General features: G+C 54.5%; 2 protein-coding genes and 1 pseudogene across 2 annotated transcripts; all 3 read left to right on the top strand.

The window, feature by feature from the left end:
* The first annotated feature begins 46,725 nt into the window (after nucleotides 1-46,725).
* PADI1 (peptidyl arginine deiminase 1) lies at nucleotides 46,726-81,112 on the top strand. The gene is made up of 16 exons (XM_069477387.1): nucleotides 46,726-46,817; nucleotides 60,691-60,871; nucleotides 61,901-61,973; nucleotides 62,606-62,667; nucleotides 64,020-64,137; nucleotides 64,244-64,369; nucleotides 65,610-65,782; nucleotides 65,933-66,036; nucleotides 67,074-67,197; nucleotides 67,549-67,656; nucleotides 69,024-69,175; nucleotides 75,119-75,263; nucleotides 76,229-76,322; nucleotides 77,383-77,462; nucleotides 78,230-78,355; nucleotides 80,879-81,112. Exons 1-16 carry the CDS (start codon nucleotides 46,726-46,728, stop codon nucleotides 81,110-81,112), a joined length of 1,992 nt encoding a protein of 663 aa, XP_069333488.1.
* On the top strand, nucleotides 47,204-47,247 carry LOC138391138 (U7 small nuclear RNA; annotated as a pseudogene).
* A 3,843-nt stretch (nucleotides 81,113-84,955) lies between the features above and the next one.
* PADI3 (peptidyl arginine deiminase 3) lies at nucleotides 84,956-114,866 on the top strand. The gene is made up of 16 exons (XM_069477388.1): nucleotides 84,956-85,087; nucleotides 93,618-93,798; nucleotides 96,094-96,166; nucleotides 99,013-99,074; nucleotides 99,983-100,100; nucleotides 101,092-101,217; nucleotides 102,241-102,419; nucleotides 102,636-102,739; nucleotides 102,836-102,947; nucleotides 104,637-104,744; nucleotides 105,935-106,086; nucleotides 107,062-107,206; nucleotides 107,313-107,415; nucleotides 110,137-110,216; nucleotides 112,494-112,619; nucleotides 114,290-114,866. The coding sequence occupies exons 1-16, from the start codon at nucleotides 84,996-84,998 to the stop codon at nucleotides 114,521-114,523; spliced, it is 1,995 nt and encodes a 664-aa protein (XP_069333489.1). The 5' UTR covers nucleotides 84,956-84,995; the 3' UTR covers nucleotides 114,524-114,866.
* Nucleotides 114,867-127,348: the final 12,482 nt, after the last annotated feature.

Genomic DNA, 127,348 nt, shown 5'->3' on the forward strand with positions numbered 1-127,348 from the left:
GTTGAAATTTGCCTTTTGCGAGTAGAATGGTATTTTCCAGGGGCTGGGGGAGAGGAGATAAGGGGGAGTTAGTGTCTAATGGGTTCAGAGTTTCAGTTTTGCAAGAAAAGAGTTCTCGAGACGGATGGTGGTGATGGTTGCACAATGATGTGCGTGTACTTAAGGCTGCTGAACTGTACAGCTAAAAAAAATTGTTAAGATGGTAAATTTTGTGTTATGTGGTATTTTATCACAATTTTTATGAAGAAAGGGGATGTTACATTCTCCTTAGGTGACACCATCCAGTCCCCCGGTGAGACTCCCAGTCTCAGGTTCCTTGTTCACCCTAGTGCTCGTGGACCTCAGTGGCACGCACACACTGCTCTCTGCTTCCAAGATGGCACTTTTGTGCTGTGTCTGTCGTCATGTGGCAGAAGAGATAAAAGGGGCAAACTCACTCCCTCAAGCCCTATCATACCGGCGCTGATCCTAACCTGAAGGCTCTATCTCGTAATACTAGCCCATTGGGTCTTAGGTTCCAACATGAATTTTGGAGGGACAGATTCATACCATAGCAATGATTAATGGGCACTCAAGCCCAACTTGGCCAAAAATAAGAACTCATGACTTTGGATAAGTTTCTGAACTACTCTGGGCTGCAGTTTCCTCTGTCAAATGGGGCGGCTATCAGGATGGACTTTGTAGGGTGGTTGTGAGGATGAGGTAAGAGAATCCGTGTGCAGTAGCGCTCTCAACCAGGAGTGGTTTCCCCCAGGGGCCATTTGGCAGCGTCTGGAGACATTTTTGGTTGTCCAAATGTGTGTGTGTGTGTGTGCGTGTGCGCGTGTGCGTGTGCATGTGTACATGCACTTGCATGCACACTGCTGGTGTCTATATGTGGGGGCCAGGGATGTTGCTAAACATCCTACAATGTACGGGACAGCTCCGCAACAAAGAATTATCCAGTCTCAAATATCAGTGTGGGGGCTGAGAACACCCCCAGTGTAAAGCATGCCGGTCACAGAGGAGAAGCTCAACTAATGTGAGCTCTTACTATTATTTTAAACCTTCCCTCCAAACCAGCTGCTGCCCACCTTCTGCCCTGTTTCCCATCTAAGAAGTATCATCACCTGCCCAGTTTTCCAAGGCAAAAACTATACCCCAATTCCAGTCCCTGATTAGCAAATCCTAGCAATTTCTACCCTCCAAATGTCCTGAATCCTCACAGCTCTGCCCCCACCCCTCCTGCTTCCACTGTATTGCGAATCGTCAGCAATTCTCCCCGGTCCGACGAGGCAGCCTCCTACCTGGACTCCCTGCTTCTGCTCTGGCCCCATTTGTGTCAACTTTCCACGCAGTGGCCAAAGTGACGGTTTGAGAATGGAAGCGGATCATGTCCCTCACCTGCTTAAAACCTTCCATGGTTTCCTGCCTCACTCGAATCTCAACCGTCTCCCCAGCTTACGGAGCCCTGCACACTCTGGCCCCTTCTGTACTCTACACCTTCCTCCTTGCCCACTTCTCTCGAGCCACCCTCGCCTTCTCCTAGCTTCTTGAACATTCCGAGCTCATTCCTACTTAAAGACCTTGCACACCTCACCGGTCCCTCCGCTGGGGCGCTTGTCCCCCTGACTACTGCATGGCTGGTCTGTCCTTGGCATTTGGATACCAGCACCCCCTTGAGAGACATTTCCCGACCACCCCACCTACAGTGGCTCTGTCACTTCTGTCAGATCACCCTGTTTTACTTTGCCACATATACCTGCCATATGAGAGATATGTGCTTGTCCTCTGGCCTGTCTCCCCTCACCAGGTCATTCCCTGAGAGTAGGGACCTTGTCTTGTTCAGCATGTACCTCCCATGCCTAGAACGGTGCCTGGCACACGGTAGTCACTCGATGGAAATTGTTGGATTGCTTTTCAATCATGAGGCTTGCCCCTTCAAGACTTTTACGTATTTTTCTACTGAGTTATTATTCTTATATACTTGTAGGGCTTCTTGTTCATTAAGGACACTAACACTTGGTATTTGGATTTCTTAAAAGGTGTTTGCTGAAATAAATGATGCAAACTTCCGACTATGATAGCATGAGTAGCTAGCTCTTGCTGCCTGGATTAACTGTTCCAGCCTTGGAACACAAACAGTGAAAAATCATTAATGGACACTTAGGGTTGCCCAACTCATAGGCAGAATCAAAGGGAGGGACCATTTCCCCTCTTGGAATGCTGAGGAGCTCGGACTCCCAGGTCCTTGCCCTGACTTGGCCAGTGGTGTGAGCAGGTGACTTTTTGGAATGTCTATTTGCCTGAGCTGAGTCACTTGTAAATTGGGGATAATGACATTTGTTTTTGGCTCATCAGCTTGGGTGTTTTAAGCTTTTCAGATGGTAGGGTTTGGGGTTAAATCAACAGGTCCACAAACATTTAGTGAGTTCCGTCTCTGTGCCAGGGCTGTGAGGAGCCCAATGGATAAGACACGGTTGTGTCTTCAGGGGGTTTACAGTCCAGAGAGGGGGAGAGGGTATTCGAATCACTCGAATCATTCGAAGTATTCAAATCACTATAGTGGCTCTGAGAAATAATCATGAGCACAAAACACAGCTGTTGTGCACAAGAAGTGGGCGACTGTCTAGAGGGAGGACAAGGAAGATTTCCCAGAGGAGATGACATTTGAGTAGGGTTTGAAGAATTGAATAGGAGTTTGTTAGACAGACAGGGAGGAGGGCAGTCATAGCAGAGACAACTGCATATGCAAAGGCTTAGAAGGTAACAATAGGATGGATATGGAAAACCCACAATTCTGTGGGATTCCTGTCTGGCTGGTCCCGACATGTCATGACTTCTCTCCCTTCCCAACTTTGACCTGAGCCAATGTGGTATTGGTGGGAGGCGGCTGGTGTGTGATGGCAGAAGTGCTAAGCCCCACTGCGGGGCATGGGAAGCAGCCCTGTTAGGAGACACTGCCTGGGAGGAACAGGTCCCAGGGGGCCTGCTAAGTGTCCTTCCTCTGCACCACAAGGGAAGAGGCAGGAGGAGGCTCTGCCCCATGGCTCTCTGGCTTGTCTTAGCAGTCTCACTCATCACAGGGGAGAATCCTTTCCAGGAACAGAAAAGTCATAGGGCCGGGACCCTGGAGGAATTGGAATATATTAGGCTGAATGGCAAAGCTAGGCAGAACCTGATCTACCTTAGTCCGGGGAGGACAAAATGTTTCATCTTCTCTGGCACTTCTACCCTTGGTGCTTGCTGGCTGCTGGGAGCCATGTATTTGAGGCTGCGATGTGTTTCAGCAGGAAAGTGTGCTGCAATCTATTAGCAATGTCTGCCATGAGTGTTGGAAAGGAGAGAATGAGCCTGCGTGCTATCTCTGCCATCTCTAACCTAGTATAGACAGGGAATCTGAGGGGCAGAGAGTGCAAGAGTTTTATTCATTGTTCTAGCTCCAGTTCCAGCAGAGTATCTGTCATATAGTGTCAGGAAAGGACTGTGGAATTGAGTTGCATAAGACTAATTGCCCAGTTCTGCCAAGATTCAGTTTTGAGTTTTCTCTATTAAAACTGGACAAGTGGCTGTTTGGTGTACGAACTCTCGCATATTTCCTAGGAGATTTTCTGCAAAGGAACAGCTCCCAGAAGAAGATAGGGAATCAGAGCGATGCCTTCTCCTGGCAGTTTTGGAATGACCTGGCCATAAAGGCTGGGAACAGACTTTGACCTTTGTAAAAAGATCAACTCGAAAATATTAACTATAACAGCAGGGCTACAAGATCTCCAGTCTGAAAGCCCTGGACAGACGTTTAGTTCAGTTCAGCAGGAAAAAGAAAGCACAGGCTGGGGTTCGAATCTCAGCTCCTCCTCTTTCTATTACAGTTGACAGACCTCAGGCAAGTGACTTAACCCCTCTAATTCCACTTAGTTTCCTCATTTGTAAAAACAAATTACATTTCTAACTCACAGGATTAAATGAAATATGTAAGAAAATTGCCAGCCCAGTGCTTGACGTGGGAAATAGGAGTTTCCATTTTGTAAAGTGAAAGCCAAAAATAAAAAATAAAAATAAAAAAATTTAAGAAAAGAAAGCAAAAAAGAAAAAGAAAAACAGTTCCAAAGACACTAGGGGCTGTATTTCTAGTAGATATTAGTATAGCACAAGCACATTTTACTGTTCTGTTCTCTACCTTCCAGAATATTTCACACCTCGCTTCTCCCACTGAAGTCTTCAGGCCACAGGCTTGCCCTTCCCACCAGTTCAACGGGGAGCTCTGGGCTGACCCCAGAGGGCCAGATTCATTCATGCATCACTCAACACCTACTAGGCGCCAGGCCCTGGCCTAAGCCCTAGTGCACCAGTTTGGTCCTTTAGTCTGGACGGGACCTGGCGATGACACTCGGCTGTCCAAGGCCTCCACAGGGAAGTCCAGCTCTGCTGGCCCTGGGGAAGTTCCTTTCTGCTGGACCTCAGTCTTCCCGCCTGTGACATGGGAATATTGGCATGGACCAGAACTCCGGGGGCCCTTGGGGGGTGGGGTGGGACTCAGGTGTTGGTGGCTGCGGTTGGGGGTCTGGTGGCCGGAAGGAGCGAACCACGTGGCGTGAGCAGGGCGAGAGAGGCGCGCCAGGCCTGGCCTGACCCAAGACGGCCCGGCCCGCCAGGGAGTGCGCCCGCAGCGAGGGCTCAGCGCGCCCTCAGCCTGGGATTAGGGCAGGCGGCGAGGCCATTAGTCACTAAGCCGCGCTCGCGCCACCGCCCCGGGCGTCCGAGCTCCAATCACAGGCCAGGTCTTAACCCGTCGCCCGGGCGCGGAAGAAACGCCGGAGCCCATTGGCTGGCGGCGCCCGGCGGCCCAGCCCCCCCCCCCCCCCCCCCGCTCCCGGAAATCCCGCTTCCCAGCGCGAGGCCCTGCGCCCCCTAAGGGAGCCCGTCTTTGTCGGTGGCCCCAAGCATCCTTCACGGGGGCGGCAGCCTGGCACAGAGGTGCGACCACAGGCCCTGGGTTCCGATCCCGCTGTGCTGCTTGCCCGCTCCATGGCCTGGACAGGTTAAGCCCCAGTTTCCTTACAGGATCGTGGTAAAGCTCATTATTAATAATAAAACTCATTATGAATAACAACAAGGGAACGGAGAAGGAGAGAGAAAGGGAAAAGGAAGATGCCTATGAGTGGGCGCTAACTACCAGCTATTTCTAGAACTCTTCTTCCCCGTTTTCCCGGTGGGGCAGCAGGCTCAGAGAGGTTGGCCGCCTTCCTGGGAACCCCACAGCCAGAAGCGGATGGTGCCCGTGGAGCCGCACCTTGGAGGGCTCATTTCCCTCCCCCGACACGCAGGCTGCACCTGGGCCCCGGCCTGGGCCCGTGTCTTCCGGTGTCTTTCAAGACTCTCCCTTAAGCCGTACTGCCTTGGCTCTGGCCAGCTGCGCAGTGGCTCAAGGTCAAAGGTCCAAAAGGAGGATGGGGTGGTGCCAGGCCACGTGCCTCAGGCGGCCTCACTGCGGGGAGGGCTGAGCCCTTTGCCTTGCCTGGCAAGAGAAGAGCCAGACCCCTCTGTAAGCCTGTATTTGAACCCGGGACTTTGTGAATCCGGGGCTGAACTCACAACCTCGCCTTCGCACAGGATTCCGTGGAGGTCAGAGCTATGCCACTTATTTCCCAAATGAGGCAGATGTGGCTCAGCGTCTGTATCAGTTTCCTAGGACTGCTGTAACAAATTGCCACGAATTTGGTGGCTAAACAATACGAATTGAAAAAGAAAAGGAACTTTTTATCTGGAGCCCCCTTTAATTATCAGGCCCAGAGAGATATTGAAATATGACAGCATGTGATGACAGTGACATCTCACTCCCTTCCTTGAGCTAAATAATTAACTCTTGAAGCCACTTGCTGGGTGGCTTGTGGCCACTTGCTCTAGACCAATGCCAAGTATCCAAAAAAAATGCCACCTGTTGGACACCGTAACTCACACCCCATAGTTCAACAGTGTAGCTGATCACTGAACAACGTCACCTCTGTAAACCAGTGAGAATTCCTGTCCAGCGACTTTAAAAACCTGCCTGTAACAAAGGCTGGAAGGCACACTCCCAGAGGCAACTTAGCAGTGTCCCTGGCTGCAGTTCTCAACTTTGGCCTAAATAAACTCTCTATATTAATTTTTCCTCCGTTTCTTATTTTAGATCTACAAAATTTATTATTTTACAGTTCTGGAGGTTAGCACTCCAATCCGGGTCTCACTAGGCTAAGATCAAAGTGCTGCAGGACTCAATTTCTTGCAGGAGGCTCTGTGTGTGGGGGGGGCATCCGTCTCCTTGCCTTTTCCAGCTCCTGGAGGCCACCCGCCTTCTTTGAGTCATAGCTCCCTTCCTTCAGCCTTGAGGTCAGCATTGTTGCATCTCTCTGACCCTTCTTCATGTCTTCGTCCGGCCACAGCCAGAGGAAGGGCCCAATCATGTGATTAGATTGGGCCCACTTGGAAAATCTCTCTAATCACATCTGCAAGGTTCCTTTTGCCATGGTCACAGGTTCCAGGAATTAGGATGTGGATGTCTTTAGTGGGCCACTATTCTGCCTAGCACAGAGAGGTTAAACAATCTGACCAAAACCACACAGCCCAGAAGTGGCAGAGCCAGAACTTGAAACCAAGCCCTAAATCCCAGTGACTTCTACCACACTCCTCTGCCATTCTGGTTCTAACTTCTACTGACTGGGTAAGGGTTCACTCAAAGTTTGCAGGAACATTCTCAATTAATAAATCATTTTATATACTAAGATGTCTCTGTATGATATGATTGACATGATTAGGCATAGGACTGAAATGCAAATGATGTCATGGAGGAGTCAAACCACCCACTGTCTCTGCTGCCCTTGGAAAGTCTGTCTTTCTGCCAGGGCTGCCCAGACGACAGGAACTGGTTTGTGAAAGAGGCGTGGCTCCTTTCAGATGGAAGTGGGGAGACTGGCTGGCCTTGGCTGTTGTCTTCCACTGTGGGTACTCTAGCTCCACCTCCACAGTTACCCAGCAGCCTCTGGGGCTTTACCCCAGATTTGTATTTGTATTTATAACCTTGAGGTCATTAGTTAGCAAAAACTATGGAGAGAAGTGGCAGCATGAATGGATCTGGAGGATGAGTAGCCCCCTTTTCCTGCTCTACTACAATCTAACCAGTGGGGTCACGAGATACCTACCTAAACCGTCACTAGGTTTATCATGGGCAATAGTGTTGAAACTATATTTGTTAGGATACTTTTCAGCAGCTATGAGTTGTAGAAAACAAGTCAACTAAAAAACGGAACTTAATTAGCCTATGGTACTGAAAAGCCAGCGGTAGGATGACCTTCAGGTAAAGCTTGATCTAGCAGCTCATATGTGCTCAGTTTTGTAGCCTCAGTATTAGCCCCTTTCTCAGACTCTCTTGTTGTGTTCCTAAGATGGTTGCAAGAAGTTTCTGGGATTCTGTGTTTCTAGATTCAAATGCAGTAGAAAAGAAAAATGTACTTTCCTGGTGATTCAAAAAAGTACTGGAACAGAGTCATTTGGCCTGCCTTGGGTCATCTGTCCATTTCCTAGTCAACAACTGTGGCCTGAAGGATGGGACATGCTGATTGGTTTAAGCCAAGTGGCACCTGCCTTTGAAGCTGAGGGTGGGTCACTTCCTCCCAAAGCCCCAGCTTGGCAAATCCAGAGCCCCGTTGGTATGGAAGCTGGGGAGTCTCTGACATCACCCTTCCAGCCATCACCATGGTCGCCTTGTGAGGACACAGAGCTTGGCTCTTTCTGAGCAATGGGCATGTTTGTACCTTTGGACACCATGACTCATACATGTGTATATGTGTGTATGTGGTGGGAGAGTAGGTTTAATAAATAAATTAAGGAGAAGAGCAAATGAAGGTCAAACAGGACAATGCCTGGGAGAATTAGCACATAGAAATTAATGTCACAAGCATGTACTTTGTCTGAATCTCTCTGAGCCTTAGTTTTCTTATCTATAAAATGGGAACACTAATCCCAGTAACGTGAACTTAGATGAGAGGAGGTTTGTAAAAGTTTGTGTAAATAGTAAGGGGTGGACATTCAGCTATTCAACAATCATTTATTTAGTGCCAGGCCCCGTTTTCCAAGCACAAGGAGTTATTGCAATTGTTACTAAAAGAGGCTAATGCCAGAGGGGCCTCCCCAACCGGTCATGGATGGTGCTATGGTTTGGACATTTGTCCCCCAAGCCTCATGTTGACGTTTGATCCCAGCGTTGGAGGTGGGGTCTGATGGGAGGTGTTTGAGTCATGGGGGCGGGATTCTCGTGAATAGATTAATACCTTCCTCAGGGTGAGTGAGTTCTCACTCTGTCAGTTCCCTCAAGAGCTGGTTGTTAAAAAGAGCTTTGTACCCCCCTTGCTTCCTCTCTTGCCATGTGATCTCTGCTCCCCTTCACCTTCCAGAATTGTGAGCCAAGTAAATCTTTCTTTATAAATTACCCAGTCTCAGGTCTTCCTTTGTAGCAACACAAAATGGAGTCAGACAGATGTGCTTTGGGCCACACAGTAGTGGAGCCGGATTTGAATCCAGAATCTCTCGTCTCTCTGCGCTGCCTCCCTCAGCCTCCCCCCTCCCTGCATGGCAGCTGCTTCCTGGATAATGGGCCACACTTCCCTCTGGTACCCTCAGGAATCGCGTTTGATGTTGCTCTTCCTGGCTTCAGGAGCGGACAGGCCCTTCCCAAATTCCCACTGGTAATTGAGGTGGAGAATTAATCACGGCTTTGTGGTTCTACTTTCCCCGCCGGCAGCTCTGCACTGCCACCCAGAGAGGCGGGCAGAGTGCGGGTGCCAGGTAATGATTTTCCTGTTTTGGGCTGAAGCCACCGGGAGGAGTTCGGGCCAGCTCTGCTCCGTGTGTGCATACGCCTGGTGCACACGCACATTTGGGCACGCACGCTGGGTGTGTTTGTGGGGGGCTCTGCGGGTGTTGGGGCTATCACTGGACAGGATCGGGGCCCTCCCCAGAGGAGACCTGGGCCTAGACATTGCTCCACTGTTCCCTAGCTAGGTCGCTGAGGCCAAATTCTCTCCGCTCTTGGCCTCAGTTTCCTTCCTTGGGCACAGGATTAATACTTGCCCCATTCCTTCTCTTCCTTGTGAGATATCTGTGCCCATCAAATAAGACCAGGAGGAAGAAACTGAAAAGGGCTGGACACCCCATAGATGCAGAATGGCCTGGAGCTTAGGGTGTAGACTGCCCGGTTCGAGTCCCAGCTCCCCTGTGCACCACCTGCATGACCTTAACTTTACCTCTCTGGGCCTCAGTTTCCTCATGTGCAAAATGGGGAGAATATTAGAAGCTACCAAAGTTTATTACATATAAGATTCCATCAATTGTCGGATACCAATATTTTATGTACCATGAAGGAAAAAAGACCACTCATTGGCATTGCCCGAGTCCCCTGGTCTCAGAGCGGGTGCAGAGCTGCTCCAGCTTCCAAGGAAGGTGTGCAGTGACACCGTGGGATCATGGCAAGGTGGCCCTGGGCCAAGGCAGCTGAGACCCCACAGCCGGGAACTAGGCAGATTCCTCAGAGGATGGGTCACAGACCACCTGCCAAGATGTCTACCTCTGACTCTGCCTGAATGCCGGATAGCTCCAGCTCCGGTCAGCGACATCGTAAGCTGTATTTAAGTCATTAACTAAACTTAAATGCTACCAGGAAAGAAGGAAGGGGTGGGGAGCAGGAAGGAAAAAACCCTAAATCAATGGAACCTACCCTGATTTTCTCAAAGACAAACAAATCCTAATTGCCTAAAATTATCTGAAATGACCGAGGTTGCTCACTGGCTGGTTTAAGTTTCTGCCACCAGGAAACAAGGAGCTTGAGACATAGACTACGTTTGGTTGCAGACAAATGGATTGTGTTTGTTGCATAGCTGAGTTTGTGCGCTGGGCAATCCACACCCTCTGCACATGCAAATACACATGCCCCCGTACACAGAGGGGCATTCGTGTATGTATCGATAAACACACGCCTAGAGAGGAGAGTCAAAGCAGAGATACCGAATGTTAGCAGGCTTCCTCCTGATAGGGCTACCCTGGTTTGTCCCAGTTGACCCACAGGTTTGGCTGCTGTCACAAAGATCAGAAAAACAGTGGCTTTAATGACAGAGGAGAGGAAAGGACAGAAGGCATGTGGTCTAGGACAGCTGAGCGAGGTGACTGACATGTGGGGACCCAGGCTCCTTCCGCCTCTTTGCTCCATGCTTCTTAATGCTTGGCTTCCACCCCGTGATCTAATCTAAGCCCCCCCCCCCATCACGTCTGCATTCCAGCTAATGAGCAGGGAGAAAGGGGGAAGGGAAGCCAGGTTTCTTTCTTTTTTTTTTTTAAGGATATAATTGCAAAGTTGTGCTCATCCCTTCCTCTCACATGACTTGGACGTATCCTGGTCACACGATCACACCAGCTGCATGGGATGCTGGAGAATGGAGTCTGGGCATCCATGTGCCACAATGCCGGACAGCTCTAGAGAACATTCCGGCCCTGGCGCCACCTGTGGGCTTGGCTGAGGCCTCTGCTGGGGCCCACGACAGCCCAGCTTCTCTCTCCCCGCAGTCCACTTCCCTCACCCTGCCCCCCAGGCGTTGATCCTGAGAGCAAATACCAAATAACCCCTAGCGTGCAAATATCCTCCGGTCAGCTTCCCAGGGATCACAACCTAAAATGCACTTTAAGTTAGTCCAGCCGATCTGTACAATTTTTGTTATAAGGATTAAATGTGATATTTAAATGAAACACCCAGTACAGAGTAGGTGCTCAGGAAATAACGATATTAGCAAAGTCTTGCGTAGATAGCACTGACTGAGCCAGATGATGTTCTTTTTTTTTTTTTTTTGAGACAGAGTCTCACTCTGTTGCCCGGGCTAGAGTGAGTGCCGTGGCATCAGCCTAGCTCACAGCAACCTCAAACTCCTGGGCTTAAGCGATCCTACTGCCTCAGCCTCCCGAGTAGCTGGGACTACAGGCATGCACCACCATGCCCGGCTAATTTTTTCTATATATATTTTTAGCTGTCCATATAATTTCTTTCTATTTTTAGTAGAGATGGGGTCTCGCTCTTGCTCAGGCTGGTCTCGAACTCCTGAGCTCAAACGATCCGCCCACCTCGGCCTCCCAGAGTGCTAGGATTACAGGCGTGAGCCACCGCGCTCGGCCCAGATGATGTTCTAAGCCCTGTATACGTGTGACATCACTCACTCTTCACCACAAGGCTTTGCGAGAGGCACGACTAGTATGCCCATTTCACAGATGAGGAAACTGAGGCTCAGAGAGGTTAAGTAATGTGTTCCAGGCACCTAGCTTGTAAATATTCAGATGCAACACAGATGCCTGTCAGCTGCGGTTAGGATTGGCAGGCCAGAGCCTGGGCCTTTGTAGACTCCGCTGAGAACCCACATCCCTGTCACCTGGCGGGTTCTTCCAGGCTGCCATGTGACCGTGGCTGGAAGTGCTTTGTAAACTGTAGGGCTCCGGGCACCTCTGAGGTGTGGTCATCTCTTATGATTCCTTGTGATTTGTAATGATTATAATAGCACCCATCTGGGGTGCGCTCACCATGTGCTGGGCCCTGCGTTAAACACTTGACAAACACATTATGTCATTTACTTCTCACCAACGCCACGAGACAGGCGGCTGCCCCTGTGCCTTACAGATGAGGCAACAGAGGCCCCGGGAGGTGGGGTAAGTTGCCTCAGGTCTCATGGCTGGGGGGTGGTGACGTGGGACACAAACCCAGGTCAGTGTGAGTCCGGAGGTTGTCCCTCACCTCGAGGCCTTCAGAAGGATGTGGCCCCAAAGCAGCTGTCCTCAAACAGCCACTTCTCAGATTCCGTTTTAGTGACACAAAAAGAGAGGGATGAGCTTACCCCGGCTGGCCGGTCTCCCAGGGCAGGGGCTCCAGGGCGTTCCCAGGGGATGAAGGAGACACAGGTCCTCCTGGAAAGGCCTTCTACCTAGGCAGAGCCACTGGTTTGAGTGGGGAGGCCTGGGGGGCTCCTGGTGTGGCGGGGGAGGCGCAGGCCCTGCCTTGGAGGACACCCCAGTCTAAAGAGGGAGGCGCCGCCCCCACTGGTAGGGAGTTTGGATGCCAGCAGAGGGCCAGGAGAGAAGAAACCGTGAGAAGGGGCCAAGGAAGGGGAGAAGCCAGAGCAGGGAGTTGGCCACAGGCCACGGCCAAGGCCACGGCCAATCTCTCCTACCTCGCCCCTCCCCCGCCTGTAACACACCCGTGAGTAACCGCCCCGCGGCTGTGCGGTCAGTCATGAGGGCATGATGGGGCCTCACGAGGAAGCCACACAGGCCTCGGTGTGTGGGACCCAGTGACTCAGGAGCTACGCGGCGGGGTTGTGTCCTGGGCCGGCTCCACTGTCCACCTGGGCAGCACCTGCCTTGCTGTGTTGCCTCAGTTTCTCCATCTGCAAATGGGGAGCATGGCCCTGGACAGCCTCTGTCCCTGTGTGGCTCAGTCACCTCAGGCCACAGACACACCAGAAGCCCTCTGGGAAACCTAGTCCTGAAGACCCCACCCCCACCTCTGGTTCCTGTCCTGCCGGCTCCATTCCGTGACTGCCCCCCAAGAGAGCCCCTTCTGAGGCTGTCCTTGCTGCAAAGCCAAAGGTCAGTCCTCGGCAGCACAGTGGCTTTGACGTCATGACCTGCACCCTCCCTGGGTTGGGTGGCATGCCATGGCCCTGCTTCTCCTCCTGCTGCTCTGACTGGCAGCTCCGCATCCCCCTCCCCCATATTGACAGGGTGTGGGGATGGGGGACACTGAGCAAGTCTCAGCTGTCCCCCAGTGAGAGCAACTCTCAGGGTGTATGTCCGGCTCATGGGGCTTTTCCTCTGGGCTGTCCCCGCGCAGCCGGACAGGACAAATTATCGAGATGCTCGCTGCAAGTCCCCAAGCTCTGTTCTGGATGCACTAAGTTATTTGTCCCTTCCCCACCCTCGGTAATTAGTGTGGCCTTTGAATCCCCCCACCCAAGGGGTTTTTGTCTGGGGCCCTAAGCCAGGCACCGCTCAGACGCTATGCTCTACAGAGTTGGGACTGTGTATGTCTGGCACGTTTGTGTACCCCTGTTCTGGGCTCTGGGCCCTGGGCCTGGCACATAGTAGGCATTCGATAAATATTTGCAGACTCAATGGGTGATTGCATGGTGGAATAAATGCGTCAAGTGTCTTCATCTGTACAGAGGGGACAGTCATGGTACTGTCGGGAGGAAAGGGGAGAAATGCCCAGGACCAGGTACACAGTCGGGGCCTAGCGCATGTCCACTGTGATTGTGACTTCCTGGCTACAACTGGCAGGGCAGAGTGACGGGAGCTGCCCCTGTTGCCCTGCTGGGCTCTTTTGGGCCTCAATTCAGATTTCTGCCCGTGGCCTTTTGGATGAGTCCAGGCCAGCACCTGTCAGAGGAGCTGAGAACCTCTGAAATCTCAGCCTCCAGCTCCTGAGGACTTGTGGGGCCATCTGGACCCCAGTGTTGTTGTCGGCCAGTGTCCAGAGCAGTGACTGGGAGGTCAGTACTGGCCCTTCGGAAGAAGCTGAGGCAGGACTTCACACTGAGCGTGACTCTCGGGCTGGACCCATGTCTGGGTCAGTTCCTGAGTTTCCATGGACCCTGGAAATCCCTTCACCTCTCTGAGCCTCAGTTGCCTCACGTTGCAAAATGACTGTGAGGACTAAGTGAGGCAGTGCCTGTTGGAGCCCAGAGCACAGCCTCACGTGGCCATGCTGCTGGGCACAGTATGGGACATCCAGAAAATAGCACCCACCTTGTCCACTTCATTATCGGACACGGGCTTGGCCCTTAAGGATCTCATGTGCCAGCTGAGGAGACAGGACCGGGGAGAGGAGAGCTGGGAGCCCACAGTTCCCCCAGGATGTGCATCCTAAGTGAGGTGGAGCCCCGAAGATGGAAGCTCATCTGGGTTAGAGTGATCAGGGAGGGCTTCCTGGAGGCGGGGGCCCTTGAGGTGAGCCCAGGGGAGGGACAGGCTTTGGATAGGTGGGAGAACAGAGGGCATGTGGGCAGGGGGACATGGGGTAGGGGGCACGGTGGTGGGACAGATCCCATACGCTGAACCTGGGTGTGGTGTTAAGGGGTGGGAGTGGGCTCACCTGAGGACTGCCAAGGGCAATTTGGGGTGTAACAAAAATGGGCTGGGAGGCAGGTGGAAGTCGCTGAGTCAGACTGGTTTAAGGAAGGTTTATCTCTTTAGAACCTGGCAGGTCTCATGGGGTGGGGAACCTGCAGCCTTCAGGTCACCTGTGGCCTTCTGGGTCCTTAAGTGCGGCCTTTTGACTGAATCCAAATGTTACAGAACAAATTTGCACTGAAGGACCCAGAAGGCCACATGTCACCTTAAGGCCGCAGGTTCCCCACCCCTTAGCAGTTCAGGGGAGAGATGAGGGGGCTACAGCCTCCCATGGCCTTCAGGTCAGCCGAGCCCCTCAGCCTGGTCTTTGCGGTCTGACCTCTTTCCACCTCTCCAGCCTGAGTGTCCCCACCCCAACCCTCTAGCCATGCTGAACCCCGTCCTGTTTCCTACACGTGACTCCAGGCCTGGCTCCACTGATCCTCCTGCTTGGAATGCCCTTTCCCTCTGCCCACCTGGCAAACCCCTACTAAACCCTTGGGACTTGGCTCAAAGTCTCCTCCTCCTTGATGTCTCCTTTGATCTGTCAGAAGGACACCTTCCTCCTTCCTCTCTGTCCCACAGCACCTGCTGTCCACATCCATCACGGCAAATGCATTCTGCTCTGCTGATGACTGGCTGCGTGACCTTGGACAAGTTATTAAACTTCTCTGTGCCTCAGCTTCTTCACCTGCAAAATAGAGGCAATAATATTACCTGCCTTGGTTGCGTTAACACTTGCAAAGAATTTAGAAGAGTGCCTGGCACTTAGCAAGTAGTGTTACCCATTATTAAAATAATTACTCTTACCTCATTGGGCTATTACAAGGATTAGATGTCAAGTGCTTCATATCATGCTTGGAACCTAGTGAACCCTAAAAAAATGCGCACCATTATGTCCACCACCATCCCCGCCATCCCCACCACTGTCCCCACCACCATCCCCACCATCATCCCTACAACCATGCCCACCATATCCCCACCATCCCCACCATCACCCCCATCATCATCCCTACCACCATCCCACCATCCCCACCATCACCCCCATCATCATCCCTACCGCCATTCCCACCACCATCCCCACCATCATCCCTACCACCATCCCCACCATCTTCCCTACCACCTTCCCTACCACCATCCCCACCATCCCCATCACCATCCCCACCAACCCCACCATTATCCCCACCATTATCCCTACCACCATCACCACCACCATCCCCACAATTCCCACCATCCCCACCACCATCCCACCATCTCCACCATCCCCACCATCCCCACTGTCCCCACCAACCCACCATCCCCACCATCTTCCCTGCCAACATCCCCACCACCATCCCACCAACCCCACCATTATCCCCACCACCATCCCCACCATCCCCACCACCATCCCCACCAACCCCACCAACCCCACCATTATCCCCACCACCATCCCCACCACCATCCCCACCATCCCCATCACCATCCCCACCAACCCCACCATTATCCCCACCATCATCCCTACCACCATCACCACCACCATCCCCACAATTCCCACCATCCCCACCACCATCCCACCATCCCACCATCTCCACCATCCCCACCATCCCCACTGTCCCCACCAACCCACCATCCCCACCATCATCCCTGCCAACATCCCCACCACCATCCCCACCATCCCCACCACCGTCCCCACCAACCCACCATCCCCACCATCATCCCTACCACCATCCCCACCATCCCCACCACCATCCCCACCATCCCTACCACATCCCCACCATCCCCACCACCATCCCCACCATCCCCACCATCCCCACCATCCCCACCACCATCCCCACTGTCCCCACCAACCCACCATCCCCACCATCTTCCCTGCCAACATCCCCACCACCATCCCCACCAACCCCACCATTATCCCCACCACCATCCCCACCACCATCCCCACCATCCCCACCATCCCCACCACCATCCCCACCAACCCCACCAACCCCACCATTATCCCCACCACCATCCCCACCACCATCCCCACCATCCCCATCACCATCCCCACCAACCCCACCATTATCCCCACCATCATCCCTACCACCATCACCACCACCATCCCCACAATTCCCACCATCCCCACCACCATCCCACCATCCCACCATCTCCACCATCCCCACCATCCCCACTGTCCCCACCAACCCACCATCCCCACCATCATCCCTGCCAACATCCCCACCACCATCCCCACCATCCCCACCACCATCCCCACCAACCCACCATCCTCACCATCATCCCTACCACCATCCCCACCATCCCCACCATCATCCCTACCACATCCCCACCATCCCACCACCATCCCCACCATCCCCACCACCATCCCCACCATCCCTACCACATCCCCACCATCCCCACCACCATCCCCACCATCCCCACCATCCCCACCACCATCCCCACCATCCCCACCATCCCCACCACCATCCCCACCACCATCCCCACCATCCCCACCATCCCCACCATCCCCACCACCATCCCCACCATCCCCACCATCCCCACCATCCCCACCATCCCCAACACCATCCCCACCATCCCCACCATCCCCACCACCATCCCCACCATCCCCACCACCATCCCCACCATCCCCACCACCATCCCCACCATCCCCACCATCCCCACCATCCCCACCATCCCCACCATCCCCACCACCGTCCCACCATCTCCACCGTCCCCACCATCCCCACCAACCCACCCCTACCCCCACCATCCCTCCATGAGTTTGCGCATTTGCCTCCCCCAGACTGTGAACCCCTCAGGCATGGCTACACCTTGGCCATCTTTGATCCCAGTGGCCAGCTCAGGACCAGGCGTGCAGTAAGAGCTCAGTAAGTGTTTCTTAGGAAGATGAAGGAAGCAATGCCCTGGTCCAGGGAGTGTTAAGGAAGGGAAAGATGTGAGTTAGGCTTAGGAGGAAAATTTGTTAGGAACACGCCCCAGTGGCTGGGGATGGAATGGGAGGAGAATGTTCCAGGCCAGCACTAGTCTCATAGTAGCTAGGACTAGGGGGCAAGGTGACTCCAAAACCCTTTGGATCCAGAGCTGCAGCCTCTTTGGGGCAGGACATTAAAAGTATTTTGGGAAAAAGCAGTTCCTCTCTGAAGTCAGCTTGCCCTAAGCCTCTGGTCTCAGGGACCGGCCCCAGTGTTAGACTAACCACCCTCCGCTGTAGCTGCTGATTCTGCAGTTGGGAGGGGTGGCTCTGGGCAGCAAATGTGTGTTCGGCTCCAGGAGAATCTTCTCGACAGCCAGAGATGTGGATGGGGAAAGGGGTCCCTAGCGCCTTCCAGCTAGGGTACAAGCTGGAAGAGTGTTTGGAGATAGGAAATAAATTCGGAGAAAGGATGCGTGGCACAGTGGACAGTAGAGAGTGAGAGAAGAATGAGTCCTGGGTGCTCAGCAGCCCAACACGGCCACCTCTTGCCACCTCACTGCCCCTGCTCTAGCCTGGCCCCCGTCAGCGCTGCCTAGACCGCTGCGTCTCCCTCCTTCCCATCGTGCCTCCTCAGCACCGCTCCCCGCACAGCATGCTCTGCTCAGAGCCTGGCAGTGCCCGCCCCCCACTCAGAGTCAAAGCCAAAATGCTCAGCTGGCGGACAAGGACCTGCACGACCCAGGCCCTGGCTGCTGCTTCCCTCTGCTGTCCCACTCCCTCCTCTCCCTCACCTGCCTGGCCATAGCGGTCTCCTTGCAGTTCCCAAAGCCTTAGGGGTGGTTTTCCGCCCCAGGGCCTTTGCACAAGCTCTGCCTCCTCCCTGGAACACTCTATTGCTGACAATGTCTGGGACCTTCTCATCCCTGAGGTTTTAGCTTAAACATCACCTTGTCTGTGAGGCTTTCTCAGACCTCCGTATTTGCTCTCTTCATAGACCTAATCACAATTCATAATTAAAGGTACTGTTTTTAGCTTGTTTGTTATTCCTCCCCTCCATGACAATGTCAGCTCCATAAGGACAGGGCTTCATCTGTCTCTTTCACTGCTGCATCCCCAGAGCCCCAGGCAGTGCCTGGCAGCTAGCAGGCTCTGATGAATGAAATGGAACCCTGTTCTTTGAGATGAGGAGGAGGAATCAAGGAAGGCTCCCTGGAGGAGGTGTTTGGAGCTGGGAAACAAATGCCGAGAAAGGGACGGTTGGTTAACAGTGAGGACAGCGCAGAGGTGCTCAGAGCTGGGTGGAAAGGGCTCAGGGGAGCCACTTTGCCCTTGGAATATTTTCAGTCTCACCTGTGGCTTGGAAACTTCTGTCTAGGTGTGTGACCTTGCTCCAGACGGGCTTTAGAGCCAGGCATACCCAACTCTGCAGCCTAGTAGCTGTGTGGCTGTGGACAAGTTCCTCAACAGCACTGGGCTTCAGGGACAGCATCTGTTACACGGGGGTAGGGACAATAATGGCCGTACTTACTGAGGGGCAGGCCCGGTGCTGAGTGCTTTGCGCACTGTGGCTTACCGAGGCCTCAGCGCTGCCCTCTGGCACAGGTACTTTGGAAACAGAGGCCGGAGAGGGTTCCGTGCGGTTGGTCATGCCGGCGACTCTGGTGACTGGTTTTCCCTCGATGGGGGAGCACAGGCCACGAGTCCCTCCGGACGCCGACTAGGACTGAGTCAGGCCCATCTCCAGAGTCCAGACCTGGATGCCACCTGTGCGAGGGGACGTCTGCAGATCTGCGGGGCTCCCTCAAAAGCCCGGGCAGGCCGTCGGCCCCTCTGAGCCTGCCCTGCCGGTGCCCGCAGCGGTGCCGTGAGTCACACCGTGCCGCCTCCCTGCCTGTGAGCCCGGCCACCTTTTGTGCATCACATTTTTATGCCAGTTAATTACAGCCATTACCGTCATTATGGAAAAGTTATGTGATCTCAGGCAGGGCTGGGGAGCCGCAAAGGCCCGGGGCAGCTGCCGTCAGGGCTGTTTGGGAGGAGGTGCTCCCTCGCGGCTCTTCCTCCGGGGACTAGGGCCCTTTGAGGTTGAAAGATGGTGTCCCCTTCATTAGCTGGCGCACCGAGCAAAAGCTCTAAAAGCATCTTTTAAGATGCATGACCGAGCTGGCAAGAAAGTAGAAAAAAAAAAAAAAGACGATGTACACAAATCCAGAGAGGTGGGGCCCGAGCTGGCAGCTGCGCTAAAAGATTCCTGTAAACTAGAGCTTTGTTGTTTTTTCAAGTTGTGTTCAAATTTACATAGAGGAGAATTCACCTTTTTTAGTGTAAAGTTCTTTGAGTTTTGACAAATGCATAGCTGTGTCCCCACCACCACAATCAAGATATAAAACGGTGTCGTCTCAGTTTCCTCGAGTCCCTTTGTCGTCAACCCCTTTTCTCATCTCTGGCCCCTGGCAAGTGCCGATCTGTTTTCTCTCCCTATGATTTGTGCCTTTTTCAGGATGTCATATAAGTGGATTTGTACTGGATGTTGTCTTTTGAGTCCGGCTTTCACTTAGCTCAACGCACTTGCGAGTCAGCCGTGTCGTGTGCGTGGGTGTGTGTTAGCACTGCGGGATGTACCTCTGTGTGTTTATCCATCCACCTACCGAAGGCTGTCTGAGGTGTTCCCAGGTCTTGGTTATTATGATTAAAGCTGCTACAAACATTTGTGTAGAAGTTATGGTGCAAATGTAGGTTTTTCCCTTCACTCGGGTAAACAGCTGGGCATGAGATTGCGGGGCTGTGTGAGAAGGGTTTGTTTGACTTTCTAAGAAACTGCCAACCTGTCTTCCAAAGGGGCTGTGCCATTTTGTATCTTCTCTCACTACAATGTAGATCGTTGCTTTTAAAAGATGCGTGTGAGACAGGAGACAGAGCCCAAGACCCGAGCGAGCAGAAACTGTGATCTGAGACCCCACGTAAAGTCAGAAACTCTGCAGGCAGCGTCTTTAGTGAAAGAGTCAACTTGCAAAATATCTGTCTTCTAAAAGCAGATGACGAGAAAAATGGCTGGTCTTGGCTATAACAGAATGGAGAGAGAAAGAAACTCGCCCCTGAGCCAGCCCTCAGGTGAGATTGGAGCCCAAGTTCCCACATCTTGCTTGGTTCAGACATCTCAGGCTGAGAAGTTATTTTAAAGGAGTCTCTGGTGAGCAATGTGTCGAACTAAAACAAACTAAAATCCTTTCCAGAGGAAAACATATAAAATCCTTTCCAGACATAAGAATTTCCCACAGGGTCCTAATGATTATGTGCTCACAATGAAACATTTTAAAAACACACGAAGAAATAAGATTCCATGAACAAAGTTTTTATAGAAGCCACAAACAGCAGAATCAGACCTGCAGACACTTCAGGTACTGGAATTAGAATATTCACATTGGATAATAAGGATGCTGAATAATTTAAATAAGTAAAAAGTATCAAACGTATGGGCGCAGAACAAGAGACTCTTAAAAAATGACCAGACACAGTTTCTCAAAAAAATTAAATATACATTTACTATGTGAGCCAGCAACACTAAGTGTTTGCCAAAGAGAAATGCAAACATGTCCACGAAAGGGTTCGTATGTGCATGCGATATCCCCAAACCGGAAACGACACAAATGCCCATCAACAATGAACAAACAGATGGTAATTTATAACGGAATATTACTTAGCAATAAAAAAGGAATGAACTATGGATACTTTCAACAACATGGATTAATCTCAAAAACATTCTGTGTAGAGAAAGAGGCCAAACCAAAAATAGTACAAACTCTATGATTTCATTTGTGTTAAGTCCGGAACAGGCAAAAACTAGTCTATAGTGACAAAATGCAGATTAGTGGGTGCCTGGGGCCAAGGGTTGAGAAGGGGAGTGACTGCAGAGGGGCAAGGGACCTTTTGGGGACAGTGGAAATGTTTTAGATCTTGATGGTGGTGGTGGTGACAGGAGTGTATACATTTGTCAAAACTCATCAACCTGTCTGCTTCAGACGGATGTTTTTATTATATGTAAATCATACGCAGGATATAAATTATACCTCCGTGAAGTTAATTTTAAAACTAAAAAAGGCAATTATCAGATTGGGAGGCCTGGCAGGGGTCACTTTTTGGGCCTTTTTCTTTCTTTTTTTTTTTGTTTTTGAGACAGAGTCTTGTTCTATCACCCAGGTTAGAGTACAGTGGCGTCATCATAGCTCACTGCAGCCTCCAACTTCTGGGTTCAAGTGATCTCCTGCCTCAGCCTCCTAAGTAGTTGGGACTACAGGCATACGCCAATATGCCCGGCTAATTTTTCTATTTTTTTGTGGAAATGGGGTCTTGCTATGCTGCCCAGGCTTGTCTCTAACTCCTGGCCTCAAGCTGTTCTCCTGCCTTGCCCTCCCAGAGTGCTGGGATTCACAGGTATGAGCCACCACGCCAACCCGGGCCTTTTTCTTTCACACAGCTGATCATGCCCCTTCTTGAGACACTTCCTCTTCTGGGACGCCCTGCTCTCTCTCCGGTTTCCTTCTACCTCCCTGGCAGCTGCTTCTCAGGCTCCTTTGTTCTTCCCAGCCTCTAAGTGTCGGAGGGTCCTGGGGCTCAGTCCCCGGGTCCCATCCCTCTCCTGCCTACACTCACTCCCTGGGAGATCTCTGGCTGTGAATCTGCCTGTCCACCCCCACGTTCACATCTCTAGCCCAGCCCTCGCCTCTGGCCCCCAGCGGGATTGCCCGGCCCCCCCCACATGTCACCTGCTGGAGGTCGCACAGGTACCTTGGCCTCAGCACCTGCAAAACCACCCTCCTGACTGCCAGCCCCACGGCCCTGCCCCTCCCCCAGCTTCCCCACCCCAGCTGCGGCGGCTCCACGCTGCTGGGCGCTTCCTCCAACACCCCGGAGTCATCCCGGACTCCTCTCTTCCTCTCACACCCACAGTTAAGCCATCAGCGAACCTGTCGGGTCTGCCTCCCAGAATGAGTCCCCATCTGACTGCTGGTGACCTGCTCCACTTGCTTCCTCCCTGTCCGGCCACCACCGTTCCCTGCCAGGATTCCGATCGCTTCCCTGACTGGTCTCTCGGCTTCCACCCTCGCCTCCCTGTAATCTGTGGTCAGCAGGGCAGCCGGAGGGGGCCTGTCCTAACATGGGCTGAGTCACGTCTCTCCTCTGCTCAAACGCTCCGACAACCTCTCGGCTCACTCAGCGTAGGTGGACCCTTCCTTTAGCCTCCAAGGCTGACGTGGTTCCGCCTTTCGCCTTTCTGACTTTGTCACCTGCTGCCCTGTCCATCCACCCCTGCCTGGGCCGCAGTGGCCTCCCACAGGTCCCGAATGCGTCACTCATGGTCCCGTCTCTGGCTCTGCACTCGTTGCTTCTTCTCCTGGGACTTAGATTCCCCAGATATTCCCACTGCTTGTCCCTGGCTTCCATCAGGCCATTCGTGGGCCACTTCGCCAGAGAGGCTTCCTGACCCCACGTCAGGCGGCGACCTGGCCCTGCTCCGTGGCGCTGGTCATCATCGATGGTAACCTTCATCACCTGGCTGAGGTAGTGTGTGTCAGTTTTCCCTTGTTCTGGATTGAATTAAGTCCCCCAGCCTAAAATTCATATGCTGAAACCCCAACTCCCAGGACCTCAGAACGTGACTTTATCTGGAGACAGGGTCTTCACAGAGGTGATCGAGTGAACATGAGGTCGTTAGGGTGGGCGGTAATCCGATACGACTGGTGTCCTGATCAGAAAAGGGCAATTTGGAGACAGCTGCGCACACAGGGACAGTGCCACGTGAACATGAAGATGGTCATCTGTCAGCCAAGGAGAGAGGCCCGGAACCGATCCTTCCCTCCCAGCCCGCAGAAGGAACCAGCCCTGCCAACACCCGGATTTGTGACTTCAGCTTCCAGAACTCTGAGAACAAAGTTCTGCTGTTTAAGTTACTCAGTTTGCGGTACGTGGTCGTGGCAGCCTCAGGACACTGATCCGCCACGGTGGAGTCACTCTCCCCACGTTTTCCACGTTCTCCTCATCAGGAGGAAGACGTTATGTGCGGCCCACACTTAAGCTCTCCTCCCTGAGAGGACAGTATCTGCATAAATTATTTGGAAACCTTCTCCAGGGACAATATATGTTTTAGTCATTTGTTTATTGTCTATTTTTCCCAACTGGACTCTAACTCCCGAGAGCATGGAGTTTTGATCCTTTGGTTCACTGCCATATCTTAGCACAGAGCCTGGCGCATAGTAGGCACTTAAATATTTGAATGAACAAAATCAGTGAGCCAGCAATGACAATCATTGGAAATGGAATAAATTAGTTGAAAAACACATATTGTTAGAATGTGTGAATGGATGAAAAGGCAAAACTTTGTACTAAAGATACTCCCCAAATATGAAATTACAGAAAGTTTGAAAAACAAATGAATAGAAAAGGACACACCAAAAGAAATGCCAACCCAAAGGAAGCTGGTGTGACTTTCATCAACCTGGATAAAACAGACTTTAAAGCATAAACATTCTGAGGAAACAAGGGAGGTACCACGCAGTGTTAAAAGTTTCAGTGCATTGGCACCCTGAAACTATTATGCACTTGTAGGATCTAATAACGTAAGTTCAGAATACATAAGGCTGGGTGTCCTGGGTTTTCTTTTCGCCTCGTATTTCCCAGACTGGGTGCTGGAGAAGCAGCAACACAGAAACACCAATAGGCACAGACAAAAAAAAGCCCCAAGAAAAGTTGGCTTTTTCTAGCCAAAGGACCAGGAAAGGGGTATCTGAACAAGACAGAAACTTTTAGATGATAACTGATCTACTCCAGCCAAATACCACCCCCAACACATACAACCTGTGAGTGCAGCCCCACCATTCCAGCCAAGGCTGAGTGGGGAACCTTGACCTCCACCTTTCCCGGACTATGATGAGGTGTCAGAGAAGGCTGAGGAGCTGGGACTTCCATTCTCCCTGGGTGATAATGAGGTGCCTCCCTAACTCCATGATCCTAGTGGAGACCACGTAGTGGGGCCTGATCTCCCACCACTACCCTGCAGTAATAAGGGGCTCACTGAGGTGCTATCAGGGAGCCCTAGAAGGGAGTCAGGGCTTTCATGACCAGCCAGTGGTAACGAGGCCACCCCCACTCCCATGGTAACAGTGGGGGCCATATGGGGAGCAGTAACAAGGTACCCCTGTCCCTCCCAGCCTAGACAGGAGACTGAGCTCTCACTTCACCCAGCACTAGTCAGGAAGTCCTCCCTACTAGGTGTCAACAGAAGCTGAACAGGGAACCTGGAATTTCATTCCCACCTGGCAGCAGTGAGGTGGCACCTCTCTTTCCCCACTAGGACAGTGTCACAGGAGGCCTGATGTTACATAAGATTTGGATAAGATCCAGAGTTTCATAACATAACACCCAAATGTCCAGGTTTCAATATAAAATCCTTTTTTACACCAAGAACTAGGAAAATCTCAACTCGAATGAGAAAAGACAATCAACAGGGACCAGCACTGAGACAAGACAGATGTTAGGATGTTAGAATTGTCTGACAAAGATTTTAAAGCAGCTATCATAAAAATGCTTCAAAAGCAATTGTAAACACTCTTGTAATAAGTGAAAAAGTGGAAAGATTCAGCAAAGAAACAGAAGATACAAAGAAACAAATGGAAATTTTAGAACTTAAGATACAATAACTAAAATTAAAACTTAATGGATGGGCTCAACGGAAGAATGAAGAAGCCATAGGAAAGAGTGAGTGAACTTGAAGACAGAAGAATATAAGTTGCCCAATCTGAATAACAAAGAGGAAATAGACTGAAAAAAATTGAACAGAACTTCAGGGACCTGTGATTAATAATAAAAGACCTAACATTTAGTCACTGGAATCTCAGTAGTAGAGGAGAAAGAGGGTGGGGCTGAAAAGGCACTCAAAAATTAAAAAAAAAAAAGGAGAAATTTCCCAAATTTGGCAAAAGACATAAACCTGCATATTTAAGAGCTGAGCGGACCCCAAACAAGATAAGGCCAAAGAAATCTATTCTAAGACACACTGGAGTCAAACTTCTAAAAAATAAAGACAAAAATCTTGAAAGTAGTAAGAGAGAAATGACATCTTACCTATGGAGAAAACCATTTGAATGACAACAGATTTGTCATGAGAAACATTGGAAGCCAGAAGGAAATGGCACAACATTTTGGAACCACTGAAAGACAAGAACTGTTAACCTGGAATTCTATACCCAGCAAAAATATCTTTGAGGAATGAAGAAGCATCAAGATATTCTCAGATGAGGGAAAAGTGAGAGAATTTGTCACCAGCAAACCTACCCTAAAAGACATTTTCCACACAGAAAGTAAATGATAAAAGAAGGAATTTTGGAACATCCTGAAGGAAGAAAGAACAGTAAAGAGAGCAAAATTATGGTAAATATAATAGACTTTCTTTCTTCTCTTGAGTTTTCTAAATTATGTTGGACAGTTGAAGCAAAAATTGTAACACTGTCTGATGTGATTCTGAATATACGTAGATAAAATACTTTCAGGCAATTATAAATGGAGAGAATAAAGTGATGTAAAGAGAGGCAAGTTTTCTGTACTTCACTTGAACTGGTAAAATGATCATCCCAGTAGATTGTGATCAGTTATGTATATATAATGTAATACCTAGAGTAACTTCTAAAAATTTATACAAAGAGATACACTCAAAAACACTACAGATAAATCAAGATGGAATTCTAAGAAATGCTCTAGTAACCCACAGGAAGGCAGGAAAGAGAAAACAGAGAAACAAAGTAAAACAGCAGACCTGAGCCCTAACATATCAATAATTACATTAAATGTAAATGGTCTATATAAACCAATTAAAAGATAGAAATTGACAGGGTGGATAAACATGAGCCAACTATAAGCTGTCTATAAGAAACTTACTTCAAATATAATGATATATTGGTTTCTGATAAAGAGAAGTGGAAAAAATATAATGCTATAAACAAGTTGAAAATAAAAGGATGAAAAGAGATATACCATGCCAACTTTAATTAAAAGAAAGCAGGAGTGGCTATACTAGTATCAGATAACATAGATTTCAGAGTAAAGAAATTACTAGGGACAGAGAGGGCCATTACATAATGATTAGCATCAACTCATGAAGAAGACATAGAAATCCTAAATGTGTGTCTCAAGAGCTAAAAATAATAGAAATGAAAAGAGAAATAGACACATTCACAATAATAGTTGACGATGTTAACACTCAACTATTTACAGAACAACTAGACAGAAATCAGCTAAGGTATAGATCTCAAAAAACACCATCCACCAACAGTATCTAACCAACATTTCTAGAACACCCCACTCAACTATAGCAGAATACACATTTTTTTCAAGGACCTATGAGACATATGGCAAGACAGAACACATCCTGGATCATAAAACAAATCTAAAAAGATTTAAAAGAATTGAGATCATCATGTGGCCTCTGACTGCAATGGAATTAAAATAAAAATCAATAACAGAAAAATAACAGGAAAATCTCTAAATGCTTAGAAACTAAACAACATACTTCTAAACAATACCTGGGTCAAAGTGGAAGTCTCAAGGGAAATAAAAAAATACATTGAGCTGAATGAAATTTTAAATACAACATATCCAAATTCATGGAACACAGAGAAAGCCATGCTGAGAAGTAAATCTATAGCACTAAGTGCTTACATTAGAAAGAAGGAAAAGTTTCAAATCGATAATCTAAGCTCCCACCTTAAGTAATTAGAAGAAGAAGAGCAAAAGAAACCCAAAGCCATCAGAAGGAAGGAAATAATCAAGATAAGAGCAGAAATCAAAGAAAATCAAAACAGAAAAACAATACAGAAAATCAATGAAACAAAATCTTGTTCTTTGAAAAGATCAATAAAATTGGCAAATGCCTCACAAGACCAACAGAGAAGAAAGAGAGAAGACACAAATTACCATTATCAGGAATAAAACTGGGAATATCCACGCAGACCCTGCAGACGCCAAGAGAATACGAAGGGAATATTAAAAACAACTTTACAAACATAAATTTGACAACTTTGATGAAATGAACTACTTGCTCAAAAAACGCAAACAGCCCAAACTCACCCAGCATGAAACAGGTAATTTGAATAGCCCTGATACCATTAAGGAAATTGAATTAATAATTTTAAAACTCCTGAAAAAGAAATCTCCTGGCCCAGATCGTTTCACTGGAGAATCCTACCAAATGCTTCAAGAATTTACACCGATTCTACACAATCTCTCCCAGAAAACAGAAGAGGAGAGGTAATTTCTCAATTCATTTCAGGAAGCCAGTATTACTCTAATCATCGAAATATATGAAGCTAAAATGGATTGAACTCTGAGAACTGGACAAATTCATTCGTATAGTGGGAGATTTTAACACATCTCAATAATTGATAAATTATAAAACAGACAAAAAATTAATAGTCAATGAAAGATTTGATGAACACAAATAACAAGCGCCATCCAGTCGACACATAGGTGATCCCGCGGGCAAACACACATTCTTCTCAAGCACGTGAAACGTATGAAAACTGACTTAAGTGAGCACTGGCAAGAGCAAGTCTCGACGAAATCGACGTAAACTGTATCATCCAGACCACATCCTCTGACTCTAATGCAATTAACTCAGAACTCAGCGAGGATAATAAAAAAAATCCCACTCATTTGGAAATTTAAAAAAACAGTCATTTGAGTAACTCATTGATCAAAGGAGATATTGTTACGGAAATTATGAACTCAGCAATAGTAAAAAGACAACATATGAAAACCCACGGACTCAGCTAAAATGGTTCTTAGAAGGAAATGCATAGTCCTAAATGTTTACGGTAGAAAAGAAGAAAGGCAGAAACTTAAATGAATTAAACACTCAACTGGAGAAGTTAGAAAAATAACGAAATTAAGCTTCCCAAAGGAAAGGTAAATGTCAAAGTAGGAATTGGTGAAAAAAATAGGATTTAAAAAAAATCCAACAATGGGTTCTTGGAAAATCAATTTGATTATAAATTGAGGAACTTCTGGCAAGTTTCACTGGGAAGAATAAAAGAAGTCTTACATAAGGGAACTTAACAGGAGCAGACATAGGAGGGTAGAAAGACACAGTACAGGAAATGGAAGGAAGCCACATCAGTTTCTGGAGGGGACTGGTGCCGTCTTAGATCTGTTGGCCTTTGAGGGACCCCAGGAGAGGGGACACCTGCCTCCTGCAATCTTTCTGGGGAGCCAAGCGTGGGCCTCTGGCTTCCAGCTCTCACCTGCAAACTCACAGGGCCAGAGAACTGCCTGGGTCCTCCCAGGGGAAGCCCCCAGGACAGCAGTCCCCTCACCCAGAGAGGTAGAAGGGCTGTCACACTGTCACAGCCCTGCACTGATGGCTTCCAAAGCGACTGCACCATTTTACATTCCCACCAGCCATGCGTGAAGGCTCCCACTTCTCCACCTCCTCGACAACACTTGTCATCATCTGTCGTTTTGATTATCCATCCTAGTGGGTGTGAGGTGGTATCTCGCTGTGGTTTTGATTGGTGTTTCCCTACTGACTGATGACGTTGAGCATCTTTTCAATGCGCCTGTTGGGCATTCTTGTATCTTCTTTGGAGAAATGTCTATTTAAATCCTTTGTCCCTTTGCTAATTAGGTTCTCTTTTTATTGTTGAGTTGCGAGAGTTTTTATTTATTTATTTATTTTTTCATATTCTGAATACTACACCCTGATCAGATACACGATTTGCAAATATTTTCTCCCCTTCTAGAGGTTGTCTTTTCACTTCCTTCACGTTGTCCTTTGAAGCACAAAAGTTTTAAATTTTGATGAAGTCCAATTGACATATTTTTTCTTTAGTTGTTAAAATTAAGTTTAAATAAAAGAAAATATATGCCAATACATGTGGAAACTTAGATAAAATGGACAAATTTCTAGAAAAATTTAATTTATCCACACAACCCGTGGTGTTCTGGTAAATACTTAATAACTGGCTTTCCAAGTCAACCAACCATACACCACACAAACGAAACCCTTATGTGTAGCATTTACCAATTTCCGTGGCATGAATATTCCACACCATGGCCAGTTTCAAGCTACCAATGTGACATGTGCACAATCAGGTCTCCAGAGCCAGCCTCCAGTGCACCGCTGCGCTGTCACACGGGAAATGGAGAGCCCTAGTAGTTCGAGAATCACTAAACAAGCTGAGTCAATGGCCCGGCCCTCTGGTCCTACGCCCCATACACTTCAGGGCCTGCCGTGGCTTTCTGCAAGAGGCCCAGCCAAGCCTCCCTCCACCGTGGCGGAGTTCCTGATGCTGCAGCTAGTGAGGGACGCCATGGGCAGGGTCCCACCAGAGAGGCACAGCCCAGGTCATACCTGGCCTGGCCCGGCTCTCTTCCCTTCCCCTTCCCTCCCTGCCAAGCATAGGTCCTGCCTGAACCTTTGGTCCTAACCAGACACATGTAGATTCAGATATCACGGGATGTCAGTGACCAGCTTCCGGCAAGTGAAGCTCAGAAGGGGCAGCACGTGCCCCAGGTCATGTCGCAGGACATGGCAGAATTCAACTGGAGCCCAGGTCTCTGCGCCTCCATCCCAGGCTTGGAACAGTGCAAACTTGAGTCTGGCCCGTGAAACCTCTTCAGCTGAGCCCCTGGGCCCCTCCTGCAGGCCTCAGCTGGCTTGGGAATCTCAACGGGCTTGAACGTGCCCCAAAGCCAGGTCTACCTGTGCCTGCATCACCACTTCTCCCCAGGGAGCCCCACAGCCAGGGCTACAGCTGCAGGCAAGCCCAGCCCCAACCCACCCCAGACCAGGTCAGTGGGGTGAAGTGATGGGACGCCTGGGTGCACCCCGCGGAGGCGGGCAGCCCCTGGGGCCCTGCCGGAGGCTGCCAGTACAGTGCAGGGATGAAGCGTGGGCTTGGGCGCAGACAAACTGGGCTGGCACTCTGGCTCGCTGGGAAGCTGCTGCATGACCTCGGGCAATGCGTGTCAACATCTCGAACTTCCCTTTTCTCTTGTAAAAGTGCCGGGTCTCCCAACAGTCGTGAGACTCCAATGAAGTAATGTTACGCCAGGCGCTCTGTCTGCCCTGGGAGGGGCACGCGGGAGGCGCTCACAGAATAGTAAGTCCCTGTCCTTCCCCAGCCTGAGCGGCTGGGCCATCTCAGCAGGGCCCTTTTCCCTGCTTAGGGGGTCCTGGTGGTTGACCGGGGTGGGACGGGGAGGAGCGGTGATGTGACCCTCTGTGCCCCCAAATCCCACCTGGGCCAGGCACCATGGCCAGGTCCTGGGGCAGCCACCTCGGGGATGCTCTTGGGCAGATGCAGAGCCAGGTGCACAGCCCCACAAAAGGCAAACCCCCAAAGACCCCAAATACAGAAGATCTTTCTGACATCCTGAGCTGGCCCCACAAGGACAACTGGAGGAGAACAGCTGCTCCTCCCGGTCCCCGTGCTGGAGAGAGCCCTGGACAGGGGTCAGGGAGCCAGTGTCAGGTCCCAGTTCTGCTGCTGGTGTGCTGTGTGACCTTGGGCAAGTCACTGTCCTTCTCTGGTCCTCACTGTTTCCTTCTGTCAAAGGCAAGAGTTGGACCAACTCACCCTTGGGGTCCCTTCCAGCTCTAACGGTTGAGGATTTCCAGCCTCCACCCAGTCTTGGCTTACAGAGGAGTTGAGGCTGGGCCAGGGCTGTGGCTTAGCGGGTGTTTCTCTTGGCTCACATAGACGCCGTGCCCCAGGCTCCGTGGGCCAGACCAATAAGCCAGGCTCGTAAATGCCTGGTGAGGCAGCAGGTCTCCTTCAAACAAAAGACATTTTCCAAACAGGATTGAGAAAGGCCAGCTCCAGGCAGCCCTGAGACAGGGCATCTCAGGGGCACTGGGGCAGAGGGTGCCTGACTGCCGGAGCCTCCCTGGGCCAAGGGTGTGGGGTAGTCATCTGCCTCTCCTCCATGCCTGCCTCCTGCTCTCCTTCCCTCTGTTGATAAACCTGGGCTCTAGTCCTGCCTCGCTGTGTGCCCTCGGTCCTGTCACTGCTCCTTCTGGGCCTCAGTTTCCCCATCTGTCAAACAGGGAGGCCAATCCCTGCCTGGCCTCACTCCTGGATCATGATGTGACCCAAGGCAGTGAGTGAAAGTACTCTGCCGGCCGTGAGCACGTGTGCGGGTCAGGGGCCACCTCAGTCCCCAGGGTGACCCCCCCCCAGCTTCCTACCATACCCCCCACCCAGCCCTCTCATCTCAGCTCTGGTCTCCCACCCGGCCCAGAACCCATGCCCAGGGGAGCCCTTGAAGGGGCTCAGGAAATTTCACCCCAAAATATGGCTCCTTGGTACAAAGAATATTTTGAATTAAAGGCCATTTGAGATCAAAAGCATTGGGAGGGGCTTTCCCTCTATCTGCACAAACCCGACTGACCTCAGCAGAGGATCAAAGGGGACAAGTGACTCCCCTTCCTCTTGGCACTTTCGGTATGAATATTGGTATTTTTTGGTTCTTTCATGGATTGAATATTCATATTGTTTGATTCCCTCTCCCCTCAAAAGTAGCCATTTTTGTTGTTCTTTCTCTTGCCGACTGTCTTTCTGTGCTGTTTCTGTCATAAGAGGGTCACCGTAGGGCAGAACTCAGGCCTGGCGCCCCGTGACCCCAAGGTTCGCTCGCTGGCCCTGGAAGCAGCCAGTCACGGTGCTGGCCAGACCTGCCACAGTTATGACAGACGTTGCTGCAAGTCCCCGGAAACAAAAACCGTACGAGGCTCCCCTCCCGTCCTGTCACACGTCCCTGAGCTTGTCTTGCAACCGAGGGGGAATTCTCTCTGCAGTCTCCGCCACTCCGGGGGCGCGTTGTCTCGGGAACACGTCAGGGGCCGATCTGAAAAGCCTGGGAGTCCGCGACACAAGATTCTGAACGGCACACTCTGCGCACCCACCGATTTTTGTCAAGCTCTGGGGAAGCCTGAGTCTTTGTTTTAAAAGGTCTTTGTCTACCGTGAGTCTTTTTCTGAGAGTGAATTTTTGGGAACCTTGGAAACTGCCTTCTCCATGCCCTTCCCAGGCTAAGCCTGGAAAATCACCTCCTGGGCTTTCAGGAAGAGGCGTTGGATTGAGTGGCTTTTGGAATGAATATACCTTTGAGATTAAATGGCCAAAAGATGGATCCTTTAAATGAAAAGACTTCTAAATTTTTTAAAAAATAAATTTTAGAGCTCTCTTATTGGAAACAATTGCCTTATTTGTATTAATAGAAAAAAAGTTAGATTTTAAAAAGACACATAATGTTGTGGCTAGCCTTAAAATTTCTCTTGATGAAATTGAAGAGCAAAATCTGGTTAAAAAGGTTAAAAAATCCTTGGCACACTGCCCCTGTGGGAATGATGGCTCAGGCCAAGGTGCCTGTGGCCTGGTGGTTTAAGTTCTGTGCTTTCTCCTCAACAGCCTGGGTTTGATTCTTGAACAGGGAATGACCCTGTTCTGGTTTGATATTTGTATAACTCCTGCCTTTCGTTGCTTCTCTTCCCTTCTGTGCACAGCTTTTGCTTTTGTGTATTCTGTACAGAGATACGGGGCTTTTAGGTATCTATGTGTGAACGCTCAGCCAGAAAGCTGGGACCCTGGGAAATACGGCTGGACAAAATTGTGGGTTACACCTTGTTTACGAATAGGGACACTTTTCTTTCTTTGAGTTGCCTTTGTGGCTTTTCTAGATCTTGTAAAAACTGTTCTCCACCTCTTTAAAGACACGTTTTGCTTCTTTGATTAAGCTGTAACCTTGGTTAAGGCTTTTTGGTTTCACTGAAAAGGATACTTTAGTTTAAAAGTTCAAAAGCAAAGTGTCAACTGTTTGTCCCGGCTAAATTTCCTCCATTCGTGTTCGCTCCTTTCTACTCCTTCCTCTTTGCTGAGCGTGGCGTTTTGGCCAATCGAAGGCAGCCAGCTGTTCAAGCTGTGTTTAAGTAAGACAAACGCTGAGCTGTAATCAATCCAGCTGTTTCCGTAACTCGCTTCAATTATCTATATGTCACTTTCTCTTTTCTGTCCATGCATCTTCTTCAGCCACCCTACAGCGTTAGCGTCTCTCTGAACCTGTTCTAGTTCAGCTGCCCAATTTGTGAATTACTCTTTGCTCAATTAAACTCTGTTAAATTTAATTTTTATCAAAAGTGGGCTCTGGGAAAGAGCTCCCAGAGACCCCAGGAGCTCCGGGAGCCCAAGCGAGGCACCTGCGGGACCTGCTGTCCTTCGCTGTCTCACCGCAGCTGGGGCCTGCGGGAAAGTTCTCGCTCAGATTCCCAAGTGCCACAGACTTGTGTTTTGAACTTTCTGAGTTTGAGCAAATTTTTGATCCTGACTGGGTTCAGGAGGAAGAGAAAGGGGAAAGCCGACTCCCTGACATCTCGAAGCTGCTCCTGTTTTCAGTCTGAAGCAGGAAAAAATCCACACTTTTACCCTTTAAAAGCACCAAGCTGCTTTTCTTCAACTGTCTGGCGGTTCCTTCCTTCCTCTGTGTGCTGTGGATACTCCCTTCTCTCTCTTTCTCAGGAAAACAAATAAACGTTTACTTCTGTATATCCTAATCTTTGTGTGAGAACTCTTTCTCTTCCCGCATAGGAATCTCACACCCTTTCATCTGTGGCCCCTTTTCTTTTTAACTTTTTTTTTTTTTCTTTTTAACTTTTTGACTTGTGCTTCTCTCCCATCCCGTGGGACGTGTGTGCAAATGGCGGTAATTAAGAAAACCAAATGTGGAATCGGTGCTACCCTGGGATCTACAATATCTCCGACCAAACCGTTTCCCAGTGCACTACTTGTAAATCTCACCAAGTCTGTGGAGGAAACTGGCCCCCACAGGCCCAGACTGTCGCTTTGTCACTCCAAACTGATGTGATAGGTTTTCCTCCAGCTTTAGGCTTTTCTCGCCGTTGGGTTATGTTTCCGTGATCAGTGGATACACTGCACACCGTCCAAGCGGGCGGGCTGGGGCTACACAGTCACCCCAGGCACACTGACGCCTACGAACCTTCTATTCCTGGGCTGACTGAACATGGCGGGGATGAAGTGAGCAGTTCGACACTGTGACTCGCTGCACACAGGTGCTGACTGTGCTAGCAGCCTGTCACCCACTGGTGGAAGGAGCGCAGCCTCCGCCAGCTGACAGGCCTGTCCTCTCGTTTGACCAAGAGACCGTGTGTACGTCAAAGCCGTCCCCTCGCTAGCAAGGCCCTTATAAAATGCTGTGAACCACCTGTGTTGCCATAAAAATGGAAGAACAATCCCCCTGGACTCACGTGAGCCACAATAAACCACACCGGGACGATTGAAGGATGACCCTTAAGGTGACCTGAAAGGAAGGATTTCCGGGGCCAGTTCCCAGGCCCCTGAAGCAGATGTTGTCACGAAGTAGACAGCTTTTTCCCAAGACCGTGGATCAAGACACCCCAGCTTGTGCTCTTAGGGGACCCCTCCTCCCATCTGAGGGTACATAGACCCCCCACTCCCACTGGACTGTTAGCACTGAGCCAAGATGACCCGGGGGGCAGGGCGGGGGCTGTCTGAGAAGCCTTCCTGTCCCCTTATCCTTTCTTCCGGCATCATTCCTCCTCTTCCTTCCCTTTTCCCGTTCTCCTCTGGCTCTGCAAGCCTGTTCCTCCTACCAGGGGTATGTTACAGACTCCCCCAAACTGACACCCAGTAAAGGCACAGTGGATACATGCCCTGGAGAGGGGCCCAAGGGTTGCAGCTGGCAGAGCTGGATGTGAGCAGAGTCTCCTTGAAGGTCTCTGCTTAATATCTGTGCGGATGTGAATTCTGAGCTCCACTCCATGATACAGGGCTGCCGTGAATGGTTGGGCAGGTTGTTCACTGCACACAGACATCTGATTTCCTGTCTGGAGCTCCTCTTGCCAAACCCTGTGCCCTGATGTGGGGCTGTATCTCTCCCAAGGAAGGGGAACTTTTCTTCCAGCTTTTCACAAAAGTGCCTCACAGGCCAGCAGTGGCCCTGCCTTTACACGGCCATATTTGCTTTAACATTTTCAAAAACCTTTTTTTCCTCCCAAATTCTTGGGTCAATTGATGCTGCTGTAGGAAGTTGGGCCATGTTTCTCAGGGGGCTTTGTGGGTCCAAATCGCAGCTTGAGAAGCTCAGATTGACCCCAGATCACAGCCTCCTGCCTGGCAAATTAAGACAGTGGGTTGGCTTTATCTGTAAATGAAAATCTGGGCTTTTAAAACCATTGCAGCAAATGCTGCTTCTAGAAGCTTCTTTGACACCAACTGTACATGTGGTTACCTGGCAACACCTTTTCTAGTTTCCACCTTGGTTTGGGCTGTGTTTTCACTATATGGGAAAAATGTTTAGTTGTCTATTGAAGTATCACACACAGACTGTAGACTGCAGTCTCTGCGTCTGCGTCAGACCCCACCGGCCCCGGCTCGGCGCTCTGAGAGGGCTCCGGCTGCGTCTACCGCAGCTGCAGCGCGGGATGTGTGGCTGTGAACAGCCTAGGGCGGACTCCTCGAACTCTCGCCCCAACCCCCCTGCCTTCCTGGGTCAGTAGGCTGGGGTGGGGGCTGGGCAGGTCACAGCACCCAGGCCTAGATGCCCACTGCCCCCCAGCAGCCACAGGTGCTGTCTCTGAAGGCTCCGGAAGCCTGGGATCTGCCTATGAGGCATCCAGGCCACTTGGGAGGGTGGGAATGAAGACCCCAGGCCCCAGAGGTGAGGTTCAGGAGGGACAAGCCTGTGGGCCTCAGAGCCATCAAGCTACCCATCCACCCATATAAGGCAGACAGGAAACTGTGGCCTGGGGTGGGGGGCTCTGACTTGTCTGAGGTCCCACAGCCAGGGAGTGTCCTCCTCTTTCCAGCCTGGTGTGTCCTGGGACACAGGGTGTATGTGCAGAGGGGGAGGGGCTGCAGGGCGGGGTGGCCCACACTTTGGACCAGGACAGGGATGGGAGCAGAACACAGGAGAGCAGCAGCCGGGGAGCCTGGGTAAGGGCAGGAGCACGGGCTCGGGGGCGGACGACTGTCCCGGATGACCTGTGGGACCCTGGGCAGCGTCTTGCATCTCCTCCTCTCCCAGAGCGTTTTGTTCACCTGGACCCATCTTGTGGGACGCAGGAGACCGTGTGAGCAAAGGCACGTGCTGGCAGCTGCTGCTCAATGCGCATGAGCGTCCTGGTCCTCCCTCCCTTCTTCTGGGGCCGGGGGGAGGCTGGGACTTCAGGGGAAGCCTGAGGACACACTTTGCTGATGTCACCGGGGTGGGGGGAGGCTGTACAAAAGGCCACCCTGCCTCTTGTCAGTTCTTCATGGGAGTCCAGGCTGGAGGGCAAGGGGTGGGGAAGTGGAAATGCCACCGGCAGGGGCCTGGCTCCTGGGAGAAAGGACGAGTTTGGGCGGGCCCAGAGTTGCCCTTCCCAGAAAAGAGAGAGGCCGGCAGGAGGCAGGCGAAGAGGATGCGGAGGAGGGCGCTGACAGTTTCTAGGGTGTTGGCTGGAGCCCATCTGATAAGACCTGGAGTCTCATTGCCAAAGACTTAATGAGATTTACTTTGTTTTCTTTGGAGCCAGGCAACGTGTCAGGGTAGCTGGCTTCCAGCCCCGGGCTCTGCACGGGCTACTGTGTGATCTGGAGCCAGTCACTGCCCCTTTCTGAGCCTCGGACTCCCTATCCGTGACCTTCCTGCCTGCACCCTGGCAGTAATGGAGCCAGTTTAATTGGCTGAGTCATCTGACAGCTCCCAGACTCAGTTTCTTCATCCGTGTAGTGGGGATAAGCACCGCCACCCACCTGGGAGGTGGCAGGGGGTGTGGCCCCAGCCCGCGGGCCAGGTGCAAAGTCAGTGTTCTTCATTGTGTGAGTGCAGGGGCAGGAGGCTTGGGGAGGGGAGCCCCCGGGAGAGCATGGTGTTCCCGGGCTGTTCTGCCTTGGCCTCGGGCTCTCTCCTGCTCTCCCTCACACAGGGTCTCTGTCTCTGTTTCTGTCCCTCCCTGTGTTTCGGGTCATCCCTTCCCATCGCAGTCTCTCCATACCTCGCTGTCTCTCTGTCTCTGCCTTTCTCTGTGTCTCTCTTCCTTTCTCACCCTCTTCAGTCTCTGCTTTGGGCTTTCTTTGTCTCTGTTTTCCAGTCTGTTTCTCTCTGTCCTGTTTCTCTGTGTGTCTCTGTCCTCTCCTCTCCCTCTCCTCTGACCCTCTCCCTTCCGGAAGCCCCTGGGGCTTCAGGGAGCCACAGGACCAGGCTGGGTGGGGAAGAAGCGGGGCTTCTGCTCTCAGAGGACGAGGGGCTCCCCGGGCGCCAGCCCAGCACCCCAGTCAGGGAGGGCGCCAGACAGACAAGAGCTCTGCTGCAGGATGGCTGGAAACTCTTCCTGGGGAGCAGGGGCTGCTGACCAGCTACGGGACAGTGGCCGAGAATTCCCCCACCACTGTAAGTCTAGATGTTTTCACTTAAGCCAGCTTCCTGACCCCAAGAGCCAAAGGCCTGGACGATCCCTGTCCTTGTCCCTCTGAAATGTGTAGTCTTGCCAGAGTGACAAGGGGAATAGGGTCGAAGCAGGCAGTTTCCCAGGGCAGAGCCTGTGGGGGCTGCTTAGGGAACAGAACAGTCTCCTGGAGCCAGAGCCACCTGGGAGGGCTTCCTGGAGGAGGTGGTTCGTGAAGGAGGAGGAAAGGGACTCACATGTACTGAGTGCCTGCTGAGTACATTGTAAACATTGGCAGAGTGGGGGTAAGCACAGCCATCTCCCTGGAAGGTGTCGATGAGGGTGTTCAGTAAAGCACCAGAGGGGTGAAGCGGCTACGTGGTCACCCAGCCAGTGAGTGGCAGCGTCAGGGTGGGGTCTGCCCCTGGACCCATGCTCTGGCCACTGTCAGCCATCGTTCCTCCCCTTCCACCCCTGTGCCACTTCCTCCCTCTCTGGTGTGGGCGAAAGAGCATGGGCTGTGTGGCCTTGGGTCAAATGCTTGCCCTCTCTGGGCCTCCTTGTCAGTGCCAATTCAGGCCAATGGCTTTCTGAGAGGACCTGTGGAAGCCCAGGCTCCTGCCCCAGGGCTACATGGTCTGCTGGAGGGCAGGGGTGAGCAGGTGGGCTTTGAACCCCCACCTGCTGGGTCCTGAGTGTCCATTCATCTGTTTTAGATGCAAAGCCTGGACTTCCAGGATATCTCTACAGCCTTCTTTTTTCTGGACTTTCTGGGAGTTGTGTGTACCACTCATTCCCTCACCCCAGCCACCGGGGCCTCTCTGAGGTGGGCATCTTCCTGCCCCCAGGCCAGGCCCCCAACCCCAGGACTCAGGCCAGGCTGAGGCCAGCAGTGACTGGAAGCCGTGGGCCAATGTCCCAGGAGGCTCCAGGCCCCAAGCGGTGCTGCGGTGATGGAGTTCCACCACTGGTGCCCGGAGGACCTCCATGGCAGGAGATCGCCGGGGACTGGGTGTCTCTTGAACGCTCCTGCCACCAGCCTCTGTCCAGGAGTCCCCTGGGGCCCAGCAGGTCAGATACAGGACAGTCACACCTCTCCCAGGGCTGAAGTTGGGGGTGTATGTGCCACAACAGGAGGGGCTGGGGCCAGCGGCCCCCGCAGCCTTCATCCTCCTGGGAGCCAGCGTAATGTAGCAATTAAAACCCAAACTCTGGAGTCCATGTGTTGAGGCTGCATCCTCTTTAGCAGGAGACCTTGGACATGTTGCTTAAACTCTCTGAGACTAGGTTTTCCTCCTCTGCAAAGCAGAGACGACGGCAGGGGTCCCCTCCTGGGTCTGTTGTAAGGATTAAGGATGATGTCTGCAAAGTGCTTAGGCAAACTTGGCATACTGTAAGCGCTCAATATATGCTGGCTCCCGTTATTGCCATCCCTTCCCTCCATGCCCTCAGCACATCCCTTTACTACGGCTCTTACAAAACTCCCTGGTGACAACATGTCCACATGTCCACGTTCCCCACCCGCTGTGCTCTCCTGCCAGGCAGGCGGTGGCCAGCTCTTGTCCCTCACTCATGGCCTGGCCCGTGGTCGGTGCCCAAGAAATGTTTGCTGAATAAATGAGTGAGTGATTTGGGGCCAGGTACTGACCCTTCTGGATGGTGAGGGGCTTAAGAGGCAATGTCTCGCCAGCCACAGAGGTGCTGAGAACAGCAGCTGCACAGGCCGGGTCTAGACAGTGTCTCCTTCGGGGACGGCTACTTCCATGAAGACAAAGAGAATAGTTTTTGAGAAACCATGGCAGGTGGCCGAGGAATCCACGTTTCTAACTGTGGGGCTGATCCTATCTTGTGCCTCACGTTGCCTCTGCCCGGCTGTGTGTCTTAAAGACAAATCGCTCCCCCTCTCCAACTCCACGTGTTCTACAGGGCAAAAGGGCCACGTTTCGTGGAAGGGACTGCCGAGGTGTGAGCCCTGCACTGCTGACGCCCCGCAGAGGTGCTGTCCCCCAACTCTGAGTGCATCAGCCGACGGTGCTGGACCCAGGCTGAGTCTCACAGTGGGACCTCACTCTCCCCCAGGTTGGCCGACATTAGAAGAAATTGGGGGGCTGCTCCAGCAGCTGCAAGGAAGAGCCAACATTGGCAGGGGGACCCCAAATTCCCTGCCACTCTCTATTTAATCAAAGATTTAGTTAAAACAAAGACTCTTACGGAGGAGTGTCTGAAGGACATAAAGCCCATATTTCTGTAGACATCCCATCCTCAAATAAACCTGTGGATCCAGCCAGCCCCAACTCTAAGGATGCTGTGGACCACATAGTTCAATATTCCACACTTGCACCATTCACCAAACCTCACTGGGGTGGGAGGGGGGTGGATTTCCCTCAGTTTTCAGGGCCTAGAAGAGCTGGGATTCTCTTCCTCAACTGGTTTAGTTTTACCTTGAGAGCACCATGATTCATGATGTTGATTATGTTTCCATTTTTTCCTGGGCCACTAGGGAACTCATAGCTAAATCTACTAACCAGATAGGATGTCTATACCTGTCTTTTTCTTTCCCCACTCTTTGACTTAATCTCCTCATTTGAAAAGATAAGACCTCATCCAGGGTATATTTTGCAGGCTGTCTTAAGTCCTTTTTATCAGGCTGTGGGATGTAAGTCCATGAAAGAAGTAGAAGTGCTGAGTCTTCCCGTGGAGTGGGTGCTGGAGGGAGAGAGGTGGAGGTGGTGGAGAGAAGGGGAGAGCAGGAAGGCTGGTGATGGGCAGAAGTTTGTGGAGACTCCCAGGTCGGGAAGCAAAGCTCCCAGTAGGGGCAGCAGGTGTGCCCAGAGGAATTCTGATCAGGGCAGGGGCCAGGCACTGGGGGAGGGTCATCAGGGGCCTGATCTCAGGAACCTTGTATGCCAGGCAAAGCTTCCATTTCTCCGGGATCAACTATAGCCCTTGCACTTTTTTTTTTTTTTTTTTTTTTAGAGACAGTCTTGCTCTGTTGCCCAGGCTAGAGTGCAGTGGCATCATCATAGCTCACTGCAACCTCAAACTCCTGGGCTTGAGTAATCCTCCTGCCTCAGCCTCCCGAGTAGCTGGGACTACAGGTGTGCACCACTATGCCTGGCTATTTTTTTCTATTTTTAATAGAGACAGGGTCTCACTCTTGCTCAGGCTGGTCTTGAACTCCTGACCTCAAGCAATCCTCCCACCTCAGAGTGCTGGGATTACAGGCATGAGCCACTGTGCCCGGCCAGGCCTGGCACTTTCTACATCTGTTACTTCTAAATTCTACATTATTTTAGGTTTACAAATTAGAACTGGATCTCGGAGATGTTAAATCATTTTCCCAGAGTCCTGAAATCTGAGAAACAGCTGAGCCCAGATGGAACCCCAGACAGTAAGGCCCCAAAGTCTCAACTTTTTCCACCTGGCCATCCTCCTTTGTCCTGGGGCCACAGAGAGCCAGCGGAGGCTTTTCAGCAGGGGAATGATGAGATCAGCTGCGTGTTTCAGACGGGTCACTACTGCCCGAGGCATGCAAGGCAGCAAGCCCGGGGCTGGGAGACCAGGAGCTGCTGAGGTCTCGGCTGAGAGAAGGTGGCTGGGACCACGGTGGGGGGTGCGGGATGGCGAGGAGGAAGGGATGGGGCCAGGAGGCAGCTGGGAGGGGGAGCTGACATGTCGGGAGGGGGGACTGAGGGAGCGGAAGACCAAAGAGCTTGCCTGGGTTTCTGGCTGGGGCAGCAGGGCTGGGGGCAGCACCGTGTGCTGAGATGGAAAAAGCCAGCGGGGGGCAGAGAAGGGGCGGATGCGTGGAGAGGCTGCTGAGTCGGCCACCGGTGGGGCTGACTCACCTGGCCGCAGCCCCCAGGACAGAGTCCATGTGCCAGGCCCAGCCCTGCCCCACGAACGGTGTCATTGGCACGGCTGATGCTGCCACACGGAGCCTTGGATGTCCGCAGACCTGAGGAGGGAGGTGGTGAGTCCTGCAGGTGGGCCGTGCCCAGAGAGACCTGGGCCTGGGTTCCGGGCTCTGAGGGGACTGTGTGGTTGGAGCTGGGTGACTCTCGGCCCTCGCCACTTCCTGCCGTCAGAGCCCTGGCCCTGAAGGAATCTGTCCCCTGCTGCCTCTCAATGGCCAAGTCAGAGACCCCGAGGCCCCTCCCCCACTCACCAGGACGTCGGGGGTCCTGCCCTGGGTGCCAGGGGCACGGGAGGGGGCTGGGGCTGCTTGAGGAGATCCCAGAGGGGTGAGTCAACATAAGGCTCTGAGAAGACTCGGCAGGTGTAGATCTCTGACTCCTAGAACAGCACCTGTATGCAAAAAGTGCTTAATAGGTGTTTGAAGAATGAGTGAAAACTTTGGGTCCAGACTTGGCTTTCTGTGACTTTACTGTGTCACCTCAGGTAAGTTACTGCTCTTCCCCAAGCCTTGGTTTACCCAGCTGGAAACGAAGCGGCTGGACTGACGGTCTCTGGGGGCCCTTCCAGCTTGACGAGCGGGTGGAACTGTCCCTGAGGTGCCCAGGGGTTCTGGGAGTGGAGTATGGCCACAGGGCCCAGGGTTTGGAGAACTGGGCTCTTCCAGTACCCCCACTGTCTTCCATGGCTGTTCTAGGCAAGCACCCGCACAGCAGATGGGGGACGGGTGGGGCAGGGGAGGGGACCCCCCAGGCCGAAAGAGCCCACAGCAGGTGCCAACAACATGGGAGCAGCCCCGGAGCCCACTGGTTGGTCTCAAGGCCTGAGGCAGGTGATTTTCATGCCCTGATGGTGCCAAGGCTCACCTGGGGCCAGGTAGCTTATCCTCGTGGGCATGCAGCGACTTGCCCAGCTGGAGCTATTCCCCCAACCCTCCTCGCCCGCCAATCCGTACCAATCAATGCTGGGGTCTCCAACGAACGGCCCGAGGGCTGGGTCTGGCTTACGGATGGGTTTTGCTTGGCCCCACAGCACTCTGATTTTAAGAAATGTTGATTTCTAATGCATTCGCTCCGGCAGGCTCTGTTCCCTTTGCCACAGTTGCCGCCCCTCCCTATTGTCTCGAATCTGGCAGCGACACACATTTATATTAACTGCCTGGCCCTGAAGGCATCTTTATTTATTTTTTAAAATTTTTTGCTTTACCAAAATATTTCCCCCTTTTTTACTTTTAAATTTTTATTATTTAAAAAATAGATTTAGGGGGTACAAATTGAATTCCATTACATGTGTATATTATATAGCGGTGGAGTCTGGACTTGTGGTGCACCCATCACCCGAGTAGTGCACGTTGTACCCCACAGGTAATTCTCATCCCTCCTCCCCTCCCCTCGTGCCCCCGTGAGTCCCCAGTGCCCATCATACCATCTGCAAGCCCCTGAAGCCATCTGAGTTTGGAAACTCTGATCTAGCTCAACTCTCCATTTTGCAAATGGGGGACTGCGGGGCAGGGGCTCCAAGGCTCACGGAATCTCAGATTATCTGAGGTTGGAAGAGCGCTGGAGACACCAGGGTCTCATTTTCAGATCTCTGCGCCAATATCATTTCTTCACGTGGGACTTCTCTGATCACCTCACTGAAAGCGGCACCCCATCCACTCTTCCCCTTGGCTTTCTTGGTCCTTGTCACTTTAGAAATCACAGTCTCTACCCCATCAGGTTGTTACCATCTCTCTGGCTATATGCCCCATGAGGGCAGGAGCTTGGTTTGTCTTAGCCGCTGTTGTATCCCCGGGGCCAAGAGTAACATCTGGCATGTGGAAGGTGCTCCAAAAAAATTGTTGAGAAGGGAGAAAAAGAGGCCCTGGACATTGTAGCCCCAGCACCAGGCACCTTCTCTGCAATGGCTTCCCTGGGTTGTTCCAGAGACATCCTGGGGTCACCTTAGAGTCCCACAGTCACGGGACAGCTGGCAGCCTTGTGTCCTGCGTGGGGCTGTGTTTGCTCCTGCCAGAGGGAGGGGGGCGGTGATACAGAGGGCTCTCCCACCCGTCCTCCTCCACAGCTGACCCATCCAGCCTGAAATCCCAAGTTCAAACAGACCACAGCACAGGTGTGCAGGATGTGCACTTTGTGTGTTGTGGGCAGGGCAGGGGCCCAGGCAGGTCACGGTGTCTTAAAAGAATGTTCTTTGAGCTGGAGGAAAGAAGGGAGGCGGGGTGGAAAGAGCAGAGAAGCCGAGAGGAGGAAATGCCTCTTATTTCCCTCAAAGAGAGAGTAAGGAGGGTGGCTTCATTTTTTTCTAATAATAAAAATATTGTTTTTTCATGTTTGGTCATGAAAATGATTCAAAGAATACATGAAAGCATGAGGAAGGTAAAAAATGACCCTGATATTTTAGCTCCCAGGGATGTAGTCAGCAATCAGCCCACCAGAGTCAGATGGCCGGGGCCCAAATCCTAGCTGGACCGATGTCCAGATACGAACCCTGGGAGGATCCCTAACTTCTCATGTCTCATCTGCTTCGTCTGTAAAATAGAGAGGCCCTGATCCTCCTCTCCCCTCCTCTGCCCGCCCTCTGTTCTTCCCGCTCTGCCTCCCTTCCTCTTTCCTCCAGCTCAAAGGACATTCTTTTAAGACACCGTGACCTGCCTGGGCCCTGCCCTGCCCACAATGCACAAAGGACAAATCCTGCACACCCATTCTGTGGTTTGTTTGAACTTGGGATTCCAGGCTCGATCAGTATCTGCCATCTAGTATTACTGTGAGGAAGTGAATATGTGGAAAGGTCTTAGAACAGTGCCTGGCACATGGTGAGGGCTATATACGTGTTTGCTAGCACTGTTGTCATCATTGTCTTTGCAGACAGCTCTATGCACCAACCTGCCTTCCCTCCTTCCTCTCTCTTTCCCATCAGTTCAGTTCACCCAGCCCTCCCCCCACCCCCCACTCACCCATCCGGCCTCTACCCATCCACCCATCCACCTATCCACCCATCCATCCACCCACCCACTTACCCGTCCACCCATCCATACACCCACCCACCCACTTACCCACTCATCCACCCACCCACCCATTCACCTATCCACCCACCCATCCATCCACCCACCCACTCACCCATCCATCCATCCATACACCCACCCACTTACCCACTCATCCACCCATCCACACATCCACCTACCCATCCACCCATCTAGCCATCCACCCATCTACCCATCCACCCATCTACCCATCCATCCATCCATCCATCCACTCATCCACCCACCCATCCACCCATCCACCCACCCATCCATCCATCCACCCATCTACCCACCCATCCATCCATCCATCCATCCACCCATCTACCCACCCATCCATCCATCCATCCATCCATTTAATCTTCTCTAATGAGAACATACCCATTACTCTTCAGGAAGCTGCTTTTCATACTCCGCATTACATTCCATATGAAACAGACATGTTTATGTCAATAAATTTGTTAAACAAAATAGCTCCGGTGCTGGTTAGTCAGGGTTTGGGGTGGAGGTGATGGAAACCCATCTCTGAAGTGCTGTTTTGCTGGGTTCTGTATCCATGGGATAAACCCAGGCTTTGCCTTGGTGCCTTTAGGTGTAATGAACTTTGCCGATCCCTAACATTTGCAATCAGGTGTGTTGACAATCAGAATGATCATTCCAGAAAGATCTTCAAAATCAAAAGTAACCAACTAAATGTTTAGGTCATTTTTATATTTCCTGTCTCCCTAGTCAGGCCGGGGGGTTCTGAAGGCGGGGACTGTGTGTCCCTCGCACCTTCCATCAGACGGGAGGTTCCCCAGGCAAGAAGGTTTCTCCTTCCTCCATCTCTCCCTGCGCACACTCACCCCGGACCTGTGGGTGGGGGAGTTCTGGTTCGTGTGTCCTTTGTGCCACTCCGTAATAACCCCCTGGAATGCGAGGACGCCATGGCTGAGGAGGGGTGAACTCTGATTCCAGAGGGAAGCCCTTCTCATCACTCCGGTGCCCAGTATGGAGGGAACTGAATGTCACCTGTCATTCACCATCTCCACTAAGGTCAACTACACATCTCACATTGAATAAGTCTGACACAGAGCGGCCCACTCCCCTGCCCAGCTCGCCACCCCCAGCCTCCCCATCTCTGACGACAGCTCCATCCTTCTAGCTGCTCGGGCCACAAACACTGCGGCCGCCCTTGGCCTCTCTCACACCCACATCCATTTCAGCTCTGTCTTCAAGACACATTCAGAATCCAGCCACTTCTCACCACCTTCACTGTGACCCCTGGGGCCAGGCCACCACCGTCTCCTGCCTGGGTGACGGGAGCGCCTCACTGCGCCGTCTCTCGGGATGCACATTCTGCTCATTGAACGCCGCCTATGGTCTGTCTGCCCCGAAATATAAGTATTGTCAGAGCACGGATCATGTCTGTTCTGCTCATAGTTGTGTCCGTGTCCCCTAAAGGGGTGCCTAACACATAGACGATGCCTAAAAACACTTGTCAAATGAGTAAAGGAGATTTTACAAGCACGCTCAGGACAGGTTGGAGCAGAACCGCAGTCCTGAGCTGCGAGGAGTCAGTGCTCTGAGCTCCCTTTCCTGTCTGTCTCCCCTCTGGCTGGCCAGGGAGGCTCACCTGGGGTGGCTTCCGCCATCTCTGGAGTGTGGGCGCAAGGGCAGCACCCCACCTGTGGGGGGCGGTACAGTGTGGTGTGGCGAGGCAGGTGGACCCGCCTGCCAGTTATGGCTCTGCCACTTGCTAGCACGGATCTCGCATCCTCTGCAAACGGAGGGTGCAAGTCATCGTGGGCATTTCTCGTAGTGGATACTAAGTTCCAGGCACCGCGCTAAACCTCCTACACGTGGCTCATGTCACCCCCACATCAACCCAGTGGACCAGGCACTGTTGTCACAGCTGCCAACTTACACTGGGGAAACTGAGCCGCAGAGAGATCAAACAATTCAAGAATGATCTTAGGTGGTGACAGGCAGGGCTGACATCGTTACAGCAGGGCTTCAGGCACCCGGCGTCTCAGAGGGGAGGGCAGGACCTCTGAGGGGTCTGTGGAGGCTCCACCTGATGCCCAGCCGAAGCCCCTCTTCCCCACCCTCCAGAGAGGCCTTGGGCACCTCCTCCCCAGCCCTCCTGGATTGACAGCCTCGAATGAGCAGGGCGGGCACGGAGCCAGAAGGTGGGGACCTGGCTCGGGCAGGCTAATCAGGTCACAGGGTGAAATTAAAAGGGAGGAGGAGGGCACCAGCCTGTCAGAACCCACACTCCTTCCTGGCGACCAGGTGCCCAGGAGAGGAGCTGGGGAGCCAGGGGACAGGATGGCCCTGCAGAGAGCTGTGCAGCTGTCCCTGAAGACGCCCACCCACGCCGTGTGTGTGGTGGGAGTCGAGATGCTCGTGGACGTTCACAGGTGAGAGAGGGCTGGGCGGCGCCTGCCTGGCTGCGGAGAACCGGGCTAGAACGGAGGGCCCGAGGCAGTGGGGTGGGTGCCCAGCGGGCAAATCGGGCATGCCGGGCGATGCTGGCAGGAGCGTGTTTTGACGGCCACGAAGGTGGAATTGGCTCCCGATCCTGGCAGGGAGGGACTAGGGTCTGGTCAGGTCCTCCCTGGGTCGCTGGCTCCCAGGCCCCAGGGCCAGGACACAGGCCTCAAGCCCCTGGATAAGCCTCAGGGTTCTGACTCTGAGCCCTGGCGTCAGGCTTTGGGGTCTGGGCTCTGCGTTCTGACGTCTGGGGGAGCTTGTGAAGCAGAATGAATGAATTGTCACTCAAGATAGGGAAGAGTTTAAAAAAAAAAAGTGTTCCAGCTCTTTTAGAATTTGCCTAGCAGGTTCTCCCCTCCCTCAGTTTCTCGCCATCCCCCCCACCCCCCGCGTCTCTGAGGTGCAGGGATGTGTGGGGCAGCTTGATCTTTGGAGGTCGGCTGGCGAGACCGGGACTGCTGGGTTCGGGAGGGAGTGGTGAGGGCACAGCACTATGAGTAATAGAGGACAGAATCGGAGCCAGACCTGGGACGTGTGTCTGCCATGAGATGGTGGTGGGGATAGTGACGCTGATGGTGATGACGATGGTGGCGATAATGACATCCGAGGGGGCAGCAGTCACATCACCTTCTCCTGTTGGCCCAAATCCTCTCCATCCTGGCTCTGCCCAGGTGCAGGCCGAGGCACCTGGCCCCACCAATTTCCACAGCTGGCCACTGAAGGAGGTGGGCTTGGTGGTCTCTGGAGCATTTCCAGCTCTGACAGACTGTGGACTCCATCCCTGCTGGACCAGGTGGGGGGCTCAGGGTCAGAGTCCCCCTCAAAGAGGGGCTGGGCGCTGGAGGCCTCAGCCCCCGTGCATGCCTGGTCTGGTTAATTACACCAGGCCCGGCTGCCCACCTGGCCTCAGGTGATCCTCTGCCTGGAAGTCCTCTCTGCTCCTCTCCTGGGCGGTGTCCTGGAGTCCCAGTGCTGGGGCTGGGGAGGACAGCCAGGAGCCCTGGAGGCTAGACCTGGATTCTGCTGGGAGCCCCGGCATGGGGGCTGGTTCTTCTGAGTCTAGGTGGGCAGTGGAGACCCCATTTTTTCCCTGCCCTGTTAACAAAGGGTTGCCAGATTTAACAAATAAAAATACAGGATGTCCTGTTAAGTTCAAATTTCACATAAAAAACAAATAACGTTTTTAGTATATTGCGTAAGACATATACTCAAGAATCTGCTGTTCAGCTGAAACTCAAGTTCAACCGGGCATCCTGTGTTTTATCTGGCATTCCTACCTTCACACCGAGCGCAGAGAAGGGGTCCCTAGTGGGCCTCACCTTTCCCGATTCCAGGCTGTTTCTGGAAGGTAATTTCGGGACTTCAGGCTCTGTGTGGTACTGCTAAGGCCAGAGCCTTTCATGGGGAGCCCGGAGATCTGGGTTCTGGTCCCAACTCTGCTGTAGGCTCTTACTGTCCGACATGGGCCAAGTCACTCGTCCCCATCTGAGCCCCAGTGAGATGAGCTGAGTCCCCTCTGCAGTTGAGCATGGAGGTTACACGCCCAGACTCTGCAGTCAAACAGACCTGGGTTCTCATCCGGGCTTCATTCGTGGCTGTGTGGCCCTGGGCAAGCTGCTGCACTTCTCTGAGCTTCAGTTTCTACATTTGACAAATGGAGAAACAATAGCACCAACCTTAATGGGTTTGGGGGAAGATAAATGAGACCAAGCGTGTGCTGGGTCCCTTGCACGGTGAGTGCCTTGGTGGTGCTCGTGGCTCATGGGCACCCTGTTCTCCAGCATCTGTTCTTTCCATCACACCCGAGAGGGTGGGAGGAGACGAGGACAGCTGAGGGTGTGTGTGGCAGGAACATAGGATGGTGCTGTCTGGGGGGGTCCTTAGGGAATACCAGGTACCTTGGCATCCTCAAGTGCAGGCCTGGGCCCGGCTGAGGGGCCACGGGAAGCTGCCTGGGTGGTTCACGGCTGCTGTGCTCTGGTTGGCCCTGGGGGGAGGGGCTGCCTCAGGGTCCTGAACTGAACACACGGGAGGCCCCTGCCCACGGGCTCTTCATGAACCTTCACCCCGGACACTGGTGGTGGCTGGGGTCTTAGCTACTGAGAGTCTTTAAACCAGAACACAGACGTTCATTCGGCAGCAATAAGGCAGAACTTCCCGCCAGCCAGGGCTGCACAAGTGGAGAAAGGGGGGCACGGGATTGTCGGCCTGGGAAGGTTTTTGAGAGGGGCCCCAAGCTCACTCCAGGAGCTGGGCTGGCCGGGAGGAAAGTGCTACACTGGAGGACGAATGATGAACTTGGGACGTCCCCACCCATTTGCCCGGTGCCTGGTTCCCGCTGAAGCCAAGGAAGGGGTTTCTCTGGCCTTGCTGGTAGGAGGGGGACGCCTCCTGGGAGAGGAGGTGTGCCGGTCACCTGAGCTGCGCCCTCCAGGAGATGGGCGTGTAGGGGGAACATCACCGGAAGTGATTAATTCCCCCAGGGGCTGTGTGGACTGGTTATTTGGAGAAATATTTGTGTTTTGGGTAATTGTGTGCCCCAGGGTGTCCCAGCCTGAGGAACCCTTAGGAGTCCCCGACTCGGCACGTGCTGTAGACCCCACTCCCGCACCCCAGCAAGCTGGCTCAGCACCCCGACCCTTGCACCCCAGTGGGCCAGCTCACCACCCTGACTCCTGGGCCTGGCCACACTGCCCTGGCTGTCCCTGTCCTTGCCTGGGGCCTTGAGATGGCTCATGCCAATAAAGCATGAGCAGTGTGGGGAATCCATGAGTGGGTCCAGTGTGGCCCTCCGTGTCTGCCCAGAGGCCGGAGTCAGAGCCCCAGGCTGGAGGCCATAATGAATGTTTATTCTTTGGGATGAAGAAGGCTGGCTGGGCAGGGGACGGGACATTCTCCTGGACTTTTCCCAGGCCTTCCCCACCCCTGCCAAAGCATCAGTGCAAAACAGACTCTTCAGATCAGAGCGCAGTAGAATTCGAGGGGTACAGGGGACAGATGCTGTAGGGCCTCTCAGATGCATTTTCTGGGGTTCCCTGTATTTTGGAAAATGAAAACACCAAGACAGAGTTGTAAAATGTGTGATATTATTAGTGTGCACATTGAGTAAATTAATGCTTTTAACCGGCATAGAACAATGAAGCATAATTGTGCTCTTCATGGGATAATTACAGGACTGGTGCCGACACTAATTTCTAGCGACTGACAGGCTGCCAGCGCTGGGCTGGGACACCTGCTGTCCTCGCTCTGTCCTGTTGCTGTGTCACCCACACAGGAAGGACGCCCTTCGTGAGAAGGGATCTAAAAGTTCAAGTGTTGGTGTTCCTGGCGAACGTGAGGCTGGCCGGGTCATGTGAGCTCCACGGGCGCTGATGGCCCGGGGGTCGTAGAATCTGCACTCACACGGCGGCGGCGCCTGGGCATTCTTGAAACGTAAAGTCCTGGCTTTGGGAAGGGCCTCAGAAGCCAGCCCTCAATTCTACAGGCCTCCCCGCCTCCCCGGGTCCCTGCTGCCACCTGCCTTTTGGGACCCCCTCAGGCGCCCCACTTCCTGCCCTTCCCTTCCTGTCATTTCCTGGGCTGTAGTCTTGGAATCTGTCCTCGTTCTGCACTTTCTCCGCCTCACTCTCAGCTCCCGTCCCTGCCCACCCCCAGCTCTCCCTCCCCCTTCCCGGTTCACAGCCTGCCTTTCAGGAGGGCCTGGGCTGGGGGAGGGGCTGAGAGGACCCCATGCAGGTCCTGCTCTAGGTGCAGGGAGCACAGGGCAGTGGGTCACCTGTGGTGTTGCGGTTCTTCCCCGCCCCCCACGGCGCTTTCCCTCCACCGTGCTGTCCTCCCCTTGCTCTGTCCTCCCTCCACTGTGCTGTCGTCCCCTTGCTCTGTCCTTCCTTCACCGTGCTGTCCTCCCCTTTCTGTCCTCCCTCCACCGTGCTGTCGTCCCCTTGCTCTGTCCTTCCTTCACCCCGCTGTCCTCCCCTTTCTGTCCTCCCTTCACTGTGCCGTCCTGAGCAGCTTTGGCCTGTTCTCCGTGGCTTCTATGCAGCTGCTCAGCTCTGCCGAGCCACTGGGCCCCTGGGGTGTGTGTGTTGGGGCTGGGGAATGGGATGTGGGGCTGGAAGGAACTGGAAATCCACACCCAGCCAAGGACAGCAGCCACCAGGAGAGGAGCCCCAGCTGTGAGCTGGGAAAGGCCAGGGGATTCCAGATGCTGCCCTCCAGCTGGGCACCGGGGCTCTTGGGGCTGGTGCTGAGGAAGCTGGGACCTGCAGGGTGGTGGCAGGGCCCTGGCCTCTCAGGTGACACAGGCCTGTGTTTGGGCCTCCAAGTGCACCCTGGGCTGCAGAGCAGAGAACCCGGTCGCCCTGCATGTGAGGCCAAAACCACCGGAAGCCCTGCCGCGTGCTTCTCCCTCGTGCCTTCCCAGCACCCCAGTGACCCCTGCCGCCCCCACCCTGGCTCTCAGGCACCCTGCGGGGAGAGGGGGGCAGAGGGAAGGTCAAAAACTCCAAAGCAGGACCATGCAGAGGGTGCAGCTGGTGTGTCCAGCCAGGCTGGGCGCGAGGCTGTGGGACAGAGGGACGAGCAGGCTGGGCTTCCGGACGTGGGTAAGGAGGAAGGAGGCTGGACCCCATCCTGGAGGCTCCACCCTGGCTGAGCCCACAGGAGGAAGCCCACGGTGGTGGTGGGGGGCACCCGAGAGCCAGTCCAACCACAGCTGAGAGCAGAGTGGCTGCTGATCACGACTGCCGGTGGGGGAGTGGGGGGGCGGGCAGGCTGGTCTCTGCAGGCTGTGTGACGTTGGGCCAGTGACTTACCCTTTCTGAGCCGGTTTTCTCCCACGCTAGATGGGAATGACCTCATTTACTGTTTGTACCTGTGAAGTTGGCACCTTTAGTTTTCCCGTTTCACAGATGAGCATTTCCACAGTCCACGGAGCACAGGTATGCTTTAGGAAGAGAAGTGACAGGATGACTTGGGCCCTAAACTCAGGGCCCTTCCTCTCAGGGACGCTCCAGCCCCCAGCCCCCACCTGCTTCTGCTGGGAGACCAGTGAGTGAAAGCTGCCCCTCCTCCCTGGCCCCCAATCCTGGGAGGCCGGGGTCCGCTTGAGGGAAGGCTGTCGGCCTGGGCCCTCCTCCCGGGCTCTCTGGGTGCCCCTCCCTGAGCAATGACAGGGCACAAGGCACCCATGATCATTATTGCTAGAAAAGAGAGGACACAGCCAACCCGTGTGTGATTCCAGACTTCCAAGAAAAAGTCTGTGTGCCGTGCGGTCTATGGGCCATCGGCCATCACCTCCCCCCGCCCCCCGACCTCGGTTAGCCACAGCCAGCCCCGGGGGGTGGGGGGACCAACGGGAAGACCTAAGCCAGGGCCAGGAGCCCAGGGGGCAGGAGGTCTGAGCTGCCCCCCTCCCACTGCCTGGCACCCACGCCTCTTCTCTTTCACCAACGCTCCTGGGCACCTGCCCTGTGCCTGGCTCTGGGGGTGGCATGATACGGCCTGTGCCCGCCTATGAGGGGTTCCCGTCTTAGCTGGGGAGTTAAACACATTTCAGGGTGTGGATTTTAATGATCACACACCTAAGCCATTTTCTTGGTCAGGTAGGAGAGTGAAGGGAGGTGCAAGAGTCCTTATCCACAGGGCCTGTGTCCTCTCTTGCCTGGGTCTGCCACTCCCCCATGCCCATCAGATGCCCTCTGTGACGGAATGACAATGATGGTGGCCCTGTTTTAAGTGCTCACTGCACTATCTCAGTTAAATCTCACAACAAGCCTGTGAGGCAGGGACTACTGTGATCCCCATTTTGTGTACAAACTAACACAGTCACACAGCCCACAAATGCCAGAGCTGGGATTTGGACCCAGGTCTGCCTGATTCCAGATTCTGTGAGCTCAACCTTAAGATTTGCCCACGATCTGGGAATCTTTCCTGTTGCTGAGTCAGTCTGCGGGGTGGGGTGGTGCAGGGCAGCGGCTGAGCTTTGGTGGCAGAGCCAGGTGGGGTCCTAAGCCAGCTCTGCCGTGGTCGCCCTCCGTGGGACATCTGAATTTCAGTTCATGTTCTGTAAGATGGGCAGAAGAATGACTCGCTTGCTCAGCAGGCGGAGGCTGGGGATGGACAGAGGAGGAAGTACAACCACTCCGTAGACTGTGCTGCACCTGCCCGTGCGGACCCAGGCGTGGTTTGTTTCTGCTTTCCTGGTGTCCGGGGTGGTGCCTGGCGCACAGTGGGTGTTCAGGAACGCACGTTGAGGCAGAGCTGCTGGCAGCTCTAATGGGAGCTCCGTGTGCCCCCGGGGGGCTGCTGGCCTTCAGCATTGGAGCCCTGGGGGTGAGGGGTGGCTGGCACTGTGGGACTGTCACTCCCTGCAGAACTGCCCACGGAGCTGCTGCACCAGAGGGGACTTGCTGGTTCCTGCTGGCTGATCCTATGGCATTTCCTGTGGTTCAGTCCGGGACACCTGGAGATTGGCACCTCCTGGGCTCTTGGCTGGCAGGAGGCTGGCGGGTGTGCGGGGAGCCACGGGCGCAGCTGGCACTGGCTGCTCCCCAGCCTTTCTGTCTGATTCTGCATAATTCTCCCCTCCCGCCCCCACCCCTCACCCGGCACAGCGCCCCCATGACCCCCCGGGGCAGGCGATGTCCCAGCTGCGGGGCAGGAGGGATGGCAGGCTGACCTCGCTGGGGCTGCTGTGCTCCTCTTTCCCTAGAGACCAGGTGGTGAACTTCCGAGTGGCTGAGATAGGTTGGCCTGCCAAGCCCCAGTGGGTGGGAGCTTCTGGGAGGCACGTTGCAGCCGAGCAAAAGGAAATGCTTTCTAATTACCTGAGCCGTCCAAGCAGAGAAGGCTGTGATGTAGTGAGCTGCCCGTCACAGGGAGTGTTCCCGCACAGAGTCCTGTGCTCCGAGGCCCCTCTGACCCAAGGCCTAGGACAGACAGGGACCAGGAGGTCACGGGCACCCTCCTCCTGGCCTGCACTCACCTTGCCCTTGCGAGGTTCACGTGCACGAGTGGGGACAAGTGGAGGTGACTTTCCTGCCTTGGTGCCCCCATCCTGCTGTAGGCCTTCCCAGCCCGCCCCTCAGAAACCTTGCTGACGACCTTGTGTTGCCATGTTTCCTTCCTACGCCCTCCCCGACTATCTTTTTCGTTCCAGTCCCCGACAGGGACAAGCTGAGGGCACGTTAATGCCAGCCAGGGCAGCACAAGGTGGGAGACAAGCCCAATGCTGCCTCCTCGCTTTGCCACCTGAGGAAAGTTACTTAACATCTCTGAGACGATTTCTTCATCTGTTAAACGGGGACAGTGACATCTACCTGGGAGGGTGGTTGTGAGGCACACAGGAGGTCATGGGTATCAAAAGCTAAGCGCGTGCCCCGCACATAGTAGGTGCCTGAAAATGCGGGCCCTTTCTCCACTGCAGTGCTAAGCGAAACACGCTCCCTTAGGCCCGAGCCAGCGAGCGGGCACATCCCGTGGCACCCGTCCCATCCTCTGCGCCTCCTGTGGTGAGATTCTCTAAGAATGTTCTCCGTTCTCCTCCTAGCCTGTCTGTTGAATCTGGTGCGCCTGGCCCTGCTCTGGGCAAGGGGCGGGGGACGGTGCAGGGGGAGTCAGGAGGGGGCTGCTCTGGGCCGCACAGGGGCCCAGGAAGATCTCAACCAGTGCTGTGGGGCACAGGAAGGACGTGGCTTCCGGCTGGAGTGGACTGGGCTTTCGGGGCCGGTGGGGGGTGCTCTGAGAAGAGCAACAGTGATGGTGACGAGGACCTCTAAGGCTGATGGCTGTTTCTCTTCAGATGTGTCGTCTCACAGAACCCCCAGCAGCCCTGGGAAGTAGCTCTTTGGATTGTGCCCATTTTACAGAGGAGGGAAATCAAGGCTCAGAGCAGTTGAGAGACCAGGTCTGAGGCCACACTCCACTCCACAGAAGAGGGGGCATTTGAAGTGGGTCTTGAAGACTGCAAAACACTCCTGCCCCCAACCCTGTCCCAGCAGAGGAGGGGGGAGGGGCCTTGTGAGGGCACAGGCTCCTCAGCGTAACAATGGAAATGATGACAAAGATAATAACAATAATTACAAGGACACTCAGCAGGGGTGACTCCTGTAGTAGTAATGATTGTGGCCCCTTTCATTTAAAGGGGTGCTTTTAAATCCATTGCCTCACCTGACTGTGGTTTGGGGACATTCCAGGAGTGCATACCTGGGGTTTGGTTGGGTCTGGGGGCTGCACCATGAGATGTCACCAGAGGGAAGCAGCCTGGGCAGGTGAAGATTGGGAGGGGCCCAGGAGCAGCTCGGAAGAGCTGGTGGGGGCAAATCCCACTGTGGGGCAGCCCGGGACTCACCCCAAGCCCCCACACCTGCCTGTCGCACCCCCCAAAAGCAGCCCACGCATCTGGGCACCTGAGAGATGGAGCAGCGTGAGCCCCGTCTGCAGGGCCTGGGGCAGGGGCGGGGGTGGCGTGCCAAGGGAGTGAGAATCCGAGGCAGCGCGGTGCCCGCCTGGCATAACCTGCTCCGCTCTGGCACTGGCGAGAAACAGCAGCCCCCTCCCCCGGCTCTTCCTGGTAGTTTCAAAGCTCCTGCTATGGCACCCGCAGCTCTCTGGCAGCTGAGGCCAACCTGGATGGGGCGACGGGCTGAGCCTTGAAGGCAGTGGGTGCGGCTGGGACTAGAACAGGCCCCGCCCAGAGGCCAGGGGAGGAAGCCGCCTTTCCCCCAAGGCCCGCCCTCTAGGTGCTTCCCACTCGCCTGGCACCTGCAGGGGAGTGAGAGGCTGGGACCAGGAGCCCAGCACCTGCCCCAGAGAGGGGTGAATGGAGGCACGAGCTCCTGAGCGAGTCTGGGGTGGGAAGGGGGCAGATCCAACTGCAGGAAGCCGTGCTGGGCTCAGAGGGTCCCGACAGCCCCAGGAGAACCGTACCCTGTCTTTTCTCTCCTTCTCTCATTGTTGTGATTGTTGTTATTATTTTTTTACGCGGACTCCTAATAGGGGGTTTTGTGGCCAAGCTGAGACTTGGAGATGTCACCTTTTGCCCAAGGCTGGGGATTGGCTCCACAGAGCCCTCCGCCCCTTGAAAGGGCTGCGTCTGGCGGTGGCAGTCTCTGAGAGAGGTGGGGCAGGGGACTCCCGTGAACTGGAAACGCTTCTGCCACGAGCTGGGCACCCCGGGCTCAGGCCACTCACTCTCAGGGTGCGGGGGCCGGGGCTCTGGATTCAAATCCCAGTTCCGCCGCCTCCCGGCTGGGCAGTCCTGAAAAAGCCACTCCGTGGTCCCGAGCTGCCGTGTCCTCATCCGGAAGGCATGTGTCGTGCTCCTGGTCCACACCGGGCACTGAGCTGGATGCGGAGGTGACAGCAGCGTTGGGAGAGAATAAAACAGAAAATGTCCCCGCGTTCTAGAGGGGGAGACGTGCGATGAGCGGGTCCACAATCTGTCAGGTGACCAGGGCTGCGGGTGGGAACAAGGCTGGGGTCAGAGAGCAGTGGGTTCACGGTGTCACTCACTGCACGCTGTTCGCCACGGGGTGGTCCGGAGAGACCTCTCTGAGAAGGAAGCCAGGGACTGAGCATACAGCAGGTATCTATGAGAGGAACGTTCCCGATCAAGAGAGCTGCAGGCTTGAGGAAGAGCAAGGAACCGAGCGTGAGGGCGTGCGGGAGGTCGGGAAGGTGGCTGGCAGACCGCACAGGCTCCGAGGACAGGTTTTGAGCGTGTGGCCTCGGCAGGGACATGGCCTGACTTTTGTTTTAAAAGGTCCCTCTGGCTGTCGTGTTGAGGACAGACTGGGGGGGTTGGGGAGAGGATGCAGGAGACCAGCCTGTTGTAAAAATCCACGAGGGAGAAACTGGTCGCTTGGACGGGGTGTGAGCCCTGGCGGAGGTGAGAGCAGCCAGCGTCTGGCGCTGTCGTGATGGTGGAGTGGAAGGGACTCTCTGAGGGACCGGCTGGGAGTGTGGGGGAAGCAGGGGAGGGGAGGACGGAGCTGAGGACGGAGCTGGGAGGGCTGGGCAGGGGCAGGCTGGGAGGCAACGCGGAAGCAGGAGTTTGGCTGTGGACATGGGAATTTAACATGCCTGCCACACACCCAGGAAGACACTCCACAGACAGGTTGAGGTCTGGGATGTGGGGACGGAGGTGTGGGAGTTCTGAGCACATCCCTGTGGCAGGTGGAGATCACCAAGGGGGTGGGTGCGGACAGAGAGGAGAAGGGGACCGAGGCCTGGGCCGGGGCAGCTGTGCTGGAGCTGGCTGGGGGGAATCTGCCGGTGGCTGAGGGATCCTCTTCCAATTACACGTTCCAGAACTGGCAGACAGACCATAGAGGGGTTCAGGGACCCGCCAGAGCTACTGTGAGACGCACCTGAGCTGAACCTTCATCAACCACCTGGTCTCCGTGAGCCCTTGCTCTGCCTGGCGGACCACGGTGATGTTTGGGTCTCCTGGGCCAGTTCAGGGTCAGTGCCGGGTAAAACTAGCAAAGTCTGATGGGTTCCTTTTCCCCAGTGCACAGTCACCCTGGAAAAAAGTTTAAGTCCTTCTGGGGAAGGCTGGGAGAAGGATTAACAGTATACATCTTTGGCAGTGTACCAGGGTCCTGTGTTAAGGAGACCTGAGTGTTTATCTTTTAGGAAGTTTATGAGCCCATTGTTAAACACAGCCATTATTTAAAATGAAACTATATACACCTAAAATTAAATAAACTATATTAAAAACAAAGGTAATAGGCCGGGCGCGGTGGCTCACGCCTGTAATCCTAGCACTCTGGGAGGCCGAGGTGGGCGGATCGTTTGAGCTCAGGAGTTCGAGACCAGCCTGAGCAAGAGCGAGACCCCATCTCTACTAAAAATAGAAAGAAATTATATGGACAGCTAAAAATATATATAGAAAAAATTAGCCGGGCATGGTGGCGCATGCCTGTAGTCCCAGCTACTCGGGAGGCTGAGACAGGAGGATCTCTTGAGCCCAGGAGTTTGAGGTTGCTGTGAGCTAGGCTGACGCCACAGCACTCACTCTAGCCTGGGCAACAGAGCGAGACTCTGTCTCAAAAAAAAAAAAAAAAACAAAAAAAAAACAAAGGTAATAATACTGAAAACTCATCACTTTTTAATTACTTTATTGCATTCCACCATTATCTATGTATGGTAGAAATAGCTCTGTAACGAAGTGCCACCAGGCGTCTCTTCGAGAGCTTGTTTGGAGGTTCTAGCAGCGGAGCGCAGCCACCCGTATACCCTTGACAGAAGAACGGTCCTCCTCTATTGGGGAAGGTTGTCCTCTTCGACAGAGCGCGCAGCTTCGGGAGGGACGCACGTGGAGCAGAGAGGGGGGAGGGGACACCCACCCAGCCAGATGAGCCGAATCAACCCTGGTGATCAATGGGGTGACAACGTCACAGCCAGATGGCCCTCACATCCCACACATCCCTTTGAAACTCTGAGTTCAACGACATTGGGCTGGTCTCGTGAAACCGGCCATAGTGGGAGAGTTTACATCACAGAAATCGGCAAAGGCTACATCAACCTACTCAGAAAGTGATGAGAAAGGTTGAAAATGCTGATGACACTTAAAAGTGTGTTGTGTCTGTAGTCACTACATTGCGGTTAGCACCCAAAATTGAGGAAGTATTTTCCCAGTTTTATCTGATTCAGCCAAACGTTGCTCCTTGATGAATGAGTGAAGTGTGACATGCGTCTTCATTGGTTCACTTTCACCTTGTTCATGAACACGAGCAAAAATATCAACCCACATGCACATCACGTAGCAGATTTAATGGCAATACTAGGGAGAGAATTAGCGGACGGGGATGCGATTGCATTCGTCAAGTCACGGCTGGATTGCAACCACAGGTTGGCTACAGTTCTGTGAGAATCAATGAGCCATAGAGAATGTATAACACATTTTACAATAAAAAGTAGCATATATTATATTATTATTTGCACACGGTGTGCTACACATCATTTATACCAGTAAAATTTATGATAAATTATATATATGCCTAAGACCCTCCCCACCGAGAGCTGGTTGTTAGACCTTCGCCAGCACAGCACTGCCTGGAATCAGGGTCAGGGCGGTCAGAGGACAGCGAGCAGAGCCTGTGTCCCAAAGTGTTTCAAGCACAGATAATCCTCTGGGCCAAGTGCATCTGACAGGTCAAGAGGAAGAAGAGGGGGGACCCTTGGATTTGGCGACGCAGCGGTTTCCATGGCGAGGTGGGGAGGAAAGGCTGATTGGAGGCGGGTTGCAAAGGCAACGGGAAGAAGGAACTGGGTGGCAAGTTCCTGCAGGAGGAGCGAAGAAATGAGGGGTCTGGGAGGATGACTTTAGGGTGGGTGATATTCACTGCACATCTGCATGCTGGGCGCGAGAGAGTGAGAAGGGGCAGTGGGGGGGGGATGCCCATGAGCAGGGGAGGTGCACTGGGGCAGTTCGCTCCCTGTCCCAGGAGGGCAGGAGTGGCCGGGGGCTCAGAGGCAGGTGGCCTGGGAGGTTATGGGCTCTGAGTGAGGAGGAGGAGGGGATGGATGTTTGGTTTTCTAAGACACTGAAAGCAAAAAGAGGCTCGAGAAATGTTGTAGGACTGCCATGCAGTGTCAAGGGTCCCTTGGGATCAGCGGTGATGAGTCCAAGGGAGCCGTGGTCACCCGTGCGTGCGGTGCAGGTACAGAGGGGTTTGATGGTGGCTGGGGTGTTGCCAGGCAGCACAGGAAGGAAAGGCAGGCAAAAGGGAACAGAGCACCGGAGGGACCACAACAGGGGACTGTGGAATCTAAACCGGCGAAGGGAAGAGAGATTGTGGGGGGTGAGGAACAGTGAGAAGGGGAAGAGAGGATCGAGGGTCCCGGTGGGGCTGAGGGCTTGGTGGCATTGGCATGTCAGGAGGGAGCTGGAATGTCAGGAGGTGGTGTCTGAGTGGGTGCTAACAGGGTCGCTTGTAGTGGGTGCAGTTCTTGGTAATGACACTGTAGACGGCCCATCTGTGGGACAGAGGGGCTGAGGCCAGGAGGAGGACAGGGTAATTGGAAGACATGTCACAAGGCTGAAGGGCCAGGGTGCTGCCACACAATCCACATGGCCACATGGGGAGAAGACGGGCAAGGTGCCACATGACATGGAGGGATGAGGGCTCACCAAGAAGGTGACAGTTAGGCAGGGCCCTGGCAGGGCTGAGGGAGCCAGCTGTGTGGATGTCTGGGGAGGAGCATTCTAGGCAGAGGGATCAGCCAATGCAAAGGCCCCGAGGCAGGACAGCCTGGCATCTTCCTGGCACAGCAGGAAGGCCAGTGCGGCCAGAGACAATGGAAGAGGAGGTCAGGGAGGTGGCGGGGGCAGATGGGGAGGGGCTTTGCATGCTGGTGTGAGGACTTTGCCTTTCCCGAGTTTGATGGAAACCACAGCTTCTGAGCAAAGGAGCAGCACACTCTGCTATATGCAGAGTGGACTGTGGTTGGGCTCACAGGTGGGACCAGGGAGCCCAGTGAAGAAGGTGCCCAGCAGTGTGGGTGAGCGGTGCGGGTTTGAACCTCAGCCTTGGCAGCGGAGGTGGTCGGTCAAATGGATTTCCTGTTGAGTTAGAGGATTTGGAAGTGCCAGATTGGGAAGAGACTTGGGCATGGGGTGGGGGTGTCCACAGGTCGCCATCTGTGCCCTGGCTGCCTCGTGCCCCACCCAGGGTGGCCTCCTGGCCAGAGCCACTGCCCCAGTCTCCCCAGCCCTGGCAGCCCCAGCTCCCCACCCCGCCGTGGCCCCTCTCCTGAGCACCTGGGCTTCTTCCTCTCTCCCCTCTCTGCCAGCGATGTGCCCAGGGGCGCCAAGACCTTCGGGCTCTCTGGGAGCTCCGGGGTGGAGGTCTTTGTGGTCTACAATCCCACACGGGTGACAGAACCCACAGGCAAGGCCCGCTGGCCCCTGGATGCCAAAGTGGATGTGGTCGTATCCATGGACACAGCCAGCAAGGACTTAAACGACCGTAAGGTAAGAGGCCACTTCCTCGTGGTGAGGGGCTGGATCTCCCCACGCCGTATCCACGGTAAGAGCCCCCAGGGCATGTTCCCGTTCACAAAGCGCCTCACTTAGCCAAACCCACATCCGCACAACACATCTTCATACAACCCCATAGACACCCAAACACACAAACCACACTAACACCCCAACATCACACGTGTATGCAGGAATGAAAACTCCCCTAAACACCAGTCCACCTGGTCACCCCTCAAATGCACAGACACCCTCCATTAGTCGCTGTGTTCAGCCTCCATACGGACCCCGCGAGAAGCCCCCTGCTCCACAGCAGCCCCTGTGGGCACACGTGCTCGCGTGCATAGCGTCACGTGTGTGTGTCTCCCACGCCGGAGCAAGCCTTCCCTTTCATTGCCCTTCCTGAACTCAAGCGACACCTTCCTGAGCTCAAGTGACACCTTCCTCCCTCGCCCCAGCCCCAGGCACCTGCCACACACAGTGACTCACTGGCTGGTTAACTGGGCTCCTCCCGGCAGGTCCCGCCTCCCCTGCTCGCAGCTGCAGGACTGCAGGCGTGGCCGGTGCTCCCCTGTCCGCTGGGGCCATCCTCGGGGCTCCCTGGGACGACCTGGGGGCAGCGCTTGGCGTGGGCTCTGGACTGTGCCGCCACTGCTCTGCGACCACTGCCTGTGGTGCTGGGGGCCGGGGCGGGTACTGGTCCCATTTTATGGATGTGGAGCGCAAGAGTGACTTGCCTAAGTCAATGGCAACAGTCAGCTGCTCCCACTGGGGTCCGCCACACCCCTCCCACCTCCCCGCCCTGCCCCACCCTCCTCTGCAGACCTGCTCTGGGGGCCGGGGTGGCAGCTCTGAGCCTGAGCCCAGAGCCTGTGAGTCCCGGGGCTTCAGCGTCCGGAGAACCCGAGGTCTCCGTGCCTCCCCTGCCTCTAAGCAGGGCTTTCGGGATGTGTCCCCCGTCCCCCCTGCCACTTCCGTCTCTGAAGGGGGTGCCGTGCGGCCTGAGGGCTAACTGTGTTCCCACAGGTGAAGGTCTTCTACTTCGGGGAGCCCGAGGGGGATGCCCTGGGCCACAGTGTGCTCTACCTCACTGGCGCCGGTAAGTGCCACCTCCCTGGCTCTGCATATGTCCCCTGGACCCTCCAGGTTGGCTGTTTGAGGGTCTGAACAGCTCCTTGGGGTGGGAGGCCCGTGGCCAGCTTCCTCCACCATCGAGGGCTTGGCTTCCTCAGAGACCTTTCATCCCCCTGGAACCGCAGAGATCGAGGCCCAGCAGTCCCTGGGGCCGAGAGAATCTAGAAACTTCACTGCCCAGGGGCCAAGAGCTGGACCCCAACAGACCTCCTCCACCCGAGTCCCACATGTCCCTTCGGGCAGAGCCCAGGGCAGTCCCTAGGACCTCAGGGCTCACCCCCAGCTGCCAGTTAGGGGCCACCAGCACATGATCTAGAAGCCCAAGGCCACCAAGAGCTAGCAAGTCAACATGCTCAGACTTGTAAGTAATTCCGGAGCCAGAGACTTGGTTCCCTCCAGCTCCCAGAGCCACAAATGTCACCCACACCCAGAACCACAGGTCAGCCACAAGGGCCTCCCAAGTGTTGGGTAGGGCCCCAGGGCAGAGCGTCCTGGTCCTCGTGGGCTTGGGAGGGGGTACAGCTTGGCCGACCTGGACATTACGGGTGTGGACGGGGCTGGGGGAGCCCCTGGCAGCCCGTCTCTGTCCCTTTGCAGACGTCTCCCTGGACGTCGACACAGGCCGCACAGGCACAGTGAAGAGAAGCCGAGGGGACAAGGTGAGACCCTCCTGGCTACCCCAAGACTGCAGCGTGGACAGAGAAACCTGTGGGTGGTCCCAGGGTGGAGTGGGCCCTGCCTCCAGCAGGGTGATGGATCCTAGGGCCTGGGGTGTCTGTCAGTGTAGGGAACACATCCAGGGACAGCCAAATTGGCACGAATGGGCACTAACTTATACCATGTGACCGACATGCTGTGTGACGGCTGGAAAACAGCTCACCCTCTCTGGGTCTCTCTTATGCTACCTTGGAATTGGGATTGGTTCGCTTGCTGGCTGCTTTCTCTGTTTTGAGGTCTGTATTTAGACCTCTAAACATGATGGGTATTTCATAAAAGGTTGTTGAGTGACAATGAAGGCAAGAAGAAGATAGGCCTTCTGGTAGAGGAAGCTACGGTGGTCAGCCCCAGTTAACCCTGAAGAGTGAGGAGGAGGATGGGATAGGCTCAGGGCATTACCCCACACGAAGTATCTGGAAGCTGTCCTGGGAGGGATAGAGGTACAGTTTGCAGGAAAAACCCCTAGGGAGGTGGCCTGGATCATAGGGCTTTGTGGACAGGGTAGGGCAGGGCTGCCATGGATGGCCGTACAGGTTGTTCACTGCACAAGGGTGCTTGGGTAAGGTGGCAGCTATGATACAAATCATGTCTGGGGGCCTGGTGCACGGTGGCATCTACCCAGAGGGATTGGAAAAAAATGCCATATAGGCTAGCAGTGGCCTTGCGCAGTCCCAAAGATCTGAGTTTGAAGGCCAACTATGCAACTTGGGGCTCACCTCCCAGAGCCTCCCTTCCCTCTTCTGTGAAATGGGGACAGTGAGCCCTGCCTTGTGTGTGTGGTGGGGATAAAGTGGAGGCGTGACAGGGAGAGCGGCGACCACAGAGGCAGGCAGGGCTCCAGCTATCTTTCCTGCTTCCTCTCGGACCTCAGCTTGCAGGGCCCACAGGACCACGGGTGGGTGTCAGAGACGTCTGTGGGACAGGCCTTGGGAGAGTGCTGAGATGAGGAGAGTCTCCCAAAGATTCTCCAACCCCCACCCCAGGTAGAGCTAAAGCTCAGCCGGCTTTCGAGGGTGTGGAAGCAACACCCTTTGCTCCTCCAATGCAATGACTAGGTAGAGCAACCGTGTACGGTTGTGCAGTTTGTTCACTGTGTAAGGATAGGGTGGCTTTGGGTCTAGAGCCTTACCTGGAGCCCCAGTCCCCAGATCTACGATCCCTCTTTAAATCGTTAAGCAAACCCAGAATACGAAAGTCTCCAAGGTGACAAAGCAGCCAGCCCTGCCGGTGTCCAAAACCCCTTCCTGGATCCCCCTGGGGCCCACTGACCTCGAGCCTTCTTGTTTGACCACAGAAAACCTGGCGCTGGGGCCCTAAGGGCTATGGGGCTGTCTTGCTGGTGAACTGTGACCGGGACAGTCACAGGTCCAGGGAGCCCGACCTTGCCAATAGCCAGCTGATGACGCTGGACGGTGAGTGTCACAAGGCATTGCCAAGGGGGATGGGGGGGTGGGGGTGGGAGGGGATCCTCTTGGCGGGGTAGGGGGAGGGGTGTCTCAAGGGGGCCACTTTCCCCAGACCTGCAGGACATGTCCCCAATGGTGCTGAGCTGTGATGGCCCCGACGAGCTCTTCAACAGTTACAAGCTGGTCTTAGACACGTCCTTGTCTGACTCCCAAAGAGTGGGGGTCTTCTGTGCTCGGGGTGAGTGGCCTGGTGGGGCCTCTTCCGTCCTGCTCCAGCCGGTTCTTTCCTCTCCTCTCCCAGCTCTCTCTCTTTTCTCCACCACATTTTCGGAACCGTCACTACAGCTTACAAACAGCCCCTCCACCGGTGCACAACACAGCACCTAGGAAGGAGGTTAGACAGCTTGTCCCATTTTACAGAGAGGAAAACTGAGGCACAGGCGCATGAATTCACTGTCACACAACCAACTGGGGGCGGGGCAGGCACTCCAACCCGGCTGTCCTGGGCACCAAAGCCCCTTCTCCTTCCACCGCCCCCAAGCCCCGTTCCGTCCCCTGGTCAGTGAACGCGGACTGACTGCGTGCCAGGCACCGTCCCGGCGCTGGGGAGGGCGAGAGCCAGTGAGGCTGAGGCCCGGGCCCTGCTCCCAGAACCCGCTGTTCCACCAGTTGTGATACTAATCCAAGTCGTGGCTTTAAAAATACACCAACCCTTAATCCTGAAGTGCCTTTACAGGTTTTGATAAGTAGCAACAGGCCTCTCCCGCCCCTTCCTTCTTCCCCTTCACCCTCCTTCAAAATGACCCAGAACTCCTTGCTCAGGCCGCCTGTGCCTGGCAGGAGCCGGAATGTTCCTTCGTGGGCACCGGTGGTGGAAGAGTAGGCCGAGGACCCAGCTTGAAAACACCTAGTGTGACGCCAGGGCGGAAGCACAGACTCCATAAGTGAACTGGCAACTTCGGCCACGTACGACCCCTGACCTCTCTCTTCGTGGATTTACCCATCTAGATATTTCATACAAATGGAATCCTACGCTGTGTGGCCTTTTGTGTCTGGCTTCTTTCACTTGGCCTGGTGCCCTCAAGCTTCATCCAGAGTGTAGCACAAATCAGTACTCCGTTCCTTTTTATGGATGAACAATATTCCACCTTGTGGACGTACCACATTTGTTTATCCATTTATCCACGGATGGACATTTGGGTTATTTTCACCTTTTGCGCCAAGTGCTTTTATCTCTTTGTCTGGTTTAAAGTTCACATTAGCCTCATGAGAAATGTAATGTTCACTCATTTTACAGATGAGGAACTGAGGCTCAGAGAGGTTGAGTCATTGAGCCAAAGTCACACAGCTTGCACAAGGCAGAGCTGGAGAGGAACCCAAGTAGATCTAATGACAAAGGCGGCTCTGCCCCTGGATTCCTGGGCTGGCAGCCCCACACCCCTGTCCCAGCACTGGCCCCCGACTCTGGCTCTCCCTAGGTGGGAATTCCCTCTCGGACTACAAGCAGGTTCTAGGGCCCCACCAGCTGTCCTACAGGGTCGAGCGGCAGCGGGGGGAGCGGGAGATCAGATTCTACGTGGAGGGGCTCGCCTTCCCTGACGCCGACTTCCTGGGGCTGGTTTCCCTCAACGTCAGCCTGGTGGACACAGGGGTATGTACGGCACTGGGGTGGGCACAAGGGCTGAGGGGTTGGGGGGGCAGCTTGGAGGCTCAGGGCTGGGCAGGCTGGGGCTGAGGCCTGATGGGCTTGGGCGTGGTAGGGGTCCCTGGAGGGCCCACTGAGTCCTCATTGTCCCCTCAGACCGTGCCTGCGGTGACCCTCTTCACAGACACCGTCACCTTCCGCGTGGCCCCCTGGATCATGACCCCCAACACCCAGCCCCCCGAGGAGCTGTATGTGTGCAGGTGAGGCCCCAGCCCCCTGCAGCCCCGCCAGCAACTGTGACTTGCAGAGGTAGGGGCAGGATGCTGCGCTGGGCTTGGCCCCCCCCAGACCAACAGATCCGTTAGAGCACCCGGGGGCAGAGCTGGGTGCAGGGAAGCAGCAGGTGGCTGGTCCTGTTGGCCCCACCCTGCCTGAGCAGCTAAGGCCCCCTGGGGTCACTGGCCCAAGCTCCAGCATCCCTGCCCCTGCCCTGTCCGGCCGTGGCAGCCCTGGAACACATTGGCTTTACTCTGGGCAGTGGGGCCAGGCCCTGCTCGGGCTGCCAGTGGCCACAGGGGACCTAGACGTGCTGTGACATGGGTACAATCCTGTGCCTGCTGAGGACGTGGGAGTCCAACCTCTGGGGCTCACTGTGAGCCCAGCCCCGCCCAGGCCCTGGTCCTTCTGCTGTCTCTCAGCGTCCTGGTCATGCCCTTGGTGGAGGCTGAGCCTCGCTTGGCAAGGCCCCCGCAGGCCTCCATGTCAGAGGTCAGAGCATAGGAAAGGGCCACAGTTGAGCTGGACATAAGTCAAAAAGCTGGGAAGGGTGTGGCCAAACAGGTTTGCTCTGCGTACCTGGGTCTAGGTGTGTGCAGGTAATTCAAAAGGAAATCCGTTCCTCCTGTTTGCTTGCTAACCCCACCCTGACCCCTTGGCTCAGGCCAGCTGTGTGGAACAGGAGTAGATAGCTGGGGCCACCTGCCCCTCACTCCCACCCTAACCAGTGAGATTCAGCCGTACGTCACCTCCGTGGCTACCTCTCAGACTACCCGTGCTGGTTAGGTGCCCTGCCTCTGGGCTCAACAGTGTGGGCTTACCCCTTCCCTTGTACCTGTCACCTGATACAATCTGGGGACATTATCCATCTCCCCCATCGGTCCATGAGGCTGTTGAGAGCAGGGACTGTGTCTGAACCCCTCTGTCCCCAGGGGCCCAGCACAGGCTGAATCAAGGTTCCCCCTGCCCTTGGCCACAGTCAGAGGCCATCAGCACGCCCCCCTCTCTCCGTCTGCTACAGCGTGATGGACGCTCATGGCTCGAATGATAAATTCCTGGAAGACATGTCTCACCTGGCATCGAAAGCCAACTGCGAGCTGATCATCTGCCCTCAGATTGAAAATCGAAATGACCGCTGGATCCAGGTGGGCGCAGAAACAGGCTCAGGAAAGAGGTGGGGGTGCCCCGGGGAGCCTCAGCTGGGCTTGGGAAAGGGAGCCCTGCAGGGGCCCCTGACCGGCCAGCCTGGGCGCCGGCACCCTTGGGGGAGGCTTCCCTGCTGCCCGCGTTGGCCCCAACCTCTGCCGTTTCCCACCAAACCCGGACCAGAGTCCTTCCCGGCCAGGGTCCCAAGAGGCCTCAGCTCCACCTCCGCCCACCCCGCAGGCTTGGGGAGCATCCGCTGCCCCCCCTGCCTGTCCCGGGCCTGGAGAGGCTCGCCCTGCTCCGAAAACCACCCTGAGCTCACTGTGGCTTTTTCACCTCTCCCCTCCCAGGACGAGATGGAGTTTGGCTACGTTGAGGCCCCGCACAAGTATTTCCCCGTGGTCTTCGACTCCCCCCGAAACAGAGGCCTGCGGGATTTCCCCTATAAGAAGATCCTGGTAGGGTGCAGGGCAGAGTGGGGAACCCGGGTGGTTCCTCCCATGGGAGCCCCCGGCGAGGCCTCATCTGGGCCTGGTCCTTTAGGGCCCAGAGACCAGGGAGAGGGGCAAAAGGACGCAGGAGGTGGCACATCAGCAAACTGGGGAGTCAGTGGGCGGTTTGGGCAGGAGATGCAAATGATATGCAAACCACATGTAAATAGGCAGCAGCCATGATCGCCCCTGTTGTGGGAGGGGCGGGACAGCCAAGTTGTCCCAGGTAAGGGGCCTGTTCCCCAAGGAGGGATCAGCACAGTGGCCAGCCCTGGGGCGATGAGACTGCCTGCTGGGGGGAACGCACCCTTAGTGAGCCCGCGTGGCTCTTGTTTCTAAGAGTTGGGGCCTCTGTTCAGGCATCAAGTGTTTTCTGAACACCTGCCGCATGCCGGGCACTGTGCTACTTCCTGTGCACGGGGCGGCAACAGCAGCACTCGCCACCAAGTGCTGAGTTCCAGGCACTGTCCCCAAGCTTCCCACGTGTTACCTTGTGTAATCCATGGGCACTCCTATGGCTAAGTGCTATTAGTTATTATTGGTTATTTCCTCTTTATGGGTGAGGAAACTGAGGCTCGGGGAGGTTAAGTAACTTGCATGAGGCCAACCCGTGAGGCTGTACGACGTTTGAGGCGGGCACACCATCTCTGCCTGGGTACCAGTTCCCACTGGGACAGTGCAGGGAAAGTCCCGGAACACGGAGCAGGGACCCTCACCCAGCCTGGAGGGCCAGGTGACAATGAACCCTGCAGGTGAGGGCATCAGCGGGGGCCAGTGTTCGGGATGGGGAACCCCAAGCCCCAGGATTGCCCTGTAGGTACCAGGGGATTTTTCACTGATTTCTGCTTTCATCTGAATTATTTCTCATCTTCTACTTTCTTTGGGTTTAGTTTGCTGTTCTTTTTCTAGCTTGAAATGGAAGCTACGATTTTCAGCCTTTCCCTCCCTAACAAATACACGTGCTGGAGCTCCGGCAGCCCCCAGCTTCCCGCGAGATTTAATGTGCTGCCTCGCTACCACCTTTCCCTGCAAAATATGGCCTAATTCCCACTCTGATTTCTTCTTTGACCCGTGGGTTCTTTACCTGTGTGTTGCTTAATTTCCACACATTTGGGGATGTTCGAGTTATACCTCTGTCACTGACGTGTACTTTAACTGCTGGTGCTTGGAGCCCAGGGGCGATTTGTAGCACGTGGGTGGGGGTGGTTTTTCAGTCACAAGGTGCCAGGGGGTGGGAATCCTCCAGCACCATCCCCCCCACTCCAAGAGCTGCCTCTTCCTGTCCTAACTGACCCCTCCTTCTTGGGGTGGGGGCCTTGCTGGTCCTTCCCTAGGGTCCTGACTTCGGATACGTAACCCGGGAGATCCTGGCCGCTGGCGCCTCCAGCCTAGATTCCTTTGGCAACCTGGACGTGAGCCCGCCCGTCACGGTGGGTGGCGTGGAGTACCCCCTGGGCCGGATTCTCATCGGCAGCAGCTACCCCAAGTGAGAGGCCAGGGTGGGAGGGGGGCAGAGGGCTCGAGGGGCCGAGGGCAGCATCCACCCTCAGTGTCCCCTCACCATGGACATGGTTCCCCAGTCTGTGAAGTGGTGTTAGCTTCCTGCATGCAATCCTAGAATCAGAGACTTGGAGTCCAATAGTCTCAGATTTAATCCTAGCACTCCGGGAGGCCGAGGCAGGAGGATCGCTCGAGGCCAGAAGTTCAAGACCAGCCTGAGCAAGAGCGAGACCCAGTCTCTACTAAAAATAGAAAGAAATTAGCGGACAACTAAAAATACATAGAAAAAATTAGCTGGGCATGGTGGCACATGCCTGTAGTCCCAGCTACTCGGGAGGCTGAGGCAAAAGGATTGCTTGAGCCCAGGAGTTTGAGGTTGCTGTGAGCTAGGCTGATGCCACGGCACTCTAGCCTGGGCAACAGAGCGAGACTCTGTCTCAAAAAAAAGAATCTCAGATTCAAAAGGTTATAGAATCTTAGGAGGAAACTCACAAACTAGTAGCCTGTGGTCTTTTGGCCCACCTAATGTTATAAGCTAATTAGTCACCAACATTGTCTGTGTGTCTGTGTGTGTGTGTGTGTGTGTGTCAGGCTCACATAAACAGCCAGATTTCTGGCTTCTCTTGAATAATCATAGAAGCCCGGGCGGTGATGTGTGATCTGGCATAGTGACAGGGGAATGGACTTGTTGACTTCTCCCACTGAGAAGTGAAAATAGTTGCTGTCCTAACAATGGCTTAAAAGGGCCCAGAGGTCACCAAGTGACCTGGCTGCAGGTGAGCAAGTGATTGGCCAGGATGCCCGAGTGACAGAAGTGAGTCGGAGGGCCCCACCCTGGCCTGCCATGCTGGGGCAGGGAACGCAATATTGAGGGTTTAGTGCTCAGCCGGGTGACAGTACCTGCCGAATCCTCACCAGTGGGTCCGCATCCTGCCTGCAGGTAACCAAGGAGTGGGGTGTGCAGTGTAGGGTCCTGGTGGGGCCCCCGCTTCCTGCCTGGAGGCTATGCCTGCCACAAGCCTTGGAGGTCATCTTCCCGTTTGTGGGGGATTAGCATGGAGCCGAGGTGTGCCCCAACGTGCCCCCAAGCCCTGGCCGACCAGTCTGTGGCCCAGAGGAGTTGGGCAGTGCTGAGAAGGTCACACAGCCTCATGGGGTGAACCTGGCGGCAGCCTCAGGGCTGTGGTCAGGTGAGTCGAGGCTTCTTGCCGCGCCCAGGCAGGGTGCCTGGGGCTGAGTTTGGCCAGTGTGGGAGGAATGTGCTCACCCTGCTGGTGACTCATGCCCAGACACCACTGTGGGGCGGGATCCTGCCCACACCCCGGGGGGCTGAAGGGCCTTGAGGCCTGAGGGCAGTCTTTCTGTGATGCAGGGAGGGACCCGTGAGGAAGGAGCACAGGCTTTGGGATCAGATGGACCTGGGCTCGAGTCCTGGCCCTGCCACTTACTAGCCATGTGATTTTGGGTGTATCACCTAACCAGTGTTGGTGCTCAATTAATTCATTTGAACATATTTCTTGCATATTGAAGGTACCGATGATATATTGGTGAACAAAACAGATACATTGTAAATGAACAAATTATTGGATGCTCCATGCCTCAGTTTCCTCATCTGTAAAATGGGCCTGATAAAAATCCCTGTCCTAGCTACATAATCAGCATGGCTGGGGGTAAAGAATTCGTGTAAACCACCTGCCGAATGCTTAGGTATCGTTCACCTGGCCCCCTGGAGTGGGTCTGCTTTGAAGCAGCTTGGGACTCATTGGATAAAATTTATTGACCACCTACTATGTGCCACACCCATAATGCTTTTCCCAGGTTACCTCATTTAATTCTTACCACAACTCTCTGAGGTTGGGACTCTTACAATCCCCCTTTTATAGACGAGGAAGCTGAGGCGCAGAAAAGTGCAGTTACGTACGTTTGTTCCTGTATTCATTTACCAATTCAGTAAATGTTTATCAAGACTTCCCGTATGCCAGGCCTGGGGCCCACTGCTGGGGGATGCAGAAGTGACCAAGGAACTAGCCCTCGGGAGTTTACAGTCCAATGAGGGAGACGGGCAAGCAATTGCCCCCGGTGGGATCAGAGACGATCACATATAATCCCGTGGGCGGCGTCAAGAAAGGCTCCTTGGGGGCAACAGCTACCCTGATGCGTAATAACAGACGAACAGACTTTGTGCAGGGAAAGCAAGGAGCAGAGCGAGGTGGAGTGGACCCGAGTTCCGGGCACAGGGAACCTCTGGGGAAATGCCTGGAGGCCCGAGAAAGTGTGGCTCAAAGGCAAAGGGGAGGCAGCTTGGTATAGGTGGCGGGTGGCGGGGAGACCGGGGGCTGGGGGGTGGCGCAGACCGGCCAGACCTCAGGTGGAAGGAGGCTCCTACAGGTCCGGGTGGGGGGAGAGCTTGGGGAGCCTGTGGCCACTCTACACAGATGCCTCAGGAGGCTGCTGTCCCCTCCAGCCGCCTTGGGACCTGATCTCAGCGGCAAAGAGCTCAGAGGATGCGGGCTCAGGAATGAGAAAGGGCTCTTTGCGTCCCCAGGGACTTTGCTCTTGTCTCTGATCTGGTCTCCTGCCCCAGTCTCTTCATCACACTGGACACATGTACATCCTTACCCCCCACCCCGCCAGCCTCTCCAGCCAGCGAGCCTTCCCTCTGCATAAGGCTGCAGGGTCTGTTCCGGGAGCTCCCAGGCACAGAGCAAGGGCCCCGGGTGGGATAATGAGGGGTCTCCAATGTGGTCGTGTCCCACTCCACTGGCTGTTGCATTGAAAATCAGGGATAAATTTCCTTGGTGGACAGATGGGACCCTGAGGTTCAGAGAGGGATACCTACTTGCCTAGGACCACACAGCAAGTTCGTGGTCTAATTAGAACCTAGGTCTCCTTCTTGGCTCCAAACTAAAATTTAGTACCATAGGCTGCTGTCCTGTGTTCCTGTCTTGGCTTCTGACCTTAGCAGTGAACAAAACAGACAAGTTATGTCCATTCTAGCAGGGAAAAATAGACAGTAAACAAACAGAACACATAAGTAAATCATACAGTACAAATGATGAATATGTGCATATAGTACGAATGCATGAGCAAATGCTTACAACTTCACTTTTCTAGGCCTCAGCCTCCTCATCTGTAAAATAGGGACAGTAATAGTGCCAACCTCATACGGCTGTTGTAAGAATTAAACCAGGTAACCTGGGTAAAGCACTATGTGTGTGGCACATACTAGGTGGTCAGTTAATTTAAACAAAGCCTGGAAGGAAATAAGAGAGTTAAAGGTGTGGCTATTTAGGAAGAGAATGTTCTAGGGAGTGGAAACAGCCTGTGCTAAGGCCCTGAGGCAGGAGCATGCTGGCGACATTGGAAGGACAGCAAGGAGGCCAGTGGGGCTGGAGCCAGGAGAACAAGGAGGGACGTGGTGGGGAGTGAGGTCAGAGAGCGTGGCAGAGCACACTTCAGATCGTGACCTGGAGCTGGTATTGTACGTGTATCATGGCGTCACCAGGAGGATTAAACAAGATGCCGAGAGCAAAGAGCCTAAGGCAGGCACACAGTAGGTGCTCAACAAATGCCCAGTCCCTTCTCTGCTGTGGGGGGTTCCCTGCCCTCTGCGCCCACGTTTAAACGTTCGTTGAGCAATTCCGCCCCCTGGTGGTGGCTCTGACGATGGCTCAGAGACAGGGTCTGACGCCTCCCGGGCTGGAGTAGTGGTGTCCACCCCCTGCCTCCAGGCGGTGGGCTGGAGAGTGTCCCAAGGAGGGATCCTGCCCCTCCCCAGCCCCCTCTGGTTCTGGTTCCTGCTGCTTTCTTCTCGTGAACGACCTCCGAAGTCTAGTTCTTCTCCCCACAATCTCAGTGTTTTTAAAGAAATCCTTTAAGATTGCCAACACTATGTGAAAGTAACAGAAGCACAAGGAAAATATTTCCCATGATCCCCTCCCCCGAATTCAAAGGAGTGTTTTCATTCTCACTGCTTGTCGGGTCTCCCTCTGGTCTTTGTGTAGGGCGTATTCACGTTTATGTAGGTCAGGGACTCTTACACACAGGTTCAAAGGTGTTCGTATCATTTGCAGATGTTTTCTGAGCATCTAGTATATGCGAGGTGCTGGGGATACAGCAGAGAATTGCTTGGACAGAAACCCCTGCTGTTGTGGGGTTTACATCCCAGGGGGCTGTGAGACAATAAATAAGATGTAGGTGTGCCGGCTGGTACCCAATGCTGCAGGGAAAAATAAAGCCAGGAAGGGGGCTGGGGGGCTCTTGCAATTTTCAAAGGCCTCACAGAGAGAGAAGGTGAGATTTGAGTTAGACCTGAAGGAGGTAAGCAAGGAGGCCATGGGGCTATGGGGCATTGGCAACATTCCAGGTACAGAGAGCAGCAGGTGCAAAGATCCTGAGGCAGGGAAGGGACAGCAGGAGGCCAGTGTGTCTGGGACTGAGCAAATGAAGAAGGGAGTGGCAGGAGGCGGCGGGGAGGAGGCCGGGTCAGGAAGGCTTTGCAGGTCGGTAAAGGGCTTTGCGTTTACTGTGAGTGAGACGGAGTGGTGGCGGGTTGCTAGCAGAGGAGGGACGTGATCTGACGGATTAAAAGCCTCCCTCTGGTTAGACTGGGGAAGTACGGGGTGAAAACAGAGACAGGGAAAGGGACAGGCCACTGACGATCCAGGCAAGGGAGGTGTCAGCTGGCCAGGGGGTGGCAGAAGAAGAGGGGAGGAAGCTCTGGATTCTGTCCTGGGTTTAAGGCAGAGCCACCAGATTAAATGCAGGCCGAGGAGCTCATTCATATGTCCTTAAGCTGGACAAGCAAGGACAAGAAATGTGATTGGATTTAAATAAAATATATTGGGAAAAAATCTATGTAGATAGTGTGTGTTTGTGCCTTTCGTAGGTGGCCAGGGAAAGGTGGAAACGCCCAGAGCGTAGTAAGGCACTCTGCCTTTTGACAAATCACCTCCTTTGTGACATGGGGACACTGCCTTGCCTAGACAGCGTCAGGGGATCCCTCCCACGCACAGGTGGCATTTGGTAAATGTCTTCTCCCTCTGCTGAGGAACTCCAGTCCGGCCCCACTGCCCCCTGCTCTAAGCGCCATCTTTCTGTGTCAGCCCCTCCCTTCCCTCCCCCTGCCAGCAAAGGGTGTCTGGAACATGCCGGGACCTCACTTCACGGAGTCCCGGGTATTAGGCGGTGCTGAGCGCAAAGGGCCTGGGGCAGTGGCTTCCAGCTCTGCGCGTGTAAGAAGCAGAGGCTTGTCCGTGTGCGGATTCCCGGCCACGTCCCCAGAGACCGTGGGGTGCAAGGGCGCCCACCCCCTGCCCGAGTCGGAGCCCCACACTGCGGGAAACGCTGGGCTGAGGGAGCGGCTCACCGGGTCCCTGTCATAGTTTGAGCAACAGGCTGTGTGTCCCCTGAGTAAGGAGTCAACCCCTTAGTGCCGGGCTGTGAGATGAGGGTCTTCAGTTCCCTTTGGCAAACGGAGCTCTCTGTTGACTCCTTTGGGTCAGGGGAGGACCCTCACGGCCTTGAGGGGGCTGTTCGCGGTTGGGGACGGGTAGATGCTCCGGATGAAGAAGATGTTTCTGGGAGCCCTTGGGGGTCGGGGCAGGGGGTCCTAGCTTGTGCCTGGCACACACTGTGGCAGCTGGCACAGGCCCGGCCTATGGTAGGTCAGCACCGTCTCTTCCTGGGGCAGGTCCCCTCCCCCAGCCTCCACCCCCGCCTCCAGCACCCTGGCCTTGGCTTGGGCTTCGAACTGCTGGGCTTGGAATCAGGGAGTTTGGCCCGGTCACCTTTCAGCCGTGTGGCCCAGGCTAAGTCACTCCAGCTCTCCCCACGCAGAGAGTTGGCCGTGAGGCTTGTGGGGGGTGCACACGAGGGATGCCAGCGCACGGTGGGTCCAAGGTGACTGTCCACTCTCCTCCCCGGCCAGGTCCGGCGGGCGACAGATGGCCAGGGTGGTGAGGAACTTCCTGAAGGCCCAGCAGGTGCAGGCGCCCGTGCAGCTCTACTCGGACTGGCTCTCCGTGGGCCACGTGGATGAGTTCCTGTGCTTTGTGCCCACCTCTGACCGAAAGGTGCGCCCCCTCCCTCCCTTCCTGCCTGAGCCACCTCTGCCCCTGCCTGACCCGATGGGATGAGACAGGGCGAAGCCACCTGGACCAGCTCAACCCTGTGCCCAGAGGGAGCTCGGGGTCAGGACACCCTTGGGGTCAGGCCATGTTACTGGGGGAGGGGGGCTACTTGGAGGCGGCCGAAGCTCAGGCCAGGAAGGCTCCCATTTGCTCACTACTCGGTGCTCATTCTCACACTTGCTGTCTGTTCGCTTGAACCAAACCCCTCAGCCAAGAGCCGGGAATGACATTGATAATTGTTAATATTCACTGAGCACCTGCTATGCGCCAAACAGTCCATATATTTTAATTCATTTAATCCTCCAACCAGCCCATAAGGTGGGTGCTATGAATATTGTCCCCATTTTACAGGTGAGGAAACTGAGGCTTGGAAGTGTCATTAACTCACCCAAGCTCACACAGCCTGCAGGTGGCAGGATAGGATTCAAATCCAAGTGTGGGTTCTGGGCCTGTAACCATGCAGCTCCACCGCCTTGCGGAGGTGGCCAGGGAGGGCCCGGCCCTCAGGGAGCAGCCTGGGCGAGGAGGCCTCCCAGTGAGCAGTGGTTACAGCCCAGCGGTGAGACCTCTGACAGGGGCTGGGACAGGGCACAGCGGAGCATATGCCAAGGAGCTATCCCTCTGCCAGTGCAGGAGACACCTGCATTGGGTCTTGAGGGAAGAAATCGGAGTTCCCTGGTGGGCAAAGTGAGGAAGGGCCTCCTGGCAGGGAGAACAGCACAGGCAAGGGCCCGGAGCGGGGAACCAGCTTGGAAGACTGGGAGAACTGCAGACGGTTCTCTGTGGCTGCTGGGCAGGACTGAGGGTGAGAGGGAGTCCTGTGCACAGTCAGGCCCCTGCTGAGTTTGGGGTCTCCTGTGTCCAAGGGGAGCCTGTCCACTGAGCGATTCTCCCTCCCTCTGTGTCAGGGCTTCCGGCTGCTCCTGGCTAGCCCCAGTGCTTGCCTCAAGCTCTTCCAAGAGAAGAAGGAGGAGGGCTACGGGGAGGCGGCCCAGTTTGATGGTGAGTGCCAATGGCCCGGTCAACCCTGGGGATTCTGTCTTGTCATCACCAGCCCCCGACACTGTTGATGCCAGTTACAGCTGTGCCCTTGGGTACCTTCATCTGCAGATCTCAGGGCTGGCTCGGAGCCCGACACCTGCGAGTGGGAGCTAAGGATGAGGGCTCTCGCTTTCTTGGGTCAGGGATGGGAAGAGAGGAGACAGTGGATTGCCCCGGGTCCTCTGATGGGTGGGGCAGCTCCTGGGCCACGCCCCCGGGGAGGAAAGGGACAGGAAGCCCTGAGTGCCCCACCTGCCAGTCTGGGCCAGGCATGTTCACGTTCTCACTCCTGTCTGATCCCCTCCCCCACCCCCCGCCCCTGTTCTTACCCCTGTTCATGGAAGAGGAAACTGAGGCTCAGTGAGGAGAAGTGGCTTGCCCGGCTCTATGCAGCCACTGAGCAGCAGGGCTGGGAGCTCAAGAGTGGGAGGAGGAGAAGCCAGGCTCTGTGGTCAGGGCCCCTCTGCGGCCACCAGACCCTCCAGGACCTGGCTGGCCCATCTGAGCACAGGCCTCCATGTTCTCACCTGGGGAATGGAACATCGAAAGGGATGCGGTGCAGCCTTCCACATGGGAGGTCCTGGGTTCAAATCCTGGTCTTGACACTTGCTGGCGGTGGTATTACGGGTGGGTTCTGAATCTTTCAGTGCCTCAGTTTTCTCTTCTCTGAATTGGAGGTGATAGTTAACGCCTCCTGGAATTGTTTCAAAGACTAATAATAAATTAAGTAGGGTGCCCAGAGCATGGCGGGCATTCAGTAACGGTACCTGTACCATGGTTATTAGGGTTGGAGTCCAGGAATCCCTTCCCAAGGGGTTGTTGATTAATCCATCACCAGGTTTTACCTGCATCCAGGGCCCAGGCCCACCAGAGTCTCCAGTCTCTGGCTTTCTCCGTCCTGGCTTCAGCCCCTGGCCCTGAGGTGGGAGAGAAATCCTGGCCTGGATTATGCAGCCCCGGGCCCGAGGTGGCCCCTAGGAGGCAGAACTCCCTGAGCCCATGCACGGTCTTTCTCTTGCAGGGTTAAAGTACACGGCAAAGATAAGCATTAATGAGATGCTGGCGGACAGACGGCTCCAGAGCGACAGTCTCCACGCACAGGTGAGGGGCTGGACCGCTGGCTGCTCTAAGGGGTCCCTCACCCTCCAGGAGAAGCAGCCCCGGGAACTGCTGGGTGGTGGGGGACTTGCCCTGGGGCTCTGCTTGTCCTGGGGGCTGCCGGGACTGTGGGTGGGGTAGAGCCTCTGCCTTACAGTCTGGGGGGAGCCCTCAGGGGCTCCCTGGCCCTGCTTTGGGGAAATGACCCATTTCCATGGGTGCAAACCTGAGCTCTCAGCTGCGAGGTCTGGCGAAATGGGGAGAAATAGGGCCCGGGGAGCGGTGGGGGGGGGGAGTGAGGGGATCCTGGGAGGACAGGTGGAAGGAGGGCTCAGGAAGGGGCAGGGCTCCCCCAAGGATCAGGCCTGCCATGTGCCCAGTGCGGGGCCTGGCACAGAGTCGGGGCTCAGTAAACGGGAGGCGTCCCCTCACCCCTCCGCAGCCGTGCCCGGCACTTTCTCCTGAACTGCTGAGATGGGGCAGGAGCATCAGGCTGTGGCTGTGGCCGGGACAGTGTGTTACGGTGACAAGGCCTTTTGGAACCAGAAGCTGCCTGGGTCCAAACCCCGGCTCCGCCACCTCCGGGTTGTGTGCCCTTGGGCAGGCTGCTTGAGCCTCAGTTTCCCCGGGATAGCTCTGGCTTCCAGTGCTCAGAGCTGTTGTGAGGCTCAAAGGACCTGACGGGCACGGAGGGCAGCACCGGCTGGCGCACAGTAGGTGCTTGGCCAGCGTGACACCCTTCCTCGTCTCGGGGTGTGCCCTGCCCCCAGAAATGCATCGACTGGAACCGAGAGGTGCTGAAGCGGGAGCTGGGCCTGACGGAGCGTGACATCGTGGACGTCCCCCAGCTGTTCTCCGTGAGGGGCTCCTACGCAGAAGCCTTCTTCCCGGACATGGTGAGCGCCTCGGGCAGGGGCCTGGTTGGGGGTCTGCTGGGGTCAGAGGAGAAGCCCTCGCGGTCAAGGGCAGGCTGGCGCAGACCCTGCAGCCCTCGCCAGTGTCTGTTTTTGTGCAGATAGAGAATGTTTCCATCAGGGGTTCTCAACCAGGGCGGTTCTGTCCCCAGGGCGTTTTTATTGCCACGGTGAGGTGGGTGGTCCTGGCACCCAGTGGGTGGAGACCAGGGATGTGAACGCCGTGCAGTGCACAGGACGGCCCCACCACCAAGAGCTCTTTTAATTTTTTTCCAAATGGAAAAAGAAAGCATGCTTTTGTTCCAGATGTTCCCGGCTTCTGTTTCTGGCCTCAGCTGCCGGCTCTGTCCGCACCTCGGCCGCTCCCCGATGGGGCTCCTGAGTTGGGCAGGTGGGGCAGGTGGTGGCCTCCCGGCTCCCATTAACGGAGCAGCTGACAAGCAGATGAGCAGAGGTGATCTCACCTGCGTGTCACCTGGGAGGGGCCGAGCGATGCTATCGCTGCAGGCCAGGCCAAAGCGCCCATTAACCCCTTGGGAAAGGATGTGGGTGGGGGTGCTGGCAGCTGGGAGGGGTGGTCCCCCAGGGTGGGGCTAGACCCTCCCTCTTCACACTGGGGCCTTTAGCACAAATCCCTCTCATTGGACAAGCCAGGGTCGGAGGTGAATTTGGGGATCAGGATGCAGCTGGAGGCAGGTGGGGAGGACCTGCACTCTCTTCTGGCTCCTCACCCTGGGGGGGTTCCAGCCCCCAGGTGCCGCCAGAGGCCTGGAAGGCGGGATTTCTCAGCCCCATAGCTCTGTCGCTATTCGGGGCTGGCCGATCCTTTGTTGTGGGCGCTGTCCTGCACACTGTAGGATGTTTAGTGGCCTCTTTGGTCTCTACCCACTAGAAGCCAGTAGCACTCCCCTAGTTGTGACAATCAAAAGTGTCCTAGGCGACAAAATTGCCCCCGATGGAGAACAACTGCTCGAAGACAGTGCTGTCTGTTAGAACTTTCTGTGATGATGAAAATATTTTACATCTGCACAATGCAATGTAGTAGCCACTCAGCCACCGGTGGCTACGGGGCACTTGAAATGTGGCTAGGGCGGAAAAACAACAGATATTTTTGTTTTATTTAATTTTCAGTTTAACAGCCACACGCGGCTAGTGGCTACCGTACTGGACGGCGAAGCCCCAAGGGGTTATTTGGCTCTGGTTCTGGATTAGGGTGAGGGAGGGGTCTAGGCTGGAGCCCACGACCTTGGTCAGCCCTCCTCAGGCTATGGCCTGGCCTCCACCTGCTGGAAGCCCCTCCCCATCAGGCACCCTCATGGCTCCTCGCTCAGGAGGAAGAGACTGGTCCTGAGTCTGGCTCCTTGCTCCCTCCCTGCTCCTGTCTCCTGCATGCCCCACCCCCACCCAGCATGTTCGGGCCCATTAGTGGGCAACTAGGTCGTTTGGGGCCAAGGCCATGGGACTGATGTCATGTGACCCTCCAGCTTCATGTCGGTCCTGGCCATGGATGGCCCTGCAGGGCAGACTTGGTGGAGGGCTGAGGTGATGGGGAGTTCCAGAGCACAGAGTCCAGGACAGCCCAGAATCACCTTCTAGACAGCAGGTCCGAAGCCCCCTTTGGACCCAAGGGCAGCCCCTTATGACTCTTGCCATGGATCTGGGGCTGAGATTTCCTCTAAGGAACCTCTCTGCCCCAGCACTGGAGAAGCTTCCCTTCCCTGGCATTAGGGCCCAAGCCCGGTCCACAACCAAGGGAAGCAGAGGTGCCACAGGAGATAAACGCAGGTGTCCCCAAGGGCTTCCAGCCCCTTTCCCTAACTCTTCAGTTCCACAGGTAGCCAGAGTACCACATTCTGGCAAGGTATAAAAAGTATGGGTTTTGGCATGAGTCAGATCCAAGTCCAGATTTTAGTCTCATTGTTCTCTGGCTGTGTGGCTGTTATATTGCTTAACCTGTCCAAGCCACAGCCTCAGAGGGAGGCTGTGAGATTTAGCGATGATGTCTGGCACATAGAAGTTGCTCAGTGAATGGTAACAATGATCAGGGCTGCCAAGGACAGTTGAGCAAGCTGTGTACTGCACAAGCACACCACACTATGAGGACTTTCACACCACAGACCTTATATATGTGTATATTTATTGTACAAGTTTCTGGCAGATGACAACAAGTTCTCTTATTCTAACAAAGTTGTTATAATATGACAATTTTCTGATAGACAGAAGAAAGTGTTGGAGGCAGGCGTGACTTTGGTTCATACAAAGTTACTACTTATGTTAGGGCAGCCCTGGCTGTTACTAATCCTCCCTTCCAATCCTGAATCTGTGTCTTCTCTGCTTCCATAGATCCTAGTTCTCGAGCGAGGCCCAGTCCTGGCAGCCCAGGAATGCTGGCGAGAACAGGACAGGCCCTGGGGATGGGCCAGCAGTAGCCAGAGCCCAGAAGGGGACCCGGGGCGGGGCATTCACAGCCAGCCCAGCCTCCCTCCTGCTTTCTCTCTGTTGCAGGTCAACATGGTGGTCTTGGGCAAGTACCTGGGCATCCCCAAGCCCTATGGGCCCATCATCAACGGCCGCTGCTGCCTGGAGGAGAAGGTGCGGTCCCTGCTGGAGCCGCTGGGCCTCCGCTGCGTCTTCGTCGACGACTACCTGTCCTACCACAAGCTGTCTGGGGAGGTGCACTGCGGCACCAACGTGCGCCGGAAGCCCTTTCCCTTCAAGTGGTGGAACATGGTGCCCTGAGCCGGTGCCCACCCGCCATCCTCTCTGCCCTCTTGCTGGGGGACCCCACCCTCCTGGCCTCCGTCCTCTTGGGGGGCCTTGGTGCTTTGCAAACGTGCTGGTCACTGTGGGCACCAGGACACAGGGACGGGCACCGCCTGTCCTCGCCTCTGGAGTGGCCTGGCCAGCCCGAGAAGGACTCACCTCATTCTTCCCCCTCCTCTTCCCCACTCCCAGCCCCAGAGGTTCTGGAGAAGACCAGCAGCCGTAGCATGTTCAGGAATGGCCCCCGCGAGGGCCTGGGCAGGCGGACCCCACTTTGAATCGCTCCCCCCATCCTGACACCTCCCTGGGGCACATGGATCATAACCGCCTGCACCCGGAGGGCCTGGGCTCTGGGGTGGGGGCCCGGGTTCCAGGCTGCCTCTGGCTCCTGTGAGACTGAGCGGGGAGACCAGAGGCCTCCTCTTCCCCCGGCCCCCTTTCTCCTCCAGAAGGGGGCCCAAAGCTCTGACTCCCCCACCCCCTCCCAGTACACCAGCTGTATGCAGCCAAACAAGGACAGGAAAACCCAGTGTCCCAGGACCTATTTTAAAAAGAAAAAAAAAGACAACAAAAACCCTTTAATACCTGACTCTGTCCTCGGCAGGGTGCTTGTTACCTGCCAGGAAAGCCTTTAATTACCAGAGCTGGCGCTTCCGGCTCAAAAGTGCTGAGAGGCCACATTAGGCCTGAGGACACACAGGAAGACGAGGCAGGAGGGGACGGGCCAGATGGCAGGGAAGGCCGAGTGCCCACGGAGGACAGATCTCAGGGCCTAGAGGCTTCTGTGTCCCGGGGCTCCTGGGCTCTGGGTTGAGGACTGTGCATTTGAAGGGAGCTGGCTGTCCCAGAAGTAGCAGGCGGTGGGGCCCGGATGTGAGAAGAGGGTTGGGGGGTATTAAGTTATCTCTGTAGGTGGGGTTTAATTCCCTTTAATAGCCTCCAATTATTCCCCTTCCTCTGCAGGCGGTGGGAGGGGAAGGCTCGCCCCGTCCCTCTCAGCACCCTGGGACCCTGCACGTAGCTCGGGTTTCTCTTCTGAGTAAACCCGTGGCAGGCCCGTGTCCCCTCCCATAGTGGGGAAGACAGAGCTGTCTCGGGAGGCTAACAGCCCCGGGTGGGGTCACCGAGATGTGCGCAGGCCGGGGGGCTGGGCTGGGCTGCAGGGCTTGGGCAGGCGGGAGCCGGCCTCCTTCCTCCCCACCTGTGGGGCCTTGGCGGGGCTCCTCTGCCTGTCTGGGTTTTTGGTGGCCCTTGGCCCAAACTGAGCCAGCTACTGTCACTCTGAGCCTTAGAACACTTAGCAAACAGAGGCTTACGTGGAACTGCTATGGTTAAAGTGGGGGTGGGAACCTGGATCCTCCCTTTCCAGAAGTTTCTGCAGAACCCCATTTGCAAGCTCCTGCTTTAGCCTGAGCACCCTCTGCTTAGGATCGTGACCCAGCCTAGGCTGAGCCAAGAGGGAGGAGAAGGAGGCTCTCAGGGGCCGAGGATCTGAGGCTGGGGTTGGGTGTCCCCAGGGAAGGAGCTGTGGGCAGGAGGGGAGTGGGCGCGGCGGAGAGACAGGGAGTGGGGGGGGGCGAGCCTTCTGAGCCACACTGAGTGGAGGAAGCTCTGGAGTCATTGAGGGGGCCCTGGTGTCCACTCTGAGAATGTCCTGGGTGACCAGTCACCTCCTTTCTGATCAATAAAAGATGTCAGCAGCATTTCAAGTCGCTGCCTCCTTGGCCTCTGTTGTTGGGCTGCAGCGGGGAGGGGGCAGGTGGGTGGGGCCTGCTTCCAGCCCACCACCTTGCCACCAGCTCCTTGGCCTCACTTCTGCTGGCACAGGCAGCCCCTGCCCACGGGGACAGCCTCCCAGTGCCAAGGCCATGCCAGGCAGGCTGACTCAGCAGGACGACAGGCACATGCCCATTGCCCTGGGGCTGACGGGCCCTGCTGAGATGGGCATCACAGGAGGGACATGTCCTGCCTCTTCCTCTCTTCTCCCTCCCTGGGCCACCTCCATCTCTCAAGGAAGAGGGGTCAGGGGAGGCAGCTGGGCCCTGTTGGCAGAGTTGGTGCCCAGGACCACAGGCCACTCCAATTCCCTTTCATTTTTGCCTTTAAAGTGTCTAAGGTACCTGGCCTCAGTGGTCTGATTCCAGGGCCTAAAACAATCACCTTTCATCTTACACACTTACTGCTGCCTCAGACTATACCCTTTGACACTCACTCATTTTATTTTAGCTTTTGTTGTGGACCAAGAGGCAAAAAGTTGCTGCCCATAAGTCATTGATACTTTAGTCTGAATGAGCCACAGACTGGTTTCTAAAAGCTGGTATTATTAACTGGGGAGAAGTGAAAGCATGGGTCTCCTTCCAAGGGAGATAAAGGGCTCTGGGCAGGAGGCTGGTAGTGCCCAGGGGAGGCCCCAACTTTCTGCATGTATTCCCCAGCACCGGCCACAGGTTAGGGAGACCGTGGGGCTTCCTCCTGGGTTCGAACTCTTACCCATAGCTGAGCCAGCCACCAAGCCATTTTACAGCTGAAAAAAGTGAAGCTGTCACTTGACCCAGCAGCCCAGCAGCTCTCCTTGAGAAGAACACACGTCCTAGAAACTGGGACACAGGAGCGACAGTCTTAGGGTCCTGCTGAGATCCTTGAACTGGTGCAAATGCGCCAGCTGTGGATGCTGGGGAGCAGGTCCTGGTCCCCACCCAGCCTCGGACTGTCAGCACTGCCAGGGAGGAGGGAGGACGCCTTTACTCAGCACATGCCGGGCAGGGGCCCGGCGGAGTGCGTCCGCTATTGTCTCTCCCAGGGCCAGTGATTAGCTGCATTTTCTACAGGTGAGGAAGCTAAGGCTCCCGGAGAGGAGACATTACCCCCCAGGCCCCATTGCCGGTGCATGGTGGAGCCTGGCTCTGAACCCAAGAATCCTCTCCCCAGAGCCTTTGTTCCTGCTATTTCAGGTGCCCAAATGCCCCCTCTGGCCTCAGTTTCCCCACCTGACGAGTAAGCCTTCCTACTCTGACGTTCTAAGCTCCCCCTGGCTGGGGAGGGTTTTCACCCTCACCGTTTACCTCTTTCAGAAGTTTTTGGCATCTAATAATAATAATAGCCACAATAGTAATTTAATAATGCCAAGCTCCATCCTAGAGCTCTGTCAGCCTTGGCCCATTGTGCCCCAGCAACCATTGCTCAGATGGGAAAAGTGAGGCACAGAGCAATGAAGAGACTTGCCCAAGGTCACCCAGCCAGGAAGTGGCCGAGGCAGGGCTGAAACCCAGTCTGCCTTTAAAATCCACGCTTAAAAAAAAAAAAAAAAAAAGAAAGAAAGAAAAAGTCGGTGTTTCTCAAAGGGCATCAAAATCCTTTGAGGTGCTTGTAAAACCTCCAGATGCCGGCTGCACCCGCAACGTGCTGCGTCAGCCCGGAGCGGGGCCTGGAGATTTGCGTTTTCACCTGCTGCCCAGCAGGGTCGGGAAGCTCCCTGCTAAACCACAGTGTCTCTGAAAATGCAGGAAAAGGGCGTCGGGACATAAGGAAGGGTCCAAGATCAATACTACACATCTCTGCACACCCTCCTCCCTCGCCCCCAACAGTCTGCGGTGCCCTGGACAGGCATCTGTGGGGACTTAGAGCAAGAAATTAACTCCCTGGTTGCTGGGGTGGGGGCAACAGGTACATATGCAAATATTGAGTCTCTTCCAGCCAATCCTGAGCTCTTGGCTTGGGGAGGAGGCTGGGCTTCCAGGATGGAGCCAATGAGCTAGCAGCCTGGGCTGGAGGGGCGGGGCCAGGGACATTTAAACCACATTCCCGAAGGGGCTCTGGGGCAGTGTTGGGGTTGGTGGCCGCAGCCCAGTCCAAGGCCAGCATGTCGCTGCAGAGGATGGTGCGTGTGTCCCTGGAGCATCCCACCAGCGCCGTGTGTGTGGCTGGCGTGGAGACCCTCGTGGACATTTATGGGTAAGACTCAGAGGCGCGTTGGCCCTTCTTCCCTGCAAGCTGGGCAGGGCTTCTTCAGGCTCAGGGCTGGCTTGGCTGCCCATTCCCCGGCCTTGACCTTGAAAAAACAGCCAATCAGGGAAGCTTGGGTTCTTGCCTTGGTTAGCCGGGATTTCTCGAAGACCCCGGCCAGGGAATTTAAAGCCTGGCAGGCAGAACAGGGTAGAAGAGGCTTGCAGTGGCTGAGTTCTGGTCCAGTGCTGGTGCCACGGCGTGTGGGTGGGGGCAGCTGGACACTTTCTCTGTGCAGAGGATCCTGCGGGCTGGGCTGGGGGTCTGTCTGGAGCACATAAGACTAGGAGGAGGCGTATACCCCCACCCCCATGCTAAGCATATGAGCCTGAAAACAGAGTGTCAATCATTTTTTTAAAACCATATATATTTACATAACACGTACTACATGCCAGGCACTGCTCTAAGAGCTTGAAAAAACTCTAGAATTTAACCCTCAAACACTAACTCTCAAATTTAACCCTTGCAACAACCCTAGGAGCCAGGTTCATTATCAGCACCATCTCACCTGACAAAAGGGAAAACCCAAGGCACCGAGAGGGCGAGCCATTCGCTTAAGTCACACAATGACAAAGCCAGGATTTAAACCCCCAGTCTCACGCTTTTAGCTGCTCTGCCGCTTGAGGGATTTCAGGTCTGGTTTCCTCAAGCCATGCAACGCCCATGCATCGTGCCCCTAGTGTGTGCCAGCTCATGCCGTTACGGCCCCATCTTCTCTCTCTCCCAGGAAGAAAAGGAGGGTTTGGGCAGGGTTTTGGGAGCTGGACTCCAAGAACCACCAGGGAGTTGGCTTCTTAGGCTTTTGAGGAGCTTCCAGGGTCCCAGGCACAAGGCTGAGCTGGGAACAGGTGATCGGGACGCTGAGATGATTCCTTGTCGCAGGGGCTGTCCTGGGCACTGTAGGACATTGAGTGGCATCCTGGCCTCTATTTACTAGATGCCAGCAGCACACCCCTTAGTTGTGACAACGAAAAACATCTCCAGACGCTGCCAAATGTGCCCTGGGGGGTAAAATCACTCACCCTTTGAGAACAAGTATCCTAGACTAAGACTTTTAAAATCAGAGTGAACTTAGTTGGAAGCAGTGGTGGGGTTTGTCTGGGGGATTGGATGAGAGGGGGTGAGGAGCTGGTCATGGGAGTGAACCAAGTCTGGAACAGGCCCAGCCTTGTAGCTGGTGGGTGGACACTGAGGAGTCGGGAGGGGATTCACTGGCTACTGAGGAGGTGCGGCCACAGAGGCTATGCCGAGGGGTGATGCGGGAGGAGGGGTGCCATGTGACCTGGCGCCACTGCCCGCTCCGGGGCTGTGTGCCACGGGAGTGACTCACCTGCCCCAGCTGGCTCGTGCCCGTTGGGCAGAGGTGTCTCCAGTTTGACCTGCCCCAGGAAGCCTGGCGCTGGCTCCTCCCCCACAGAGCTTCCTTAAAGGATAGAGGACAGATCAGGCAACCAGAGGTAAAGGCCACAGCGTCTTGGTGTCACCTGAGATGAGCCACGTTGGGGATCTGCAGAGAACGCCGTGGGTGGGACAGCCATGGGGGGGATGGAAGCTCCAGCATCGTCAAATGTGCGATTCTGGGGCTCCCGTGACAAAGCCACCCTGGGGTGCGGGGCACGGAGAGCTCCTGGTTTGTTCACTCACACACTCTTTAAGTACTTTTTTTGGGTCCAGTGTGTGCCAGGTGCTGGGGACACACACAGCGGTGGACAAGCAGGCATGGGAGCTCTAGCCGAGGCCGCCCACCTTCTTGCAGGGCTGCTGCAGAAAGGACTCCTGTCTCAGAAGGGGAACAGGCTGAGTTAGCTCTGGGGTCCCTGCTGGCTTGGAGATGCCATGATGTAGCCATCCTGGGTGCTCAGCCTGTGGGCCGACAAGGGAAACGGCAGTAGGTGTGTGGCTGTGTCCTGCTCTGCGACTTCCGGCTGTCTGACCTTGGGAAAGTGCTTTAACCTCTCTGAGCCTCTGTTTCCTCATCTGTGGAATGGGGATAATAACCCTATCAGCAATCACACTGAGCACCTGGCCCACGGTAGTCCCTGTCCTGAGCATGTTACTCATTCTAACCACAGTTCTGTGAGGTTGGTGTCATCATACTCATTTTATAGATGAGGAAACTGAGGCACAGAGAGGTTAAATAACTTGCCCAAGGTCACACAGCCAGTGAATGGCAGAGCCAGGTGCAACCCAAACAGCTCAGCCTTACTTCAAAGGGCTGTTGGGAGGACTGAATGAGAGGGTGCGTGCGAGCATCTAACTAATGCTGGCTCCTGTGAACAGTCATTACCATCATTAGTGTCATCGTTTTAAGGCTCCGTCCTGGGCCTGTGGACAGCCTCAAGCACCCGACACCTGCCATGCACAAGGTGGCTGGGGAACGGAAGGTGGGGTGAGAAAAGAGAAATGAGCATAGGCTGAGCAGTCAAGGCAGCCTTCCTGGAGGAGGGCACCAATTGGAGCCTCAAAGGATGAGCACAGGCAAGATCATCAGTGGATTGAATCCTGTCTTCCTGCCTTCCCAGGAATTGGAGTTGGCCCAGACCTGATACGGGGGCTTTTCTTTTCTGGGCAGTGATTCTCAGGACAGAGGAAAGGGAGGCTAATACCCTGGTGCCCTGAGCCACGCACGAGGCACCGGGTGTTTCATTTGCTCCTCGCTGTCACAGGAGGTAGACTTTAAAGTCCCCATTTTACAGATGCAAGAAGGGAGGCTGGGAGGGATGGTGGCCTGACGAGTCCCATCCCACAAGGCACAGCTGAGACTTGAACCAGATGCCATCAAGTCCCACCGCCCAGGGGGTTTCCACAGAGCTCCTTCTCTGTGCTCGGACATCAGCACGAAGCCTTGGGTGGGAGGAAAGCTGGTTTGGTTCTTACCGGGCCACATGGAAACCTCGGGATGACTTCTAGTGGAGGGGGTCGTCCCCAGGGGTAAGAGTGGCAGCTGGACTGGACCCACTCCTGCCGGACACTCCCGTCCCACGCGGAGACACTTCTCAGAGTCTGGCAGCTCGAGTGGCTGAGGGGGCCCTGCGGTGGGCACCTTTGGGATTCATCCCAGGGTGGGCTTGGAGGGCAGAGTCCAGGTTCAAGGGAGCCATCTGGGGCGTCTTACTCGCCCCTTCATTTTTTACAAGGCGAAAATGAACCCTTGCCCAGGGTTACGCAGTGAGTTAGGGACTGAGCTAAAACTAGAAACCAGGTCTTCCAGTTCAAACAGCTGATCTGTGACTGTTGATGAAGGGGAAACTGAGTCACGGAGGTGCTGAGACTTGCATGGATTGGGGGTCCTGGTGGGGCTGGGGTGCCTCTGTGCTGGAGGACTGAGCTCCACGTGTTCCCACATGCGCAGCAGTGTGGGCCCCGTGCCCAGGAGACGCTGGAAATGGCAGGTGTGACGTGCGTGGCTGCAGCGGGGCCGGTGCGCACAGCAGCCCGGACGGCGGCCGAGTCTGTTAGTCCCTTTCTGAGGGGGCAGCCCTGACACCTCTGAGAGGGCGCTGCCCTGACCTCGGGGCACACGTCTCCCCCACCTCAGAGTGACCCCAAGTGGCAGCACTTGCAGAAGACGGAGGGCAGGGACAGCGAGCTCTCACCCTCGCCTTCTCTCCAGCTCGGAGCTCCTCTGCCCTGGCTGCGTGTTGGGATCACCTGGGACCTTTAGCAAGAACAGGTGCTCGGGCCCCGCCTGGGAAAGGCTGATGCAGCTCATCTGCTCAGCGGTCTCAGCGTCGGAGGCTTTTCAAGACCCACCAAGTTGTGTGGCCAGGACTGAGAACCTGCCCCTGTTGCCAGGACACAACTCACGTCACCCCTAGCTGGCTGCCTAATGGAGCCAGGAACCCTGAGTTTTGGGTCCTGGCTCTGTCACCACTGGCTGTGTCATCTTGAGCACCTTTCTATTCCTCCTTGGGCCTCAGTTTCCCCATACGGCCCCTGAAGGGGCTGGGATAGAACAGTGGGTTTCAAGCTGTGCTCGCGGAGGCCCCTCCCCAATCTGACAGAACAGCGTCCCTTCTGTCCCCTGGGGACTTTGTCCGATGCAAGAGCTCGGATCTGCCTGTGCGGAGAGCTGGGGCTGGTGTGCCTTCAGCTCTCGTAGCTGTTGAGGCTTTGGGGAAAGCTTTGTGTGGCACCAGTTTGCAGGGGCGGGGCAGGGCAGGACTGAGGTGGGACAGCGTTTCCTGAACCTGGTCTGTCGCTGAGGCCGGCGGAGTTGGGGATCCGGCAGCCTCGAGGACTGGGGAGGGGGCCGTGGAAACTGCCACCCAGCGTTCGGCTGTCTGGGCCTGGGTTTCCTCTGCCCCCGCGCGGGCCAGCTCGGTGGGAACCTTGTCGATCCTCTTGCCAACTTTTCTGTTTTCAACCCTGGGGACCTTTCCCATCAGTGTCCCAGCCCCTGAGATATCTGGTATGGTTTTCTCAGAAGTCCAGGCCCCGAGCCCATGAAGGGGGAGGATGGATTTGTGTTTGCAGGGGAGTGGGGACAGCACTGGCTGTGAGTCCTGGCTCTGTCACTTACCAGCTGTGTGACTTTGGGCAAGTCGCCTGCCATCCCTGGGCCTCAGTTTTCACAACTGTAAAGTGGGGGTAATAGCACACACATCATATGGCTGTGGGAGCTACCTTCATCACTGCTGTCACCATCGTCCTCCTCGCTGTTAACAGAGGTGATACAAGAACACAAAGGAAGATCTGAGTCACCCCTACACTCCTGGGGGCCGGGGGCCAGCATTTCTGAGACAGCCCACTCTTGGCCGTGGCTCTCAGACGTCAGTGAGCATCAGAATGGTTTAAAATGCAGATACCAGGGCCCTGCCCACAATGCTTCTGGTTCTGAGAATCTGCATTTTCAGTAAGGTGGGTCTGAGTTTGGACACTTTTAGGGTGGCCACTGTGCCAGTCTGCCTGGGACCTTCTGGGTTTTAGCACAGCAAGTTCTGCATCTCAGGAGCAGCCTCAGTCCCAGCACACCAGAGCTGTCGGCCCCCTACCAGGTTCCACCCACCGCTCACCTCCTGTGCCGTGCCCTGGGAGCAGCTGGGCCCCCAGCCGCCGGGGGGGCCTTGGACGGTCCTGTGTGTGGACGGCATCAGCAGGGAACAGCTCAAGCCCTGAACCGCGCTCCCCCAGGGCTGGGCTAGGAACACCATCCAGTGTGGCCCAGAGCCAGCGCGTGGGGACTCAGCCACGCTGGCGGCTCGAGGTGGCCTGGCCAGAGGAAGCACTCTGTCCAGGCGAGGCTCTGGCTGCTCCTGTACCTGACGTGGGGTCACCTCCCAGCAGCCAGCCCTGTGGTCCCCTAACACACAGCCCGCGTGACCCGAATGAGCGCTGGGCTGGGGTCTGGAGCCCTACCCTCTAGTCACTTCCCTTCCAGGCCTCGGTTTCCCCAGCAGTGAAATGAGGGCATGGCTGTTGCTCATCCTGAGTGCTTTGGCCACGCTGGCTCCTTTAATCTTCCCCTCATCCCCGCCAGACAGATGTCGACTCGGAGGCTGAGTGTCATTCCCTCAAGCTCACACGCCCAGGCTGCCTGGCCCCAGGGTCCACCTTGTCGCCCCTCCTGATCAAGAGCCATCGATGGCTCCCCATTACCGAGGGAGGAAATGAAAACAAGCTCGTTACAGCCTGAGTTTAAACTTGACTCCTAAGGCCCCACAGCGAAAACACTTTCCCCTCACGTTTGTCTCCCCCTTGTGCCTTCCCCAGCCGCCCAGCCCCTCCCTCCACCTGCCTCCATCCACCCACTTCCTGCACCCTAATTTACCGTAATAACCCCTTCCCCAGCCTGGGCCGGTGGTGTTCCAGCCTCTCCTGTCTATTATCACACTTGGGCCTTGTGACTGTCCGTGGGGTTGGCCAAGTAGGTGTCATTATCCTACTTTATAGGTGAGATTACTGGGCCCAGAGAGACTAAGTGACTTAGTCTAGGTCACCTGGCTGATGTGTGATGCAGCCTGGTCCAGAATCTAATTCTTGACTCTGGTCTCGGTACCACCCGAACCTTCCCTCGGCTTCTACAGCCTCTCCCTTCCCCGATGACAGACGTAGCTTGTTCCTGTTCTGTGTGTCTGTCTGGGCCACTGCCCCGGGGCCCCTCCACCCCATCGGGGATCCCCCGGCACTCACACAGGGCCTGGCGCAGGGAGTGCAGGGGCTGGGGTTTGGGAACTGTGCGGGGGTTTCCTACTGGAAGGACCATCTCGGGTGCTCAGCCCCAGCTCAGGGACACCTGGAGCCCAGGGAACAGCCTGGGGTTCGGGGAGCTCCATCAAAAGTTCACAGGCTTCCCGGGGAGCGGAGGTCAGGTGCCTCGGGAGTGGGGCTGAGGGAGGGGCTGAGGGTCTCGCTGGGTGTGAGAGGGTGCCCTTCCCACCTGGCTCTGCCTCTGTGTGTCGTCTTTCTGACTCTCTTTAGGTCTCTCCAAGTCTCTTTGTCCCTGTCTCTCTGTCTCTGTGCCTCCACTCCTCTCTGTCCAGCCCCTCCATGTCCCCTGCCGGGGGCTGGCCCCCACGCCCAGGGCGGAACAGGCCAGGGCACCCCAGCCCTGGAAATCACAGGGTGTCAGACAAAATAGAAGATGCCTAGTTAAATTTGAATTCCAGATAAACAATTAATACTTTTCTGGTACAGGTATATCCCCAATATTGCATGGGATATATTTATACTGAAGCGATTATTGGTCGTGTATCTGAAATTCACATCCAACTGGGCGTCTGTATTTTCATTTGCTAAATCTGGCAGCCCTGCCTGGGAGGAGGAACAGGTGTGTCAGCCCCTCCCACCTGGGGAGGACACCTGGCAGGGACTTCGAAGTGGAGTGGGCCCCCCACGGCCAGGGGAGCAGAGCCTGCTTAATTTCCCTTTGTATAAAAAGCCGCTTTGAGAACTATGAGAATCGTGCTGGCGGAGGAGTGGAGGGTGTCTGCGGGAGGTCTGCCTTCCTCTGAGCGGAGACGGGAATGGGAAGGGCCTGGGACGGAGTGGCCACCTGTGCAGACTTGGGGGAGCCATTTGCCCACCCTGAGCCTCAGTTTCCCCATGTGTAAGCGGCAGTAATAGTCTCCTGGGGCTGCAGCGAGGATCAGAGGGGCTCATGTGCAGAGAGGCTCAGCCAGGCCTGCTGTGCTAAGTGTTCAGGGGACCGGGGCTTCGGGCACTGTGATTATTGTCATTATTCCTCCCGGGGAGGTGGCGGGCAAGAGTGTGGGCTCAGGAACCAGACGGCCTGGGTTTGGATCCCAGAGCTGCCACTCACTAGCTTCATGACCTTGGATAGGTTACTTAGTCTCAGTTTCCCCATCTGTAAAATGGGAGACAGTAATAGTACCTACCTCCTAGGGTTATTGAGAGGATTGCATGATGTAATACACAGGAAGAAACGCAAATAGAGCGGGCGCATGGCGAGAGCTCAGCAAGTGTCTGCTACCGTTGTCCCCAGGGACTTGTGTGTGCCGCTTCCTCCATGGAGCCTTCTGGGCCCTCCAATTCACAGTGGCCTCTCCCTACATGGTTTCCCACTGAGCTGTGACTCCATGGCCCAGAGCCCCATCTGGCTGCCTGGGCAATGCTGGGCCTCAGCTCCCTGGTGGGATCAAAGGCTCCGGGGTCGTGGGGCGAGCGGTGGGTGCAGCTGCCTCAGCCCGGCAGTACCTGGTGCACAGTGGGCGTCCCGCAGTCAGAGGATGAACAGGACTCCCAGGCCAGCAGGAATGGGGGAAATGCAGCCTCAGGGCCAGATGACGTCATGAATGTTTTAAAACTACAATTAAGGCCTAGGTGTTTGACTAAATCCGGCCAAGTTTCCCAGGTGATGCTGCAGTGTTGTGGACGAGCATGAGCTCAGAGTCAGAGATCCCTGGCTCTGCCATTTGATGCTGTGTGACCTCAGGCTTGTTACTAGACCTCTCTGAGCTTGTTTCTCACCTGTCACATGGAGATGATACTCATCTTGCAGACTTTGAGAGTTAAAGGAGCTGGTGTCAGGGACCTGGCACACCAGGCAGGCACTCGACCAAACCGAATACCCTTCCTGGGGGAGACCCCAGGGACATCTTATCACCCGCTAAGGAGGCGCAGGGCGGGACTTGGGGTGAGAACTGCTCTTCTTAAAGCTGCAATCTCAGGACCACAAAGGGGTCCACGTGCTTGCTGCCCACCGGCGTCCACTGAGCGCTTCGTGCCCAGTTCTGCACTGGGGGCTGATAAAGCCCACGACCGGGCTCTGACTTCCGAGGAGCTTTGCAGCTCTGTTGGGAGCTAAAGAAACGCGCAAGGGAAATGGTAACGAACACGGAGTTTGGAACGTGAGCATGTGTGTATGCTCGTGTGCGGTGCAGGCTTGCCGCCCAGGCTTGCTGTGAGGGACCGAGGCCTGGGGTGGTCAGTGCCTGAAGGAAGCGGGGCTGGAGCCCAGCTCAGATATCTGAACAAGGGCTGCCCCTCAGCACTTCCCACCGCTCCCTGTCCTTCCCAGGTCGGTGCCTGAGGGCACAGAGATGTTCGAGGTGTATGGGACCCCCGGCGTGAACATCTACGTCTCTCCCAACGTGGAGAGGGGCCGGGAGCGCGCAGACACCAGGCGGTGGCACTTTGATGCCAGTTTGGAGATCATCGTGGTCATGAACTCCCCCAGCAACGACCTCAACGACAGTCATGTGAGCTGGTCCCCTGGTCTGGGGGGGTTGGGTGGGGGAGGCAGCCCCAGGAGGGCCCGACGTGCTCCCTCCAGAGCGCAGGGTGGCATGGGGACAAGCGCCTGGCCTTGGAGCCAGACAGCTGGGGTTTGAATGCCAGCTCTGCGTGTCCTCGGGCAGTCATATCGCCCTCTGGGCCTCTGCTTGCCCGTCTGTAACATGGGGACAATCATAACACCGTCCCCCAGTGTTGGTGCGGAGTAGAACACCAGCCAGCGCTTGTTCCTTCTCTTCCTTCCTGAGACCCCTGTGAAGGGAGAGGTCATCCCAGTTCTGCTGCGCTGAGCCTCAGTTTCCCCATCTGTAGGCCGACGGTGGATTAGGTGATCTCTGCCTCTCTGAACGAAGGAGAGAAAGCAGGGATCGGGAGGGACACTGATGCGGCCCCTTCCTAGGTGACATCCTACAACGTGCTTTGCTTTCCCCTAATCCACTCTCTTCCTGACTCCATTCTGAGCATGGGGGACATTTAAAACAGGAGAAATGGGTGGCCTTTGAGCTTGGCACTGAGCTGGTGGGGACCATCACTCGGCACGTGGGAGTGGTGGGGTCCCCGTCCATGTCAGGAGCGAAGTTTCAGAGACTGGCCCTTTATGGAGCACCGACCGTGTGCCAGGTGCTGGGCGGCCTTGACCTCACCCAGCCCTCACAGCAGCCCCGAGAGGCAGGAGACTGATCCCCGTTTCACAGGTGGGGCAGCCAAGGTTCAGAGTGACTGTCCTGGGGCCACACTGCTGATGGGCAAGAGCACTAGAACTCAGTGTGGACCTGCCTGACACCTGGGGACAGCTTCCCTCCATTACTCCCCGCTCTGTTCCCACCCACGTATCTCAATCGAGCCTCTCCAATGAGCTCCCTGAGGCTTATGAGGCAGGACTCCATGAACCCATTTTACAGACAAGGAAACTGAGACCAAGGAGGGGCGTGGCTTCCCTGAAGTCACATGATCTAGTGAGTGCCAGAGTTGGTAAGGGTCAATACAGGGTCACTGCTTGGGGGTCCCAGGGGCAGCACAAGAGGACTAGACAGCCGGCGAGGGGCCCCTCCGGGGTGCCTGCTGAACCGGGGGCTGAGTAGGTGCCTCCCGCCCTGAATTCCTTGGCCCCAGTGTTCCCCGGGGTTGAGAAAGGTCGGAGTGCCCCCCACCCCCACCCCCGCCCTGGCTTTGGCCAGGAGCCAGGTAATTGTATGTCCGAGGCGAGCATCATTGCTGCTGCTTGACACATGGGGGGCAGTAACTGCAGGATGTAGGGGCTCCCAGGACTAAAGGGGTGAGTGGCCTCTGCAAGATCCTGACCTGGCCGAGATGGGGACATCAGAGCCCGAGAGTTGAGGGACCTGCATCAGGAGGGGATATCCCAGGGACAGACATGGGTCGAAGGGGACTTTGATGCATCTGCCTGCAACTGCTCTGTCATCCTCGCCCTCTTCATCCTCACACCATAACAGTTATTGGGCGCTCACGCCTTGCCCAGCATGTCACGCACATTGCTCCTTTCATCTGCACAGCCTGTAATCACTGCTATGGGGTAGGAGCTGTTATTATGCCCACTTTACAGCTGAGGAAATTGAGGCCCAGAGAAGATCAGTAACTTCCCAGGATGCTCACAAGCGGTGGGTCCTTGAGCCCAGGTCATCTGACCCCAGAGCTCTGTACTTAGCCTGGCAGGGCACTGCCCGCCCACTGAGGACAATGGCTGGTATTTCTCGGGCACTTCCCATGGGCTCAGTCTTTTACACATATTGTTTCTCAGCTGCACTATAATCCACTGAGGTAGAGACCTGCATGGCCCCATTTTGCAGATGAGAAAAGTGAGGCAGTTCAAAAAGGTGAGAGGCCTTGGCCGAAGTCACAGAGCCCAGGGGTGCTCAGCTTGAGCCCCGGCCTGAGTCCCGCAGATAAGAATGTTGGCTTAGAGAGTGTCCCTGAACTCTGCCCAGTCCAGGCCTCTCATTTTACAGATGGCAAAACTGAGACCTAAAGGGGAGCGGGGGTTTGCCAAAACCACACAGCCGGTCATTGGCAGGATTGGACTCAGGTCTTCATAGACTCCTTACAAATAGTTCCCATTTTACAGATGTGCCAACCAAGGCATGGAAAAACAAATGGCACAGAGAAGGCCAAAGGAAGGGCTGTATTGGGAAACACAGACATTCCTGAGGCCCCTCCTCTCCTCCCCTGATCCCCCAAGAGCTGTTTTTGGGGTAGGGGCTCTTGGCTTCTGCAAGCCTAACTCCAGCCCTCTCTGTCCGCAGGTTCAGATTTCCTACCACTCCAGCCGTGAGGCTTTGCCCCTGGCCTACGCGGTGCTCTACCTCACCTGCGTCGGTAAGCGGGGGGCCATGCTGACAGTGTGGCCAAGGGACCTCAGCCAAGGATGGGGGGTGGCCGTTGGGAATGACACTGAACAAGGGTCTTTCTTATAAAAATCAACTACAGTAGTTTTATTTTAAAATTAAAGCAGTACACATTTAAAACGTTGAAACAGTACAAAAGAGTATACATTGAAAAGTGAACCTCCTTCCTTCCAACCCAAGACTTCCAGTTCCCCAACCACAGCATCCTTCTAGAGAAATGCTGTACACTTGTGCTACTTACACAAATGGACGTGTACATACCTGTATATCCCCTTTCTCATAAGCAAATGGAAGCACCCTGTAGACACAGAACTGGACCTTGCTTGTTCTAACTTAAATTTTTGCTGCTAATTCTCCACAAATTGATATATAATCTCCATGCAAGATGGCTCAGATGTTAGAACTATCAGACAGGGAATGGACAGTACCTGTGTTAAAGGCTCTAGTAGAAAAGGTGGAGAACATGAATAAACAGATGGGGAATTTCAACATAGAAGAAAACTGTAAGAAAGAGTCAAATGGAAATGCTAGGAATAAAAATCATAGTAATAGAAATAAAAAAATGCTTCTGATGTGTTCATCATTAGACTCGACACAGCTGAAGAAAGAATTGGTGAACTTGAAGTTAGGTGAATAGAATTCACCCAAACTGAAACACAAGGGGAAAAAAAGAATGAAACAAACAGACGAAAAAACAGAACAGAGGCCCAAGAGCTCTGTGACAGTATCAAACAATCTAAACTCAATGAAATTCCCATCAAAATCCCAACATGGTTTTTTCATAGAACTTTATAGAGCTGATCCTAAAACTCACATGGAAGAACAGAGGTCAAGAACAGGCAAGACAATGCTGAGGATGAGCAGGGTGGAGTGGGGACTCAGTTCCAGAGAGCAGGACTGTTTTCCAAGCTACAGTCCTTGAGGCACTGTGCAGTGGGGGCAGGGTTACATACCCAGAGCAGTGGACCAAATAGAGAACCGAGGGGAGACCCGTGCTCGTGTGATTATCACGTGGAAATAGATGAACTCGGAGCCCTACCTCACACCATACTCAAAAATAAATTTCAGGTGAGTTAAAAATCTTACGGTGAAAATCAAAATTTTAAAGCTTTTAGCAAAGAATATCTCTGTAACCTCAAGATAGTAAAGGTTTTCTTTAACAAGGCAAAACGAAAGCACAGACCATATGGGGAAAGATTGAAAATTAGGCTTGTTAAAGCTAAGAGCTTCTGTGCAACAGAGGACAAGTAAAAAGTCAAAGCATGGACGGGGAGAAGAAATTTGCAAGGCAGGTGGCTGTCTTGGTGCATGTGGAACGTGGAGAACTCCAATCATAAGGAAAAGACGAATTCACAGAAACAGGCAAAAACATGAATAAGCAATTCACAGAAGAGAAAGCCCCAGTGATCAAAACCCAAATGAAAAGATGCTTAACTGAGTGTTGCCAAGGTTGTGGACTGGGAAAGTCCTTACACGGGAGTGGGCGGGAGTTTGCATTGGTACGTGCACTTGGAAAGCAATTAGCAAGAAATTTGAAAATGTTTTATCTGTAGGAACCATTTTTAGAAACAGAACTTCTGAGCTATACGGAATCTATATTTTGAATTTTGATAGATATTGCCAAATTGCTTTCCAAAAGCCCCGATCAGTTTCTATGTCTGCCAACAGCATATGGGAGTGCCTTGCCAACACTGTGCGTTATCTGCTTTTTCTGTGTTTGCCAATCTGATAAGTTGGCATCTCATCATTGCTGTAATTTGCCTTTCTTCAGTTAGGAGTGAGGTTGGGAATTCCCCCACCCCCAGCCCAAACACACACACACACTCATTGCAAAATACACATATGGAAAAGTGCATAAAGCTTTTAATTTTACATGTATGCGCACATGTAGAACAGCCATCACCCAGGTCAAGAAATAGAACATGTCCAGCACCCCAAAGACCCTCCCATGCCCCTCTATGATCGTAACTCCTTCCACCCCCTACAGGTAACCACTATCTTGTGATAAGTATTTCTTTGCTTTCATTCTGATTTTGTCACTTAAATATGCATACCCAAATTATATAGTCTAGTTTTACCTGTCTGATTTCCTACAGGTGGACTCAGATTGTACATATTCTCTTGTGCCCACATTATGTTTGTGAGATTTATCCATTTTTTGCACAGTGTTGGGTGTTTTTTCATGTAAAAATCATTTCAAATTCATTCTTTCCTCCCTCCCTTCCTTTCTCTCTCTCTCTCTGTCTCTTTCTGTCTCTCTTCATTAAGAACTAAGAATACTTAATTTTTTCAGCACAGGAAGATTGATTCTGACCCCTTGAATGTTCCATTTGTGTTCTAAAATCTCCTCCAGTTTTCAGGGAGAAGCGTTAAGAAGGTGGGATGGGGGTGGGATGTGGGGAGTGTGAACAGCTGATGAAGCTGATGCTCAGGGTGGCCACACAGCCAGAAGGAGATGAGGCAGCTTTATAGAGATAAGAATGTTCCAGGAGACCTGGGCTCAGTGCAGGGTGTGCCCAGCACAGCAAGGGCTATAGGGATGCTGAAGAGGGAGGGGTCAGGGAAGGCTTCCTGGAGGAGGCAGCATTTGGCCTGGGCCTTTTCTGTGACCCTGCTTCTTCCCTAAGGCCTCTTTCCCCAGCCCAAAGAGGGAGGAGGCTCCAGACATCCCCACCCTGGATCGTGTCTTTTGGGAATGACTTACATTTGCTCATTCCCAGACAGGCCCTTAGGTTGAGATTGAAAAAGTAGAGGCCACGGGCCTGTCTTGGCTCTTGGGAACTTTGTAGCGACTTATCCACTGCCTTCCCCTTGCAGACATCTCTCTGGATTGCGACCTGCTCCGTGAGAACAGGCAGGACAGGAATTTTGTGGACAAGGTAGGTATCTCTGCCTGGGCCAGGAAAGTGGGAGTGGAGTGGGAGCTGCTCTAGGCCGGGGTAGGAGGGGCCAGGCCATTACAGGCATCCCCCTGCCTGCCAGCTGATGCTGAGTTCAGGGGAGCCAAACGGGAACCAGCATGGCTGGGGATCCTTTACCAGGAGGAAAATCGTCAAGAGTTACCAGGCAGAGAGGCTCTCAGCCCTGAGACTCATCTTCTAGGTCAGGGGTAGGGAAACTTTTTCTATAAAATCCAGATAGTAGATATTTTAGGCTTTGTGAGCCATGCTGTCTCAATTCTGCCACTGTGATGTGAAAGCAGCCACAGTCAATACATAAGCTAATGGATGTGACTGTGTTCCAATAAAACTTTATTTGCAAAAACAGGCAGTGGGCCAGATTTGGCCCACAGGCCATAATGTGGGGATCCCCTGACCTAGGTGAAAAGGGAAATCTACCACGCGTGAAACTGTTAAGAACTTTGGACTGAGCTGTGGTGGCACTTAATGTGTTGAGAGTTCAGAGAGGGTCACGGTGGGTGGGTGAGCAGGGAAGACTTCCCAGGAGGAAGGACCCTTGAGCAGGGCTCTGAGGGATGCAGGAGGGAGGGCATTCCGGGTGGAGGGCACAGCAGGAGCAGAGGCAGGGCGGGAGGAGTGGAGGAATGGGTGTGCTGTGAAACATTGCCTGTTGGGAAAGGGGTCGCTGGCTGGAGTGAAAGACAGCTCTGTGGTTTGGACTCGAGGGTGTGGGCAATGGGGAGCCATTGCTGTTTCTTGAGCAGGAGGGGCTTCAGTGGAAATGAGCCTGTCCCTACAGGCTGGGGTGAGGGGCCAGGAGCTTGCTGGGGAGGGAGGCACAGGTCTGGTCTGGGCCCCCATCATGGGCTCTGTTTTGCCATTGGCAGCGGCAGTGGGTCTGGGGGCCCAGCGGGTATGGTGCCATCTTGCTGGTGAACTGTGACCGTGATGATCTGAGTTGTGAGGACCGAGACAACTGTGACCGGCATGTGCGCTGCCTGCAAGGTGAGGGGGCTGGGGTGGCCCGGGTGGCTGGGTGTTCAGGGTCACTGTGCCCACAGGGGTTCCAATCCACAGACAAGGCTCTGAAGGCAGAGCTCGGGGTCAGAGTTCCAGCCCCCAAGCACACCCTGATGCTCCTGAACACCCATCTCGGGCTGCCAGCTGCCCCTCCCTAATGTCCCCAGTGCTGGCGGGCACTCGCATACCAGGGCAGAAACTCTGGAATGAGCTGCCTCCCCATTCTCTCCCTCCAGGGGAGCGGAGGATGCTAACACTGTTTGAGCGCCTACTGTGTGCCGGGCCCTTTCTCCAAATTCCCATTTAATCATTCATGTGGGGGTTTGGGGGTCTCATTACCTCATTTTAGAGATGAGGGTGTGGAAGGTCAGGGGTCAGGAGAGTCCTGAGGTGGCACAGCCAGTCTGTGTCCGATCCAGGGCAGGCCCCTCCCCCTGCACCGCTGGCCTGTTTCTGCTGCGCCACCTTCTGCTAAGTCCGTCTGCGCCACGGTCAGCAGCCCGTGGAGAATGAGGCAGCCGCGTCCTGGGGTTGTGCCAGGTGGTGCCCACAGGAGATGTCACGGCTGCCTTCGGAAGTGGCATCATATGGAGACGAGAACCCTGAGGCTTGGGGAGGGAGGGGCTGGCCAGTGTCACATGGAGCGATGCTGGGACAGAGACTAGGACCCTCACCTGCATGACACCAGGCGACCATGACCCTGCACATACCTCTCAAGCGCCTGTCGTGTGCCAGGACCCGGCTGGCTGTGCTACACTTCATGTCTCTCTGGGCCGATGAGGGGACGTGGGCCCGGGAGAGGATCTGAGGTCACTCAACACATCACACGTGTACAGGCGTCTTCGTGGTTTGCTCTCAGTGGTTCCCAGTGTGTTCGCGGAGCTGGGAGACCCCCTGCCCTGGGGAGGGGCGGGCAGGAGGCGGAGGTGCCGGCGTCCAGGGCCCTGAGTCTCTGCCCCGCTGTCTGGCTTCACAGACCTGGAAGACATGTCTGTCATGGTCCTGCGGACCCAGGGCCCTGCCGCCCTCTTTGATGACCACAAACTTGTCCTCCACACCTCCAGCTATGACGCTGAGCGGGCGCGGGTCTTCCATGTCTGCGGTGAGTTCCTGCCGTCTCCCTTCGCAGCCTGCGCCGCTGCCAGCCGCCAGGAGCTTCGTCTTCCTGCCTTGGGTTTGTGGGCAGGGTCTGCTTGGGGCCAGGAGACACCTTTGGGGGTGACACTAAGAACAGCCAGAAGTGGGGCTTTGGAACTAATTAGCTAATGTCCCAGCACAGCGCCTGGCCCGAGGTCATTTTATGGGATGAATGTATTTTAGTTTTTTTTTTTCTTGAGACAGGGTCTTGCTTTGTCGCCCAGGCTGGAGTGCAGTGGCGTCATCATAGCTCACTGTAACCTCACACTCCTGGGCTCAAGCAATCCTCCTGCCTCAGCTTCCCGAGTAGCTGGGACTCACACCACGCCTGGCTAATTTTTCTATTTTTAGTAGAGACAGGGTCTTGCTCTTGCTCAGGCTGGTCTCAAACTCCTGGCCTCAAGCGATCCTCCCGCCTCTGCCTCCCAGAGTTCCAGGATTACAGGTGTGAACCACTGTGTCTGGCCTACATTTTTATTTTTCAAAAGCATTTAGGCCTTGTATTTGCTGTGATTACGGCATTGTGGCTATGTAAAACAGCCTTTTTTTTTTTTTTTTTTTTTTTTCAGAAGGTGGAAACCGATTTGTATAGGGGCGAAATCTATGGTGTCTGGGGCTGGTTTTACGAAGCTTCAGGAAACAAAAAGGGATAGAGGAAGACAACAGACAAAACAGTGATAATTGTTGACTCTGAGTGATAGGCATGTCACTCAGCTCAGGAGATCGAGACTAGCCTGAGCAAGAGCGAGACCCCGTCTCTACTAAAAATAGAAAACTTAGCTGGCCGTGGTGGCATGCACCTGTGGTCCCAGCTACTCGGGAGGTTGAGGCGGGAGGATCGCTTGAGGCCAGGAGTCTGAGGTTGCTGAGGGCTGGGCTGACGCCACGACACTCACTCTAGCCCAGGTGGCAGAGCTCTTCCTGCGTCCCTCCTGCTCCCTGCGCCCACTGGGAGTCACGACCACCCCTCCCCTCCCTCCCCTCCCAGGTCCTGAGGACTCGTGCGAGGCCTACAGGCACGTGCTGGGCCAGGACAAGGTGTCGTACGAGGTGCCCCGCTACCACGGGGACGAGGAGCGCTTCTACGTGGAAGGCCTCTCCTTCCCTGATGCCGGCTTCATGGGACTCGTCTCCTTCCACGTCACCCTGCTGGACGACTCCAATGAGGTAGGGGCAGAGAGGGTTAAAGAAGGGCCCCATTCCTGGCAGACATGGGCCCCGCTGGTGTGGAAGTCCCCAGAGGTCTCGACCACCCCACTGGTCCATCACTGTGTGGCAGAGAAGCAAGGGGCTTTCTTAAAGGCCACGATGGTGGAATCAGAACTCCCACCAGGCCTCTGGACTCCGAGTCCAGTGCTCTTTCCTCCTGCTCCGCCCCTGCAGCTTTTCTCCGAGTCCCCGATCTTCACTGACACTGTGGTGTTCCGCGTGACACCCTGGATCATGACACCCAGCACCCAGCCGCCCCTGGAGGTGTACGTGTGCAGGTGAGTCTGGGGGCGCTGGGTGTGCTCACCCGGGTGGCCCCTGTGGCCCCCAGGCCTTGGCTCTGTCCTGAGCTGCTCTCCCCGGCTCGTCCGCAGTGTGAGGAATAACACGTGTTTCGTGGACGCGGTGGCGGAGCTGGCCAGGAAGGCCGGCTGCAAGCTGACCATCTGCCCACAGGACGAGAATCGCAACGACCGCTGGATCCAGGTAACCACGGCCACCGGGCGGGGCCCCGGCAGCTCGCCCCCACTGGGGGATGCCCAGAAAGATCCAGAAGGACCAGGGTGCTCCCCGGGTACTGGCTGCTCTTTCTAATTCAGCACCTGGAGGCCTCGCTCCAGAACTTCCCGGAGACCCAGGCACACGCTGACGCTGGAGTCAACACGCGTCTACCCCCCAGATCTGGGCTGGGCACAGCGCTGGGCCTGCAGGGGTGGCAGGGGGGTGGGGCACACGCTCCCTGCCCTCGACAGCTGAGACCAGGGGTTCTCAGTAAGAGGCGATTTGGTCCCTCAGGGGACATTTGGCAGTGTCTGGAGACGTTTTGTGTTACCACGCTGGGGGCGGTAGTGCTGCTGGCCTCCAGTGGGCAGAGTTCGGGGATGCCGCTAAACCTCCAGCAATGCATGGGACAAACCCCCCAACAATGGGTGACCCGGTCCAACGTGTCAATAGCGTCAAAGCTAAGAAGCCCGATGTGGTGCGTGATTGCTACAAAAGCCCCACGCCTACGATCTAGGGCGCAACGGTGGTGCCCGCAAAGCACCGGCAGGGCTTGCAGGAGGTGGCGTCACCTCTTCCTGGGGAATCGGTGGAGACCTCCGGGAGGGAGGGCAGCTGAGCTGGACGGGATTTGGCAGTGGGCAAACGATGATTTCTGCCACTTGTTACGCATTTGCTGCAGCCCACGTGTGGCATCACTGCGTCTTCCTGACAATCCCTGTACGTAACCCCATAATTAAGGGACTCTCGGGGAGCAGGCCTAGGCCACAGAACTGGTAAAGGCAGTGCTGGGACCAAGCTCCCAACCGCCAGGCTGCACAGGGTGGTGGTCCTGACAGAGGACTGGTACGTGCAAAGGCCCAGGGGTCGGGGGCATGAGAGATACCCTTGTGTGTTCTCTTTGGCCAGGGCAATGGCTCTGGGAAGGGAGAGGGTTAAGGCAGGAGACTTGAATTCCAAGCTAAGGAACTTTCGTTCTGGCTGGAGGTGAGTCCAGTAAGGGAGTTTAGGGGACAGGATTCTGGAGCAAAAGGGGCTGGGTTTAGATCCTGGCTGTGCTATTGATTAGCTGTGAGCCCTTGGACAAATAACTGGACCTCTCTGTTTCTCACTTTCTTCATCTGTCACATGGGGTAACTATTGCGCCCATGCATAGGGGTATCATGAGGATTAACAGAGTTAATATTTATAAAGAGCTTAGGGCAGAGCAGACACAGCGGTGAGCTTCTCTTTGGATACGTAGTTCATTGGCGCGGCCGACTTTGCCTCCGGAACCAGAGGGGAGCGTGTTTACAGGTTTGAGGAAGAGGCACGTCTCTACCTTTCCCCCCAGATCCCCTCAGCCCTGTCCAGCTCAGGCCACCCTGAGGCCCTCTCTGTCTCTACCCTGCCCTGGCCCAGCATGGCAACACCCCCAAGGTCATGTCCATGTTCTGATTCACTCCTGGCCTCTATCTTGCTGTGTGACCCGGAGCAAGTGCACGCCCTCTCTGTGCCTCCAGCCCCTCCTCCAGTCAGCAGGCATCTTGAGGCCTGTCCCTCTGCCCCGCCTCCAGGGATAAAACAGTCCTGAGATGGAGAACTCACGTGAGCGGTCTTCCCCGGGGGCTCCGTGCCGAGCCAGCAGGGGCAGCTGTGCCTGTCCTCAGCTGGCGTCTCTCCCCTCGTTCCCAGGACGAGATGGAGCTAGGCTACATCCAGGCGCCACACAAGACCTTCCCGGTGGTCTTCGACTCCCCGCGGAATGGGGAGCTGCAGGACTTCCCCTACAAGAGAATCCTGGTGAGTGGTCCCCGGCCGCGGCCCGCTCCTGAGAGCCGAGGGGCCTTACCCCAGACCCCCCGGGGGTGTGGCGTTCAGAGGTCAGCCCTGGGAACCTTGTTCTTCAGGGACAAGAGCAGGTTTGCCAGGTCAAATCCAGGGGGTGCCCAGTAAGTTTGAATTTCAGATAAGCGACAGGTAACTTTTTGGTGTAAGCATGGCCCAAATATTGCATGGGACATACTTGTACAAAAAATGTGTTGTTTGTCTGAAATTCAAGTTTAACTGGGCATCTTGTATTGTTATTTACCAAACCTGGCAGCCCGAGATGGGGGAGGCAGGATGGTGCGGCTGTTCAGAACACAGGCTTTTGAGTCAGAACCACCCAGCTCCGTCACTTATATGCTGTGTGATGTTGCATGAGTTTCTTCCCCTCTCTGAGCCTCTGTTTCCTCATCAGTAAAAATGATGTTTTAGCCCCAGCCTCACAGGTGTTCGAGAAGCCTCTCGTTGCCACAGTGCGTGCACGGGGGGAGCATGCCCCACTGTTAGCTGGTGTTGCTATTGGTAACAAAAAGGATGACAGTGAAGGTGACAGTTGCTGACCAGGACCCGCCTGAGGAAAGAAGGGCGACGTCTTTGGTGCCATAGAGAACAGGAGACCCTTCCACCCGCCCACTGACAACACAGGCGTTAGGAGCTCTCGCCTGGCCCCCCATGTTGTCTCAGTTCTCGCTGAGAGATGGCCCCGGGCAGGTCCCCTTTTCCCGAGTTTAAAGACGGAGCTCAGAGGGCAGGCACCAGCCTCTTGGTCCCCAAGGACGGGCCACTTGAGCTGATACTTGCCCTTGGGGTGGATGTGGCAGGCAGGCCGCGCAGCGTAAGGGGATGGCCACGGCCCTGGCTCCATGTCCAACGGGGTGTGCGGGGGCAACCGGAGCCTTCCCGCCCTCGGTCTTCCTGTGACCCTGGGGATGACCCTGCCCTGACAAGGGAGCAGGGCCCGAGGACCCGAGTGTTCCCAGCTGTGGCCCCTGTGTGCGCAGGAAGTATTGACGGGGTCAGAGCCCCCTCCCTGTCTCTGACTCAGTGTTTCCATCTGAAGAATGGGTAGCAACTCCCACCCCATCGTTAAGGAACGCAGAGCCCAGCAAGCTGTTCAAGCTCTTCCTGGCACCCTCCACCCCTCGCGACACAGTTTCCCTCTCCAGGGTCCGGATTTTGGTTATGTGACTCGGGAGCCACGAGACAGGTCTGTGAGCGGCCTGGACTCCTTCGGGAACCTGGAGGTCAGCCCCCCGGTGGCGGCCAATGGGAAAGAGTACCCCCTGGGGCGGATCCTCATCGGAGGCAACCTGCCGGGGTGAGAGAGGGGTGCAGGCTGCGGCGGATGGGGGGATGGGGTGATGGTGTCAGGGGGAGGGGGAAGGACCATCCTACCCCTTGAAGAGAACCAGGAAGACGAAGTGATGCAACTGTAGTCCTGGATGTGGTGGGGTGGCGTGGGGTGGCGGGCTGTTCACCAAGCACTGTCCACACCTCCCTCGGGAAGTTTGCAAAGGCAGAGAGAGCAGGGACCGAAAGATCCTTAAGTCCAACCTTTCATTTGACAAGTGGCCCAGGGAGGGTGCGTGAGCCACACAGAAGGCAAACTTAGGACAGGACGCAGGTCATCTGATTCTGGAAATAAATAGATGATGCCAGTAACACAGTCTATCAGTTAATAGTAATAGAAGAAAATGTTTCCGTTCTCAACAGTCCTGGGAGAAAAATGCATTTAAGTCAAAGCTTATTCCTACTACCATGTAAATGACTAATATCAGATCTTTTCCAGAGAACAGAGGGTGGTGTAAGACACAGACATTGAGCCAACCCAGTTCAGCAAAGCTGTTAGGATAGACTTGGGATCAAATAACAAATGAATCCAGAGTCAAGTTAGGAGGGGACTGACGGCCCTCAAATACGTGATCCCGTAGAAAGAGGAAGTTGGGGCCATGTCATTAGATACCTTTTCATAAGGATTGAATGTGGGCATGAAATCGGTCTCTTAGAGAATGTGCGAATGGGGTGTGAGGGAGGCTCTGAGGGTTTTCCTGGGTGTTGGGACCTGGTAGGTCATTGCCCTGGTGGGATTGACCTGTCCTGAGTCTGCTCCGTCCAGAACTCACCCCGAGTGAAATTTAAAATATACGTATTCATGGTCTTTCCTGCTTACAAAAGCAATGCATATTTAAAAAAAAAAAATCAGATATTGCAGAAATCTTGAACTCTTGTCATTCCATTTCTGCATGGAATTTTTTTTCAGTTAAGCATTTTTTTTTAACCCTGTGGGCCCCAGGTCGAGAGGCCGCAGGGTCACCCAGGTGGTGCGGGACTTCCTCCATGCCCAGAAGGTACAGCCCCCCATAGAGCTGTTTGTGGACTGGTTGGCCGTGGGCCACGTGGATGAGTTCCTGTGCTTCGTCCCTGCTCCCGATGGGAAGGTGAGGACGTGGGTGACAAGTCTTTCTCGGCATCTGGGGCACGGGCTGAGCTCCAGGGGGCCACGCCACGGCAGGGGGCTCAGGCGAGTCTGTTCTCTGCACACAGGGCTTCCGGATGCTCCTGGCCAGCCCCGGCACCTGCTTCAAGCTCTTCCAGGAAAAGCAGAAGTGGGGCCACGGCAGGGCCCTCCTGTTCCAGGGGGTTGTTGGTGGGTAACAGCGCCGTGTCCCTCATCACAGCTTGCCTGCCCTTCACCCAAATTAAGATATATCGTGGCTTAGGGACGGATGACAAGTTTTAGGGGGAAGGGTCTCCCTAAATTCAGGACCCTTCCCTCCTGCCCCTGCACACCTTGCTTCCCCAGCAACCACCGTCATGGTTGGGGCCGAGCTGAGACAGGGCGGTGGGCGGTGGGCGGTGGACGTAGCCAGAGTGGGGACATGGTGGCTTCTCAGGCATGTGACCATTGCAGTCACACCGTGGAGCTTGGTGTTTAAGGTTCTGCAATCACTGCCTTGGAATCTTAATAATTCGTGTTTTGAAAGTGAGGTCTGATGGATCAATGAAGCACATGCGGGGGCCTGGAACTTCTGCTCCTGAACAGTCTGGTCTCTCGGCCGTCCGGCCGCCCGGCCTCCCTGGGACGGGCTCTCCGCCACCCACTCCCACGGCCCCTGGAGCCCAGGGCCAGGCTGCCCCTTCTCTGTCACTGCCCAGCGAGGCTGCAGCCCTCTGCCCCCAGCAGAGATGGGGTTGGGCACATGCGCCCCTCAGCATCTCAGGGTGGGGCACGGCATCGATTGTCCCTGCAGGGCATTTGGTGGGCAACTTGGTGGTGGCGAGCCTCTAGCCCGCCCCTGCCCAGGTACCCAGCGCATCCAGGTGCCGAGGCTGCGGTACCCTGGAGGTCACCCATTCACCACGGCTTGGGATTGTGGGCCTGTGGGAGGAGGCGATGCCTGGCTCTCTGCCCTGCCCTACACTGGGCACAGCACGTGGGTCTCATGCCAAGGAGGCCTGACCACAGGCTCCCACCCCCGTAGGCTGTGTGCAGGCAACAAATCACAGACAGGGCTTGCCTATTCCACACAAGTCCCTGTGCCCAATGGAGGGCGATGTCAAATAGCAAATTAAAAACACCATGACGGGTCAAGAGACACACTGTGGTGGAAAGAAACAGCTTTATATTGTCATACCTTATATGGTACTTTTTTCCTGCTTTGGGAACAAGGGGCCCTCATCTTCTCTTTGCGCTGGAGGAATTGTGGTAGGGAGAGCTGACCGGGCTGCAGTCTGCAGGCAGCCTTGCCAGGGTGGCTCCCAGGCCCACTCCCTTGCCGTCCCCAGCGAGACTGCCTGAACCCCAGAGCATCCTTCCTCTCTCGCCGACCCCAGGGGTCTCAGGGCAGAGACTCTCTGGGCTGCAGGATGATAGATTTTCTTGGTCCTGTGGCCTCTTGGGAGGCAGATAGTGCCCTGGACGAGACCTACCCCAGGGAGAAAAGCTTCTGCAGAACTCAGAAGCTCCTGAGTCCCGTTGCTCTGTTTGCTGGGGTTTCTTTCTAACACCGCACTGGAGCCCCGGCAGTAAGGTGAAAGAGATACCGTCTCCCCCATCCCTGTTGCTGCTAAAGGGACCATGACTAGACTCCTTTGAACCCTGACTAAGCCGTAAAAACCTTCAAATCCAGATCAGGTACCGGAAGTGGGACGGGGGAAGGGGAGGGCCACGTTTGTCTTTCCCGGGGGGGAGAAGCCTGTTTACCGCGAGCAAGGCTAACCTGCCTGTTGAGGGGATGGGAATGCACGGATGCCAGGACATAAGCAGCTGCCGCACCCTCCAGAGCTGACACACAAGCAGTGATCGTGGCCTCGTACAGACACGGAGGCCAGTGCACCTATTAGGCACCTAGGTGTGCCAGGCCTGTGCTGTGTGCATCAGGCATGTTATCCCGTTTGATCCTCACGAGAGCCTGTGGGGTGACTATCACCCTGCTTCAGAGCCAGGAATGTGAAGCTCAGAGCAGAAGTCGCGGGCCCGAGGCCTTAGCGAGAATGCAGTGGAGCTGGGGCTGGCCCCCAACCGTCTGCCTCCCACTGGGGTGAGGGGGATTTGAACCTACAGCTGTGCAGGTGGGTCCAGGCAGCCTCCCCTCTCCCTTGGGCAAGGCTTGAGGCCCTTTGTGAGCACTGGGCTTGGGTTCGAATCCCAAACCCTCCACATCCTAGCTGTGTGACCTTGAGCAAGTCGTCTGACCTCTCCAAACCTCAGTTTCCTTGGCTGTGAAGTGGGGACAATGACGATACCTTGTGGTCGCGGTGAGGGTTGAGTCGCTGGGTGCGGAACTGGGGGCCTGCTCACGGTAAGTGCTTGCTAAATGGCAGCCGTGAGGTTTGTGAGCGGCGGCTCTAAGCTCCCCTTCCCTGTCCAGCCCGTGTCCACGGGTCCCCCATGCGGCAGACGGGAAAGCCGAGCCGCTGGGGGCCCCCTCGTTGCCATGCAGTCACTGCCTGGAGGGCAGGGGCAGGGCTTGATGATTCAAATCCCACAACTGGGTGGTTCGCTGCCCAGGGGACCTGTAAAGGCTGGCCCGGCCCAGCCCCCCACTTGCCAAAGGAGGAAGAATCATCACCCAGTGCCCTCGGGCAGTCGTAAGTTTCCAATTAAAGGCATTACTGCGTCCAGTGAACCCAAAGGTCTCAGGTTCACTGCACTGTGGCAACCGGAGCCTCCCACTCCTCACACCCCCAGGTTTGCACAGCGGCCAGCTGAGCTCTGACACGGGGGCCGGGAAAGTCAGAGAGCTGCTGACTCGGCAAGCCCAGCAGCTGTGAACTTGGCCTCTGCCTGGCTGCTTCCCAGAGCAGGGGGCCCTCCCGTTGGCACTGTTCCCACCCTTCCCTTGCTGTCTGTCCCTGTCCTTCGCAGGCGATGAGCGGGTCCAGACTGTGTCCATCAACCAGGTGCTGTCCAATGAAAGCCTCATCCGCTTTAATAAGTTCGTGCAGGTACAAGTGCTGTGGTGCACCCGTGGGCTGAGTGGCGGTGGGCACAGTCGGGACAGGGCTGGGAGACCAGAGTCTGGGGCTCACGGTTCACGGAAGCTCAGGTTGGAACAGGCCCAGACAGAGGGGCTCCAGCCCCATCCTTTGACCTGAGAGAAGTGAGGGGGCCAGCCAGGTGCATATGAGGACAAGCATTTCAGCCAGAGGGAACAGCACAGGCGCTGGCCCTGAGGTGGAACGAACAGGCCCAGAGTGTTTGAGGCTGAGCCAGGAGGCCAGCGTGGAGCAAAGGAGAGGCCAGGTTACATCACTCGAGGCCTGCAGGGCATGGCTAGGACCTTGGCTGTGACTCCGAGTGGGATTCGAAGCCATCAGGGGATGTGAGCAGGACCCGATCTGACTTATGCTTTAAAGATCTCTCTGCTGCTGTGACAGGTGACAGTAGATCCCACAGGAAGCACATGGCAAATTCAGCTGGGTAACTGAAGAAGAGCTTAACAAAGGGAATATTTACAAAGGTGCCGGCAGGGTTTGAGGACATCAGCGAGGGACTGTGCACTGTCCCCAGGCCAGGAGAAGTGGGGAGCCGTTAGGGAAGGGAGCTGTTGCTGGAGCCTGGAGAGGCCACTGTGACAAGAGACAGGAGCTGTGACCTTCACAGCCAACCAGTGACCTGGCAGGGAGACAGATGGGGGAACAAACACTCCGGCTGCACCCTCCTCCTCTGCCCCGCACAGCCTCCTGCTGTGTCCCTGTTGGCTGAGCCCAGCTAGAAGCCACAGGGCACAGAGACCCTGACTCCCAGGGATCAGCGTCCCCGGGCACAGAGCAGAGGAGAGTGTGCAGGGTCTGGAAGGGCACTCGGAGAGTTTCCAGCAGAGGGACCGAGTGAGTCTAATCCTCCAAGTGCCAAGATGGGGCTTCACCATGTGAGGATTTCATTAATGAGAATGCCCGTGCCAGGACATAGGGAGGACGCGAGAGAGGACCAGGAGACCGTGGGGGAGGAGAGGGAAGGAAGGCTGAGTGGAGGCATCTCGTACTGCCCTACAGCCCGGGGAACGTTCAGCAAGGCCATGGGGGATCCCATAAGCCGAAGTCAACCACTGGAGGAGTCCCCTGTCTCCCAGAAATGGGTCTGCCTTAGTGTGCTTGTCACTCTCAGCCATTGGCTGGGAGCAGCAGGTTAGAGGTGTGACCTCAAACCCAGGAAGGATTTCAGACCCTGGTGGCAAGAGCCCTTGGTCAGTCGCACTCCTGAGTTGAAGGTGTGCAAGAGGCATTAACATGAGACTCGAGAGGAGGCCATTGCAGTCAACCAGGCTGGGGCAGTGGCCTTCAGACCAGGAGGGAAGCAGGCAGAGAGGGGACAGATTTTAGAGGTAGTGCCCACAGGACTTGCCGATGGATTGGGTCTGGAGTGAGAAAAGGAGACATGAGGGATGGTGGCAAAGGTGTGTGGCCCCAACAGCTGGTGAACGGGGTGGTGACATTTATGGTGCTGAGGAACCATGGGGCAGGAGCAGGTGGGGGGCAGAAATTAAACGTTTATCTTTGGACACATCACGTTCCATGTGCCTATTCTACATCCAAAGAAAGATACAAAGGTGGCGGCTATATTTACAAGTCGAAGCTCAGGAAAGAGACAGGCTTTATAAAGAGGTTGGGAGCTGTCAGTATATAGATGGTGTTTTACTTTCTATTTTTGTTGTTTGTTTTGAGACAGGGTCTCACTCTGTCGCTCAGGCCGGAGTGCAGTGGTACAGTCATAGCTCACTGCAGCCTAAAACTCTCAGCCTCGAGGGATCCCTCCGCTTCAGTCTCCCAAGTAGCTGGGACTACAGGCATGCACCACCACACTTGGCTGATTTATCTTTTGTAGATGTGGGGTCTCACTGTATTGGCCAGGCTGATCTCAAACTCCTGGCCTCAAGCAATCCTCCAGCCTCAGCCTCCCAAGGTGCTGGGATTACAGGCATGAGCCACTGTGCCCGGTCCATAGATGGTGTTTTAAACCATAAGACAGAAGGAGATTCCTTAAGGAATGAGGGCTCTAGAGAAGAGGGTCAGGATGGAAAACTCCGGAACACTCTCATTTTTGCCCTGCTGGTGGGATAGAATTGTGAGGGCAGGACACAGGACAGGCATGCTGTGAGGAAGGAGAGCAAAGACAAGGCTTGTGTGGACACTTGGCCATCTGCCTCTCCTCACCCAGACGTGACCCCTTGGGTGTCCCCAACACACACTGACAAGGCCTCCCCAACTCTCCCCTCCCCCTAGAGCTGCATCGACTGGAACCGCGAGGTGCTGAAGCGGGAGCTGGGCCTGGCGGAGCGTGACATCATCGACATTCCGCAGCTCTTCAAGACCGAGAGGAAAAAGGCAGTGGCCTTCTTCCCTGACTTGGTGAGGCCACCCCCCATGACTTAGGGTTTCATCAAATCGGGCTCCGAGCCTCCAGTCCCCACAGAGGGAAGACATTTGGTCGCAGTCACATTTAGGATTGTGGTAGCTGGTGGGGTGGTGGGGAGGGTCCGGAGTCCCACAGTGCCCAGCAGAAGGACTTCCAGCTGGCTGACCGCCATGATCCCTGCTCAAGGGCCGTCAGGGAAGGGACCCCCTTGACATTCGTGGAGTGAATGAATGATTGCACGGAGTCACATGTACAAAGCGTGTGGCATTGGCTAGGAACTCCAGGGTCGATTCTGCTACCTTCCTCCAAGCTCAGGGCTGTTCATCCGTCCCACATGTATTTAGGGTGTTCTGTGGGAGGGACAGAGATGAATTGGGGTGGTCCATGCTCTCAAGGAACTTTCAGTCTGATCCATTAAGAGGGAGACTCTTTACCTCTCTGAGGACATGTCCCAGTGATTTATTTTGTATGATAAAGTGATGTGGCAGTTTGGAGGTGGTACAAAGTATTAATACTTCCAGCCTAAGAAGTAGGATTGGAGATCCAGGAAGGCTTCATGGAAGAAGTGGCCTTTGATTGAGCCATGAGGACTTTTCTTCTGGTGCCCCTAAATCTTGAGGTTGCACTGAAGCACCTGGACCCCGCCCCAGAGGTCCTGATTCAGCAGGTCTAAGATATGGCCCGAGGCACTGCTGCCTGGCTGACAAGCGCCCAGGTGGTACCGACGCTGCCCTTTTGAGGAACACGGTTTGGGTAGCACTGCTATGGGTCACTTGCCCCCCCCCCGCCTCTATCCCCTAGAAGAACTCAACTCGCCATGGTCAGAGCCTTGTGGGGAGCCTGTCCACACCACCATTGCTTCACCCCCACTTTCCCTTTTCCTTCCCCTTTTCCTTCCCCTTTCTGGCTAACTTTTTGCCCTCGACTTGCAAAGCCTCTTGTCACTCCCCTTCCTTCCTGCATGTTTGAGGCTGTCTTGCACTTGTTTGTGCCCCAGGACCTTGTGCAACGGGTTAGGTTAGGTTCTTGTGTTTGCAAGAGACAGAGGCCCACCCCAGCTGGCTTCAGCCAGAGAGAGATTTAATATGAGGACACCAGAAACCCGAGGGCAGGGACAGCTGCAGCAGGGCCTCGGGAGGGCCCGGAACCATCTCTTGTCTCTGTGTCCACATCATTGATTCTCTCTGCCCCTTCCCTCTGCCCCTCCCCCCTCCTCTCCCTCTCATTCCAGCTTGGCGTCCTTTGCTGCTCTGTCCCTGGGGCCAAATGTGCAAATGGCCACATTATAAATGCTGATGGGCAGAGACTGACTAGACTCTCCCATTGTCAATTTCAAGTTCCTGGGAGAGGGAATCTGATTGGTCCATCTTGGGTTAGCTGGCAGTCCTGGACCAATCAGCTATGGCCTAGGATTCTGGAGCGCAAACATGGCAGCTGCCACAGTCCACCAATAAGAAGAGCAGTTACCAGAGGAAGTTGCCATAGTGAGCTCTGTGGATGCCCCCAAAGGCATCTGGCTGAGGAGTCCTTACCAGCCCAAGTTCCCCTGCCACTGCACGGAATGGCGAGTCGCTTTCTGCAAGGCTGCCTGAAAGACAGGCCCAGGTAGCGAAGGTGTGGGGGGAGCCCGCTGACGAAGTGCCGCCTCCCTCTCACACTGCAGGTGAACATGCTGGTGCTGGGGAAGCACCTGGGCATCCCCAAGCCCTTCGGGCCCATCGTCAACGGCCGCTGCTGCCTGGAGGAGAAGGTGCGGTCCCTGCTGGAGCCGCTGGGCCTCCACTGCACCTTCATCGACGACTTCACTCCGTACCACATGCTGCACGGGGAGGTGCACTGCGGCACCAACGTGCGCCGGCAGCCCTTCTCCTTCAAGTGGTGGAACATGGTGCCCTGAGCCGGTGCCCACCCGCCATCCTCCCCCCGGGATGGGCATTGGCCCGGGTGATGGAGACGGAGACAGGCCCCTGGATCATAAGCGTCACAAGACCCCAGAGTTCCAGATGGAACGCCAAGGATGACCTCCCCTCTCAGAAGCCTTTTCCCGGGAAGTGTCCACAGCTCACCTGCAACCCACTGGTTCTCAGACTTGAATCCTCTTGGCCTCCCAAAAAGAAGGACCTCGTTTCTTGTGGCCTCTCATGTGAATCAACATCACCCATGGGGTCTTCCTCAAACATCCCCCTCTCCACCCCCAAATCCTCCATCTGGGGGCAGATTCACATTGCAGCCCAGAAGCAGAGGAAGGACCCACGATTCTGCTTTGGTCTGACGGCCTCCCGCTCTGCAGGGGAACAATGCTAGAGTGAGACCACTCCGCACGGGACAGGAGAGATTCTGTCCAAAGCTTCCCCCATAGGGAAGGAGCTGGGGGTTCACTTAGATCAAGGTGGGACCGTCATTCCCACTGCCAAGCTCCTGACCAGATGTCGAACCCTTCCCAGCACCCAGGCCTGTCACATAGTAGGAGCTTCTAGATGCAAGTAGAAGGACTGATAGTTGTCTCTTAGCCTTATAAACTGACACGCAGAAATCCAGCCTTATCCAGAATCCCCCTGGGATTTCTTTGAGAAGAAAGCATGTGGGGGATGGCTGGATGTTGGGAAGACTGGGTAAAGGAGCGAAGTCTCTCTCCTAATGCACAAGGTGAGCGTGGTGATCCCACCTCCTGCAAGATGCTTCACTGGCCCTGGGACGTCCCTCTGCAGGAGGGGAGCCCCTGGCTGAATTGGTCCCAAGCCCCCTGTTGACCTCTGGTCAGCGATTCCATGTCCTGCCACACTGCAGGACGGGGAGCTGGGGGGGCCAGAGCCACCAAGACAGCCCACACCGGGACAACCCTGGGAATGAACCGCTGAGTGCAGAGGGGTGGGGGTGGGTTTATTCCTCGAGATCTGTGTCAGCCACATGCGTGTTCAGCGTGGGTGCAGCTGTGTTCCCATCGCTGGCTAATAAATCGACAGACACAGATGGCTTCAGTCTCATTTCGGCCCTTCTTTGGGCTCAGAACCAGACAGCAAAGAGAGAGAAGTTTCCAAACAGCATGTGTTTGCTTGGCCCCCCACGAATTTGGTAAAACTGAGTTTGCTTCGTCTTGGCCCAGGATGAGTCAGGCTGCCCTGGGCAGTCGTGATGGTGTGGGTGCGTGAAACATGCCGGCGGCCAGGACCGAGCCAGCGCGGCAGGGCCAGGGGCCCGGCTGTGGCTGCAGGCTGCACCGGGGAGTGGCCAAGCGGGGCACGTGGAGTCCCCTTTCCCACCCACGAGAGGCTGCAGGTGGCCTTCCGCAGAGCACCAGGGCACCGCCCCCTCTGCCCTCCCCCCAACCCCCTTATTCTCTCCCGAGGTGCAAAACGCAGACACATCCCCGCTGGTCCCAGGGCTGGGCATCTGGGTGACAGAGAAGGAGTTATAAGTTTCCCCAACACTTCCTCCTTTCCTCAGTTTACCTAGATTCTCCGAACAGGCTCCCAGTGCCCCCTCAATGCCCAGAGTTTGACAAAATAAGCCCCTCCCCCCACCCGCTGCTCCCATCAATAGAAGCTGAGACAAAGGAGGATGCTGAGAAAATCGTATTTTTTGAAAGGGTTTGTGGTGGGAAGTGTGACTTTCTGGAAGGCAAGTGCCTAAAATTGGGAGACTAGGGGTGAGTTTCCAAGCAGCCTTTTCTTAGCCCTGCTGCCCTCAGACCTGCCACGGGGCTCTAGGTGGACCCAGCAGAAAGCCCTGGAAACTTCTTTCCTCTCAAGTTTGCCCCTGTGCTCCAAGTCGTTGTGTTTGGCACAACCAGGGAGCAAGAAACCTAAGCCCACTGCAGAGGAGAAGCCAAGGAAATCTGAATACGGTATCCACCTGTCCACACAGCCAGAAATCTGAATACGGTATCCACCTGTCCACACAGCCAGAAATCTGAATACGGTATCCACCTGTCCACACAGCCAGAAATCTGAATACGGTATCCACCTGTCCACACAGCCAGAAATCCGAATACGGTATCCACCTGTCCACACAGCCAGAAATCTGAATACTGTATCCACCTGTCCACACAGCCAGAAATCTGAATACGGTATCCACCTGTCCACACAGCCAGAAATCTGAATACGGTATCCACCTGTCCACACTGCCAGAAATCTGAATACGGTATCCACCTGTCCCACAGCCAAGGATACAGGGTATTACCTTCCCATTGCTGGTGTCACAAATTACCATAAACTTAGTGGCTTAAAACAACACAAATTTAATATCGCATAGTTCTGGAGGTCAGAAGTCTGACATGGGACTCACTGAGCTAAAGTGAAAGTCTTAGAAGGACCGGTCCCTTCTGGGGGCTCTAGGGGACAGTGTTCCTTGCCTCTTCCCGCTTTAGGGGCTGCCTGCACCCCTTGGCTGGTGGCCTCTTCCTCCGACTTCAAAGCCAGCCGGCAGCGAAGCATTTTCAAATCTTCCTCTGACTCTGATTCTTCTGTTTCCTCCTCCCACTTACAAAGCCCCCTGTGTTATATCGGGCCCACCTGGCTACGCCAGGCTCCTCCACCCTCTCTAGGTCAGCTGATGGGCAACTTTCATTCCTTCTGCCACCCAACTCCCCTATTCACGGGTTCTGAGGACGGGGTCGTGGACATCTTTGGAGGGCTGTCGGTCTGCCTGCCACAGCCAGCCAGGCCCTGACTGCCTTTCTGGCCTCCAGAGTTGGACCCTACTCTGAAATCCAGCTTGGCCTCTTGAGGAGTTTCACAGAATGAGCAGGAGAAAGATGCGCTCTCTCCAGGGCTGGTGTTCAGTCCTAGACTCACTGGGCCGAGACTTGGGATCCCATGGGTGCTGCCTGGTGGCCGGATGGCTCCTAAAAGCACTGGGAGCTGCCCCTATCAAGCCTGGGGACAAGGGTCACCTCCACTGGCCACTGCCTTCCCAGACAGCTGCCCGTGCCACGCTGCCTGGTCCCTTCCACGGGAGTTTTCAGGCCTGGAAACTCGGAGGAGCCTAGGATGAGGCCTGTGTTCTCGTGGGGGAACTCCCTCCCCACCCCCATCCCACCATGGTTCCTCCAGCACAGCCTTGACCAGGCCTGAGGATAAGGGAAGATACCCACTGGCCCTCCGCCTCCCAGCTGGCTGCCTGGAACCCCTCGGAGTTGGACCATCAGATGCTGAACTGGTGCTTCCTAGATGTGCACTTCACTCTGTAAGTCTCAATTTCCCCCTCTGTAAAATGGGTATAATAACTGCCTGCCTTGTAGAGCTTGCGTGAGGATGAAGTAAGGTAACTCATGAGAAGTGCTTGGTAGCACAGTGGGTGGCACGCAGTAAGTGCTCGATAAGTGGATGCCTGGAGTTATGTCGCAGCCCCCAGGCCCTCTGCTGTGTGGGACACTTCTAACCCTTGCGTTCTAATAGAGGACAAAGACCCCTCGAGACCCAGAGGTCAGATTTGGGAGCTGGGGGAAGGCAGGGCTGTCCTGGCAACTCAGATCACACTCTGCTGGTCTCGGCTGCGTGGCGCTGCCCCAGGAGGAGGCTCCTGCCCAAACAGGACGCCAAGACCTGTCTTTCTCCTGGGGATTTACAGCTCTGGGCCCTGACTCATGCTTTATTCGGAATTAGGAATAAGTAACTGCAGGGCTTTGGCAGGAGGCTGCCCAACCCCGTGGCCTCCTGCAGCTGCCAGCAGCCCCGGAAGGAGGGAGTGTCAAGTCGGGGAGCCGGGGCTCTAGGCTGACCCGAAAGGAATTCCGGACGACTGGACAGAGTCCTGCAAAGTCAGTGTCATCCCAGGTCCCCGGAGCGTAACGATGGTGAGCGAGAGTGATGTGCCCGCGGGTGCTGAACACTTTGCAAGAGTCACCTAATTTACTGCACAGCACACTAACAGGCAGCTACCATTACTACTCTCACTTTGTCGACGAGGCAACTGAGGCACAGAGAAATGAAAGAACTTGCCTGGGTCACAGAGCTATGAAGTGGGGGAGAAGTGTTCGGGCCTAGACAGGTGACCTCTATACCCTGGGTTCTTAATCAGCCGCACCAGTGGATCTCATCTGTGCATTAGAATCACCTGGAAGGCTTTTTAAACTAGCAGGGCCAGGCCCCGACCCTCAGAGACTCCGTCTGGGTGTTGGGATGTTACACAGAGCAACTAGGTGATTCAGACGTGTAGCCAGGGTAGAGCGACGGTGACCGTCTAGGGAGGACTCTGTTGTCCTCCTAAGCATTGCTGGCTGCGTAGATCAGCAATTTCAGGGGGCCATGATGTCCTTTCCCTGTGGTGGCACTTTCAACAACCACACAGTTTTAGCTACATTTAAATTTTCTTGCTGTGGTTCTTAAACACAGCACACACAAGATGTTCCCAAAGCAGCCTGGGCGCAGTGGCTCATGCCTATAATTCTAGCACTCTGGGAGGCCAAGGCCGGAGGATCACTTGAGGTCAGAATATGGAGACCAGCCTGAGCAACAGTGAGACCCCGTCTCTACTAAAAATAGAAAAAATTAGCTGGGTGTGGTGGTGAACGTCTGTAGTCCCAGCTACTTAGGAGGCTGAGGCTGGAGGATCGCTTGAGCCCAGGAGTTTGAGGTTGCTGTGAGCTAGGCTGACACCACTGCACTCTAGGCTGGGTGACAGAGTGAAACCTTATCTCAAAAAAAAAAAAAAAAATTCCCTAAAAAATACAGATTTCTGGCCCCCCCCCCCCCCCCGCCCCCGGCCAAGCCTCCTGAGGCCAAATCTCTGGTCCTGGGCATGTATGTTATAAACTTCTCAGATGGTGCTGGTGCACACCTCAGTTAAGAATCCCAACTATTTCTCGTTCGTTGTAGCAAAACAATCCGGAAACCGTGAACATTTATCAAAGGGGTGTGTTCGAACACATGACGGTGTATTCCACACCTTGGACTGTCATCCTATCATTTAAAAAAAGTGAATAGGAAATCACCCAATTGACTTGGAGGGTTTTCTATTGTTCAGTGAGAAAAACAAGACACAAAATAGTGTGTGTACGATATGATGTCAGCGTGGTCATTGTGACCTCAAAGCCACTGTCCTGTGTGTGTGTGTGAATTTATGATTATGTGACCACGGAGAAAACGATGGGCAGATGCACCACAGAGTGTTCACATGAGTACAGCAGGGAGGAAGGAAGGCACTAAATAAAAGGAGGGTTTGATTTGGTCACATTATTATAATTACATATGGTGTATATATGTATAAAAGCTTTTTTAAAAAAAGCTTTAAAAAAAAATAAAAATGGCCACACCTGGAAGTCAAGGACAAGCACAAGCTGAAGTTTTGCAGAAAGCGTAAAGGACAATAGCCCGTATTATAACGGAGACCACCAGAGAGGCCCCTTCCTCCCCGGAGCGCCAGGTCTAGTGCATGAAGCAGACAGTAGAGGGACCCGGGGTCACGTGCCCTCATTACACTCGGATCGTGAGACGCACAGTGCAGGGAACCAATGGTGGATGGGGCTGGGAGCCATAGGGGCCCTGCCTTGGCAGTGGCAGAGGGGAGGTGGCATCTCAGACTGGGTTTGAAGGGTGGGAAGGAGCCAGGGTGGAGAGAGCTCCTAGTGCCAAAGCCCCGAGCAGGGACGGGCTCGATGTGTTCCAGGACCTGGCCAAAGGCCTCTGGGGCGGGGGATGGGGCCTGAGGGGCCATGACCTTGGACGGTGGCGGAGCGGAAGGCAGGTCCCCCCGTCTGGGGTCTGGGAGGCCTGGTGATGGGCTTGGCTGTCATTCGATGCAGTGGGAAGCCCCCTAAGCAGGGCGTGACATGCCGTGGTCCACATTTTTAAAAGAATGCTCTGCATGGGGACAGCCTAGCGTGGGGTTTTGGGGCGAGGAGGGCTGGGAGGAAAGAGACAAGTGAGAAGGCGGCGCACCGGGGTGGCCCAAGAGAAGGGGCTGCACCCGACTCACTCCCGGTGTGGAAACCAGGAGCAGCAGCCTCGCCGACAGCTGGATGGGGGGAAAGGCGGGGTCGAGGGCGCCCCAAAGTTCCGAATGTGTTTACTCGGTGATTTACTGTGAAGCAGGTTACGGATACAAAAAAGGGTTTGTAATATCCCTGAACGATTTAAAGAATAACGATGCCACGAAAGCCCGCGTACTCAGCGCCGCTCTCTTTAAAAAGGGAACGTTCCACACCGCTCTGCGATCCTCTGGGTGGCGCTTCCCCTCCTCCCGCACCCGGGCTTCTCGCCAGTCTGCATTTGTGCTTGTCGTTCCTTTGCTCCTCTTTATGATTTTTACCACATATGGAAGTATCTCTGGACTACGTGCTGTTTAGGGTTGGCTGCTATTAGAATTCATTTACATAGAAGCATGTTAACGGTGCTGTTCCGCGACGGATCTGCGTTTTTCATTCCACCCTGTGTTGCTGAGTTTCGTTCGTGTTGCACGTCACCACGATCCATTCCTTTTCTCTGCTGCACGGTATTCCATTTTGTGCATGGAATTTATTGGTACATTTTTCTGTCAACAGATGCTTGGGTTGTTTCCATTTTTTTGCTATGACAATCAATGCTGCTATCAACATTCTTGGAGATGGTTCCTAGTGTACATATTCATGTGTATCTAGAAGTGTTCTGGTTTTATGAACAAGGAGAATGTTGGTGCCATGGGGGGCGGGGAAGATCAGGGATCAGTTTGGGAGGAAGTATTCACTCAGGTAGGCTATCCACTTTAGCAAATAGATAGACAAAAAATGTGTAATGGCTAAGCCACACTAAATGTTTATTTCTTGCTCACGGCGACAGTCTAAGCCGGGTCAGGTCTGAATGGCAAGAGTGTGTGTGTGTCAGGGTAGGGTTGGGGAGCTCTCTCCACTCAGACACCCAGGGACCTCTGCCACCTTCTGAGTGTGGCTTCCAAGGGCACCCCAGACATTGACCTTGAGCCAGCAGAAAGGAGAAGACAGAAGGCAAAAGCAAACGCAAACCTGCTGCTTAACCACCTCGGGCCCCAATGGGACATGCACGTCACTTCTATTTACAGTTCATCAGTGAAACCAACTCAGTGGCCACATCTGGACACAAGGACTCTGGAAAATGTGGTCCTCGCTGGGCAGGTACCTCCCCAAGTCAATTCCGCATTATAGCAGAGGGGGAAGGGATTCTTTGTGGACAGACGCAGCAGAGAAAAACAGGAAGCCAGGAAAGAAACTCGTTCCCCAAGGGAGGCATCCCAGGTTCCTGCCTTTCGCTGGCAGCTCAAGGTTCGTCGTTGTTCACTTCCTGGTGTCCTCAGCTTAGGGATTCAGAGTCGGCTTCCTCCCCCACTGTGGCCGTGCAGAGCCGGGCTCAGCCCCGGCGGCTGCTCTCTGCCTGCTCTGTGGCCCCAACCCGGGCCTCTTCATGCTGCGGTTCTGCGTCTCACCTGCTGACCCTCAGCCCGGTGAGGAGTTTCCTGGACAGAGATTACTGAGTCACAGGAGCCTTCAGTGTAAGCAGGAAAGCAAGGCCGTCGTTAAGGGCAGCGGCAAATAGGTGGAGGTTGACTCGCCAGCCTGTACCTGCCCGTTGCCACGAGCGAGAGCTTCGCAGATGGGCAAGGGAACCAGGGGCCAACTCTCAATTTAATTCATTACATGCACCCTCATTTAACTCATTAGATGTCTGTTGAGCACATACTATGGACCCAGACAATAAGTGACAATGGAGGTAGCATACTGTAACGCATAGGGTCTGGGGCCAGGCTGCAAGGATGTGCTTCCTGGCTTGGCCACTTGCCGGCTGTGTTCCCTTGGGCAGGTTACTTAACCTCTCTGAACTTAGCTTTCCTTGTTGGTAAGATGGGAATAGTAATAGTACCCATCTTGTGGGGGCTATTGTGAGCAGTGTAAGAGATCCAGGTAGGGGTTGGCCTGGTGCCTGGCACTCAGTAACCTGCAGCTATGTGACAGCGAGGACATAACCTGAAGCAACTTGCCTGGGTAGGCTGAAAAGACAGTGTGTTTGGCTCGGAAGTCTCAATTTTTCTGTACTGCCACCCAAGGAGTCTCTTATCCACTTTTTTTTTGGTGATAAACATTTTTTTAAAAGTTACAGCTAGGCTGAGCATGGTGGCTCACGCCTGTAATCCCAGCACTTGGGAGGCTGAGGTGGGAGGATTGCTTGAGGCCAGGCATTCGAGACCAACCTGGGCAACCTAGTGAGATCCCTCGTCTACAAAACGTACAAAAATTAGCTGGGCATGGTAGTGCGCACCTATAGTCCCAGCAGGAGGATTGCTTTATTTAGCCCAGGAGTTTGAGGTTGCAGTAGGCTATGATGACACCACTACACTCAAGCCTGGGTGACAGAGCAAGACCTTGTCTCTAAAGCAAACAAACAAAAGTTACAGCTGGACACATAGGAAGTCTGGCTGCAGCAAAGCTTTGATTAACAAAGCAGGTAAGTATGTCCCGTGTTTGTCTACCATGATGTGCCATTGGTCACTCCCCTAGGACTCAAAGATGCGACAAGCAGTGGGCAGGTTCTCATGAGGCCCAGGCAGGAGAAGGGCTGGGGTCCCCATTCTCCCAAGTGTGTCACCCCAATTCTGGGTCCCACTGAGACTCCTGGTTCCCAACATTTTATTATTATGTTGGTGGTGAGGATTTGAGATGGTTCCTGATAGGACGTCCACGACAAGAGTCACCCTCGGAGTTCCTGGAAGGGAATGCACACTGGGAACACCCGGGCAGCGCGTCGTCGGCGTGGGCGCTCGACAGATGCGCATGTCCTGAGCCAGCGGCTGAAAAGAAGCCGCCGCTAAGCCACTCTCTGAAGCAATGCTGCCTTTGAGGAGCTTAAGGCCAGCATTAAAGCGAGTTCCGTGGTTCTTTTATGAACCCCTCCTGGGTCTTTCAATAAGTCTCAGCCTGCACACTAAAACCAAGTGGAAAAAAAAGTCTCAGCATCCTGGGAAACTGCATCTCAGTGTTAATTATCTTAATCAGAAACATCTCAATCACAGAAATTACAGCTGCCTTGGGCAGTTCCCAGGGCTCTGGCAAGCAGAGACCTGAGCAGGGCCGGACAGGGCACCGTTCAGAAATAAGTTCGTACGTGAGTCACACTCCCCAAGAGGTACTGGACAGCTAGGTCCTTACATTTACTTATTTTCTATTTAATTTTTATTCCCTTGACACATTCTTCACTTACAATAAGAGTACATGCAGCAAACTGATGACTAAAAAACAAATAAAAATAAAAACACCAAAGAAGGAAAAAAAAAATCCAGGAAATAAAGTTCATGGGAAAAGACAAACAAATATATGACCCTGAGGACCAAACTATCGAGTGTAGTTAAGTTCAGAATTAGAATCTGAGCTTCCCAGCAGCCCATGCAAGAAGGGAACCAGAGTCAGCCATCTAATTCTCATCATCAGAAGGAAGGCAGTGTGACAAAGTGATTCCCACCATATGTGGACCTTTATAAAAGGACATGGATCGGTCAGCGTCTTTGTAGCTTGGCCCCTGGAGATTTTATTATCGTACCCCGGCAATTTTTAATGATTAAAACAATATAAGATTGGACTAGACCCTTGGTTGTTTACACATGTTAACTGCTTGTTTCCTGCCCAGCAGCTCTTGTTGTCACAATAATTGGTAACTGCTAACACTGTCTCTTTGTCAAGCAGGAGGAGATAAGCCAGGGTTAGGAGGAGAATCTATGAGTGTGTTTTGCAGAAGGAGTGAACACCCCCCAAAAAGTCATGACTAGCTGCTGACGCCCAGAAGTCTGGTGATTCAAGGTGTTATCTGAGACTAAAAGCAGCACAGACTTCCCTCTTTGGTTCCCCGAATTCCCCGCCCTTACCTCCCACCACACACAGAAACTCACTACTTCATTTCTGGGAAAGATGAACCTAAAAGATTTGACTCTCTGGTCTTCTAACTTTGACCGAATCAAATAAATCTCAACCTCCAAACACTGGTATCACAATATTTGACTTTAGCTATACATCGTATACACAAGCCTCAAGTTAGAGTGCTACAACATCCTCAACCACCTTGCAGCTGCAAATTCGATGAGACGTTTCTTGTGGCCGAGCTTCTGTTTGCTCATCTGTAAAATGGGAATGACGCCGACCTCCCGCGGTAGTTTGAGGACTAGAGTGGTACCTGGCAGACAGTAAGAATCCAACAAGTGTTCATTGTTTTATTTTCTGTTTCCTGCAGGATTAGTGCCCTACTCCTCCTCTCCAAGATCCTCACACCTATTTTATTTTCCCTGCTATGCCTCCAGCTCAGTGGTAGATTTAGGGGATTTTGAGCAGATGGTGGAGCCTGCCTTTTGAAGGCTCACGGGTTAGTAGAGAAGCAATGGCAACATGGTCCGATAAGAACAATTATCAATAAGGCCGTATGATAGCTACAATAGCTTCCGGTTTTTCAGCACTTAATCTGAGCTAGTTACCAGGCTTGACAACAACAGCATGAGACAGACAACCTCTAGACAGAGCAATGAACAAATATGTACCAAAATTCTAAACAAAACTATCAGCAAACTCAATTCAAAAAAAGATACAATATCAAATTATACAACATCAGATCAACTTATATTCATCTCTAAAGTTTCACCTTAGAAAATCAATTCAACAGATTTGAATTGATCAAAGAAAAAACTTCCATGATCATCTCAACAAATCAGAAAGAAAAAGTTGAAAAAATTGCCATTTGTGATTTTAAAACAAAAGTTAAGCTAAGAATAGAAAGGAACTTCTTTAACCCGATAAAGAACAGCTACAATAGTGGTTCTCAAAGTGTGGTACCCGGCTCAGCATTGCCAGAGAACTTGGCCAAAGTGAAGGTCCCCAGGCTCACACAGACCTTCTGAATCAGAAACTCAGGACGAGGCACAGTCTGTTCTAACAAGCCCTCCAGGGTATCCTAGCACTGCTAAAGCTTGCGAACCATGCCAAAAAGTACACTTCCTGATAAAATGTTGAAACATCTCTTCTAGGGTCAGAGCAAGACAAAAATGCCCACCGTCACCACTGTTACTCAGCATTGAACAGAAGGTTCCTGCTAGTGGGTTTGAAAATCAGAAAAGAATTATACATGTGGAAAACCCAAAAGAATCTACAAATTATAAGAATTATAGGGCAAGCCTGTCCCTATAAAACCAATATACAAAAATCAATTATATTTCTATATACCAATAAGAAATAAGAAATGACAAATTGTAAAAAGTGTAAAAAAACAAAAACCAAAGAGCACATCTAACAAAAGATGTGTAAAACCTTTGTGGTGTCTACTATACAACTGTACTGAAAAAACATTAGAGAAGATCTGATTCATGGAGAGATATACCATGTTCATGGATTGGAAGGCTCAATATTGAGAAGATGTCAATTCTCCCTGAGACTTATAACAAACCCAATCAGGATCTCTCTCTACAGAGTGTGTGTGTGTGTGTGTGTGTGTGTGGGTGTGTGTGCATGCAAGTGTGCATGCATGTGTGCGAGAGAGGTGGTTCTAAAATTTACATAGAAGCGCAAAGAGCCAAGAATAGCTAAGTCACCTTGAAGATGAAAAGATGAGAGAGCAATTTCAGGAGGCTATGGTGTTCTTTTCTAGGTAGTCACTTGGGCTGTGGTGGCACCTTCAACAACCAGACAGTTTTAGCTACATTCAAGTTTTCTTGCTGTGGTTCTTACACACAGCACACACAAGATTTCCCCAAAGAAGGCTGGGTGCGGTGGCTCGTGCGGCAGGAGGATTGCTCGAGATCAGGAGTTCGAGACCAGCCTGAGCAAGAGTGAGACCCCATCTCTACTAAAAATATCGCAGTGCTCAGCACATGTCTATTGAATGAACCTAATCAGAAGATCAGACGGTCTGGGGTTTTTATTTCCCCCTCTAATTGGCCAGTAAAGCCTTGTAGTTAAGGCTGTGCAATCAGCTAGATCTGTGTTCAAATCCTGGTTTCTTTTACTAACAGTTGTGTGATCTTTGTAGAGTCATTCAACCTCTCTGAGCCTCAGTTCCCTGCCTACAAAATGGGGTTGATAATGCTTTCCTTGTGGGGTTGATACTAGAATCATGTGAGGTGCATGTCAGCGTCTCAGCCTAAACCCTGCGCTGGGCTCAGCACGTGGTAGTCAATGTCGCTGGCTGGGGACACAAACAACAGGACCTGACATTCGCTGCACAAAAGTGCCTGAGGAAGTACTGTCGTGGGGGTAGCATATCTGAAATCAGAACGTCCCAGAAAAATCAAGGCCTGGATTCCCTGAGACCTGGGAAGAGGGCCTGGCATACGAATGGTCAATACGTTGAACAGAAGGATGGTGCCCAAATAGTACATTGCAGCCACTTGCGGCCCTTATCAGTGCAAAGCAGGATAAGAGAGCTTGTGTGAGGACACATGAACCCCATGCCCAGCTGTCCTCCCTCACGGCTTCGGGGCCCTGGACTTTACAGGGCCGAGAGGTTAGTTCATTCTAAACCCACAGGCGCTTGAGTGGCAGCTGACGCCTGGGCAGCCCTGCTTAGGAGGGAGGGAAGCTTGGTGAGATCTAGTGCCCTCGGGAAGAGGGCGCTAGCAGAGCCAGCCACCAACCAAACAGGCTGCTCTGCCAACACCCCTGGGACAACGTGACCCAACCCCAGCTCATGGCTTCCTGTTAGGTGTGAATCCGCTGAGCAAATAAAGTTTGGAAAAGAGAATTGCCCAAGCCCAACTCGGGAGAATGCAAGGCGTCAATGTTGTTTTAAACCAGCCCTAGGTTCAAGTT

This window comes from Eulemur rufifrons, chromosome 8 (genome assembly GCF_041146395.1).
Source record: "Eulemur rufifrons isolate Redbay chromosome 8, OSU_ERuf_1, whole genome shotgun sequence".
NCBI lineage: Eukaryota > Metazoa > Chordata > Mammalia > Primates > Lemuridae > Eulemur > Eulemur rufifrons.

Bases quoted from the DNA above. Each gene is read 5' to 3' on its own strand.
- PADI1 (XM_069477387.1), top strand. From the start codon at position 46,726: ATGGCCCTGCAGAGAGCTGTGCAGCTGTCCCTGAAGACGCCCACCCAC. The intron at 62,668-64,019 runs GTGAGACCCTCC...GTTTGACCACAG, and splicing joins AGAGAAGCCGAGGGGACAAG to AAAACCTGGCGCTGGGGCCC. The intron at 78,356-80,878 runs GTGAGCGCCTCG...TCTCTGTTGCAG, and splicing joins AAGCCTTCTTCCCGGACATG to GTCAACATGGTGGTCTTGGG.
- PADI3 (XM_069477388.1), top strand. From the start codon at position 84,996: ATGTCGCTGCAGAGGATGGTGCGTGTGTCCCTGGAGCATCCCACCAGC. The intron at 102,948-104,636 runs GTAACCACGGCC...CCTCGTTCCCAG, and splicing joins GCAACGACCGCTGGATCCAG to GACGAGATGGAGCTAGGCTA. The intron at 107,416-110,136 runs GTGGGTAACAGC...TGTCCTTCGCAG, and splicing joins CCTGTTCCAGGGGGTTGTTG to GCGATGAGCGGGTCCAGACT.